This window comes from Sardina pilchardus, chromosome 22 (assembly GCF_963854185.1).
Source record: "Sardina pilchardus chromosome 22, fSarPil1.1, whole genome shotgun sequence".
In the NCBI taxonomy this organism is placed as follows: Eukaryota; Metazoa; Chordata; class Actinopteri; order Clupeiformes; family Clupeidae; genus Sardina; species Sardina pilchardus.
In genome coordinates, this window is record NC_085015.1 from 23,000,439 (window position 1) to 23,115,438 (window position 115,000).

Sequence of the window (115,000 nt, forward strand, 5' to 3'; positions counted from 1 at the left end):
ATCACAGTGCCTTTAAATGTTTCCACATTCATATTAATGTAGCATTAGTGCAGAACGTATTACCACCCTATTCCTAAGATAAGAAATAACCTGTTTATTGTCTGTGCTGTTTATTGTATTCAACAGTAACTAGCTAGTTCGATCAGTGTATGTGCCTAATTTTTGTATTTTGTGTATTTAAGTAATATATTAATATTGACTGTAAATGAGGGGATCAAATGATGGACCAGATCAAAGGGAACTTAATCAGTGTTCGTTTTTTTGTTTCAAGTTTATGTTTATATGGGATCCCGCAAGACAACATTGATTTTTGTTTCAATTATTTTGAGGAATTGGATGGTCTGTTCCTGTTAGATACTCCATCATTTGTTTGTGCAATTGTTTGCTTATTCATGAAATTGTTCAAACATCTGTATTTGAGTTAAGAAAATAAATATCTTTTGTTTCATATGCACCAATCCTCAAAAATGTTGTGTATTTGTCCATATATTTGTGCCATATACTGCATAATCCTGCTTCTACGGAGACAACTACTATGACCTAATAGTATATGCATATTTATGCTAATATTGAGTATAAGCAGAGACGGTTTATAAAGCAAGTAACTAGACAATCTTTGGTGTAAGAGTATAAGAAATGTTGAAAGATAACATTTTTATTATGTCTAAGCTTTGCAGCTTACCAGATGCCATCTGTTGCTTTAAAGTCACTCTTTGTGTATTTGCTCGCACATCACTCAAATTAAACACACAGACACATGCACAAAGAGAGAGCGAGAGATAAAGAGAGAGAGAGATAAAGAGAGAGAGAGATCAAATCCACTGAAACCAGATGTTTATCTCGGGCAATTGCAGCTGATGACGTGAGGGTGAGTGACGTCTTAAAGTGTCAAATCCTATCCGTTAATGACGGCAGTGGCTTTTTCCCTGCCTGTCTGGCTGGATCAGGGCAGTTCTCAGCATCCAGGCCAGGACCGCCATTCACAATCCCCCACTCCTCGCCCCTCCCATCGCCACTGCACACAAACACACTATACTAGTATACTACACTTAAAAATGCTCAGAGACAAGTCCATGTATCAGCAATATGGCGAGCCCCAAAACAAGTGCAGTAAACACAGTGACCTTGTGTTCATGTTGGAGGGCAGCTTGTGCTTTAGTTTGTATTTGGTTACGTATAGAATACAGTGTAGAACAGCCCACTGTAGAATGGTACTGAGGAAAGTGAAGCCTTCATCAGCCTTGGTTAAGTCAACCTGGAGGGCTTTTGGATGGTGGTGTTTGGGACCAGAAGAAGTGTGTATGGGACCAAAGGTGTGTATGGGCCCTGAGGTGTATGTAGGATCTGAGGTGTGTGTGTGTGTGTGTGTGTGTGTGTGTGTGTGTGTGTGTATACTGTATGTACATGCTAGCTAACAGCTCAGGCACGGGGCCCAGGAAGTTTGTCGCCGGGCATTGGAGCCTGCTGGGCCGTGTCTAAGCCTGTCAGCGGCTCTCGTCGGCGTGAACTCAAACACCCCACGGTGCGCGTGAGTGCTGACACATCAATCACCTGCCACACAACCAACCGTATGACTTTCTCTCCCCTTTTTTTTTCATAACGCGCCGTGTCACCGTGATGTATGGCACGTGTCCGAGAGAACCTCGGCAGGGAAAAAAATGGCACGATAGCGCTCATGTACGCCTCCATCTATCGCAAGGCAAAAGCCATTCCCCCCGCCCACTGAGAGCGAATGCACAAATGAGCCCTTTAATAAACAATGCCGATGGTAAATAGACCCTGATCCGTCTTAACTCAGAGTGCAGGTGTAATGAGTTCAACTCAGCCTTGCTTCCCCCCTCTCGTGCTCTTGTAATTTGCTGATATAAATGGAAATGTCCCTCTATTTTCTCCCTTGTGTGCTGAAGGGGAAGAAATGGTGTTTTGTTAGGCCCACAACCATCATTATCTGAGCATGGTTATTCTCAAGACAGGTATTTTGTGTAGATCCGTATTCTATTTGATCAACTTGACAAGTACATTAATATGGTTTTGTGAACTTCTGTGTTTATTGTGAAGGACTGTCATTGAAAATGCCAGTTACTGACATTCTTCCCTATGGAATAGTGTCAGGAAAAAGAAACCACCACTCGCTTGGGAACTTTGAATGATCAGTGCATTTTATTTCCATCACAGTACAAAAATAAATAAAAATAAGCAGAAATGAACTCAAAATTTCAATTACAGCAACAGCTTTTTTGTCTTTTTTGAAAGAACAGTTGTAAGTTGTAACAGCTTGGCACCCCTCCCAACCTCCAATCCAAATCTAGCCCAATACTGTTCAGATTTCTTCAAGTGAGAGAGACTCTCCCTCTCTCAATTTCTCAAATAAGGAAAAAATAATGCATACACACACATACACACACTCTTTCTCTCTCTTAGACAAATTAAAACTTCACTCACACACACATGCAATCATGGAGAGTTTCTCCCATTGTAAGATCTTTTCATAACACTGTTTCTTTTCATTTTTTGTCATAATCTACAAATAAGTATGCAACAAGATACAGAAAAGATGAATCTTGACAGAATTGTTCTCTTGTTATCTATTCTCTCTTTTTTGTCTTTTTTTTATGTCAAAGTTTCTTTTTTATTTTCATAGAAGTCATTAAACTACTCAGTGATGCAAGTGAAAAAAATGGCACATTATTGTGAGTCAAGGGGACAGCCGATCGTTTTTTGCAAGTGGCAAAGGAGATGGCTGACTCCCCAACCTTCAGCAGCCAGACTCCACCTTCTCCAGCCCCTCCCCTCTCCATCTTAACCATACCCCACCTCCCACCCCAAATCACCCCCCAAAAAATCTCCCTTATGTTTTCCCTTCAGCAAAGCCCCCCGCTGAAAAAAAACTGCCAGTCCCCAAAATGTAATAAAACAACAGTCAAGTACGACCCTGCCCTCTTAACCCCGTCATGGCACGTCATTGAAACATGGGCGTGATGCCTACCTCTTGCCCTCCAACCCACTATCACCACCACCATACAAACACATTCAGCCTTCCTAGCCCCCTTTCAGCTAAATAAAAAAAAGTAACCCATACAAAGACATCATCCATTTCTCTATACCAGTATCCAGGGACATCTCATCTGTCATTGTTTGCTAAAGAAGCCTTTTGTCAGGATGGAGACAGCATACAGAGGAAAGAGAGAAAAAAAGGAAGTGACTAAATGATAATGTCTGCTTATAAGACTTTGTTTGTTTTTATCTCTAGAAAGAAAAACTGAGACACACGACTACAGAAAGAAAGCATGCGCTAACTGACCTCTGCTGAGATGGTAGAAGAAGAAAGCGGGCAAATAAATCACTTTGCTTATTGTGTTGTTTTTTTCTTTTCTTTTCTTTAAGATGTTTTTGACAGTAAAATCCAGTGTGCTCTTTTTTTTTTGGAAAAATCAAAAAGAAAGAAATTCTTTTTTTTTTTCAAGACAACTATGCCATAAGCACAACCGTTGGAGAAACTGTTTCCAGCCTGGTCTGCCATTTCACCTCTCTCTAGCCCAGAGAACAGCAGTAAGATCTGGCACGGTCACCCAAAAACCAGCAGACTTCATCCTGGATCACTTGTATCCTCCCTGACCCATCTAGCATTCGCCTTGACTCAGATCACACATTTCTCATTTGCCAGAAACAAGTCGGGTCCGATTTAAAAATATCTCTGCTTATCTCTACAAGGGCTTCAGCAAGACTGCCCCTGCAACTCATTCCAGCTTCATCTCATCTCATCTCCCTCCCCCCAAAGCACATTATGGCTGAAGACCCTGTCATCTCCAATATTTGTCTTCTCTTTCGGGCAGAGTGATTAATATTGCATCTGCTATCTTTGTTTTCCCCCATTTCTGACTGACTGACTGACATTGATAGAGAGACACAGTCTTTGGGTAATTGCTTTCGCCTCGTCACTGATATGTTGAACATGTCCGAAACTGTCCTAATGCTGTGACCTTATTAATAAAGGTCTGTGTTGTGCAGTTTAGATTTTCTTTTTTTTTATCCTTATTAAGTCCGGGCTTTCATGACTATTGTGATTTATTTTCTGCCCTGCGTGTGACTCCGGCGCTGTTCAGATTTGACATTGGTCTCGGTCTAAGCTCGCAGATCTCATATCCTCCGCTAAATCCTTTGCAACTCATTTCACCATCAACCAGAATCTTCATTCCGCACCAAAGATAATCCCACCAGGTAGAGCACAGAGAGCAACCTCAATCATTTCCAACAAGGTTGTAGATTAGAATATCTTCACTTCTGTTTGTCTTTTTTTTTTTTACAATAATCCCATCCATGTGTCAAGAGAATAAATAAATAAATAAATAGCAATAAATTAAGTTTCAATAAATATTCATTATTAATAATAATGATTCATCCCTTTTAGCAATGACAGCCTTTGGTGTGCTCATAAGACCAACGAGATGTTCATCAAAGGTTTGGCACACATTCCCAATTTAAACACTGAACGCCTGTTACAGTGTGGACTCCTAGGAGAAGAGACAACACTACAAAAAGAATGGAAAATCCCATGAAAAACAGTAGCTCATTTTAGCAAGCATAGCTAAATAAACTAATTCTGCTATTTTTTTTTTTGTTGTTCATAGCATTCTCTAGACGCAGATGCAGTTGGATTACAAATTCAAGGAAAAGAGAATAAGCAAAGAAATGTCTTCCCACCATAAAAATGCATGGCACACGTGCATTTGGTTACATCTCTAGGTAAAAAAAAACAGAAACTATTTTTTGTTTGTTTTCCTCTAAGCAAATCAGTTGGCAACTCTCCGTCAAGGGTGATCCCGACAGAGACCAAACATTTCTTTTCTTTTTTCCCCTTTCCCCCCTGCAGATGAAAATAAAGTAGGTCTTTCTCAACAACACACTGCGTGTGTGCGCGCTAGGAAACCAAAACTCCCTGCCAGAGTCCATCAGCTGATCATTCCTCAGACACTGCATTCAGTTCCAGTCATTTCTCATCCGTTACAGATACAGGTGATATCTACACAAGTAGCCATCTCCCGGCTACGGACTCAGTCAGATAGATACACACGCAGACACACACTGCAGCAAAGCCATGTGTGTGTGTTTGTGTGTGTGTGTGCATGGCCAGCGTTATGCAGGACAGGTTCGGCTGAGGTGTCCTTAGGACCCTGGATTGCAGCTTTGTCCAGTGGCCCTCGAAAGGCCAGGGAAGGGGCTGTTCGCTTTAAAAGAGTCTCCCACACCAGGCAGTGCACATCTCCCATAGTCAGCAGGTGGCTGGTAAGACAGCAGCCGCCACCCTACCACATTCATTGCTGTAGATTTTGTTTTCCCCATTGCTAGTGTCTTGTTTTTGTTTCTTTTTTTAGTTGTCTCGTTTAAGTTTTTCTTGCGATGTTTGTTTGTTGGTAGTCGTCTTTTTTTTGGAGATGGTGGTCTCTTGCTTTTTTGTCAGTGTCTTTTTTTATTTCCAGTGTTTGTTCTTAATAATGGGTACATATGTGTCTGGTGTTTGTTCAGGTGCAATTCCAAATCCTGTTTTTCCCCAGTTCAGATGGCATTCGGATATCTTTTCTAACATTGAATTAAATTGTGATTTAAAGTGAGCTTCCTTGGAAAGATTTGAAGTGCAACTTCTTTCACACACAGTAGAAATCTACAGCTATAATCAAATTTCTAGTAGGCCTATGAGTAGTCAAACTTACTTAGTAGTTCTATTTGTACAAATATCTCTGAAAATGGTTCCATCTGAAACATCAGCAAGTATAATTCTCATCCACCCACCCCCCACCGACATACTCCTGAGAAGCCCTTTAGGATCCCTCCACCCCACCCGGCCCCCTCCTTCCTGAACAAACACCAGACAGCTATGCGCCACCCACTGCCCCTCGGTCAGCCCCTAGGTGGCGCCCTCCCTCACCGGTCCAGGCCGATGAGCAGGCGACTCCTCTCCTCCTCCTTCTGGCTCTCGTTCTTGAGATCGGCGAACACCTGCGTGAAGTAGTGCGGGTCCGAGTTGATCTGCAGCATCTTGGCACTCATCAGGTTGATGATGGACAGGCAGCGGTCCCAGAAGGTCTCCTTGGAGCTCTCCACCAGGAAGGGCTTGAGCGGGTACGAGATCTCGTTGCCCATGTACGAGTAGGACAGGTAGAGGCAGGTGAGCAGCACGGCCTGCAGCTCGTGCTCAGTGGCCACCTCCGAGGAGACCACGTCGCGGCACAGCATGTAAACGAACACCACGTTGGCGGGCGTGATGAAGCCCTGGTCCTGCCAGCCCTGGAGGAGCAGGGAGCGGTCGACGCTGCGCAGCCACAGGACCGGGTCGGTGGGGGACAGGTGTTTGAGTCGGTAGCACCGCCGGCACAGGAACTCTCCCAGGCAGCGGAGGAGCTCGCTGGTGGAGGCCTGGACGATCACCCGCTTGGGCGTGCCGGACGCGGCGTTCGAGTTGGTCAGCGGCGCCTTCTTGACCGACGACACGGCGTTGTTGGCGTTCTTGGTGGGGCTGCCCTGGTCCTGGGCGAAGGTGGAGAGGTTGGCACACGACTGCGACTTCTTCAGGTTCTCGTTGTTGAGGTGCGTGACGTTGTTCTGGTAGGCGGCGTTGGGCTGCACCTTCTTGGAGCCCTTCTTCTTGGCCGAGACGGCCACGATGCGCTTCCACGGCAGCACGTTGATGAGCGAGTTGCGCTTCAGGTTCTTGTCTTTGGCGTTCTTGCTGTTCTGCACGGCCGTGTAGTGGCCCACCGTGGCCGGGCCATCCTCGAAGAGCGCCGCCTTGCGGTAGCTGGGCGAGAGCGACAGCACGGTTCCCATGGCGCCGGCGGGGTCGTGGGCCTCTCAGGAGACGGTGAAGTGGACGGCAGGGGGATAGCCTGGGATCGGAAAGTGAGGGTCTTGACCTCACTTCTTCAGAGCGTGGAAGCCCCGGGCTACCAGACGGAATTTATCTTAGGCATCCACGTCGGGGAGGAGTTTGGAGCTCCAGAGGGGTGGCTTTGTTATGGTGGAGCAGGCTTGCCTCACTAGTCGATGCAGCAGCACACTCTCTCTCTCTCTCTGTCTCTCTCTTGTTTCTCTGTCCTGCTTGCTTGCCCACTGTTTGCTTTTAACCTCAGTAGGTTCTGTAAAACAATAGAAACAATTGCCTGAGTATTCACAATGATCAAAGTCACAACACTTCAAAGAACAATCAATTGATCACCTTGACTTAAAGATGAGGTGCAAATAGCTCAGGTCCTGGCATATTCCAAACAATGTCAAAATCCCCTTACAAATAAACAGGATCATAATCAGTAATGGGGATTATCCTCCTTGGGTGTCGATTTAAAGTCCATCTTTAACAATGGTTTAAATACAAATGTTGACTCCACTCAAGAGATTACATGGCTTCGGCAATTCACCCAATCTATCATCCAATAGTTTAGCATACTAAACCAGATGAGAGGGCTGATGTTGTATAAATGAAATGGTCTAAAACAAATCATCTCTTCCAGTCTGTTTTTATATTGATGTTTTAGGCTACATCAACACAGTTCGCTGCCTATCTGTGATTCAAAGGAGATGCCTCACCGATCCCTGCAACCTTGCCTCCCCAATCTTAATGAATTTGTCCTTGCACGAAAAGCCTGATCGAAAACCTTGTTGGATAAATTATATATGCTACCAACCAAATAGCCCACCGCAAAATGGTAACGCAGCATTTTGCACTACAGCCTACATCAACTAAAAATAGACTGTATTACAGTAGGAATATGGGGCACAACCGGATGATGTTAAATCAAAAATGGTAGCACTGGAGGTATAAAATTGTGTCATTGTCAGACCAGCTTATAATGACTTGCATCGATATAATGAATATAGAATATGTTTTAGTACAGGCGCATCCAAATACAGACTAAACAAACCTCGCCACCATCTCCAGAAATATTCACAAGCTTTAAAATGGAAGCCTATGAGCGTAAACACCTGCGTGAACGTCGTCTTGTTATGACCGAGGCATGCAGGAACGCCATCATCTAGGCTCAGTATAGTGTCATGCCATTAATGTTTTTACGTCTTCGATATGTTCAAAGATTAACTAGCCTAGCCTATTCGTTGATGAGTCATCTGATCACAGCAAAAAGTTAAGGGGAATGTCATGCTGTTTATTTTAAAGAAAGACCTCGCCTGACGTAGAAGTGCATATCGATGATCATAATCCCAACTCTGCAGCATATTCATATCACAGACTAAATTGGAGTGCAAGTGCCGGCTCTTTATGTGTTTTCTCATGTCGAAAACAGTCTGCTCGCCTGAATCTGTGCGCCGTTATTGGTGGTGCTGCGTTTGTTTATGTGGCGACTGTCCACGGTACTGAAAAGTAGCGCATGGTTTAACTATGGTGATGGAATTCCCCATGAAAATAGACCCATATTTTCATTGGCCTCTTTCATTTGCTGTTTTCTCCACCTAGGCCTATTTTTTTTATTTTTTTTTTTGCCGTTTTTTCTTTTATTCTGCTATTCCGATTTTGACCCAATAAACTCATCACATTCTTGTTTTTTTATGCCATGACATAGGCTATAAAGGTAGCCTAGCCAAAATTATTTCAGTTTAATTAATCCTAGGCTATATATCGAAGGTCTCAGCATAGGCTAGGCTACTGCAAGATTATAGGTTAAAAACGCACTTACCAGCAGTTGTATTTTTCCTCAACGTTTTTATAGACGAATACAAGCAATATCTGCGTCTGGATTGCTTTTTCCCTTTGAAATGCAGCACATCAAGGTGAAACAAAACCGGTAATCTCAAGGAATGCCCTCAATGACAAAAATGCGTTTAAAATTCCGATGAAAACCCTTTAATCAGACGAATATCCCCACGCCTTGATAGAGCTCTCCGCTGGCTCTCCTGCACTGTGGTGATGTCGAGCTCTCTGTAGGATGGGGATGCTGAGGGCTGTGAAGCTGCGCTATTGGTCCTCGCCAGAGCAGACGCGGATTTGGGTGGTTGTTGTGCACTTTCACAAGCTCTAAGCTACCGCAAGGAGCACTGTTTGGCCAATGAAACGTAATGATCGAGCGCCTCTCTGTGCTGTCCTTGGTGCTGTTTTGACAGCTCCACCCAGCGACCGTGCGCACACCGTCAATTATGATGGCGCGTGCTAGCCCAGCTGCAATATTCATGGCAGATTGTTTTAGAATAAATTGCTCAGATAGCGCAGGTGGAAACACATCATCAGGGCAGACCAAAATCAATGCTAGTCCCATAGCCCATAGGCAAAGGAAAGAAGGCTAGGTTATTCTGGTTTATTAACAGGCCTACCCCTATATTTAGCCTATGTGATAGGAGTAGCCATAACCTGACAGAAGACAGCAGCCAAGCCTATTTTTCAAAGTGTTGGGCAGCCCTCTGCCTATCCTAAGGGGCTGTTTGGCGAAGTAAATGAAGAGAATTAGTTAAATAATCACTTGCTTAAAGACAAATTGCTATGATATCCTTTAATGGGCATAAGTGATGTGTTTTGAATGAATTGGTTCAGCTCCTGTATCAATAAAACTACACTTCCCGAAAACACTTAGTCCTACCCATAATTCCGTGTAACTCCGTTTTTGCTGTCACCCTCGCGATTATTTAGAGGCTGGCTGATTTTGAATAAGGAAGATGGCAACCGCGGCAGTGGTTGAGTTTCAGAGAGCCCAGTCTCTCATTAGTACGGACAGAAATGCCTCTATTGATATTTTACACTCAATAGGTAAGTGAAAAACACGTTATATTATTTGAAAGTAGTTCAAAGTAGCCTGCTAATTTGAACGTTTTCCGGCTACAGCCCTGATTTGTTTCTGCTCGCTGCTAACAGCCGGCTGGTGCGTTGCTGACTCACTGTAGCTAGCCATGCTGGTGGTAGGTTAGTGGTCGTGAACAAGCTAGCTAGCTCGCTAGTAGTAGGCCATCACCTAGCTATGTAGCCAGATCGAGCCAGATAGCCTAGCTCATGCAAGGAAACGTCTGTGAGTCACCATCAAGCCAATACAGAAATCCATTATCTAGCAAGTAGCTATTGACCTCGGCGACTTAATAAAACAAGTGTAGTCGAACTTTGAACAAAACATTGTTATGAACGTCAAAGTTACTATTTAACCTAAGAAGACAAACAACGGGAAAATGTAGTTTAATGATATTCCGTGATTTTGAGACTGGAACTAGCTTGCTGGCTGCCAACAAATTAACGTTAGCAAGTCGACATTCACTGTCATTACTGTGGAATACTAGGCAAATCTTGTAGCTGTCGGCATATTGATTACATATAGCTAACAGTAGCTATCTATTCCTTCGTTGGATGTTAAATGTAATGCTGGTTGGTGGTAAAAGTTGGCTTCAAGACATTTAACTGAAGTGTAGACGTGTGTAAGGACCCAGCTATCGTAACTATGAGCAAATTACGGAGTTTGTAGTGCACGATGATTATAAACGGTTAACACTAACGATAGTTGTTTTGCTATATTTAGCTAGCTAGCATGCTAACAGTGACACTGCTTGCTCCGGTCTCTTCACTGTCCCACTGAAGTTGCCCAACAATCATTGAATTTAGACTGGCTGGTATTGTTTTTTTGTGATCAAAACGTGATAACTACTGACTGTCATCACTCGTGATACAAGACCAGGCGATAGGTCCTCACCTCTGTATTCTCGACCATGATTTGAATTGTTCATTGTTCATGTTAGTCTTGACACTACTTGTAATAATGTAACTTGTTTTTTTTTTGTCTTCAGTGAGGCGAGATGTCCAACAAGATGATGAGGAGGCGGTCAGAGTTAAGGAGCAGAGCATCCTTGAGCTGGGAAATCTCCTGGCCACGACCGGTCAGGCTGCAGGTATGTTTGCATCTCCTGTCTTTATGTGAGACTAGTTTTTCCAAGCTTCCTCTTAACTTCACTTGGAAAAACTCTCTTACAGTCTGTCCAGAGATCAGTAACATGCCCCTTTTTACTTCAGAAATGTTCTTCCCAATGGGCTGGTTGCTTAGTCATATAATTTGGGTTTGAGAACTTGGGGTCATATTTCCCCCACCATGTGCCGGTAGTGGCTTCAACAAGTAATTACCCACCTTCCCTCCTTGTGGTTTCAGAGCTGGGGGGACTGCTGAAGTTTGTGAGGCCTTTCCTCATCTCCATCAGCAAGGCCAAGGCTGCCCGACTAGTGCGCTCCCTTCTGGACCTCTTCTTGGACATGGAGGCCGCCACAGGACAGGAAGTGGAGCTGTGCCTGGAGTGCATTGAGTGGGCCAAGGCTGAGAAGAGGACCTTCCTCAGACAGGCCTTGGAGGTAAGCGTGTGCCTGCGTGTGGAATTGAGGCATCTGACCGGTGTCACCGGCTGGGTTGGGACTAGCACAGTTTTATGACTTAGCAGAATTGTTTATTTACATCTCTTCCCGGAGCGATGGGTGGAGTTATTCACTATAAGTTAGTTCATTATCTGATTTTCTCACAATTTCTTTTGACAGAACAAACTGCAGACAAATTATGACATAAAAATGTTCCTTTATTTATATAAACTGAGATGTACACAAGGTCTGAACTTGTCATCTTGTCAATCCGTATTCTGTCTTATCTGGTGCCTTGTTAGGTTGTCTTTATATTAGAATTGGTCTTTTGAACAAGTGAAATCAAAAGCACATTACATCGTATTCTATTTATAAATGGCAGCACAATTCCTTTTTTTCCTCAATCTGTTGTAATCTTCACACATTTGTATCGTTTCCTATCCCATCCCTAATGTTTGATTCCCTTGTTGAGGCATATTCTGTTGCATAATATGAGTCTCGCTCTTTCTGTACAGGCCCGGCTGGTCTCACTGTATTTTGACACCAAACGGTATCAGGAAGCCCTGTCACTTGGTGAGTTTCATAATGATGGATGAGATTGTTGTGGAACAAAGTTTTTGTAATAACAAGTCTTTATGAGGATTAAGAGCTTTTCACATGAGAAGCCACACACGCTAGTATTAAGTTCATTTTCAATGAGAAGGGGGGGCATGCAATAAAGGAAAGTGGGTGAATAGAATAGAATAGAATATATAGTTTTTTGATCCCGTGAGGGAAATTCAGTTCTCTGCATTTAACCCAATTTAACCGAATTAGTGAACACACAGCACACAGTGAACACACAGTGAGGTGAATCACACAACCCAGAGCAGTGAGCTGCTTGCCCAACCAGCGGCGCTCGGGGAGCAGTGAGGGGTTAGGTGCCTTGCTCAAGGGCACTTCAGCCGTGGACTGGTCGGGGATCGAACCGGCAACCCTCAGGTTACAAGCCCAAAGCCCTAACCAGTAGGCCACGGCTGGGTGGTTGAATGGCTGCACGACTAGTGAGCTAAGTCCTGAGATTCTTGCCACTTGGATGCACAAATCGAGAACACACCTACCTACCTCCAAGATTAAATATCGTTTGAGGTGCCAGTGCAGGCACTTTAGTTCAAGTAACAAAATTGAGGAAATATTTGTAAGTTAGACATGTTAAATGTATGTCTAGCAAATTGCCACAATGTAGTATACTCTCCTTTGCCACATATTTTAATGTGTAGTTTATGGATTACCACATTTGAAATGATGTGTAGATAGTGCACGGGACAGAAAATCCGGACCGCTTTACCTTTGAAAAGCTCTTAAGTTTGTGCTAGTGAGCTGATCCCCATTTAGCACATCATAAGTGTGCAAATATGTTTTTTTGTATAAATGACATGGATGTTACTTCACAGGGTCGCAGTTGCTGCAGGAGCTCAAAAAGATGGATGACAAGGCTTTGCTGGTGGAGGTGCAGCTGCTCGAGAGCAAGACTTACCACGCCCTCAGTAACCTCCCCAAGGCCCGGGCTGCTCTCACCTCAGCCAGGACCACGGCTAATGCCATCTACTGCCCTCCCAAACTTCAGGCAGCTCTGGACATGCAGTCAGGCAAGTTCTCACAGTATGGTGGGGCTTCATCTTGGTCAGATGGTTAAATGAGCATTGAACTTTTTTTTTAAAAAAATGGCTGCTATACCAAGCTGCTATGATGAGTCACGATTATGTTTTATGGACATGACAGTCCATGGTACTTGCATCACATCTAATGTTCAGACAGGGTGTAATAGTCATGTGAAATAAGCCCAGTGTTATTTGTTGTTACCTGTCCTCACAGCATGCCACTTGCTGTCCGGTCCTGTTCTTATTCTAGAATATTGTGGAATAAATATTTCATATAGGCAGATTGCTGGCCCTTTTACAAATAGCAGAACATTTAATTGTACATATCTTCCTAGCGACTGATATACACTCATGACATAACTGCTCTCGTGTCACCATGTGGATTGCTAGCAAACAGAAGCTGAGTCATGGAGTGTAACTGAGTGTTCTGTTGCTCTCCCCCTGTAGGAATCATCCACGCAGCTGAGGAGAAGGACTGGAAGACGGCCTACTCCTACTTCTTCGAGGCTTTCGAGGGCTACGACTCTATCGACAGCCCCAGGGCCGTCACTGCACTGAAATACATGCTGCTCTGCAAGATCATGCTCAGCCAGTGAGTCACACTTACCCAGCCGCATGCAACCCTCTCCAGTAACACTAACGCCTCACATCGCCTCCTCTCCTAAACACAGACTTGCTTCGAATACATAAAGGATGGGAAGCATTTGAAAGTATGGATGCCTCACTGCTGTCAGCAAGACAGTGGAGTTTCTTGTATTTAAGTGAGAGGAATCCATGCAAGTAGTTAGATCTTGAACTAGTAGTGAAAGGATACCACCTTCTGTCATGTAGATTTCATCCTGGTTGCTGAAGGAACCTGAATAAATAATGTATACTACCAGGAACTGTTGATATTACTCAGCATTAATCCATTTAAAGTCAACTTAATCTGTGGAAAATGCTAGATCTGTGGACAGGGCCCTAGTACTGACTTAGTGATACACCCCAACAGCAAATATGAATCACTAAGATAATTTTAAGTCCAGCGCATGAAGGTGACTTTATGACTGGTGAAGAAATACTGTGTAGTCTCTGCTGGACTACTCTCTGTAGAGCTTGTGCCTTTATTTGTGTATGTGATGTGGACAGCAGTTTGCTAAAAATTTGTGTAAAACACAACTCTAATTTGTTCTTCAGCCCAGAAGATGTTCATGCCCTGAACAGTGGAAAACTTGCCCTACGGTATGCTGGGAGACAAGTAAGGAGCCACCAAGGTTTTGTTTTGTCTTGTTTCGCTTGTTTGTGTTGAATGTTTGGCCTCGGGTGCTTTTCATTTGCCTCTCATTGGCTTGACCTCCTTGTTTACGCTTCATCCTCCCCACAGACAGATTCACTGAAGTGTGTAGCACAAGCCAGCAAGAACAGATCATTAGCTGACTTTGAGAAGGTGAGCCAGCTGATCTTGGAATTGGGTGCTGTGTTTTGTAAGAGCAATGTAAGATCAAATAAAAGAAATATGTATTTGCTCCTTTGTGATTTTGGTTTTTCCACTCACCCATGTAGGCTCTGAGAGATTACAAATCGGAGCTGAGGGACGACCCTATTATCAACACGCATCTGAAAAAGCTGTATGACAATCTGCTGGAGCAGAATCTCATCAGGGTCATTGAGCCTTTCTCCAGAGTACAGGTAGATGGCGCTATTCAGCACATGCATTAAACCTGCTACAGGAAACACACGATCACAGATTAAGCACTCAAATTCAAGTGATTAGATGGCTGTTTGAATGAAAATAACCCTGTTTTTTTGGATTCAGATCACACACATATCTTCACTCATCAAACTCTCAAAGGTAATGGCCTTTCTCTTGATATGAATTACTTCTCTGTATGTTTTGAGTTTTATTCGTCAATTGCAAATGTGTCAATTTGTCCTTTACGACATTAGGAAGATCAGACCTTATGATACAAGATTCCACACAACTTCTTGCACAGGCCATGGTTATTTCCTAACTGGACTATTGTAATTAACTGTTAGTTGGTCTGCCTGCTTGTGTAGTAAGATTGTTACAACTGATTCAGAATGCTGCAGCATGCCTGGTCTTCAATCATCCAAAGAGGACACGTATCCACGATATTCCGCAGCCAACAATGGGGGTCGCCATGACACCGAAACGGTTTTCTATTTCCGGCGAAGCTGCATTGTATCTGTTTTAACGTGACGGTTTACGGTGCTTAACATATCATAACGCATATAAAAGTAAACTTTTCTATTTTATATCGGTTATATATGATGTAGTATATACATGCCGAGGGCAGAATTGTCAACATTTCGAAAGAAATCTAAGTTGAGGCATAATCTAGTTCGCTACGGAGAACGCTCATGTTAACAGAATGAACAGAAGTTGAAAACAGTCTCGTAACCATCGCAACGATACATATTTCCGGGTTAAGGAATAAGGTGGATAACTCCTCTCCTAGTTTCTTTCTATTGGCTCCCTATAGTGACCAGAGTAAAATTTTAAAAATCTCACCGTGGCCTATTGGACACTTACTGGATCTGCTTCCTGCTATCTCAATTCTATGATCCATCTGTACATTCCCAATCGCCCACTGTGGACCTGTCATAAATGTTAGGTCAAATACAAGACTCTTCCTCATTGGTGGAAATGTAGAATGGAATTGCCCAGTGCTCTTTGTTCCTGTGATCATTTTGGGTCTTTGTTTTTTCTGAGTTATATGTATATGATGGTATTAGTTTATTTTCATTGGGCTATTGATCATTGATCTTGCATTGACATTACCGGTACTGTTTATTATTGCTATTTTCCATAACCGTAATGTTATTGTTATTGTTCCACACAGGGGGATGTGGAGAGGAAACTATCACAAATGATTCTGGATAAGAAATTTCATGGTATACCAGTCACTTTGCTGTACAAATCCTCACACTAACTAAAACTATTCACCAGTTTATTTTCATTGTTAATTCCCAATAGTAAACCGTAGTCTGTAAGTGTTCTGTAACATTGCTTTGTCTATACACTTGTAGGCATTCTGGACCAAGGTGAAGGGGTTCTTATCATATTTGAAGAGCCTCCGGTGGACAAAACCTACGAGGCAGCCTTGGAAACCATTCAGAACATGAGCAAAGTGGTTGATTCACTTTACAACAAAGCAAAGAAGCTGACATAGGTGAGAACTCAAAGGAGGAAATGTCTCGTGGTTTTGTCACTTGTGTGTATTCCACAAGGCCACAGAAGGAGTTTTTTTTCAGTGTTCAAAATACTAAAGCAATTTATTTCAACACTTTTGTCTGGTCTTACTAGTCTGGGTGTCTGGCCTTGTATTACTCATGTACAATACTCATTTCTCTTGTAATATTTGGACTTGGACCTCTTCTGAGGAACATAAACAATTGAGAAGTGGCAAATATTTCAGGGATGAATGATTTCAGAAAGTGAATTTTATATGTATGCAACCTAAACCTTTCCACTTGTTAGGATTTTAGAAATTGTACTATAGGTCGAAAGCTGTATTTAGTTATTTGTTTATCTTTCTTCCATACATCATACACACTTTGTTTTTTAATCCCATAGGACCAAAGTCCAGACTGCAGCTAAGAGGGACAGAGTGTGTGTACTGTATGTGTGTGAGTGTGTACTGTATGTGTGTGCGTGTGTGTGTGTACACATGTGCGTGCGTGTGTGTGTGTGGCCAACACGTGGAACCTTTTTTTGCGGGGGAGGAAGGACGACGTCAAGCAGAATTCGAAAGCTGCAGCGGGAGTCCACCCCCCACAACCCCCCCCCCCCCCCCCCCCGCCCCACCTGAGAGTTTTTAACATCTCCTCCAATGGACTTCAACAAATTATACATCCGTTTTTTTCCTTCACTCTTTATTTTCCGCTCAGTGTTCTCTTTCAGTGTATCTCAACGGCCGACACAGGCCATCAGGGATTATATTTACAGCCACAATAAAAGATAAAGCAGTAATCATATATATCAACTGTATAAATCTCCTACGGAATACATACATGTCAGTTTCATGTTCAGAGGTGCAATACAAAAACCGTGAGGAGGAACTCAAAAGCTCTCAAGAGTTTCTCTGCCTCAGTCTTTCAGTACGTTTGGTAATCTTAAAAGAAATCACAGGTTTGCTATGGGGTTTTTTCCCCCGTTAGGTCAGGTGTTTGCTGGAAACTATGAGTGTTAGTTCATTTGGAAGGGGAAAGAAAGCCACGCAAGATGGGTCCGAGCACCGTTGCCGAGAATCACCCGACCCTTGGTCATCGACAGTCCTTAACTCCTCCCTCTCTCCGCTCCTGTAAATCTGCTGTACAATATCGGTTGAAGCCCCCTCTCTCTCTCTCTCTCTCTCTCTCTCTCTCTCTCTCTCTCTCTCTCTCTCTCTCTCTCTCTCTCTCTCTCTCTCTCTCTCTCTCTCTCTCTCTCTCTCTCTCTCTCTCTCTCTCTCTCTCTCTCTCTCCTCTCTCTCTCTCTCTCTCTCTCTCTCTCTCTCTCTCTCTCTCTCTCTCTCTCTCTCTCTCTCTCTCTCTCTCTCTCTCTCTCTCTCTCCTCCCAGGAGTACACGAACATCAACCCCATGATTCCTTTCATACCATCGGTGCCCGTTGACGGCCGCAGGCCTTTCTGTTAAGCATTAGGTGCAATACAAATCTGGGAGGCAAGGTGGCGAGTGATTTAATTAGTGATTCATTTATCTAGGCCATCTACAAGCTTTTGTGTCTGTGAATACACGCCCCACTGTAGTTTTCTGGCTATTGTACAGTATGCTAGCAACCAAACAATTTCAGAGCAGTTTATATCACTTGATTTTTTTTTCTTTTTTTTTTGTTCTCCCCACCTTCATTTCATTTATACATAATTTACCAATAAATGTTTTTATTATTATTTCTAAGTCATGTCTGCTCCATAGAAAACTAGTCACGTTCTTTAAAAGAAAAAGAGGAAAAAAAATCTTTTTGCCGTAGTTTCAAGATTTCAGCCTTTGCTTGCAGAGTTTGGATATGCTTTGTACAAGATTGTAGAATGTATTTTGTTAAACTACGCCAGGCTGTTTTGCATGCTTTTTGGTTGGATTTGAAAAAAAGGTGTTATGAAGGGAGAGAGCTAGCAGCACCACTTGCTTGGTTTTGTTTTGTTGATCAAATGTAACTTCCTGCTCAAATATGTGTGCGGTATTGTGCCTGATTGATGTGCCGAGGAGGTGAAGGGAAAGGAATAGTGCCTGTAGAGGTGCTTTGACAATTAAAAAAAAAAAAGAAGAATTCAAAAGGGAATGTGTAAGATTAGAGGACAAGCTGCCAACAGCAACAAGAACCATCTCACAACACTCCTCAGCAAGTCACATAGTGTGTTTTTGGTAGATCGTAACAAAAAGCACCAGTTTTGTTAATTGAGGATATTGTCTTCAAAAGGGATTTACAAAAAAAAAAAAAAATCACACTGTAGATTGAATGTCAGTATGGTTTGTCCCAGAGTTAGGGCTGTGCCATGTTGAGCAGGCCCGTGGACCACTGGTGAGGGCACAGGGTCAGGCAGCTGTGTTCTGGATGAGTCGGGTGTTGTGTCTTGAAACCCTTGCAAATTCTTCTGCAATTAGTGCCATACAATGCACCAAGCAGAAAAATTGGGCCTGCACATTTGTTAGATCATTTTTTTTTGTGGCCACTGTTCATGTTGATAATGTCATTTTTCCCATTAGTCATGGTTTAAATTGAATTTAACTGAAAATGAAGACAGGGTATTGGGACAAAGGAAGATTAACTAAGCATAGACTCTAGAGCCTTGTAGACGATTTCCTGATGATTTAGTCTACTTCTCAGTATGGTGTTCTCATGTTAACTAATCTTACAGGGCTGAGCACTTCAATTATTGTGATGGATAAAGAGCAATCGTTTTCTCCAACACACCACGTTGCAGTTGTTTACCGCATTTTTAAAATTAAAAAGGATTCTTTTAAATAATTCCTGCTTTCTTCTCCTAAATCTGAGGACTAGCCCACTGGCTTGAAAATTGCCCACACCATCCAAAACCAAATGTAACAATCCTGCTGATCCATTACCTAATATATCTGATGTTCAGATGAGTTCAATTAAATCTTTTTATTAAATATGTTTCCATTTTGCCTTGTATATTCTTAGTATATTCATGAAGGCCTATTTACGAGTCTTGATGAACACAGCCGAGATTATAGTGAAAGCCATTGACAGTTATTTTGCCTGTGGGTTGTTTCATGGGAGCTGCAGCAGAGCGTGAAACCTAAATCTTAATTGGAACAAGAACAAATCTTTTTATCATTGCATGCGAGATCCCTTTGTGGTACGTCGTGCATCAAAACAATATAGATAGGTGATACCTGTTCATAATCAATATGCATGTCCCTCTTCTGTACGGTCCTGTTGCATGCTAAGGAAGCCCCGTAGGCTACTGTGTATGTGTGTACTGCGACGTCATTTACAACGCGGCATTCGCTGTCGTGTACGTCCGCGAGTCATCGGCAGCGCACTGTCGACTTTCACTGCCTGTTGCTGCCGAGCAACAAAAAACTGCGAAAATGGCCGGCCGGGTGAGTATCGCCTATTGTAAGAATAGAAAAAAGTCAGTGATAATGTTCCCCTTTGTTGTCAAACCGCGTTGAGCTCTTAACATATTTTTCAGAGCTAAGATTTGAAAGAACTGACTTCCTAGGTTTTCACTTGTGGCAAGGCAGTTGTACGTCATTGTGCGAAGCCCGGAAGGACGACTATCTTATGACTTGCCACCTGATGAAAAGTAAAAAACAATGTACAAGTCTAAAAGTATTTCCTCATGTAAGACTTTTAGGTTCGGTTACGTCCATCTTAAACATTAGTTGTTTCAAATTACGCATACTGAAATGCTTGAACGATGTAAAACTGATTAGTTGGTCATTGGTTAGCTTTGGCTTTTGGCTAACCAAATTAGCTTGTTGCAGTGGCACAACTGCACATCACACCGTGTTCTTTGAGTTTGAACAGTCTTGCTAGGTTTACATGTAACGTTAATGTAGGATATATCTATTGTTTATTTATCCAGCAAACAGTTCTAAATAAAGTAGCAAACTGACTGGTGTGCTTTAAGATGGAATAGTGCTTAGTAAAGTACATGTCAGAGAGTGTTAGCATTAGCAACACTGTCTCGCTACTTATTATTAACATAAGCAGCAGTTCAATCCTTTTTGCAGCGTTACAAAAATCATTCATTCTGTTGTATGGGGATACGGCTACGTCACTGCCTCCACTGGCTTGTTATCCGTGCGTCCTCCAGATGTAAACAGATGTGACAACACACTGTTTGGCTATCCAGTGGTGTGTTTCGTCGGTCTTTATGGCAAATATTTTTGTTATCTTTGATAATAACATTCTTAGCCTCCTTAGAGCTTGCCGCTGCCGCCCCAATTCATGGCTATAAGTAACCCTTAAATGGTACCGTTGTATGTTTGAGAAGACTAAGTCACATGAGAATGCAAGGCACTTGCTTTAAGTTATCCACTTTAATCCTTTGCTCCTATAGCCTATGGTAGCTTGTGCATGTTTTAATGGTAGGAGTCTAAGAATGGTCTTCCTGCAATAGTCTGTAGGTCTGCTATTTATTCATGTACTTTACAGCAGAGAACATGGGTATTTAAAAAGTCTGTCGAGCTGTCGTTGACCCTGACTGATCCTATACAGTCTCAGCTCATTGTCATAAGTCTCATGCACAAACTGTCAGTACAAAAGACATGTTTACGCCAGGAGGCTTACCCCAAACAGAGACGTAAACAAATCAGTCTGCTCTTCCCTTTACCTGACCTAGCCTACCTGACATACCCAACATACTCCAGGCTGGTCAATGACCCTGGCTGAAGGATGTCTTTAGGAACATATGTCAAAATTGGGTTTTAGCTGGTCAGTGCACTTATTACTTCATACCAACCTCTTCAGTTTCCCCTTCCAAAAGGCAGCATTTGTTTTCACAAGACAGGGTGGCCTATGCCTCATTTACACGTCCTAAGGAGGAAGTAGGCTAGTTCGATAAGTCTTTTCCTCTGGTCAGCTTTTTAAATGGACAATCTAAATACAATGGTATTCTAAGTTTAGAAGTACATCAGTGCACAGAAATACTGTTGACATAAGCACTGTCACTGAGTCTGTAGAGTTTGAATAATAGACTTCCCTGTTCAGGACGTTTACTTTTTCAGATCAGGCATAGCATTGTCTGACTGTTCTTGCCATACACTTTACACACACACAGATTGAATATTGTATCTGGAAAGTCATTGACATCTTAAATGATTGATTACTTATGATGTGTAAACATGCAAGAGGAAATACACTCTGTCTTTCTAACTCATCTCAAGCCCTTCAAGTTGTTGAAGACAGGCTACGTATGTAGAGCTTTTGAACACAAGTGTCAATTCCCAGATTTTTATAATAGTCACAAAGAATTCTTAGTAAAGAAGTGTCTCGCAGCAATCTGCCAAAGACTCCCAAATCCTCGTAGTGTTGTGAAGGTGCTGAGGACTCTAAAGTGATCTTGTTTAGCCTGCTCCCCTCCCTAACAGTGTTTGGGGAATTATAGCAGGTCCATCAGGACCATCACGAGAAGACTCTGAGACAGCAGAGCTGGCTGTGAGACGTGCCTGATTTTCCTACCCTCGTCACAATACACTCGTTTAATTGCCTCAGGGGAATCACTGCTAATAGCGAGGCCATCCTCTTTTTCCATGACCCAATATTTTGTGAGTGAAAGTCTAGTAATGGCCTTTCTGTAGCAGGTGTTTAGTGTTTCACGTGTCTGTGTAGTAAACCTGCTGTTTGCGCTCTTTATAACATTGGCCAAGGGCCTATCATAAACCACTCACTCACTTGTACACACACACATGCTACAACACATTCTACTGTATAGAGAACAAATGTGAGATTTAGGCACAGATACTGACTTCAGAAACACGTCTTTTCAAATCCACATGAGTGGCTTCCCATCATGGGAGGATTGTCTTATTGCCATGACAACTTCAATGCAGAGAGTGGGCTGTACGCTTGGTTTCCATGGCAGTGGTAGCAAATGGGTGGTACAGGCAGGGAACACATAGGCCGACTAATCAGAAGATATGTAAACTTACCACAAAATATCAACCAGACGTTTGCTTATGGCAACACAATTTGACTGCACAGTCCTCCTCTTGTCCTGCTGGATTTCAAGCCCAATTCTCTGAGAGCCTGAATCTTGTAGGTGGGAGTGCTAGATAAATGCCTCTGTGAAGTAGAAGGCAAAGAGGCGATTTGTAGGTGGTGGGCTTCCTTTAATCAGCATCATGCCCTCCAGTCTGACCACTGTTAAATGAGCTTGTCTTCATGTAACCATTTGGAGATGAGTGTCTGTGACCGAGGGACCACGTGGACATTAAGCATGATATTGATTTTCGTCAGACCTTTCAGAAGGACAGACAAATGGGAATGTTGTTTTAAACCATAAATAAGGGAAGCTGTAGTTGCTAGCAGAGAAGTAGCCTAATATCGATAAGGTTAGTAAGAAATATGAGCACGCCATCTAATGAGATAAGTGAAGAGGAATTCAGATGTCATTACCCAGGTGGCTGTGTTCCTGTCTTGATGTTGATGTTGTCTAGCAACTGTGCCCACCAAAAAGAAGACTGCTTACCATATTCGGTGCAATGGCTCTGCACCTGCTTTGTGTGACAGTATGTCTGTGTATTGTGTAGTAAAGGAAATGAGAGGGTTGTATTGGAGGCAGTGTTTATGAATCTGTTACCCAGAGAACCTATCTGTGAAGCAGACAGGATGAACAAGAGAGATCGGCGCTGAGGGACTCCACATAGGCCACTGATATATTGAAGGATAAGACTGCAGTGCATCTTTGCCATTTCCCACTCTTGCAATTCCAAGTTGCCTCTCTTTTGATGTGTCAGCACACACCTGCTTTCTCCCACTAGAGGAGATTGTTGATCAATGAGAGGCTGTTATGTCTGAGACAGTCAGGCAAGTACAGATGGGGCACCCTCATGCTGCTGTCTGCCTTGGGACTTGGGTGCTTTGTGTTCATCTGAACCCCCCTGAACAGGGGGAACACTAGTCCTCACCATGATGACAATGGCCCAGTCGATTTGTGCGGGATGTGATAATGATGTTTTTGCAGCTGTGGTGGCAAATCTATGCAACATATGCCATATCATATAGGCTAGGCATTGATCTGTACCAACTCGAAGCAGGCGATTTAGAAGTAAGACAACTGAAATAATCTACCTGCATTAACCACCTGCAACAGTGTAGAGCTTGAGTTAGTTTTGTGTTTCTTTATCTTCTAAAATGATATTCTCAGCTTTTAATAGTGTACTACGTAGTGACTTTTAATAGTGACTTATTACAAATGCATGCATTATTGTCCGAGTTGAATCATGTACATTTTCATTTTCTGTATTTTTTGTGTTGTGGGATGGAGGAGATCAGCTCAGAGGATATCAACTCGGCAGCTAGCATTGAGCTGCAACATTTCACACAGTTCCAGCAGTTACCACTAGAAATCTCTGTGGTGATGTCCAAGGCTGTGTTGACATTTGCCCGTGTTGGAATCAGGATGGGTTGTCTGACCACTTCTCTCGTGTCTTCTCCCCCAGATGATGCAAGCAGGGCGATGCCCGACAGATGAGCTGTCTTTGACCAACTGTGTGGTTGTCAATGACAAAGACGCGCAGATGATTGGACAGTAAGTTCTTTTTTATTATTATTATTATGTGGTAAGAAAAATGTCAGTGTGATTCTAGTGATGCCATCACTGCTACAGATCATTCAACCCGTGACTTTTATGTAGCACTGTTCCTTTTCCTGTCACACTTTTCCTGGGCAAGTCATGAGTGAATGAAAAGACTGTTTTGATAAGCTATTCTGATGCCACTTCCTCATGCCTGGCATGTTACTGTGGAGCTACGGTGGCTCTAATGTTTCTTGACATGTATCTGGGGTTTTAAATTATTTTTTTTTATCTTTTTGTAGAAGTGTGATAGTGAAGACCGTTCCCCCCCACAAGTATGTGTTTACAGTTCGCTCTCATCAGAGTGTCCCAGCTGGATCCATTGGCTTCAGCCTTCCTCAGGTACACAGGGGCCTAATTCCCTTCTTCCATGTGACGCCTGCTTCTGGCAGACTTTCTGTGTCCTGTATGTCTGTCTATCTATTTCTTAAAGCGAATGAAAATGTCCTTGTCTGTCTTTCAGTCCTTTTTCTTCTGTAAGCTATTATGATCCTCTAACCTTACGGTGTAGATGTGGAAATGCCTCCTGTCACTTGTAATACCTGTCTTTGCTTATGAAATGGGTGTTGCTTCACTCTTTCGGTGTTACTCACTGGTCTTCAGCACTCTATTGCTCTGTTTTCGGCTTTTAATGTCCGTCATTGCCTTTGACCTTTGCTTGTCTGTCTCTGCCTGCCTCACTTCCGTGTTAAACGTGACCTCAGCGTGGCCTCTCAGGTACTGCTGTAACTTTCTCACCCCAAGGGCTTATTTAACAAACACTTTTGGCTATATCAGATTACTCTTTATTGTAGGTGCCACACCATAGACACAACAACAGCTTTTGTTTGTTTCTGTGCTTTATAAGTGTTTATAGGCTTCACACGACTATCAAATAAGGTAGATTGGTTGTTCAATAAGCCCTGCCATCAGAGGAGTTACCTTACTGTTTTGTGATAATATTTAATAGTGCTATATAAATCCTATAAATCCAGCGAAATGAAACATCAGAAACAAATGAAGAGTTCAGATGCAAAAGTCTCTAAACGCCACCTCCCGCAAAGATGAGATAACAGTGGCAAGTGAATGCTCTCCACACATAGACTAGTATACGTGAATCAAATAAATTCTATTCAAAATCTGCTAAATACCACTCTCTTCCTAGTCTGAAATATTGATTTGTAGACAAACACCTATAGGAGCCTGATAAAAAAAAAATGCTCATGAAGAAGAAGAGTGGATTTAGAGGGTTTTGTATCTGAACTCTTCATATGTTGTTTCCCTTATGAACCTGGACAAACTGGTTGGTTGTTAAAGGAAATACGGGCATATGGTCATTATCTGCCCATGTCAACAGTAGCCTGTAAGAGGAAAAACCTGTTCTTGAGTGACCATCATTAGCAAGATGAATCTGACCTGGGAGGCCAATGTTTATGCTTATTTTTTTTTTCTTGTTGCAGAGGAAATGGGCTGGAATCTCTATCGGTCAGGATGTGGAAGGTAAGTCAGCATTTCTGTGTGCCCTGTATGTGCACTTGTGAATTCGCCTTCACATGGTATGCAACCTGATAGGGTTGGTGGTAGTCTAGTCTAGTGGCTAAGGAACTGGGCGAGCATGCAGTACAGTACCCAAGAAGTCGTAGCTTTGATTCGCGGGATCAGACTACACTGTTGTGCCATTAAGCAAGGCATTGAACCCCGAGTTGCTTTAGGGGGACTGTCCTTGCAGTTGATGCCTGTAAGTCGTTTTGAATAAAAGTGTCAGCTAAATAAATAAATACAAATAAAAAGATATCACTTTGGATGAAAGTGTCCGATAAATAAATAGATAAAATAATGCCACAGGCCACCTTTATCCACTCCCATGCTCTTTCCTCCTGAGAGTAGCCATGGAAACATTGGTTCTGTTTCCATGCTGGACAGAGCTCTTTCATCTCAGTATTGATTTTTGTTTGTGTAAGGGGGATGTGGGGATGTTGAGCAGCTATGATCTATTGGATGTTGAAAAGGCGGAAGGAGACTACTAAGTGAGATGTCACCAATGATGGAACATAACTGCCCAACCTTTGCCATGCTAACACAAGCCCTATTCTCAACTATTAGGAGCTTGGTACATCAAACTCTTACTGAATTCTTTCAGTAGTACAAGTAGCACATCTTTCTTGTAAGCAAAGGTTTTACCCAGGTGTTTACTCCCTCAATACGTGTCCATTTGGGGCAGCTGTGGTGTACTGGTTAGGGCTTCGGGCTTGTAACCGGAGGGTTGCCGGTTCGGTGGTCGTTTGGTGATTTGTGAAATCGCTGTGAATTGAAGAATTGTCAGACGGATTTGCAGAGCAAATTCAGATGTGCTGGCAGATTTGCCTGGGATCACACAGGCTGCTCCATCCTGGCCTTGCTAAGACAAAACTCATGAGTTGCATTTAGCATACTTGGCAAAGATCAACATCTCGGTGTGGTTGAACTTCCCTTAAGCTCTCACTTTTAGTGTTGTTATAATTTACCTCAAAAGTAGCAATCCTCTTTCATTCCAGAGTGCCTACAGTAGTTACAAAGACAGAGGAAATGTTCAGATTAAGGTGTAGTGGTCCGAGATTTAAATGCGGGAGATTATCGGCTCCAATGTGAAGCTTATCCAAGTTTATTATTAGACGGAGAGAAAAGAAAGTCTTATTAGTGTTGGGCTGCCCAGAGATCGAGCTGCTAATTGCCTGATTTGCATAAACAGCAGCAGCAGCTGCTTCAGAACAGGTGCTAATGTATTTTAGCATCACTCCAGCTAATTCAGCCTTCTGCTTCTTGCTCACAACAAGCCCTTGCTGACATAAAAATGTGTCCGCTTGTCTTGTTCCTGCATTGTAAAAGCCATTGGGGCTGTGTTGTATTTGAGTAGTTAGTGGTTCCGACTCTATGAAAGTGCCTTAGAGGGCACATACGGTATGTGAAATTGATATGAAGCATGACCAGAATATCACTTTCGAGGAGATGTGTGAAAGAAGCAGTATGTGAGACCTCTGTCTGTTCGCTTCACAGTCACCAATTACAACTTCGACAAGTCCAAGCAGTGTGTGGGCACCTTGACCGTGGAGGTGGACTTCCTGCAGAAGAAGAACGTGGACAGCAGCCCTTACGACACGGATAAAATGGCCGCTGAATTCATTCAGCACTTCAACAGCCAAGCCTTCAGCAAGGGCCAGCAGGTGAGCGGCCGAGGACCTTGAGTTGCCAAGGGCAACGCTGTTCTGTGGGATAGGCTGTCTTTGGACACCCTCACATATGGACCATTGTGCTTTCTAATTAAAGATAGATAGATAGGTAGATAGATAGATAGATTGATAGATAGATACTTTATTGATTCCCAAGGGGAAATTCAAGGTCCCAGTAGCTAAAGACATTTCACACAACATGCACTTACACCATTATCAGTATGATGAAATAACAAATCCACATGGATAATATGGACAGTAAAATAAACTAATTCAAAGATCCACATGAATGTACTAAGCCAAGGGATGTAGGCCTGTAGAATAAAGGCATATCATGTCTACAACTGCCCCTGCCTCCAAGATTGGAGCATTGTCCTTGTGACGTTTTGTTAGCTCTTGCTTTTACACATCAATGTGTTTGTTGACACCTGCGTTCAAGAAGCGGTAGAGACAATGAGTTCTCCCGAGATTGTTTCATATGAGCCCACTTAGCGTAGTTATAGTATGTCCACTCCTACAAGAGCCATATCAACAACTGACCCACCGCGCACTGACCCCTTGGCCCTCCCGGAATTGATTATGGTTTATTGGAGTGGGTTGCACATAGGCGAAAATCCCACTTCCTTCACATGGATTAGATTCCTAGATGTGCATATCACGCCCCGAGCTCAAAGCTGTTCATCTGCTGACTTCAAATCGTAATTGGAACAGTTTGTCTAGCGTGTGCGTGTGTGTGTGTGTGTGCGTGTGTGCGTGTGTTTTGGAAGGGGGGGTTGGTGGTGTTGAATGTGATTGTATTTAACAAAGCACAGAATGAGAGTGCCTCCTCTGAGTCCAATGCAAACGAGTGGGTTTTTCCCCTCCCATGTTAATCAGCCTAGGAATCGACTGATTTGGCTTGGGAGCTGAGTCGCCTCATTTTTGCTGCTTTTAATTAGGGCCCGATTAAATGCTTACCAAGAAAGCCCTCGGTATTCGAGTTAATTTCTCCCTTGTTCGAAGGAACCTGACTTAACTGAAACCTCCACATTTCAGCTTGTGCGACCATGAAGATGACAATCGTGGCGCCGTCATAGAAGCTCCATTTACAGAGGCATTGCATCAGTGCATTTCAATGTGTTGTACAATTTTACAGCTTTCCTGTGATTGAATTGTCTTTTTTCCCCTCTTCCTCTCTCTGTCTCTCTCTCTCTCGCTCTCTCTCTCTCTCTATTTCTATCGCAGCTTGTCTTCAGCTATTGTGACAAGCTGTTTAGCATTGTGATAAAGGAAATAGAAGCCATGGACCCCAGCATCCTCAAAGGAGACGCAAGCTCGGGCAAGAAACAAAAGGTACTTTGAGAGGGTCCGCCCCCTCTCCTGTTAGTGTGCACGTTTGCTCTGTTGATCTGATTCTGCATTGATTCCTCACCCCCGCTTCTCCTATTTTACAGATCGAAATTGGTTTGTTGCTTGGCAACAGTCAGGTGATTTTCGAGAAGGCCGAGAGCTCCTCGGTGCAACTCGTTGGTGAGAGTTTACCTGACACACACACACACACTCACTCGTACTCACACACACACACACACGTGCGCGCACGCACGCACACACAGAGAGCTCACTCCCTTGCATGTTTACACAGATTTTTTTTCATGGCACAGTGCTCTGGAATAGAGCTGTGTAATACCTACCTTTTGCAGACGGCTCAAGTGAGATTTCAGCTTTCGGCTTCCCCAAACCCACTAGCTACTTGTTATTGATGGATGTTAAAGTGCCTCTGCCTGTCAGGCAGCTGTGGAAATGTACTCCCATCAGAAATGCCACGTCTCATCGGCTTGCACACATTTAGATTTGTGCGTTTGGAAAACACATTCACAATTCATCTCAAAAAGAACTACATGTAGTTCCACCCACACTAGATTAATATTTTGAAGAACCACATATAGTTCCACCCACACTAGATTAGTATATAGAAGAACCACATATAGTTCCACCCACACTCGATTAGTATATAGAAGAACCACATATAGTTCCACCCATACTAGATTAGTACAGTATATAGAAGAACCACATATAGTTCCACACACACTAGATTAGTATATAGAAGAACCACATATAGTTCCACCCACACTCGATTAGTATATAGAAGAACCACATATAGTTCCACCCACACTCGATTAGTATATAGAAGAACCACATATAGTACCACCCACACTCGATTAGTATATAGAAGAACCACATATAGTAACACCCACACTCGATTAGTATATAGAAGAACCACATATAGTTCCACCCACACTCGATTAGTATATAGAAGAACCACATATAGTTCCACCCACACTCGATTAGTATATAGAAGAACCACATATAGTTCCACCCATACTAGATTAGTACAGTATATAGAAGAACCACATATAGTTCCACCCACACTCGATTAGTATATAGAAGACCCACATATAGTTCCACCCACACTAGATTGGGATACCTTTGAGTTATTGCTCGTAAGGGTATCCCCTCAATCTGTGCTATTCATCTGTGCAGTAGCCTTCTATAGGACCTCTGCATATGACCCTTCTGTGATGCTGGGCTCAAACAAAAACACCTCAAGCAGACAAAGAAACAACACTAGTCCCTCTCTATTTAATATGTGCTTTCAAAGAATGTCCTTTGAGGTTTTTATTTTAGCTGAAATCAAAATTTCAGCCAGACACCAATCCACTATCTCTGTTGTGTACTACCAGGTGTAGCCACTAGGTGGAAGCATCTGACATGTTTTTGTCAAAAAGGCCTGCTTTCGGTCAAGAACTTAAGAACTTGTTTAAAATTCCAGACATATCATAGGTTTCCAAAATATGTTTTCCCTGCAATTATTTAGCCTGTTTGCACGTAAAGACATTACAGACCATGTAATATGAACCCAGAATCTAGTTGTAATGTTTCATTAATTGCTGTGACTTATTGTGCGAGTGAAATGTTTTGTTTGCGTTTGCGTGACGTTGGCCCCTAAAGCCTCTGGTTATCCTCCCCCTCTCTGCTCCCACAGGGAAGTCCAAATCCCGGGAGTCGCGGCAGTCCATCATCAACCCCGACTGGAACTTTGAGCGCATGGGCATCGGTGGCCTGGACAAGGAGTTCTCAGACATCTTCCGTCGGGCCTTCGCCTCGCGAGTCTTCCCTCCTGACATCGTGGAGCAGATGGGTGGGTGCTCCTTCTCTCTCTCTCTCTCTCTCTCTCTCTCTCTCTCTCTCTCTCTCTCTCTCTCTCTCTCTCTCTCTCTCTCTCTCTCTCTCTCTCTCTCTCTCTCTCTCTCTCTCTCTCACCTGTTTACCTCTTCACCTTATCCTTCTTCTACCTGTCTGCTCTTGTTCTATCTATCCTCTTTTCTTTAATTATTTCCTCGGTGTCCTACAGTGCTCTCTCTTTCTTTTTTCTTTCTTTCCCTCTCTTCCCCCGCTCCCCATCTGTCATGTCCTCGTTTCATAGTCCGTGTCGCGTGGTTTGGCCGGACCTCATTGCCCTGTCACCAGTAAATCATCCCTGGCCCACACACTGTCAGCATCCCAGAATGCACTAGGAGGGCTGACTCATGAGGAAGCGAGGGGAGGGGGGGGTGCCTTCGCCAAAGTAAACTCTGCCGTCTGAGGACTAATGATTTAATAATGATCCTGTCTAAGACTCTACCCGTGCTCTGCTCTGCCTGATGCTTGGGGCAGTGGTAGCTGAGACATCGCTGACAAAAATGTGCAAGCGCAGAAAGTCAGACACATGTTGAGAAGTGTCAGCGTCTGTTTAGTTTGTGTCTTTGTAATGTAATGATCTTGTTGAGGGCTTAAGATCACATAGCACTGTAACGGGTGAGATGTCACCAGCATGTGTTCTATTAGAGGCAGCAAATTTAATTCAACTTTTTTTGTAGGTCCCAGGCTTGGGCTATTCTCGGTCCGTAACTGGAAGTGCTCCGTTCGTGTTGCATAAAAATAGTTTTCAAAGACTCGTTTAATGTTTTAGACTAGACCATACGTGGTGCTATCATCTGCAGTGTAGCCGGTTCCATTGATTATAATGGACGCTGGATGTTGCAGCAGACGCTATGTGAACGTAACGCTTCAGTTGCATGCCCAGCACAGCCTCCCTGTCAGAAACCACATCTGAGTAACCATGTCATTCTTGTGAGGTCACAGTTAGCCTGAGATCTATCTATCTATCTATAAATAATCTATCTAATCTATCATCTATCTATTTCAATCTAACAGAAATGAAGTAGAGAAGTGTTCTTGTGGGTGGTGCAGGTAAAAGATGATTTCCTAATGCTGGAGGCTAGATGGAGTAGGTGTAGTGCCAGTGTGTGTGTGTGGGATCTCGGCAGTACCTGTTAAGAGATGGTTGGGGGCAGCAGTGTCTGTGTTTGCGTCCCTCATCCCCACAGAGAGCGTCCTGTCTGGGCTATTCATGCGAGGCTACTGACCTGTCCAGGCAGTGGCTCTATCATATCCCACCCATTCAAAGTTGTCTTTGTGTTGTATCACTATGTGCTACAGTAGCACACACATAGTTCACGTTATTTTTTGCCAAATGATTTTATGAAAGGAGAGCATTGTTTACACAACACCTGACAAATAAATAGCTCCTCCTCCCCCCAACACACACACACAGACGCACACACTAGAGCACGCGTACGCACCAGGTCAGCTCGCCAGTGTGGTTGATATGGGGTTGGGGAGATGACCTTTGGGGTGCTGATGTACGCGGGAGTTGGCCTCTGGCTGGGAGCAGCTGGCCGCAGTAATGAGATGGCGAGCTGTGATAGCGTAAAGGTGAGGCTCTAATTGGGCTGTGTGGGGCGCCCAGGTGCACAGAGGGAGAGAGAGACCAGGGGAGGAGGAGGAGAGGAGGGAGGGAGAGGTGGAGCAGGAGAGGTGGAGGAAGAGGAAGAGAAGAGCAAGGAAAGGAGGGAGAGAGAGGTGGAGCAGGAGAGGTGGAGGAGGAGAAAAGCAAGGAAAGGAGGGAGAGAGGGGGGAGAGGAGCAAGGGAGGGAGAGAGAGGTGGAGCAGGAGAGGAGTGAGAGGGAGAGAGAGAGAGAGAGAGAGAGAGAGAGAGAGTGGGGGATCTGGTCTTCTGGAGGAATGGGAGGCAGGGGCGGAGGGAGAGAAAGGGGGAGGAAAGACGGACGAAGCCTGGGTGGGAAGACCGAGAACTTGCACTCTTAGTCACACCTGCACACTCCCTCTTTGTCTGGCTCCCTCACACACACACACACACACACACACACACACATACACACGTCCATGTCCACGTCCATACACAGAGACACACATTCACAAGCTCACTCTCACACATAGTTTACAAAGATAAGGGGGGTTCCCACCTTAAAGGTCAGTACTGTGAGGTGAGGACAGTGGCTGCGCCCCCTCCCCAACACACACACACACACACACACACACACACACACACACACACACACACACACACACACACACACACACACACACACACACACACACACACACACACATGGCTCTCTCCCCAGCAGCCGACTCCTGAGGCCTGGCCGTGGCCCAGCTGTCATCAGGTGTGAATGGGCAGGGCTGATTTGGATCTGGGGCCTGGCTTCTTATCTGCAGCCGGTAAATGGCAGCCAGCGGGCGTAATTAGGCCGCCCCGCGACTGGGCCTGTCTGGGAAAGCAGCGCAGTGCAGCGCCGCGCCAGGCTGAGCCCCCCCCACGCCGCTCACCTGAGTGGTATTTGTGTATGAAAACACATCTGTCACGCTGAAACAACTCGGCAGGCTTTTACTGTAAATCCACCCCCCCCCCCCCCCCCACACACACACACACACTCCCCCAAAAACACCCCCACAGCCCCAGATTTACTCGCCCCCTGGACCTTTGCCCATGGCCAACAAGCGCGCACATTCATGACTAAGCCTCCAGGCTTGGGTCTTCCCTAGTCTTTCTCTATGTTAAAAGAACCTTGACTTAATAAAATAATCTTATAATCTTAGTATATTTACACTAAATGAAATCTTCATTTCTTCCTCCGTCTGTCTTTCTCTCTCTCTCTCTCTCTCTCTCTCTCTCTCTCCATCTCTCCGTTTTTCTGTGCTGTGTCCCTCTCCAGGCTGTAAGCACGTGAAGGGCATCCTGCTGTACGGACCCCCCGGCTGCGGTAAGACGCTGATGGCCCGGCAGATCGGGAAGATGCTGAACGCCCGCGAGCCCAAGATAGTCAACGGCCCCGAGATCCTCAACAAGTACGTGGGGGAGTCGGAGGCCAACATCAGGAAGCTGTTCGCCGATGCCGAGGACGAGCAGAAAAGGGTGAGAAGCCGGGCAGAGATGGGGACCATAGGGGTCTGGTGTTCGCAACACACACACACACACACACACACACACACACACGGACACACACACACATTCACCAACACTATAATCTTAAGATACCATCAAACTCCAGTGGCGGTTATCCAAAGCATGAAAAGTCTAGCTATGATGAGTCTGTTCCTGCACCACATTTTTGGGGGGAATGGGGACTTTCCACTGCACTTCCAATACTGCCCAAAAGTAAGCATAATCCTCACCTTTGGATACAGCCCCAAGAATCTAGACTCTCATGACAGTCTGTCAGTTTGCTCTGCAATGTTTAATTAAAATATTTCTTTAAGGGTTATTGTCAAGATGTTATTGGCATGTTGTTGGCAAACATCAACAATGGAGGCCCTGAGCAGACTTAGTGGTTGATGCTCAGTGAGTTTAGTAGTACACAATGGCGCACTTCACCGGGAGACACTGGGAAATCTTTCCAGCCATTGGGGTCTTCCATCCTTGTGCAACACCGGGCCGTGCTGGGTGTGATGGTGTGACAGTGATGGGTCTCACTCCACACCTGCCTAATGAGTGTTGCACTATCTCCATCCATAACCCCCCCCACCTCCACCCAAACCACCCCAACCACCCACCCCACCCACGCTCTCCCCACCACCTCTTGTCCCGTGGGGGTGGGGGCTGGGGCACCAGGGTGGCCCGGTCCTGCCCCCCGTCCCAATAACAGCCCCTCACCTGGGCCAAATGTTACGGTTTGGTCCCAGAGTGGTTGACAGGGCGGCCAGTGATGGGGGAGATAAGCCTTAATTGGAGGTGCCACTGTGCACGCGGCTAGCCAAGCCAAAGACCGATCTCTGACCTTGCTGATGATTGCTTCGCATATTTAGGTTGGAATCATTAGCAAGGATGCTTATTTAATTTGATCCGGTGGAGATTGATGGTTTGCCCTTGAGGCCGTTGGCTCGATTTGTGCGGTTTTTGCGAAGCTACAGTTTGTGGTAGACAGATGTTGTGAAAATCCTTTTGCAGCTCGGCGCCAACAGCGGGTTGCACATCATCATCTTTGACGAGATCGACGCCATCTGCAAGCAGCGTGGCAGCATGGCGGGCAGCACAGGTGTCCACGACACGGTAGTCAACCAGCTGTTGTCCAAGATCGACGGCGTGGAACAGCTCAACAACATCCTGGTCATTGGTTAGTGTTACTTCAATACTGTGTACCAAAATTAACACAGTGTGACGTTTCTGACAATAGCGTCAATCCTGTTAGATGGGACATTGCATTTTCACTAACGTATGTCGCGTTATATCAAAAGCCCATTTACAGCCAATGTACTGATGCCTCTTGGTAGGAACTGCTTACTGTAGTGCATACATACTGTATGATTGTAGTGAATGATTGTATTCATTCACCGTTCCGTTTTCAGGTATGACCAACAGGCCGGACCTGATTGATGAAGCCTTGTTGAGACCTGGCAGATTAGAGGTGAAGATGGAGATTGGTAAGACACCCGCTCTTATTTGCAGCAATCACTTTACTTGCTCGTACCACTCTCTCGTTGCAGTGTGCTTTTTTTGTAGTGTTTCTTTGTCTGCTCAACTTTGTGTGTGTGTCCCTTCTCTCAGGGCTGCCCGATGAGACCGGACGTGTCCAGATCCTCAACATCCACACGGCCAAGATGCGCGAGTTCAAGCTGCTGGCCACCGATGTGGACGTGAAGGAGCTGGCCGCCGAGACCAAGAACTTCAGCGGCGCTGAGCTGGAGGGGCTGGTCCGAGCTGCCCAGTCCACGGCCATGAACCGCCACATCAAGGTTAGAGTGCTGATCTCAGATCAGGCAGAAGAATCCTTTTAACAGTTACAGTACATGGATGAAGTCTTTCTTGTACTCCAGTACAGTGCATTTTTCGCATAATTTGAGGGTGAGGGTAAATATTTAAAAATGATACATTTGCAGAGTCTGAAAGAGTGATATTTCCATTCTCTTCAAATGGAAGTTTTCTTTACGAATAAAGCTACACTCTTTGTTAGAAACAATCAAACCGTTATCACTGTGTCTACAATCCAAATAGATAAACTATTCTGTAACGTGCTAGCTAGCTAACTAGAATGATAACTGCTGATTCAGTAGATGAGTAAAGTAGAAATATAGCCATACAGTAAGCTGAAACCTTCGGTTAATATGTCTGTCTCCACTCTGGCCAGACACTTTCTCTTGGTGTGTGTGTGTGTGTGAGATTAATCAGACGTGCTGACTACAACACCAAGGCAAGCAAACACACAGTGAGAGGGAGGCACTCACCAGTAAAATGCCCACAGAGGGCTCTGGCTCGGCTCATATTTGATGGTGTTGAAAACCGATTGACAGGAACTCGCACAGCTAAACTGGGATGACATTAGCTTTGTCCCTCTCTCTCTCTCTCTCTCTCTCTCTCTCTCTCCTACTCCGCCATCTGTCCAGCTCTCTGGTCTGGCTGAATCACACTCCTCTCTGGTCTGCGTGTGGAAGTTTTAATAATGGGTCATGCTCCCTTAAAAGACTTTTGGCAATATTTTTCCCAAACTGAAAATAACAAAACTGCACATTAATTTTCCAGACTCAGATGCCCACTTATATTATATCAGTTACTTAGGCTTCTTAGCTACCTCTGTTTGGTAGGATATGACTCTAAAGTCATATTTCAAAGAGCACATCCCAAATGGGATGCATGATGCATATGTATATTAAAGGGGTGGTGGTGGTGTTGTAGTGACTAAGGCACTGGGCTAGCAAGCATAAGTTCACAAATTGCCACTGTTTTAATTCCTGGTTGCCACTGTCACAATTCCTGGTTGCTACTGTTGTGCCCTGAGTTTTCCTGCAGAGGACATTGCATTGATGACCATAAGTTGCTTTGGATAAAACCGTCAGATAAATACCAGTAAAGGATGAATCACACATTTTTGTGATTTTTTTTTTTTTGTTGTTGGTGCTGATTTCACCTGTCCTCTGTTTCTCCTTGCAGGCTAGCAATACTGTTGAGGTGGACATGGAGAAGGCAGAGAAGCTACTAGTACACAGAGACGACTTTCTGGCCTCTTTGGAAAATGACATCAAACCGGTAAGTGAACAGGCACAGGATGGAACAGTCGCTAATTGATTGGATTCTAGTTCCACCAGCTTTTTTGATTTCTTGATACCCTTCTTGTTCAGGCCTTTGGTACCAACCAGGAAGACTATGCCAGTTACATCATGAATGACATCATAAAGTGGGGCGACCCCGTGACCGCTGTGTTGGATGACGGCCTCCTGCTTGTCCAGCAGACCAAGAACAGTGACCGCACCCCACTAGTGTCTGTTCTACTGGAGGGTCAGTTGCATTCTGTCCGGCAGCACTCTTTTATGTATTTGTGTCAGTATTTGTGTCTCTCCCTCTCGCCTTTCTCTCTCTCTCTCTCTCTCTTTCCTTCTCTTTCTCTCTCTTTCTCTCTCTCTGCCGTCTAGTTTGTGTTTTCTGGTACAGAAGTATCATCTCGGTTCTTTCCATTGCCCGTTGTTGATAGTTGTTGAAATTTAGTCCTAAAACCTCTTCTCTGTGTCTGTGGTTTTGTTTTCCCACCACTCATTCTCTCGCTCGTATTTCTTTCTCTCTCACACTCTCCCTCGCATCCATTCGTGCTGGCATTTTATGGAGTGAATTTGTTTGGTTGGTTTTTCTCACCCATATCGTCAACCCTCAGAGCCCTTCCTTGCCCAGTCGGGTATATGTGTGTGTGTGTGTGTGTGTGTGTGTGTGTGTGTGTGTGTATTCCTGGCGAAAAACCGCCGTACAAAACATCATAAACGCTGTCTGCCCCCAGGGCCGCCACATAGCGGCAAAACCGCCCTGGCCGCCAAGATCGCCGAGGAGTCCCAGTTCCCCTTCATCAAGATCTGCTCGCCAGACAAGATGATTGGCCACTCGGAGATCGCCAAATGCCAGGCCATCAAGAAGGTGAGCGACCGTGGCCATGGTTACTCGGGGAAAACTCCTCAATCACGCCGGTTGTTTCTGAACCGTTTGGGCGGTGCCAGCGTTGTCAGCAGCACATCAGTCATAAAAAATCGAATTAGCTCTGGTTGTCTTTTTTTGTTATAAAAAGCTTTGGCCGTCTCAAGTCTTTTGTTATAAAATGCAGGCTTTGTTCGTCCCTGTAGATATTCGAGGATGCCTATAAGTCTCAGCTGAGCTGTGTGGTGGTGGATGACATCGAGCGGTTACTGGGTAAGTATCCCCCTGCCAAGAGAGACACGCCAGACCGTTTATCTCTTCATTTTCATTTGCCAAAAGAATGGCCCACCACGATGGTAAACTAAGTGGCGCGTCAGTAACAAAGTCGTTTTGGTGTGACCAAAGATCCTTAATTACTGACAAGATAGAGCAACATAATGCATCTCTATGGAAGAAAAATTCAAACAGTTCCTGTCTGCTTAAAGAGGCGTGTCGCAAAGACGTCATAGTGGGATATCGATCTCTGTCAGATTGGCAAGCAGTTCAGTTTGAATGTTAACAGGTCTGCTTAAAGGGGGATTTAGCCCCCCTCCCCTTTGCGAAGACAGAATGCGGAAATGATCGAACGTTTGCGCCTCTTGCTCCGCTTTAACCCTCTCTGGTGTGACTCCTCTTTCCAGATTATGTCCCAATTGGACCTCGGTTCTCCAATCTGGTTCTGCAAGCTCTGCTGGTTCTGCTGAAGAAACCCCCTCCAAATGTGAGTACAGGAGACGAGAGTGAGACATACTGTAGACGTAAACGTGCGTTTGCAGTTGAGACGCTGCTGTCAGCTATGTGGCACACGACGCCCAAACACATCTGCTCGTACATGTCTCCACGCTGCTGTGGGAAGACGTTTCAAACCCAAATATTCTGAACTGAAATTGACCTGGGTGATTAAGGAAGTTCATCCTTCATCCAAACTTAAGAGTGTGTTTGCCTCAGAACAGGACTACAGAATAACCTCTGTTGTACACCCGCCCACCCCCTCTCGGCACACCACCACTTGTGACCTTTGAACTGTAGGGCCATAGGCCTGCTGCTGTGCGCACGCTGAGTAATGTCCCCAACGGCAGAGCTACTTAGGAGAACAAACATCCCGACGCAAGCGTAAGGAGAGAGCAGTACTGACCATGACAGACAGGGGGCAGTAGCTCAGCCTCCCAGTTTGGTTTGCTGGGAGGCTAAAGCTGGTGGTTGAGTCATAATGGGAGGCATTTACGGTATTTACCCCTTCAGTTTGTGTAAAAATGCGTCTGCGGTCGGTGTGTGTGTATCTCTGTCAGTCTGTATGTGTTTTTGAGTGATTACTGGTTTGACTGTTATTTGTGTTTTCATGCTGAAATCTGCACCTCATTAAGAGTAATTGTTTTGGTGGGTGAGAATGTTGTTTTTGTTGTGTCTACAGATGTATGGGTGTACGTTAAAGCCCATTGTTTCTGATCTGTGGCTTACTGAGCTATGTAACTATGTAGCTCAAAAGAATGTGCCATACCCCTAGCTCCCATTTCAATCTTGATCTCAGAATAGGTATGGACACGTATATTAATGTGTAAGTATAGTTGCCGTACAGAGTATGGGGTTTGATATTGTGCTTTACAATTCAGTGGGTGTAAGATGATGAGCGAACCAAGGTTATTTCACAGCATGTTCCAAGTAGTCGTATTTTTTTTACAGAAATGGTGTAGTCTTACTATATCCCGAAGGCTTTTAAAATGACATTGTAAATGTTTATCCCTGGATTGTGCCTGGCGGTTTAGGGCAATTACATTTATTTGTATTTGTGAGTATAGGCCAGTGTTGTTTTGCGGCTGTTCACCGTGAGGGTTGTGTTTTTGCGCTGAATCTGGCTGGAGGCCTTTGTTTGGGAGCTGTGTTGAGAGTTTGGGTGTTGTGTTGTGTTGTTGTGTTGTGTTGTGTTGTGTTGTGTTGTGTTGTGTTGTGTTGTGTTGTGTTGTGTTGTGTTGTGTTGTGTTGTGTTGTGTTGTGTTGTGTTGTGTTGTGTTGTGTGTCTGCACGTATAGTGTGGCATTGTGCTTCCATCGTATATAGTGCAGCCTTGTGAGCTGAGTCTCGCTGTTGTTCTGTTGTCGCACTGGAGCCGCATTGTGCTGCTGTGTGCGGCGTCGCCTCCGTTGTCGCCGTCGTCGTCGTCGTTGTTGTTGTGGTGGGGGAGCTGAATGGGGGCTGGCTGCGCTGTGTTCTCCCCCGAGCACGGGAGCAGTGGAGCAGGGGAGCAGGGGAGCAGGGAGAGCGAGGGGCCCGCGTGGCCCGGGAGCCCAGCGGGGAGCCGGCCCCGAGCAGAAAGGGAGACCCGGTGGGAGAGCGCCGAGCTGGCAGAGCCCGCTGCCTGTGTGGCACTTCATCTGCATGCAACCGACGCAAAGCCCCACGCCATGGGGGGGCTGGAGGGACGAGGGGGTGAGGGGGGGGGGGTGGGGGTTGGAGGGTAAGGGTCGGGGGGCGGCGGTGGAGGGTTTTTCGGTTGGGTTGGGTTGGGGGGTGCGGGGTGCGTACGGACCATAATCCCCCTCTTCTCATAGCCGCAGGCCTCTGGGAATCCATCAGCGCCTGGCGCAGTTGGACCATGGTCGCAGGAGGAGGCAGGCGAGGCGCAGGGCTGCGGAGGAGTGCAGGGGTGCAGATAGCACAGCGCAGGCCGGGGGGGCTTTGTTTTGGGGTTTAGTGGTGTTGGGGGTCGGGGGGTCGGGGGTGGTGCTGGTGGTGGAGGGAGGGGTGGGTGGTTGTCGCTGCAGCAGATACCTTGTATGTGTGTCTCCGTTCTCAGCGTGAGACGCAGGCTGCTGCAGTGTGAGGTCCTGGCCGAGCAGGAGATGTTGTGCGCTCCGTGGCGTATCTCCCTGTTCCTCACAACGTTAGGGCGAGTGAACGGGACACCACGCCCTCCTGAGACAGGAAGAGCGCCTCAGATTGATCAAATCAACGGGGCCGTATCGCTCATTCTCAACCAAAGGCCAGCCTTATAAATCCAACTTTCTGACAGAAATCAGTTGAATTGTATTATTGCTGTGGATTTTCCCTGACGGGCTGTCCAATTTTAAATGGCCTCCTTTGACATGGAGGGTTTGTCAAGTTGATCATATCAGGGGATCGTATCCACTCATCTTCGAATGAAGGCCAGTAACCTTATAAAGCGTCCAATTCCGTGATATTCAATTGAATCTTAATATTGTACCGGTATTTCCCAGACGGTTTGTCCAATCCTGCAATTCTCAGGTTCTCGGTTTAGGCTCGAAGTGCCAGCAGTTGGAGCTTCCACATCTGGTACCATTTCTTGGTTGTTGGCAAGCCGAACGCTCCAGTAACGAAGCGCCATGTGCTTTTGGTTTCTCCGCTTTTCTCCTCAGGGCCGCAAGCTGCTCATCGTCGGCACCACCAGTCGCAAGGACGTCCTGCAGGAGATGGAGATGCTGGACGCCTTCAGCACCAAGATCCACGTCCCCAACATCTCCCGGGGGGAGCAGCTGGTGGAGGCCCTGGAGGTGAGCGCCTCGTCCAGGGGAGAGGGGGAGGGGGAGCACCTGCTAACCTGGGTGGGGGGGGGATCGACCACCATCAGCCTCACGACGTCAAGTGTAGTGCACTACTCCTACAATCCACTAGAGGGAGCTCCCTCTATGGCTCATTCAGTGGGAGTACGGCCTGTTTGTGCTTGATCCCTTCAGCAGATAAGAAGCAGCTTTTTGGGGAGCTTGTTGCGTACAGCAAACAACTGCTGACGTACAATTAAAATGACAAGGTTGAAAAAACAGAAGCCGAGCGAAGCACCTGTAGCTCGCTGGGCGGATTCACACTTGAAAGGCAGTCTCGCACACACATGTTTTGTGTAATTAGCGGCGACCGCATTGTTTGACTGGAGCGGTAGCTGGCCTCATGGGTGATGGCGCAGCAAGGCCTGAGGTGGAGGACTGAGGCATTTTTTTATGGTGTTTTAGGCTTACTGGCACTAGCTGATCTTACGCGCCGTGGTTATCCACGCATCAGTATGCGAGTCATCAGAGGAAAATTGACGACCGGCGAACATGCTTAGATGTGTGTTGTGGTTTTAACACCTTACTGTCTCTCTCCCTCTCTCTCTCTCTCTCTCTCTCTCTCTCTCTCTCTCTCTCTCTCTCTCTCTCTCTCTCTCTCTCTCTCTCTCTCTCTCTCCCTCTCTCTCTCTCCTTCTCTGGCACAGATGCTTGGTAGCTTCCAGGAAAAGGAGCGCGCCATCATCGCAAAGGAGGTGAAAGACAAGAGGTTGTGGATCGGCATCAAGAAACTGCTGATGCTTATCGAGATGTCCCTGCAGGTGAGTGCATGCGTCGCGTGCGGGTGCGTGCGTGTGTGTTTGCGTGTGTGTGCGGTTGGTTGGGATAGCTCGAGAGCGTCCGCGCGGCCCACCCATGTGTCTAGACTGCCGCCTGAGTCACGGCTCGCTCGATCGCTCGCCCGCTCTCGCTCTCGCTCTCGCTCTCACTCTCTCACCCACCAGCCTCATTTTGTGGCGCGAGTCGATCTGAATTAGTGTCAGTTAAGGGCTCGGTGACGAAATGAGAACCAGGCCGGGAGAGGGGAGCGCTCCAGAGCGGTGGGCCCGCGGCCAGCAGAGCAGCCAGCATTGCTCAACACTCGAGGCAGGGCTACCGGCCTGGTTGACATTACCATAAGCTCAAGTGTTAATTTTTGACGTATTGTTTACCGTTTTTTTGTTTTTTTTTCCCCCAATAGGCCGATTATTTATTAGTCCTGCCCTGTTTTGCTTTGTCGTTGGTGTTACATCTGGGTTTATTTAAAATCGTTATAAATCCAGTAATTAAGACATTTTGAAATATCCACCGAACATATCTGTTGCACATAAACTTAAATGATGTTACTGAATGAAATGCACATCATGCTAAAAAATTATGATAAAAGCAGAGTGAGTGTTTAAGACATCCTGTTTTCATTTCTAAAGGGTCGTGGAGGTTGTTATCACACCGGCCATGCAGTTTTTTAGTAAACATTGATTAGTACTATATGTGAAAGCATAAAGTTGTTCTGTTTGAAATTGTTTACGTATAGTTTTATGGGGACTGTAGTTTGGTGTGGCTGAGTTGCCACCGCTTGTAGTCCTGTTTGTGCGGGATGCTGCCGTGTGTAATTGCTGTGGTATGCATCCAGTGCTCCCCACCAACCCTGAGAGGGAGAGAGAGGAATGAACCTGAGTCTGCCGAGACATGCTGCTCCCAGCCGCCCGCCATGCACTCTCTCTCTCTCTCTCTTTCTCTCTCTCTCTCTCTCTCTCTCTCTCTCTCTCTCTCTCTCTCTCTCTCTCTCTCTCTCTCTCTTCCTCTCTTTCCTTTCCGTCTTTTTTTCCAAGCTCTTAGACTCCTCTGTTTCAACTCCAATGGCCATAGGCGATCGGAGAGATGAGTTATTGCGCGCTCTGACATTAATTTTTTCTTACACCTCCTCTCCACACCCCTGCCCCCCCCCCCCATCCCCCATCCCCCATCCCCATTCCCAATCTTAACGTCCTTAAGATAGAACCTTTCTTCTTGCTCTTGAGTGTTGCACTTCTGCTTCTGTTCCATAGTGGGAGTCACAGTACCTGTCGTGTTTACCTGTTGAGTTGTTTATACAATTTTTTAAAAGGAGGAGTCAGTGTCTCTTCTCTGTCTCATGTGGTCACATGACTCAAGCGTTGTGCCTGTAGTTTTATAGATAAGCCTGAGCGCTGTCCTCTCCAGACCAATCGTGATGTTCTTGGCCAGCACAAAGTTTGTCAACCCCGTCAATTTGATTTACTTGTGATTTATCTTTAGGAGTTCCTACAAAATTAATGCAAATTCAGATTGTGTCATAAGGAAGTTTTACTTGAAGGACTAGTGCATGCTATGCCTTTCCAATAACTGTACCCTAGGCCTAGTAGACACTTCTCAGTGCCCTTTTTACCAGCCATCTCCTCCTCATCGCCACAATGGCGCCTTTTTAGCCTCGACTGTAACGTCACCCGTGCGGATTTCCCCAACAAACCTCCGCAAAAGCCCTTCCCAGAGCATCCGAGCTGGAGTGCTACCTTGGTTTGTGACACGACACCCACGCCCCCATGACAGCCACCACCCATCTTCCCCAGAGCATAACTCCACCAAGGCCCAGGTCCCCCCCCCCCCCCCCCCCAAGGGATGGAAGGAGCGCTCATTGCATCCTGATGCGATGACGTGCGGCCTGGTGGTGTTGTGTGTTGTGTGTGGGTGGTGTTGTCAACATGTCAGGCTGAGCAGTGGAGGCACTCCAAAGCGCATAAGACTTGAATTTGCTCTGTGGATGACAAGTGCTCTTCCATGTATACACGCGCGGGTTTCTTGGGTGTTCTCTCAGAATGAGGTTGCTGGCGAGCGAACGTGTTTTCTCATTTCAGCTCAATTTGTGTGTGTTTGCGTGTCTGAATGTGTGTGTATGTGTGTGTCTGTGTGTTTCAGATGACTGCTGAATACAGAGTTCGGAAGTTTCTGTCCTTGCTCAGAGAAGAGGGCGCGTGAGTACCCTTTTGACGTCCATGTCTCATCATAAGAAGCATACCAGTCACTATTTGGACATGATCGCCAATGATATCCCCCTCACAGATCATGTGACTCTCTTTTTTTCCCCATCAGGCTGGATTCGGACCTTCACATGGGGATATAAGAACACTGCTAAAGCAACGCCCTGCAGACATTCATGGTAAGTCCAGCCGACAGTAGGGGTCAGCGCTTGAAACCCCACCGGCTAGTGTGTGATCCTAGCCTTGGGTGCAAGGTGTTAACTCCGAAGACCGTTGACATTCTGCCGGGTTCAAGGGCAGACATTTAGCTCATTAAGGGGGTAAAGTGAGCCAAATGAACTTAGTCAGTGGCCAGCGAGTTGCCTTGAATGAGGTCAATGAAATGCAGGAGTGTGAGAGGGACCTCACAAACACTGTGTGGCCTCTTATGAATAGATTTGTCTTCCCTCCCCCTCCCCCCCCCCACCCCCGGTCAGCTCTCTTTCACACTGGCCTCATCTCTCCCTGACAGTGGCCAAGGAGGACAAGACCACAGGCAGCTTGTGTTGGGAAGAGAGGAAGAGAGAGAGAGAGAGAGAAAGAGAAGAAGGGAAGACGCTCTCTCTTTCTGTTCCTTCCGGGGTCTCTACGCGCTCTTGAGACGTGTGTTGTCAGTGGTGATCGTGACCTGCCGGTGACACTGCCACCACCACCACCACCTCCTCCACCACCTCCTCCACCACCATCACCTCCTCCCCAAGACCACACAGCTCCTCTCTGTCTCGATGGCTCCTCGATGTTGTGTTCTTCTCCACGTCCAGCCTCACACTCCCATGGGTTGATCTGTACTGGTGTTGCATTGTTTCTAGTGGATGTGTTGACGTGGTCGATGTAAAGGCTGGACTGAACATTGTGTGTGTGTGTGCGTGCGTGTGTGTGTGCGTGTGAGACAACTGCTGTGTTGAGTTTGATTATATTTGCTACTTAAGAAATCATTCCACGACAAAGCAAAAATGTTTCTCATGGCCTTATGTCTCTCTTCTCTCTCTCTCTCTCTCTCTCTCTCTCTCTCTCTCTCTCTCTCTCTCTCACCCTTGTTCTTAATGACTCTATCCTCGGTGCCACTTATATATTTTATGATTATTGTGTCTGTAATTATGAACACTAGTTCTGCCTTTTTTTCCTGACCAAAATCCTCCTCTCTTTTGTGACACTGATGGTCTTGTCTTGTAAAAATAAGTTGTTTTTCACTGAACTGGATCAGCTCACTGTTGTGCCTTTGCATGAAGTAGCATCTCTGTAGGGGGAAACTGTTTGACTTGTAGCTGTTATTGCATTCTACACGGGTGAAGGACTATTGTGTATGTGTACAGTTAAAGGGAAACTGCTAGCCTCTTTAAAAAAATACAGTTCAGACAGCCAATCTCCTCTTATTTTTTGTTATTTTCTGATGCATCTGAGGCTTAGCCGGCTAATGGCCCTGAGATCCCCCGATCTGGACCAGGACGATAGGATTGGCGCGTGAGGCTGCAGGAGGTGATGTCATCGCCATTGGTTTTTGAAAGTGCTGCGCACCGGGAAACCAGCGCGCTGACCCAAACTCCCCGGGGCCCAATATGAGTCCCGCTGCGCTGGCAGTTGGCACAGAGTCCAGTCCACATTCCCTCTCTTTCGCTCTCTCTTTCTCTCTCTCCCTCTCTCTCTCTTTCTCTCTATCTCTCGCTTCCCTCCAGCATCTGAGGAGCCAGAAAAAGGAGATGGACAATCGTGGGAGAGAGATGGATCATCTAAATTCATCCATCAGTAGGGGTTAGAATTATGCCGCGCCAGATCCAAAATCTCTACACAACACCCTAGTCTCCAGCGTAGAATGATCAGAGAAACCTCAAATCAGGAATGTTTTCCCAGTTTTCAGGAATGTTTTCCCAGTTTTCCCCATGGATGCTGTAATGTAGAAAAACACCGGGCCGCTGGCTACCTACCTTATATACTTATACACTTGAACAGGTCTTAAAGGCTTATAGAATGCATTTGTAGTGCTTATTACTTACTCTGGCTTATAACCATTGTCGCACTTCCAAGAGGTAACCGCATCTTATCTTTATCTTGCCTTGCAGTATGATTACAGGGTGGCTGATGTCTCTTCCATATGTCACTTAACCAAGCCTGCACACACCAGTGTTCCCCTATGAAGGAGTAGACTATATGACTAGATATCAGTGCTATGTAGTGACTTTGACCTGCAGTCCTTGTGTGCAGTGTACTGTATAGTCGGAAGTGTCAACGCCAAGAACAGTAGTGCACGGTGAAGAGAGACCGTGAATACACTGCCATTGCTTAATCCTGATGTACATGTTTCTGATTAATATTGGACGTTCTCTGACAGTGCAATCTTGTCCAGTTGCAATTTTGATTGCAATAAAAACTACACTAAAATGCAAAATGGCTGAGACCGTTAATGAACCAGTGTTTTCTGATGGCATAGGTCCCTCTCCCCCTCCGCCGTTTTCCACACATATGAACAGCACATTTAATAGGGATCTCATGTAAATGTCTCACACATGGACCACAGCTATCATGGTGTGTGGGAATATTGCACTGATTCACTCGTCCCGGAGCCTAGGATCTTTGTATTAAATTAGCAGAGGAATTTTGTCAAATTAGCGCAAAGTAGCTTTAATTCATTTTTTATTGCTGTCCTAACTTTGCTCTTCTTTGCCCATGATTTAGAGTAGGGCCAGAAGCAAGAGATGTCATAACTGCGCATTTCGTTTCAGATGCACGCTCCAAACGTGCATTTCCCATTGGAAACGTTTCCCGTCATCTCTGGAAATCTGTGACTTCTTAGCACATTTGTTTTTGATTGCCAGCTAGTGCACATGAACTGCTGGAGGTCTGTCACTGACAGCTTAGCAAGATTCTAGCAGGGACTCATATTATTGTTCTCTCTTTCTCTCTCTCTCTTTCTTTCTCTCTCTCTCTCTCTTTCTGGAGCTTTCTTTTATATGAAGGCCCAGACAATAACTAGGCGAGCAGGCCTCACTATAAGTACAGAGTGCTCCCATTTCTCATCATGAGACCTTAGTGTGAAAATGACAGTGCAGCTGCCTCTATTGTGACATGCAGGCTTGGGGGAGGGCGATGATTAAGATGCCACCATTTATTACACTGTGGGAAACTCGCAGTGCATTGGCCTGCCAAACCAATACGTCTGTACTGAGAAGAAGTGGGAAGAGAAACTGTAATTTAAAATTTATGTTCCCTAAGTGCTAAGCCGATGAGCACCCGTATGTATCGTGGCAACATTTGATGGTGTAATTTGAATGTTAACAATGGCAATGGCAGTCCATTGTACTCGTTTTTTGTTTGTGTAGTTGCTCTTGGGAAAGAATAAAAAAAACACAAGCCAAAGTAAGGTCTTCAAATATATAATCTTAGTTCATACAGATATATACATTGTATAATAAATAATATTTATAAAAACATAACTTTTTTCAGATTATAAAATAAAAAGGGAATTATTAACTTTAAAACTTTTTGTACAAAACTTTGGATATAGCAGGGGGGAGAGATGGGTTGAGGTGTGGAGATGCACTGCTGTGTGTATGGGTGAGGGAGGAGGTGTGTGTGTGTGCATACAGTATGTGTGTGTGTGTGTGTGTGTGTGTGTCTGTCTGTTTGTGTGTGTGTGTGTGTGTGTGTGGTGTGTGTAGAGAGGGTGAAGCCTTGGCACAGGCACCAGTAGCATAGCGTATGCTACGCTAGCGTCTGCTGTGCGCTTTCATCTCAGAAGGTAATTAATGGGGGTGCAAGCATGACTGCTTGAACTGTCAGAACATGTTGTATGGAAACCTACATTGGTTTCTTCCACCATGTTAATGCCACTCTAACCCCAGCTCTCTCTCTCTCTCTTTTACCTGTCTCTGTGTCACACACACACACACTCAGACATGCACACAAGCTCACATACCTCTCTCAAACATACATACTCTCATAGCTCCCTCTCTCTCACACACACACACACCTCGCATTTTCCTCACTCCACAGAGCAGCTTTACCCCCCCTGCACACACCATTTCCTCTTTTGCTAACCCTTCTCCTTCCATTCTTTCTTTCTTTCTTCCCTCTCTCTCTCTCTCTCCATCATCCTCCCATCTCTCCTTCCTTCTCTCCTCTGTGTACGTTTCTTCTCCTCCTACCAAGAGGGATTGAGATGAACGGAAGTTTCACAGTAGTCTGAGGCGCACACTGTACCACAGCTTTACAACGGGGTTAGGTCAAAGGTCATCCACAGATTATTGTCAAATCATTAGAGTAACTCCTAGCATTAGTATTGTCATTAGTAGCCTTTTTGTAAGTGCAAAGTTGACTGTTATTTGCACAGATCAGTGTGTTTTGTTATTCTGTATTTCTTTCTCTTTTTTTTTTTTTTTTACTCTTAGAAATCCCCTTTTCAACCGCTGAAACTGGTTCTAGTTTTGTCCACAGGTGGACTTCTGGATTCCCTTGTGTCCCTTATGCTTGGGAGGGAGGTGGGCAAACAAACAACACACCCCTGTGTGAGTGGGGTGGGGGTAAGGTAGGGTGGGGTGGTCCCCAATATCCACAGGACTGACATAATACACACATGAATCTCCCACACAGTTAACAGAGGAAGCAAACACAGACAGAATGCACTTTTTGTCTTTGTCCCCCCCGCTAATACAACACCCGCCACTGTCTCTATCTCTTGTCTTGTTGTTGCATACGTGTACCAAAGACATTAGAGAGTCTGCTGGGCACCGTAGGTGGGTGTGTGTGTGTGGACTATGGACTCGGAGACGGCGCATCCATGTCCAGGGGCTTCAGAGTGGACGTGAGCGAGGAGGAGGAGGAGCGCTTGTGTCGTGCAGGGAGAGTCCGGCGCGGAGAGAGGGCATGTCTGCCGACGCTCGGCGTCCTTTTCCAGCGTGCATCGCATGCCTGCGTCCCTCTGCAGGCCTCGTGCGAAAATGTCAGAAATGTTAGGGCTCATAAAAAACAGTGGCGAGAGCCTCCAGGCATGTAAGGCCTTCTCCTCCTCCTCACCTGTGGACTGGAGCGATGGCACAATGCTTTATGGGGGAGGAGGTGAGAGGAGGGGAAGGTGGTGTTGAAGGAGGCATACAGGTGGGGGTGGGGGTGGGGGTGGGGGTTCAGTAGTGAAGCAAGGGCTTAGAGTGGACAGGAGTGAAATAATAATAAGGGGAAGGGGGGGGGGGTGTTGATCCATTCAGTCATTTAAGAGTAGAAGTGTCCATTTCCCTCATTATTTTACATAAATGTTCAGATATATTCCACAGCTCTGCCATGTGTGTGTGTGTGTGTGTGTGTGTGTGTGTGTGTGTGTGTGTGTGTGTGTGTGTGTGTGTGTGTGTGTGTGTGTGTGTGTGTGTGTGTGTGTGTGTGTGTGTGTGTGTGTCTCTATCTAAGTGAGTGTGAGTGAGAGAGTGTGTGTGTGCTGGTATGAGTAGTGTGTGTGGTGTGCGTATAGCCTCCAGTGTGGAGGCCACAGTGACAAGGGAACAGGATTTACAGTTGCTGGTTATAAATCACCTCCACCAAACACTCAGCAACACTTCGCCTGATAGGGTACAAGTACGCAATGGAAGTGCGCTTTAGCAGGCTGGATCGGCCCGCGCTGAAGGCAGTGCTGCTGCTACCGGGGAGATAGCAGGGGACAATTTCAAGGGACCCAAAGCTGGAGAGGCCCCTGTAAAAATTCAGGCCTGATGAATAAATTATTTGAAATGATTTGGGACAGAGAGCAATATTCTCTTTGAAGGCTCTGAATGACCAGCTTTTACAACCCTAACTGTGAGAACAGTCTGTTTAATTATTACAGCCTGCAAGCCAGCTCACTCAGATGAGGACTGGCTGGGAAACGGTCAAGACTGTAAGGGAGGGACCGTTCAAAGGATGCAGGAGAAGACGCTTTCCAGAGGTGCATTCATCACACTGTGATTGTGTATGTTTCAGGTGTTTTTGCCTATTGTTGAATCTGAACCATTCGGGGGTTTTTTTTAGTTCTCCTCCAGTTTTTCTTTGAGTCTCACTCTCTCTCTGTCTGTCTGTCTCTCTCTGTATCTGTCCATCTCCCCTCCTCCCTGCCCCCCCCCCCCCCGCTCTCATTTGCAGGTGTGCACGTCGTAGATGCGCGTGCACTCCTGGCAGCTGACGTAGCAGCACCAGTGGAAGACGCAGTGGCACTTCTCCTTCCGCTTCTCCGTCCGCGTGTTGTGGCCGCGCCCGCAGCACAGCAGGTCGCAGCCCTCGATGCCGTGCGACGACACGTTGCAGACGCGGTCGCGCGTGCCGAACGAGCCCGTCTCCGGGTTGGGCTCGCAGAAGTTGGGCGAGCCCTCGTAGTAGACCAGGTCGCGCTCCGTCGGGTGCTTGAAGAAGGCGTACTTGGCGCGCAGCGTCTCCACCCAGCCGCGCGACTCCCGGTGCTTCTCCACCACCATCTCCGAGGCGCTGTCGTACTTGTCCTTCAGGTAGTCGCCCAGCATGCGGAAGTCGGGCTGCGCCCACCAGCACGTCTTGACCTCGCAGCTGCCCGACAGGCCGTGGCACTTACAGCGCAGGTGCATGTTCTCCAGGATGGTCTGGGATGGATGGAAGAGAGAGAGAGAGAGAGAGAAAGAGAGAGAGAGAGAGGTGGGGAGAGAGGGAAACAGGGAAATATTAGCTTGGACAAAATATCGAAAACATGCTAAAGGGATTGAGTTGGCTCGGGAAACAGCCAAGTCCAAAGAAGGGTTTATGGTACAGCCATGGAAAGTTTAATGCTGCCAAGCGCAAGCTCCTTGGAAACCTGACACCCCTGGTTAACCAATGCTATGTAGTATACCATTTACATTATGTATTTCCTCTATAACGCTCATTCATCCATAAAATTCCAGCAGCTCATTTCTCCTGACTTCACCATATTTTCGTAAGACGTCACATGTGCTTTCTATCAAACCATTACATGTGAAGACGGTTGGTTTCCACTTTGCTCCACCTGCAGGGGCTTCCTCTGGAGTCAGCTCCATTTTGTCTGCTCCTCTCTGAGTCACTACCTGCGCCTCCCCTCCCTGCGCCTCCCCTCCCTGGGTGTAGAGCCCCGGCAGCCCCTGGCTACAGTCCGCATTCTACAGGTGCGGCGCAGCTGTGAGGTGTTGCAGGCAGGCCCCTGCATCGCATCGCTCTCTCTCTCTCTCTCTCTCTCCCCCTCTCTCTCTCTCCCTCTCGCTCCCTCTCTCTCTTCTCTCCCCTCAGAAGTCCCGCTCCAGAGAGAGAGAGAGAGAGAGAGAGGGAGAGAGAGAGAGAGAGAGAGAGGGAGGGCGAGAGAGCCATACATGCCATCGGCGCTCGCGCTTCTTTGTTTTGGTTTGTTTGGTTTAATTTGCGCGGCTATATTTAGCCGCAGAATTCCCCAGCTGTGGCGGAACTGAAGGCAGGTGCCCATGGCCCCTGGAGGGCCCGGGCCCAGACCCAGGCAGAACCAAAAGGGGGCCTCTGACATCATGTCTCGGCCCCCGAGGGACATTGGGAGAGGAGACAATTGGGGGTAGGGGGGAGGGCATGGGGTGCGTGCGTGTGTGTGTGTGTGTGTGTGTGTGTGTGTGTGGGGGTGGTGTTTGGGGGGGGGGGGTGCAGGCTGGCAGGTGGGGCAGCCTGGGGGACCTGACGGAGGAGAAGGGCCGTCTGTCTGCTGCCGCCGCTGCTGCTGCTGCTGCTGCTCCTGTGGTCTCGGCCCCCGCTCCTGTCTGTGCCAGATCAAAGGGCTGCTTGTTGCAGTGTGGTCTCAGGTATTGCCCTTCAGCACCATCAGCCTTCACCAATCCCCCCTCCACTAAGCCCTGACAGCCCCCAGTGACTCTTTAAATCCCAGCAAAACCACTGTTTTCTCCCCCCAAACAACCCTACCTCTCCCCGAGCCATTTTCTTCCAATTCTCCCCAGCCTCACACAAGGCCATGGTTGGTCTCCACCCTTTGTTACGGAATTTGGAAAGGATGCGAGTTATGAGTGGCATGAGAAATGTGCCCTTTCAGGTGGTGGTAATTGCCCCCTAATTTAAAAAGAAATGCTAGTTTGGGTGGGGGGGGGGGGGGGGGGGGAGAGAAGGAACACCACAACACCAAAAAAAAAAGCATAACAATCCTCAGTCGCACGCTGACAGTTCCTGCGCATTAGGTGATTCCACTGAGCTATTGGGAGCCCCCGTCATGTTACGCCAACAAGCACATCATTGTTCATTGTCTCATTACGGGGTAATTCAGCGCTAATTAAAGTTTCGCTGTCTCCTCCAGCCCTGTTTTATTGCAGACTGATTGTGCTCTGCCGTAGCGTTTTGATCGAGTGTGTGTGTGTGTGTGTGTGCGTGTGTGTGTGTGTGTGCGTGTGTGCGTGTGTGTGCGTGTGCTGTGCTGGGGCACGGCTGAATGTTTAACTGCTGCATAATGGCAATAATAACACGTTGCTCTTCTCGCGCCATCAGGTCCGGACTGGGAGGTGACACCGAAATGTGACGAACAAGAAGAAGATAAACGGCACATTGTTGTCCTGAGCTTTGCCTTGTGGTAAACTGGATTCATAAGTGCGCCGTCAACATTGCCAATATTAGCCTATTCTGTCTTTGGATGAGAGCAAACATGGAATTAAGAGAAAAAGATTTATGGGACGTAGTCATAAGAGCCCGCCTGCTAAGTCTTGTGAGGTCATGTTTAGTTGAACTGCATATTCCTTACTGGCAACACGAGCCTATCCTTGCTTCAATTATGTGTCTTAATCCCTGGTTTCAGGTGTAGGCCAAGAGCTATAACGTCTCCACAGGCTATGCATACCAGTGTCACGAGCTCAGCATAACCATTCATCCATATGTGTCAACAGATACATATATCATGCCTGAAATGTCATTACGATTTCAAATCCATAGTTATTATTTACCTTCACAGAGGCTTTGAGTTTGAGTTTTAACATTTGCAGAGACTTGATGCGATGAACTTGAGGGTAGGTATTGTTCTATGTACATTCTATATGCAATATCTTGAGGGGCAGTCGTTGTTGTGACATTGTTTCAACGTTGAAATTCCACCTCTGACACTGTCAACCAATGGCAACGTTGTTACAATGTGTGCTTACTATCTGGGTTGGATGACTAGTGATTTCATCCTTGTCAGTTCTAGCAATGTAGTAGTCTATTGTGGTTTATTTATGGTGCTGTTTCCTTTTGTTTTTATTGACCTGTTTGTGTTTATCTGCAGTGTCACTGTGCGACGTGCTGTCTTACCATTCGCCCGGCTTCATTGTTGTGGCGGTTCATGGCGGAGCGGGCGTCCGGCCGGTTCTCGCGGGCGTCGGCGAACTCGCGCGACACGAGCACGCCGAACTCGGCGTCCTCGCTGCAGCCCCCCCACTTCCAGCCCTCGCCCGGCGGGCCCTTGTGGTGCGAGTCGCAGCCGCACATGGTGGACGTGCCCTCGGCGCACGAGCGCGTCACCGCGTACGCCACGCCGGCCGACGCTATGGCGTGGACAAACGCCGACTCCCTTGTGGCTAGAGAGGGGGAAAAAGACACCAAAAACACACCAAAATCATGTTTGAGGAATGCAGAATGCATACACAAAGCCAAACGGCAGTAACTGCAGGGTAACTTTAAGGTAATTTTTCTCAGTTCTGAACTTGCGTAGTTACTGCCTTTTGGCTTTGTAGGGCAGTATATAGGTGGTAATTGCATTGTTCTGCTACAACACATTACACTAAATTACACTGCACCACATAACGTCAGCTCGGTATCAGTATACGATATTATGACACGCTAACATAAAGCTCTATCGCCCACAGCCCAGCACGTAAAGATGAGACGTTGTCTCCTTATGCTGCCGCCTGGCTCCTCTCTCTCTCTCTGCTCTGAATCCCCAGTGTTGTCCCCGTGCCCGCAGGCTGTGGATCAGTTTCCCTGCCGAAGGTTTGAAGTAGTGATCGTGTGCTGCTGTGTAAGTGAGAGTGCCGCTCCGCGCTGCGCCGCTCGGCTCAGGGGCTTTTTTTGACGACGCAGGCCCGATTGTTGGGGGCCCTGTCACCTGCCCGGTGCTCGCCGCAGCGTCGTGAAAGGTGCGCCGCTTTCTCTCGGGATCGTGTGTCAGGAATTTTACTCTTTCTTTTCTTTCACTATCTCTCTCTCTCTCTCTCTCCACCTCCCACTCGCCAAAAGCCCCCTTAGGCGTGTGAAAACCAGCACTCAGTGTATGTATGTAGGTTTGACACTGTGTGTGTGTGCGTGCGTGTGTGTGTGTGTGTGAGTGTGTGTGTGCGTTGTTCTGTCTGGAGGCATGTGTTGAGAGATGGTATTACGCCTCCTTTGAACGTAACAGGGCATTATGTAACTGGACACCATTGTTTCACAATCACAGCACACTTAGTCGCTGCGCTCCAACCTGCGCCATCTACCCTGACCAAGTGTCCTGCAGGGGCCAGAGAAGTAGTCCTCTCACTGCCCTCTCTGCAGCCAGAGTCTGCCCCCCTCTACAGCTAAGCATCCCAGACCTCCTCGGTCCACTTCACACTGCCACTCAACGTGTGTTCTCTGCTCCACTCGCTGGTCAATCGCTAAAAAGTAATTCGCCTATCCGCAACACCGACTCTAAAGTACAATATCAGGTGTTCCGTGAGCGCATCAGCAGTGTAAGTGACTCCATTCTCCTCAAAATGAGTTTGAAGCTGTTATTTTAAGGTGTGTAGGCGTAAGTAATAACACCAAGTGTTAGTGCAAGTTATGATACTCTGGGGCTAATATAGACAGGTTTAGCTGATCATTTGGAGAATGACCTACAATATCTGCAACAGAGAGGTGTCCAGTGATGGACTGTGGGCAGTCAGTACTGGCCAAACTACACCTGCCTCACTGTGCTTATTTCGCCCCAGTTTCACCTGATACGTCCTCTCGGTGAGCTGCGCTTCCAAACGCTGCCACACAAAACAAAGATGAATTCTGATTCCAACGTTACAGTTTCCATACACATTCCTTTCACCTTAGGTCCCTTTCTTCACTCTTCTCTTTCTCTCAGGTCTTTTTAACTTCTTCTTTCAGGTTGTGTTCTGAAGAATGGCCCTTCGCTCTCATTGGCTACATTGGAGTCACATGACATAATGCTCAGCTGATGATATGCTTGTGAAATTCGATACACTGCCTTGGCAGGCTGTGATGTGTCATCCAATCCTTTCTGCCGCTACCATGTTAACTATGGGAAATACTGTATAAACAGCTCACGCAGAGGGCACAGACCCGTCCAGAGACATGATATCAACCTCAACTATTTGTTTTCTGCTGTTTTTTTTTTTTTTTTAAAAACCCTTCTCATTTTCATGTAATTGTGTCTCGCGGGAGGAGTGGGTGAAAAGAAAACCAAAATGAGCACCCACACACTCAAACTGACATTCAAACAATCACACAGAAACACACGTGCGCGCACGCACACATATACGCAGCGCACACACACACACACACACACACACACACACAAATTCACAATCACACTCACACTCACTCACATACAATCCTGCATAGTCTTCCAGAAGTGCGTGTTCGAAAGAAGAGCACCTTTGGTGTTTGGTGTGTGTGTGTGTGCACGTATGTGTGTGTATGTGTGTGTGAGTGTGTGTTGTGGGGGCTGGGGGGGCTAGTAGAGGGGCTGGCAGGCCCAGCAAGGTTGGCCACAACAGGGGCCTGTGAGCTGGGAGCCCCGGGAGCGGAGCGGAGCTCTGGCGGAGAGCCAAAGGGGGCGCCGCTCCTGCTACCTGCTGGGCCCATGAATCCGCCTTTGTCTCCCTGGTGTCACACTGTATTACGCACACAAAGGGACCCCAGCACCCCGCCAGCACCAAGCCCCAACACAGTGCACTACCCAGAGCTGGAGCTGGCATCCCCCAAAGGAACCGACCCCCCCATCCCCCTCACCCCCCCCCACTCTCTCCAGTCTCAGCCTCCATACACACACACACACACACACACAAACACAAACACACACAAATTGGCTAACATTGCTTTTCTCGAATGATCAGCCGCATCCAAACATGGCTTTTCCCTGAAAAAGCCCCCCTGACTCAAACCAAGAACCAGCGAAAAGGCCCCTCAGACGCCCTCTCTCCACCCCGGATCACAAACCCTAAAACCCCTTTCACCCCTCTGTCCCTCTCATCCCCTCATCCCCTCCACCCGCTCTCCTCTCTCTCACCCACCGCCTCCATAGTCTACCCATCTGTCCTCTCCTCCGTCTCTTCCTCTTGTCCTCCCCCTCTTCTGCTTCCACCTCTGCCCAAAAACGACTGTCATGAGCGTTTTCGCTTCACTCGTATTAATCTAATGAAGATTCCCCTCAGTGCCACGGATCTCCCTGTTTCAGAGCTGTAGTCGGTCCAGAGATAGATCCCTGACAGCAGTTTAACATTTCTTTGCTGAGTGTGGTGGCCATGATTGTTGTCTGCTCCTGGGGCCAAGTCAGCCTGGTGTCTGTGTCAGAGCTGGGCTCCTTTTCTCTCCTCTCCTCTCCTCTCCTCTCCTCTCTTTTCCATTCCTCTCTTCTCTTCTCTCCTTCCTCCTCTTGTCTTGTCAGTCTTCTCTCTCTCTCTCTGATTCCCTTTGGCTTTTCTCTCTCTCTCTCTCTCCTCTCCCTGGCTCTCCCCCTCTGTTCCTGCACCTTGTTGCTTCGCGGAAGGTTCTGGAGCTTCCCTTTCAGGCCGTTTCCATGACCGAGTCAAAAGGGCGTGTGAATGGGCCGTCCGTGGGAGACGAGAGCCCAGGGGCACACAGAGAGATGGCTCGCAGTGGCCTTCACGCACAGTAGGGGTTGAGCTGAGCCCCCTAGCCCTTTTCTCTCACTTGTAATCTTATTTGGCCTTCTCTATCCCTCTCTCTCTCTTTCTCTCTCTCCCTCTCTCTTTCTTTCTTTCTTTCCCTTACTCATTCATGCTCTCTTTCTCCGTCTCTTTCTCAAACTCACTCACTCTGCCTTCATTCACGTCTCTGCCCGTTACTTTCTCTCTCTCTCTCTCTCTCTCTTTCTCTCTCACTCACTTTCACCTTTCTCCTACCCCTCTGTCCCCCATTCTCTTTCTCTCTCTCTCTTTCTCTCTCTTGCTCCTTTCATTCCTACTCTTTGCTCATTTCTGCAGGGTTCCCTCCTGACCTGCAGCCCAATTCAGTGTGATTTGCTCTCCCATTCCTGCCCACCAAATCCCATTTCTACCAGAGGGAAGGAATATAAAAGAGAGCCAGCACAAATGCTCATTCAGCACTCCTTTGCTCTCATGGCTATGTGTGTGTGTGTGTGTGTGTGTGTGTGTGTGTGAGTGTGTGTGTTTTAGTGTTTTAACTACTCACATAACGTTAATTCTGCTAACTATGCAACGACCGCAAATATTTACTAATATACTCTAATATATTGCAGAAACATTTGTGAGTCTATCCTTAAGCCACATTCAAGTAAGTCTTGAGTGGAAGAATAAAATAGTATTGATTGTTCATCAGTCAATGAATGCTGAATAGATTTGTCATCAATTCAGCAATTGATTAGTTTATTATCATTCACTTTGCTTCACTATGGTGTACAAAATGATCAGGTACATCATCCCATGTGACTATACCTTTGTCCAGTACAGGGCCAAAGATGGCCAAGTTGTTCTTGATGGTTGTGCAGTTCCAGCGCCGGCCGCGGAACTGGTGCTGGCACTCCTGGATGCCCAGCTTCACACCCTCGGCCACGCTGGGCATGATCTCGATGTAGTTGCGGCAGAAGCGCAGCTGCTTGGGCACCAGACCTGGGATGGAGCTGCACAGGATGGGCTGCGAGCCCAGCGAGGAGTACTGCTGCCCCAGCGCCAGTGACCTGCAGAGACCAACCAACCAACAGAGGGTGAGTAAAAGGGAGTGATAGGGTTTTTTTTTTTTTTTTTTGTTGCTGATTTATCAAAAACATTTGATACAGTCGATCATTCTTTGCTCTTACCAGAAATTAATAACATTGGTTTGGATATTAACCTGTAACTGCTTTCAGAGCAAGATGAACGGTTTCAGCGAGTTAAATCAGGAAATATTCAATCTGAATGCCTGCCAATAACTGAAGGTGTTCCACAAGGTTCAGTCCTAAGTCTAGTCCTTTTTACCATTTACATAAATGGCATTATCCATCTTTATGCTGATGACACTATTGTTTGTTGCATTGCTGATTCAATCAAACTTGCCATTGAGAACCTGCAATAGTTATGGAATGCTCTACAGCAGGGGTCGGCAATTAAGTTTGGCCTCGGGCCAGATATTTTCCAAGCCATTACATAACGGGCCACAAGTTCACAACCAAAACAATGGCTAATTTAATTAATTAATATCGGAGGAGGTAAAAATGATAGGCGCTCTTGAAATGACAGAGCAGAGACATTCAAGCAGCCTGTAGGCCAGGTTAAATTTGTCGACTGGTCATTGGGGGCGCTATTATATGCCTGTGTCTTTAAAAAATAAAAATAAAAACCACCAGAAAAACATTTCCACGCGTTGCTGTTGGCTGTCAAAAAATGGCACCATGAAAAAATCTGAAGAGAAAAGTTAACAGCGAAAACAGGATATTTAATGATGAATGGGCAGAGAACTATTCATCCTCCCTAATTGTATTAATGCAAAGCCCACCTGATCTGTAACAACTAACGAGGGTGTCTCTGCATGCAAAGAGTACAAGACAGCACCACGAAACTAAGCATGCTAATTTAAAGGTTGCGTTCCTAAATAACACGCACGCTATGTTTGAAACTCGTGTTTTACTTTTCACAGTTCTATGTGCGTAAATTGCCTGTTTGATGTCAGGCCTGTTTAAAAGAAGTCGTGTTTTAATTATCACCATAAGCCTATGTCCGTTTGAATGACAACATGTGTTCTAGGGACTAGCTTGGAATTTGAGAACCAGCGCTGTCCACTGACTTCATTTGTTTTTGCATGTTGTGCGTTAACGCTGCACCTAGCTGCGTGCTTCTTCACTCGTATTCAGATGAAACAAATATCTAAGCATTTAGATTGCTTGAAATTCTTCTGTTCTGGAAAGTTACGTTTCAAAATAAAGAGCATGTTTGAGACTGGCAGTCCGATTTTTAAAAAGTTTTTTTTTTTCCATTCTCTGGTTCAAAAGATCTCACGGGCCAGATATTTTTGCTTGCGGGCCGCATCTGGCCCGCGGGCCGCCTATTGCCGACCACTGCTCTACAGGAAGCTCTTATCAATCTCAAATTAGTGGTGCAAATACATTTCGCATCCATTCACTCCAGAGTCATCTGCATTAATGAAAAAAATAATAATTACTAACTACAAAGATTATCTTGCCAGATAATTGAGACAAATGGTTTCTTGTGCAGAAACAAAACAACCTTTCCAATGTTCTGCAGAATTTTGTAGGATTGTTGAGGCAGTCTTTACGCCCATGGTGGATTATGGTAATGTTATCAATTGGATCAGGTCTTCCTTTCTGGCATCAGATTCATAACTGGTGCTAGCTATACTCACCACTATACCGTTTAGGATGAAGTTGATTGGCCATCCTTAATAGAGAGATGAAACAGACACCAGTTACAGTACTGTTCATCTGTAAGGCCATTATTAGTGATCTTTCACCCTACATCTCGTCTCTGCTGAATTGGTATTCTGGGCCACATCATACTCAGTCCAACAACAACCATCTTCTGCTTAAAGTTCCTAATGTTCTGTTCTGAGATTCAGAAAATCAACCTTCTATTGTAATGCCCACAATCCCTAGAAAAACATTCAACACATTGACATGTAAAATCAAATCTTTAGTTTCCTAAAATATTTTTTATTATTATTATTCATTGTGACTGGTAATAACCCATGCTTGGCTCTCTGTATTTCATGCTTATTGTTGTATCTCGGCTACATCGAACAAAATAAGAGCTACCCTCAACTGCACTCCCGAGTATGGAATAACGCTTGAATGAATGAAAAATGAATGAATGGGTGAAAGAGGAGGTTACAGATAGAGAGATAGAAAGGAAGAAAAAAAAGAAAGAAAGTAGGAAGAGAGAGGGGAAACAATGTGGAAAGAGGAAGTGACAGTACAAGAGTTGGAGGAGAAAGGAGAGTGAGAGAGGGAGAAATTGAGAGAATATACACGAGAGAGAAACAACATAGAGAGAAAAAAGATGAGTGAGCAGAGACAGAATGTTACTTGGAGACATACAGCACACCCCTCCATCCACGCCACCTTCCCCAAGATGCACTCCAGTCCATACAGAGTGGCCCTCCTTCACCATGATGGCCCCTGAGGGCCCGAGGGCAGTGTGTTTGGGCTGTCCGCTCCGTCACTGACAGCTGGGGTGCTGCACTCCGTGAACTCTTCAGTTCGGCATGCATATACCCCCGCCGTGCGCTGTGACAAATATTACATGATGACAGACGCGCGCCTCCAGAATTTTGGCTTCCAGGAAGCGTGTTTATTCTCCCCGAGGTGCCATGTATGTCAACACAAAAGGACTAATAAGGAAGGATCCTTGGGAGAGTGTCTCCAACAGAACAAAAGTATATAATTATGCATGTATGAGTAATAAGGAACTGAATGTAATCATTCAGAAAACATGATTAGTTCTAATAGATATCTGGGGAGCAGGCGCCACCAGATGATTTGAATTTAGAGTGAAGAGATTAAAGTTGAAAGAAAGGAGCATGAGCTTACTGAAGAAGTCACGTTCGGTGAAACTGGGCTTGGACTGACTGACCTTTCCAAACGAGGAAGACAAGAAACAAACAAAATATTTGGACAGAGTGTGTCAATGTGCTCTTCAGAGTAATTTCAGAAAGGGCTAGACAGAGTGGCGTGTGCCTGTATGTGTTTTTTTTTCTTAGATATGTGTCCACATGCAGGAGAATGCGCACAAGGTTTGCAAAAGTACATTAACTATTGTTAATAGCCCACGTTGCGTGAAATGTGCATGCATATACTGTACCCTGATGAGGATACACACTGATGAGGATACACGCTGCAGCAAAGTAACTTCAGTGTTTACTGCACATGCATAGGCTATTGCTGCGACTGTGTCTCTGTGGCCCTCTGTCATGCGCGCCAGCGCCTGAAGCCTTATGGACACGTACAGAAGGCAATTTTCTCAGCTTCTGCAGTGAGCTGGCATTTGCTCCGACACGGATTCATCTGCACACCGAGACAGGCCAGATCTGCCAGGGTTGCCAGAAACCATTATAGTTTCATTGAGGTAATTAATTGTAATTGCCTGCTTTTTCTTCCTGAGATCAGCAGGAGAAAACACACACACACACACACACACACACTGTTTGCGATGTCCATGTTTTGACATGCATGCCGTTATGACAGGCTCAAACAAAACCACTCCAGCGCCCTCCCAAAACACGATTGCCTTTGCCATGAAATATTTATGGGATTTGCGACTGTGTGTGCTGTGTGTGTGTGTGTGTGTGTGTGTGTCTACATGTGTTATTGTTTATTTGTGAACACATGCCGGTCTCCAAATGAAAACCACATACACACACACACACACACACACACACATACACACACACACATGGAGGAACACACACACACACACACACACACACACACACACACACACACACACACACACACACACTCACGCTGTGGGTTCCCCCACCCAGCGAAGGGGAAGCCATTCTCAGCTGCAGGGTCGTAAATCCCTGGACTCCCCTGAGATGTCCTGGTGATCATCCAGAGCTGACACAGAGGTGTCCACACCGCTCACTCTCACACAGCGTCCCCGTGACAGAGCACAGGCAAGACGTTCTCCAGAGCCACACGTTACGACGGTGTGTGCCATAGGAACAGCCTCACGTTCCCAACACAAACAAATACAGCGCAGAAAATATACACCCGCGGGCAAACAAAGTTTCTCATGGATTTTTACATGCGTTGTTAATGTATGTGTTTAGACCAAGTTGTTGTGTGTTTGAAATGTGTGTCTGTGTCTGTCTGTGTGTGTGTGTGTGTGTGCGCGCACAGACCACAGACCATGACAAAGGAGTGAGATCACTATGACCATTGTGAGGCACAACAGAGCGTAGTTCTGCCAGAGATGACGCCAGTGCGTCTCTCTCTCTCTCTCTCTTTCTCTTTCCTTCTCTCTCTTCTCCCACACAAACACACACATGCTCACACTGGACGTGAGGTGGCCAGCACCTATCGCTGCGGGTCATGGGCAGGACAATGGGTGAGCAAGCGAGCAGTCGCTCCTGATCAGAGCAGCACCCGTGCAGATGAGCTCAGGCCCCCTGCGGGCTGGAACCCTATCTGGACACAGACGCCTCCGATAGATGACGACTGCACCAATCCTGCTCCTGCTCTTACTCCTGCCGCCACTGTTACTACGACTATCACTACTACACTACTTCTGCTGCTACTCCTATCTTTCTTACTACTACCACTACTGCTACTATTACTGCTGCCACTGCTGCTACTATTACTACTGCTGCTACTACTACTGCTTCTACTACTACCACTACTACTACTACTACTACCTCTGCTGCAACTACTACTACTGCTATTACTACTACTGCTGTTGCTATTGTTATTACTACTACTGCTTCTACTACTACTACTACTACTACTGCTACTACTATTACTGCTGATATTACTAATATTCTTGCTGCCACTACTGCTGCTACTACTACTACTGCTGCTGCTGCTACTACTACTATCGCTACTGCTGCTGCTGCTGTAGCTCCCACCATAAACAAAGAGCCTGGCCCTCAGGACACAAAAATTCCCTGCAGAGGAATTATTATATTATTCCCCCTATGCTTCTTTACACCACATAATACTACATTATACTCTTCTCTCTTATTTTCTTATTCCTACTTCCACTTTTCTTCTCTCTCTTCTCTTTCTTCTCTTTCCCAATCCCATCTTGCAACCCCTCCACCCCACCACACACACACGGCCCCCTTCTTCACACTCCTTTGCCTTCATACGTTTTCCTTTTGATCTGCTGTCATACGCTGAGATGGCCATTGTCACAGCGACCTCAAGTATCAGAGGCTGTGGAGGCAGCAAGGACATTAGACATGGAGTGCTTTTGTGAGTCAGGATGAGCTGAGCACCAGTGAAGTAACCTGCGTCACACAGCCTTTGATACCTGAGATGCTGATCAGCTGGGTGACCCCCCCCCCCCCCCAACAGTGACTGAACTGTATGTTGATGTGGATGTGTGCATGTATACAGTATGTGTGATTGAGTGTGTGTGTGTGTGTGTGTGTGTGTTCATGCACGTGTGTGTGCACTGTGCATGCATGTGCTTGTATGTGACTGCGTGCATGTACTGTACTGTATGTTTGTGTGCCAGTGCCCTGACACATGTTTGCATGCGAAAAGAACAAGCCCATCAGAGCAGCAAGATGAACTTGATGAACTGTAAAGAACACAAGAGAAGGTAAAGAAGGAGGTTCACTCATGTTTTTTTCCCCCTCAATCACTGTTTTCATTACCCCCCTCAGTCCTCAACAACAACAAAAAGCCCTAATGACAGAACAGGCGTGGTGATTCCCCATCACAACATTATCCACCTCGCCTGCCACGCTACCGTGCAGGGCGAAAGGCAAACTACTGCTATTACAGGGCGAGGAATGGCACGCAGTCTGTGTGGTATCGCACGACGCAGTGTGCTATTCACTTCCCTCCGAGGTGAACCGACTTAATCCCATTTCCAGGTGTAGCGAGGGGCTCGCTCAGGTGTGTAATCACACATCTTTTTCGAACTCTTATTCATCCACTCACTCCCCTCATGCAATAATTATTTTGCCCCGACCTGAGTCGGCTGCCAGTCCATATCCAGGAATGGCTGAGCGACTGCTGCCTGGAAGCACACTTTTCCCTCCCTGTCTCTCTCTCTCTCTCTCTCTCTCTCTCTCTCTCTCTCTCTCTCTCTCTCTCTCTATGTCTGTTTCAGCCACTCTGTCAAGTGACTAAGTGAGTAAGTGGCATAATTACACAGTCTGCTAGCCTTAAACACACACACACACACACACACACACACACACAGATGGACGCACGCATCCCCTCTATCTCACACACAGTGTCTGTTATAAGCCTATTTATAATGAATATGTGGTCCATCACACATCGCAACTCTCAGTGCTTTTCAGTCACTCTTTCATTCGTCCCCTCTTTCTGGTGATTTACTCTTGTTCGCATGGTGCTTTAGCTTCCCGTCATTCCCGGGCCTAGCGGAGGGCCAACTGATGATGTGGTGGAGGCCCTGACGTGTAGAGATGCGTTTCATTGGAGTCAATTACCTAACCAAAGGCTTCCAGGGAGCGCCGCCTGAGGGGTTGTCTGTTTGTCCAGGATTCGCACCGCTGCCTCTCAGGCAGATGAAAGAGGGATTCTCAGTTGACTTTGGCGGGGTGTGTGCCAAACAGGAGTCTCTTGGGCAAGCGTGAGCGAGAGAGTGAGAGAGACGGAGAGAGGGAGAGGGAGAGAGAGAGTCCAGAGAATTTCTCTCTGCTCCTACACGAGGTTGTGGCACACACAGACGCTTAAATCCCTGAACCTTTCCCCTGCTCCTCACTCACACACACTATCTGCACTTCATTATGTCTAGAACTACAACTGTGAGCGACTTGTCTCGACGAGGTAGGGCGCACAAACACACACAGAGTGAGGGGTGTGATGGGGGAATCCGCACCTCTCAGCGTGTTTGTGTGAAGGGGGTGTGGGGGGGTTGCGGAGGGGAGGAGTGGGGAGGTGGGGGAGAAGCCTAGAGAAACTCCAAGCCCTCGCAGCAGGTGCTTGTCTGTGCAGGTCTGAGGGCCACCTCTAGCCTGCGGGCGTTTTCCTGCGTTTTTAGCTGCTGGTGTGTGCTGGGGAGGGATGGCTAAGGGGGGTGGTGGTGGTGGTGGTGGTGATGGTGGTGGGTGATCTCAATATTTTCAAGCTCAGTGTGACGCAGAGCCCACGGGCCAGTGCAAACCCCAGCTATGATGGATATGAGACAGAGGGATTGCGATGCACGCAATGCACGCAATGCAGGAGGTGTTCAGCCACAAATGCGCATATTAGATAACAATGTTTTCTTTCTAGGTTGCTCTGTGAAACAATTATGTAATTAGCAAAGCTACCTTCAACCACAGAGCTGTTGGATACGGGTGGTCTCTGTGTTAAGAGGGGGTCATCCTTTGTGCACCTGCCTCAAAGCGACCTTAATCAGTATTTCTTGAGAGCCAGTCAACATGGCCAGAGGGACCATGAAAATTCAGAGATGTTCTTAAGCTGTGAATTTACGACGTGTGACCCCTCTAGCCCCCGGAGCACGATGCCCTGTTAAGGTTGTTTTGAAGTTCATTACTAGGCCAAATGTCCCGTCTCCCCTACAATAGGTTGGTGGATCCATCACTCTAGCTAGCCCCCTAGCATTTCTCCTGTCTCCCTGGACGTCACGAGTGAAGACGAACAGGGAAGAATTCCTGGCAACCATGCGTAAGCAGCAACACTGGAATGTGACAAGATTTGTGTCACATCGAATTGGTTAATCATGTAGCCTATATTATAGAAACTGGAGCCACATATGTTTTAATATGACATGCTTTTCTATACATTCATACATTCGGAGTTTAAAGTTTAAATCATAAATATATATTTAACGTTACCGTTCATTTGGAGCTACATTTGCGTCCATGGGAATGCAAGTGCCAGAGGCAAGGCGCACGCGCGCACATTAGTGAAGAGCTAGCAACTGCTAATGTGCGAATTAACACCTTGCAGAAACATTGCAGAAACATGAAGATACCAAATCTACACAGGTAGTTTACCTCACCAGTGGATGGTTCTGAAGACTCTAAAGGTCCAGGTAATGTATCAAGACTAATCTCTCCAGCTATGAAAGAGTGAAATTTAACTTATTATTCAGGCTTTATTTCCTAGAGTTCTTGTTCAGTTCTTGTAACATTGACTCTTTGTACAGTATGTTGTCTTGTGTTTCTTGGTAATACGGTCATTTGACATTTGGATAAAATGGTGTATCTTCATTACTGTAAGTAGTTTACTGTGTAGACACAAGCCCAGTTTGGCTAGTGTAGAGCTGAGTTAGCTAGGCCCAGAGCCATATAGGCCTATATGTAGCAAATAGCTGACTTACCCTCACATAACAACAGTGTCACTACTAACTACTGGAAACCTTGGACACACTCACTCACCTACATAATTACCAACATCTCCCTACCTACCCACCTTGCAGTATCCCATACTTGAAGATGCTTGTGGATTAGAAGGGAAAGTTTAGCATTTTTCAGGAATAACGCATCTCTTCATGTTTTAAAAAAGAGGGGAAAGCATGTTTGCCTATGGCACCATGACTGAAATGGGGCCCAGAGAGCGAAAAAAGAGATGAGAGGGATTAGGGAGAGAACCGGCCTGTCACAATCCATTCCTCTCTGCTTTACTCCCCAGGCACTGTTCAAAGACTCATGGAAAGTAGGCTTGTGTGGAAGACTGTGTGTGTGTGTGTGTGTGTGTGTGTGTGTGTGTGTGTGTGTGTGTGTGTGTGTGTGTGTGTGTGTGTGTGTGTGTGTGTGTGTGTGTGTGTGTGTGTGTGTGTGTGTGTGTGTGTGTGTGTGTGTGTGTGTGTGTGTGTGTGTGTGTGTGTGTGTGTGTGTGTGTGTAGTTCTCTGTTGCTACTTGTACCTATAACTATCTCCCAGAGTGCCTTGCAATACAGTGTCTTCCCATCATACGCTTGTCCAGTGGCAGTTGAGTCTTTGCTCTACCGACCAACAGCCAGACAACCAGTAAACCGCAACAGCCGTAGGCAATACCTTCTATTGCCTTAGTGTTAGACTAATTTTTGGGTTTAGTACTTAGATTGAAGGAGACTTATTCTAATATTGGCGTATTGCATATATGGTGTAATATATATAGGCCTATAATACTGTATATATATATATATATATATATGTATATATGGATATATCATCCATTATTATACATTGTTTTGTGGTCGATTCAGGTCATTTAGGCATGTGCATGGAAGTCTTGTATCTTTTCCAAGCATAAACATAAGAACTGTCTATACATCATGGGAAAACACATGACTTCATCTCACCTGGCCGATGCAGGTCTACCTGAGCAAGAGTCGTATTGTCAAAGGAGAAGACGGATATACCTCACAGAGTCTTCCACTGCATGTAGGGTGCTTGTTAATGAATACCAGTCATTCTTTAGGTTCACCGTACATGTGCACACTAGCTCTCCCTCCCTGCACCAGCACATTCACAGCACTTTATTTGGGCGCGATAATTATTCTAATTCATTAAAGATCAGAATTGAGGAACGATCAAATGTGTGCCGACTGTGTTGCAGCGGGAACAGAACCCATCAGAGACTTTGATCAGAATCAAAACAATTCAACCACATTCACACATTCCCCCGAAGGAGACATAAACAGAGATAATTCCTCCAACACACCCATCGGAGCCATGTGTTGTGTTTGTGTTGTGCCGCACGGTGTTCGTGTTCAGCGTTGCCATTGTCGGACGGCCTCGGTAATTGTAGCTCTGGCGCGCCGGCTCTCGGCATGCTGTGTAAAACAGGGGCTCTGTGAACCTTAATTACAACCACGGCACAGCACAGCAGCGCAGAGAGGTGGTGGTGCAGGAGGACGAGGCAACAGGGCAGCCCCTCCACCACCAACTCTCTCACTCTCTCTTACACACACACACACACACACACACACACAGACATACATACCTACACACACACACACACACACACACACAGACATACCTACACACACACACACACATACCTACACACACCTCAGTCCTTCTTAAAGACGTCGGACCTCCCCCCAAGGGCCAACTCTGGAACGCGCCAGGGAGTTTGTGATGCGCCGCTTTGTTTAGTGTTTTCCCCTTTTTGTTGCTCTTTTTTTTTTTTTTTGAATAGCCGTCCAACAGCTCAGGGCTGATCAGATAAAAAATGACAGCACTCCTTGAAAAATGTTCTAACCTGTTTTTGCTTTCTTTCTTTTTCTCTCTTTCCCCCCTTACCCTCTCTCTCTTTCTCTCTCTCTGGCTCTCTGTCTCTTTCCTGTACTCCTGTCCTCTGAGTCTGTTGAGACACAAAGATAGGCCTAGGCCAGGGACGGAGATCCCCTGCAGTCAAAACAGGGAGCTGTAAACTTGTGAACCTCCCTGTCAGGAGGCTAGTAGTGAGTGAGCGAGTGAGCGCAAGCCGTTGGGGAGAGTCGAGGGCCGAGTGGAAGCGGACAGGCTGGATAGCTGCCTCCTTTGACGAGCCGCACATCACTCACACTTGACGGAACGCTCCGGAAACCAGGGTCTTCGTCTGCTATCAGCCCCTTAGACTGAGTCGGGGAAGTGTGAATGTAGGCCAAGCAGCTTTGCCGTGTAATTACTAGTGAATGGATCATGTCCTTGCCCACCTCCATCTGTGTAGAGTTAGCGCCGCTGTGCCACCCCATGTGGAAAGTATCACAATTGTATTTTGGAGAAACCAGAAGCATATGTTTCACAGGCATTTGTCTATTCATCAAAATAGTGTGCGTTTTAATGAATAGGACTTGCTCTTCCTTTTGGTTTCAGTTAGGAAGACGCTGCATTCAAATTCTATCTGTAGACAAATAGGTATAAAAACGAGAAACATCAGATTTTTTTGAAGTGTTTGTTTACTATGCGTTTCAGGACAAATGTCTCCCTATGACGTGTACGATATTTATTTGTACAATTCTTCAACTATACGCCACGACACTACACCACTAAGTGGTACAAGTCTACATGTAAAAAATAACCCATCATCCACTATAGCCACCTGACTGATAAGTAACCCTGTCCCTCATGTATCCTCCACCTATCCATCTCCAAGGCATGTCGAGATCAGACTGATATCAGTATCTGTCTGCAGGTCAGGGGTCTCCCGCTGAAGACCCTCTCCTTCCCTCCCTTCCACCCTCCGCGTCTGTCACACTCCTTCTCTCTCTCTGTCTCTCTCTTTGTGTGGGACGGGATGACCTGGGAGATAACCTGGGAGAGGTCCAGGATCCAGGGAGGGACCGCAGGTGTTGTCCTCACCTCCTCACCTCCCAGTTACCTGCACTTGAACAGGAACCTGCCAGACTGTAGAACCCTCTTCCCCCCTGTAGACCTTCATTTAGCAAATCTGTGTGCTATGCTGTGCAATCAGCTCAACTCATGCATTGCAACCCAATGCAGACACAATCCCTATGTCGACTTCAACAAAGAGAGAAAAAAAAATCTGTTCCCAACATGTGACAAAATACGGAAACAACCTGCACTCTTTTTTTTATTAGCCGAGGAGTCTAAATCTCCTCGTATTTGGAGCATCCCCTCTGGTCATATATTTGTCCTGAGCCCCTTCAGAATGCCTTTGACCCTATCGGGGGGACAGGGGCGGCTCTTCAGATACCCGTTGCTATTGATATTGAACCCGTAAGTCCCAAGAATAACATTCTTTCCTCCGGGCCCTCTGCTCCCCTTTCAGTGCTGCCCTCTTAAGTGGTTGCCGTAATGCCCCCCGAACATCCTTGATCTTTTCACACAGTGCCTCGCAGACAGGGCCGGATTTTCTCGCGCTGAGTATCATTAAAGTGATCCGTGTGTGTGTGTGTGTGTGCGTGTGTGTGTGTGTGTGTGTGTGTGTGTATGTGTTTGTGTGTGTGTGTGTGTGTGTGTGTGTCGGGGAGGTGTTGGGTGGGTCTCTCTCTCTCTCTTTTTCTGGTGGGATAATGACATTCCTGAGACGGGGAGCTGGGTCCCACAGTGCCATTGAGGGCGGCAGGGCCGGGGCGGCCGGAGCAGGTCAGGGTCCCCACTGGCCTCACAGCGCAGGTCCATTCAGCGGGCACCGCAGCAGGGCTCAGCCAGCAAAAGGACCACAAGAAACATACACACAAAAAGACCAGAAAAAAAGCACAACTGCCCCCCCCCCTCATTATATCTCATTACTTCGATGTGTCTGTTTTTCTTTCACATTGGGTAGTTTTTCCCTCTGTGCATATTTTTCGTATTATTTATTTATTTATTTGCTTATTTATTCAATGGGCGGCTGGCATAGCACTACCAATTTGGGGTGTGCTGCATTTTTACTGAAGCTTTTTGCGTGGGTTTAGAGATTCCATGCAATTCCACGAAATTCTCTACCACCACCACAAAATGTGGAATTTTTTATCCTTCTAATAATGTGGGCAGTGGCTTAGAAAAACTGGAGTTTTTCTTTCCTTTTTGGATTAGGTCTCCTTTTTAGTCAATTCACATGTTTTTTTGTTTTTTTTTTCTAAATAGTTTTATAATTTAATTGTTTAAGATGAGTCAAATGTAATTTTTCACACAATTTTTCACATTTCCAAAATATTAAAGTTTCACTGACAACCTAGTCGTTACTAGTTTACTTTTAGCATGCACTGAATACACAAAAGTCTTACGGATAACTAGAGAGCAGTGCGGTGGCTGGAACTGCTAAACGATAACCTCTGTCTAATAAGGGCTTTAAAAAAACTGCTTCCAGGTCAGCCCTTGACTCCATAATTTTGGGTCACCCACACACCGAACTTCAGCTGCTGTGCGTAGTAGTAGTCAAACAGTAGTTTTGATGGAGAACAGATGGAGCTGATGGCTCGGAAAGCCAGCTGGATTTAAATGTATGGTGGTTTTTGCGGCACTGCTGTGGGAGCAAACCACAGATGGCATGTTGCTCTTTGTCTGGTATTTGTAGAGATTTGTAGAGATTGCTTGATTGAGTCTTAGCATTAGCTCTCACTCATCGTCTGTAAGGCGTATGTAAACGCACCAAGCAAGCACAACAGGCTGACAGGTTGGGATCCCTCTCACACTTGTGAATCACCTCTCGATGGTTTGTTTGCCAAGGAAATCCCATAGGGATGCACCCTCGTCTGATTTTGGGTCTTCATACAACACAAGCACAAGTGACAAGTATATTTAGAGTGCGCAATTCTCGAAGATTAACTGCAGCCCTTTTGAACTTGGTAAAGGACTAAAACATTAACTATTATCTTTCTCTGTTGGAATTTGCTGCTGAGTTTTTTTTTTTCTTTTTTTGGTATGAGCAGAGACAGTATGCTATTCTTGGGATGTTTTTTGATCCGACTACATATCTGTTTTTCGTTTCAATTGCATAACTGTGAATTGGTGACAGATTTTACCATGGAAGATATTTAAGCATCGTGAACTTGGCCTAAATGTGTTCCTGATCGTTAGTTCAGATGTTCTATCGAGAAATTAATAACAGTATCTACGTGACATGAAAATCACTAGTTCCCTAAAGCACATTGGTTTGTTCTGGCCCTGCCTTGTTTCTTTTTACTGTTGTCGATGAAAGAGAGTGAATTTTTATATTTTTTTCTCTGTTCTTTTATTTTGAAGGGAATTTCCCATTTTTGTTTTTTGTTTTGTTTGGTCGGAAAAGGGCTGGGTTTTTCTCTAAAGGCCAGATTGCCTTTTCACAAATCCTGTTGGTCGTGTAATTTATGGCGTCTTTTCCCTTTTTCAGTGTCTCGTGTGATCCATTGGCTCCGAGTCATGGTAGCAGTCACAACTGAACTCTGCTCTGCGGGCTAGAGAATTTATGAGCAAATCTACCAGTGTTTTACAGAATGGGTGATAGCTTGGTTGTGTGTGTGTGTGTGTGCATGTGTGTGCGTGTTTGTGTGTGTGCGTGCATGCGCGTGTGTCTGTCTGTCTGTCTGTCTGTCTTGTCTGTATGTATGTGTGTGTGGCTGTGTGTCTGTGTCTGTATATCTGTGTGTCTGTGTATCTGTGTGTCTGTATGTGATTATGTGTGTGTGCGTGTGTGTGTCCATGAGTATGAGGTATTCCGAGTGAAACTCGGCACCTTTTGACTCTTTGACGCAACTCATAGCCATCTCATTTTGTCCCTTGTGGCTCCGCCTGACACCCTAGGGTGGCTGGTATGTGTGTGTGTGTGTGTGTGTGTGTGTGTGTGCTGGAGTAGTGATGACGGCCGTAACGACACCCATTCCTCAGCACCTGCCCATTCACCTCAAGCCATATATACACCTTTCCTTTTCATCTCTCCCCCCCAACACTACCCCTCTCCCTCTCCCTCCCCCCCACCTCTCTTTCTCTCTCTCCCTCTCATCATCCCACCCCTGCACTTCCCAATGTGTTCCCCAAATCAAAGCTCCGGTGCCTTGTAGGTGCCATTGAGCATTGCAGCGGTGTCATGTAAGCCCAGCTTGAGCAGCACAGCTGCAGGGCCCTTCACACAGAATCCCCCTGTCTTTGTCATTCCTGTTTGGTGCCACTGGACGCCAGGGGAAGGGTGAGACCATCCTGGTTTTAACTCAACAGCACTGTGTGGCCTGTGTGTTTATGTGTGTGTGTCTTGTAGTGTGTGTGTGTGTGTGTGTGTGTGTGTATGTGTGTGTGTGTGTGTGTGTGTGTGTGTGTGTGTGTGTGTGTGTGTGTGTGTGTGTGTGTGTGTGTGTGTGTGTGTGTGTGTGTGTGTGTGTGTGTGTCTTGTAGTGTGTGTGTGTGTGTGTGTGCGTGTGCGTGTGCGTGTGCGTGTGCGTGTGCATGTGCATGTGCGTGTGCGTGTGCGTGTGCGTGTGTGTGTGTCTGTAGGTATGTACTGTATGTATGTATGTATGTGTGCAAATGTCTTATACAGTATGTATCATTGTGTGCGCACGTGTTTTGATGACTATGAGTGCGGGTATGTAAGTGTCTTGTATGTAACATTGTGTGAGTTTGGCAGCGCTCACATTGGTAAGCAAAACCAGAAGATGCTGGTGGTTTGGAACGCGGAGGGACCACATGCTAACTGGGGCTACCAGAGCCTGTTAGTTCTGACACGTAATGCATTGTAAGCCAACAGAGGCTCTCTGTCACACACCCACACAAATATTTTGTCGAAAAACAGCCTCACGAGACAAACATGCATCAACGAGGTCACTCATATATTTCAGAGCTCAGCAGTTCCTGAGCATCAGTGCTTTGTGGACGACATGATCCTTTAATGTTAAAATGAGCGTGTGATATCCTCGCCAATTAATTTAGTGGCTTGTCAAGGTTCACAATAACTCTTGGATTGAAAGATTTGAAGATTTTATGAACAGTGAATTATCTTACCTATCCAAGATCTATAGTCTATATTAATATTGTTTTTTGCAAAACCACTTTCCACAAATCAATTCTCCTTCTCACATTGATAGTAGGCATTTACCATTGTTCTACAACTCACATAGATGTATACTTGCTTCAGCTTGATCAATGAATTACCAATAATTCATCACTCGAACCCAAGACATTGACTAGCCTAATTACAACCACGAAACCATTATTCGACGTCAACAATTTCAGATTCAGATTCAGATTCAACTCTTGTGTAAGAACTGGGCTGTAATACAGTCCAGTCTTTGGGCCGGTGGCCTCACACCACAGCCGCAATTAGTGAAACAAGCCGGAAAAAAAAACATGGCGTTGAATCAGCTGGCAGTGTAAAATAACAAAGTATCCAGATATTTTACCACTAATGTCAGGTGGAAGTCTGTGAAATTTTTACATCAAAAATGAGGTTTTGTCCAATTAATCTATTTTAGAGAGTAAGTCTGAACTCGGAGCATTGTAAATTAACTGAATGAACAATCCCACCAATTCCTCAATTAGCAAATTTTTGGTTAGTAGCATTACGACAGCTGCAGAAGGGACAACAAAACAGATTATCCGATTTCCTCCTGCTGACAACCCTGACTGCTGCTTAAAACATGAAATCATCCCGCTAGTCACCAAACTTGCCGGCAGTCCCAAAACCTGGAGATTTCCAGCATTTTTGCACATCACAACACTGATCCCAGGAGATGGATAAGTAAGATCTGAAAGAGAAAGTGTAGCCGAAGAGAGAGAGAGAGAAAGAAAGAGAGAGAGAAGAGAGAGACGGGAGCGAGTCTTTTCCGTTACAGCACAGACTGAGGTTAGAAGTTTTTGGACCTGAGCGGAGAACATTTTTCCAAGCAGTCAAACTGAAAAGTGCTTACTGTTTCGCCCCCCCCCCCCCCCCCTCCTATAAAATGATCACTGACCACCATTCCTCCCCATAGCGCTTTGGAGAAAGTGATGCAGAAAATGGATGGGGAATAGTGTACTCACCACCAGATGGGATAGCCTCCAAGCACCCTGGAGCTGGACAACCACAAACACATCATATATCCAATCAGATTCAAATCCATGAGGTATGCCTTGTTTGAGTGGTGGAGGAAATTGATCAGTACATATAATTTCCAGTGAGGAGAGGAAAAAAATTGAAGTCCCAGGAGGTACAGGTTTTTTAAAGAAGTGCCTGATTGCTTGACTTGAGGGGGAGGGATTTTTTTGAATTGAAAATTTTTGAAAAAGAACTAAAAAGAACTCCAGATTTCTTTCCCCCCTCCTCTCCTCTTCTGCTCCCTCTTGTTCTTCTTCTTTGAGTTGGAGAGTGTGTCTGTCTCCTAGTAGTTAGGAGAGTAAGTGTCTCTCTCACACACACACGCGCGCGCACACACACACACACACACACACGCTCCTACCCGTCCTCTCTATCCCTCCCTCGTTCTGAGGTTCTTCCCCAAGGTAGATATCTTTTTCTCTCTCCCCCTCTCTCTCTCTCCCTCTCTCTTCCTCTCTCTCTCTCTCTCTCTCTTTCTCTCCACTCCCCCCCTTCGGATGTCTCATCCACAGGGCCGGTATTAAGAGGGGGGGGGGACAAGTGAGGTTTGGAGATGTCAGCTTGCAAGCCAATCACAGGCGATGGCCTTAGGTTACGAAAAAAAAATTATTATTCGTTCCCATCTGTCAATCACACAGCACCCCCTGGTCATGTGGAAAAGAAAGAAACAGAAAGAGAGAGAGAGAGAGCGGGAGGGAGGCAGGGAGGGAGGGAGGGAAGGAAGGAGGGAGGATGAGAGTGAGGTAAAGGGGAGGAGTAAAAGAAAGGTAGGCTTTTTGTGTAGTTGTTTTATCTCTTTTAATTGCAGCTGTCTTTGCCTGGCGTGGCAGTGGAGAAGTGCCTGGGCTTCTGGCCTTCAGTTGGAGCAGGTTGAGAGTGAGGAGCTACTGCTGAGCGGGACAGTGGAGAGTGCTGAGTCCATCTTTCTTTTCCTTGGAGGCGGTGGGGGGGGGGGGTGCCCTGACTAATTGATCCGGATATGTATGCATACAGTACACAGACATAGGCGCAGACAAAGACTCACGCAGTGTCTCTTGCTGTCTCTTTTCTTTCTCTCTCACTCTCTCCCCCTCACACACACACGCACACACACACACACACACACACAGGAAAAGTGGAGGGAATTCGGAGGGTGTCGTCCTCCTTGCGACGATGGAGTACAAAGGGGGGGAGCACAATAAAGCCATAAAACGCGGTGGCTGGGCCCGGCATGCACTGTATTGGTCTCCGGCGGCCCAGAGGCGGCATACTTGCACCCCGGCGCTATTGTCATTCGGATGGGGGCACGCCACGGCACCCCAGCCCAGCACTGGAGGGAGAGGGGACAAGACCAGCCACCGAGCACAGCATATCACTTTCTCGTGTTTGGAGAAAAGCTTATCCCACTCCCTTCATTCTTCGGAGAGACAGAGAGGAATGCTTCAGATCATTAGCAAATGTGCCCCACTAAAAATGTAATGAATATTGTCTCCGTTTCAGGGGCATGTTGTCCAAAAAACATAATGCAACCAGCAGTTATTGTACCCATTAGACATTACTCACAAATATATTGGACAAACTGCTGATGGGATTGACAGATGAGATTTAGAGCAGTGAAACTGATTCCAGGTGTCTCCCGCTAACCTGATGGCTGTGATTTACACTCTGTCTTAGGGCCCTATTAGCATCTTCTCTATATTCATGCCTGGAGTTTTTGGGAAAGAATATCGCTCTCAGCCAGAGCCTGAGCGAATAGTTTGGCTAAAACGCTCGATTGGGTTCATCAGACCCCGGGTTTCTCGCACTCACCACCCCGGAGGTTTATTAGCAACAAACATTCAGGTGACGATTTGCTTGATGAGCTGACGTCTCCAGTGTGTGCAAAGACACAGTGTGATAGGATTCCTCTCTCTCTCTCTCTCTGGATGAGGGCCAGGGGAAGAGAAAGCCTGTTGTGGGATGAGTTGTGAAAGCTGTTGCTAGACTGCCTGCTCTGCTCCCTACAGGTCAGCAGCAGTCCTGTGTGTGTGTGTGTGTGTGTGTGTGTGTGCGTGTGTGCGTGTGTGCGTGTGTGCGTGTGTGCGTGTGTGCATGCGTGCGTGCGTGCGTGCGTGCGTACGTGCGTGCGTACGTACGTGCGTGCGTGCATGTGTGCGTGCGTGCGTGCGTGCGTACGTATGTGCGTGTGTGCGTGTGTGCGTGCATGTGTGCGTGTGTGTCCGTGTATATGTTTGTGCGTATGTGGGTGCGTGCGTGTGTACGCACGCTACAGGACAAGAAGTTGATCTGGTGGCTGGAGGTTACCACAGCAGCAGCCTCCCACTGTGCAGGTCACTCTCCACTGAGAGACTGAGAAAGGGAGAGTTGGAGAGAGGGAGAGTGCGTTTGAGTGTAGACCACAGGCTCCCAACCCCAACAGGTCAGCCTCCAAGTGACCTCTCCTTTCTTCCCCAGGTCTCCGTGCTCCCCCATATCAAAAGGCCACGGCTTCACAGTCAGGCCGGCTGGATCCATGCCTCACACACCAGACCGTCAGCAGGGGAGGTGAAGAGGCGAGAGTGATCGAGAGAGAGGTAAGACTGCATCTGTTTAACAGCATAGTTAACTCCAGCATAGTCAACACGGGACACCTGCAGGCAGTTGAAACAGAGTTGTGATGGGAAAGGAGACATTCGTGCAAGCAGATGTGCGAGACAAACAGCTATATAGACAGTGAGTTAGACAGACTAATTGATAGAGCCAGGGAGACAGACAGACAGACAGATGTTTAGGGTAGGATCCCGATAAGATGTGGCCGCTGTGAGATGCTCTGTGGTCGTAACGAGGGGAAAGGAGGTTGGGGAAGTTAGGGGGGAAGTTGGGGTGGGGGGGGGGGGGTTTGGGGTAGGTAGCGGGGTGGGGGGGGTCTGTTTTCCATCAGCAACATTGTTGTCTTGCAGCGCTCACGTCGCGAATGTGCCGAGATCAGCGATTTGATCAGACTCGCCGCATTCTTGAGGAGTGACAGATCGCAGCGGCGCATGCCAGGGGCGGCTGTTGGGTGGGTGGGGAGTTTGGCGGGTGTGGTGGGGGGTGGGGGGGATTTTTTTGGGGGAGGGGGGGGTTTCAGTGGTGGCTGGGGGAGACACGACAGTGAGTGTAATTTATAAGCACAGTAGAGGAGTGGTCTGCGGTCGGAACCGAAAAACAACCTCTCCTCTCCCGGGTCAAGGCCTCGGCGAGACAGAAATCACCGAATTAAACAAACGAATGAAACAAAACATGCAATGGATGATTGGAAAAAGCAAGACCACAGAACATCTGCAACACTCCATGAGTCCTTCAGGCGCTCACACACCGCAGCAGAAACAGAAATGCACTCGAAACGACGCTGATTTAGGAGAATGAAGTTACCGTCCCACGGATGACTACCAGAGCGCTAAATTAACCAGGAGTGTTTTGGATGAACGCTTGTCAGCAAAGGGAAGGGGCAGTTCTTGGTCTCAGGATTTGACCCTGAGGTCATGAGAGGAACATCCCTCCTCATTAAGCCCTCCATTTGTGTGTGTGTGTGTGTGTGTGTGTGTGTTTGTTGACACCCCCCTGCTTCAAATGAAGTGTTGGTATAATAGATCATCTTTCGCCATGGTGGTTTGGTTGTCAGTGTGGGGCGGGTGTGATTCATGTTGTGATGTGAAATAGACCCGGGTGTGATAAAGCCATAGACATGCTGTCATTGTGGCCAGACAAGTGCTTTGTCAGGATGCACGAGTGGTTGCGAAACGGAAGGTTGTGTGTATTTGTGTGTGTGTGTTTGTGTGTGTGTGTATGTGTGTGTGTGTGTTTCTGTGTGTGTGGCATCACATTTATGCATAAGAGAAAAGAAAGATGCACTCTCAGGAGGCAAACGCATTCACCAACACACACACACACACACACACACACACACACACACACACACACACACAAATACACACACACACAGAGCCACACTCTGGACCCCTGCGGTGCTGGTTTCTACGGCTACCCAAGGAGGGCTGTAACCAGGTCCGGCTCTTTCTCAGGCCTTTCTCCCACAGGCCCGAGCAGCACAGCTACAAAGAGGGACATGTGTAGAGTCCCAGCCCCCCCTCCCACCCCATCACCCCCCCACCACCACCACCACCACCACCACCACCCTCTCAATCCGGACAGCATGGCCGGACACAAGCAGCCAATAAAACCCGGATTAGGGTTTGTCCTTATACACACACACACACACACACACACACACACAAACCCTACACAGTGAAAAAGAGTGTTTTAACACACCCACGCCCACCCTCTCCTCTTTTTTTTGTCCTCCTCTTTTCTTTCTTGCATTCTTCTCGCCATCTTTTTTCCCCTTCTTCTGCGCTTTGCCACTCCCCATGCCGGATCACACCTCTTCTGCTCTTCCTCTTCGCTGAAGAATTTCATTATTTGCCCGCGTTGTGGGACAAAAGAAGCTCTTATGAATGTTCCTGTCCCCTCAAGTGAAGAGGATCAGGCTCGTTTGAGGGTGCGGGATGTCTGTCTGGCCCACCATGCTTTATGTGGTCCTGTCCTATCCTCCTGTTTCCCCCTCTTCCCTCTGTCTCCATGCATATGGTGCCAGTCTGCAAATTCCCTTTCCTATCCTATTTGGGATGATGAAATGCAGGCCGTGACAATGACAGAGCAGTCTGTGTGTCTGACTCCGTGTTTGTGTGTGTGTGTACGTGTGTACGTGCGTGTGTGTGTGTGTGATAGCGGTCGGGGCGAGCAAGCCAGTGCATTAATATGTCCTGGAGCTGAAGGTTGTAGTTGTAGATCCTGAGAGTCTTTCCAGGACGTCCCGCGTGAAAGGAAATACTTTTTTTTCGGCTCTACCGCCGCCACTGTTAACACTCGTGATTAGCTCAAGCGCGCGTCTGCCGTTCCATGTGCACTCCGTCTGCAGGAAACGCGCGGCATTCTGCGCGGCATTCTGCGCGGCATTCTGCGCGCCCTGTCTGTCTGTCGTGAGCGGGCACGGAGGTGTCTGGGCGAGCGGGGAGGCACTGGACGCTCCGCCATCTGCACCGCCTGGCCCGCGGCCTGCCTCGCCTTGCCCCTGTGTTTCGGGAAACAGGGGCATTTGTATAATATCACTCCCTTTGTCCCTACTTTGTAAGCTGGGGACAAAGAACCAGACCCCCCCCCCCCACACACACACACACACACACACACACACACACACTCACACACACACACACACCCGACCCCACCCCACCCCCAAACAAACCTTTTTCATTAGAGCCCATGCAAACGCTCTTTCTCTTTCTTTTCAATATTTTTTTTTTTACTCTCGACAGCATCCTTAGCATCCTCCTCCCGCCCTTAGCTTGAGAGGTCTGTCTCGCTTACATTCACACACATATGCCGTCACACACACACACACACACACACACACACACACACACACACATGACACACAAACGCCCACATACATCCTCTTAGCACTTGCACAGGGCCAGGCTTAAACCTGCACAAAGAGCCTCGGTTAATTAAAGCGCACTTAAGCTGGACAATACGCTTCCATGCAGGTCCAGGCCTCCCTACTGTCAGAGCCCAGTATTCATGACACCCCTAAAGCAGGGGTCTGAGAGAGAGAGAGAGAGAGAGAGAGAGAGAGTAAAAGAGAGAGAAGAAGAAGAAGGGAGGTGTGTGTGTGGGGGGAATGTGGCAAAGACTTTGTTCGCAGAAGATGAAGAGTCAACAGCCCCCCCCCCCCTTGCCATCTCCCCACTAATAACCACCTTCAGAAAGTGGCCCCCTCCAACCAACACCCCCCCCCCCCTCCTCCACCAACCAACACCACCACCTCCACCCACCCCCTACCTCTCTCAGCCCCACCACTCAAGAAAAAAAAACAATGCCCTCCCACTCTCCTCCCCTCGCTCTCTCAATCACCCGGAGGACAATGGCCAAAGCCCCTCGCAGGCCCTCAAACCCTCTACCCCCGAACAGACACTTCTTTTATTGAAATTCTTTGGTGTCCTAATCCCCAGCTTCCTCCATAGGGCAATAATGGAGTCTCACTCCGGCAGCCTTTTCCAGTGAGGCTGTGATCAGGCTGGCCTGGGTCACAAGCTCTTCTCCTCCTCCCATTGTCCCCCCTGGCTCTTGTGCTAAAGGAGCTGCTCGTAGACTCCCTCAGGACGTACTGTAGGAGGGGGTGATCGAGGACCAAGTGCCGCAAGTTATTCCTATATAAAAAATGGATGTGCGTTTGGCTGAAAATTGTGTCATTCTATGCCGCTCAGGGACAAATTCTTGAAAATTGCTCTCCCCCGTCTTTAACCATGTGCTCCTGCTGCACAAAATCATGACTCAATATTTTCCTTAGTCGACGTTTCGAAAAAAAAGAAAAAGAAAAAAAAAAAGGATAAATAAACGAAATATTAGAGGTTGAAAGTATGTGCTGTGGGACAGACTGCCCATGCCCCTGCTTGTGGTTCGCGGGAATTAAATGCTTGAATGTCCAATGTAATATTAGCTCTCGTAAGTCACGTAATGTCTTTAAATGCATTCTGTAGTCGAGAGGGAAATTAAACATGTCAGAGGATGGGAGGCATGTAGGCTCACAGAGCAGTGAGAGCAGAGACTGGGAGCACTTACCACCCAAAGCACCACGCATATTCACCTGAGCAGAGATGCCTCGTGTCTAGAGAGCAAGGCCATGCACGCCACAAAAATTCGCCCAAGAATGAACGTAAAAAGACTCGTTGAACCTCGTGGTCTTTGTCGCATCCAAACATGTAATACTCGGGTCGTTTAGAATGCCGCGATGGTAGTGTAAAACTCGAACTGCGCTGGCTGAGATTGTGTAAACTTGACATCATGTGGTTAGGATTCCACAGAATGTTCTTGAAGAATTTTATAGACATTGTGCAATCGTTTTTAACCTCGTGAAACCTTAATGCCAGAGTGCACTGTTTACTTTCCACTGCACCAAACAAAGAAACAAAAATAAAAGTATTAAATAAACGAACAAACGTGTAAATGTATAATGGGTCTTCTTATTAGCTTTTTGTCCTCAAAGTGGTCTGCTGCTCAAAGTCTTTCTTTTCTCCAGTCTTCTTCCTATTGTGCTGGGATACACTTGTGAGTTCATGTGCTCCATGAACTGCAAAATTAAGCAGTATCTGATTTAAATTAACGGTTGACGCAGGAACATTGTGTCGTATTCGACAGAGATAAAGTCAAATAGGCTCTCACAGATAATGGGGCTTATAATGCCCCCATGTGCTGTGACAGTGGTGGCTCAGGGCACGGATGTGTCTAATATAAAATCAGGTAGGCTAGGCTGTACTCAAACCTTTTAATGAAACCCAATAAATTGTTATATTGAATAGTTAATCTCATGGAAAGTTGAGTTACATTATTACACAACACTATTTCACTAATTTAGCCGTTAATGTGTAGTGACTATATATAAACTCTTATATTGAGTCTTTGGATCATTATATCTATGAAATGCCTTTGCTGAACAGTGCTAATGGGTTGAGGCTGACATCTACTGGTTAGCGAAAGTAACTACACATACATCTGTGCATGAAACAGTCTGACAACTGATCACTGTACATAACAGCTAATGTTGTTTTTGTATGACAGCTCATGTTCTGTGTGTCTGCACACACTAACACATTTCTAATGATTGAAAATGCCATACTTGTCATCACAGTACTGTAATTACTGTACTGTGTCTGTCCAGTCACTCCCTTCCTTCCTATTTATGAAAATGAGATTTCCTGTGATAGCGGCCCGCCTGTTTACAATAGAGCTATCACAGACCCTTCAGTTGGGACACGTTTTATGGCCAGACACTCCCTCAACAGAAGTTACTTGCCAGCCGCTGGAGAGAATCTTCCTCAAGAGCCAGAGGGCTCCGGTCCAGTCCCCCACAGCCTGCAGGCCTGAACTGCTCGTTTGTCGGTTGTGCAAGTCCCAGAGGCATCGTAAAGACACATTCACCATCACCGGCAGTGTCACAGTTTCCCTCCGCCCCCCCGGGCATGTCATCAGCATGAGACATAACTCAAATCTGCAGGGTCATGAAATTAGCTGAATCATTTTCTGGCCTATAGAAGTACAGGTGCAGAACCTTATGGAGGATATGTTTGTCTCATCAGAGGGCAACATCATCAAGGCCCTTCAGTGACACACAGGGGAGGTTAGTTGTGTGCTATAGTATGGCCTACAATATTTTAGCAGATGGCAGTATTTTTGCTTGAACACAACTATATACTGTCTGTATGTGTATACACTTACCTATGCTTTCAGAACCTCTGTCACAAATCTTGTAAAAAAAAATTTATGTGTGTTAATGCATGATCCCCTTAATGTGCTGACAGAATCAAAGACATGATTGTGTAGCCTAGAGAGCAGCATTGAACAGACTCTTGAAGACCAAAGTGTACCAAACTGTTGAGCGTGTCGTCTACCTTGGCATTGAAACGAGAGCAGCCGACAGTCAGTGACCACGAGCCTTTGAAGTCCTGCTCGCTTGCTTCAGTTTAATCGGCCGCGAAAGCCAGTTGCATTACGGTACAGCTCAAGTTTCCATCCCCGGGAGGCTACAGTGGAAGAGGTGGAGACTCATGCCGCCACAGGAAAAGGCTGTAGAACATGAAATATGTCCACGGAAGAAAGCTGATGCCTTACATACACTTCAGCCCAGAGGCTCAGAATGCGATAGCTGATCTGTGCAATTCATGTCAGTGTGTTATTGTCAAACCAAAGCTCCCTGTCAGAAGCCCCCTGTCGTGATAGCACCAGTGTTGTGTTTTGCTCTAGAAAGAATCGTATAGATGTCAGTTTTACATACCGCCACCTCCACAAGACAATTGCAGTTGACAACTAATCAAAAGTAATGAAATTCAAATTGTAATATCTCATTATTGCTTTATACAGTGTTTGCACCATCAAGAAGTGAATAATCCGGTGCAATCAGTGTATCCGTCGGACAATATGAGACTGGATATACTGTAATATCACAAAAGCAGTCAGTCTGAATGAGACTACTGTTGCTGGCAGGAATTGCGTAACCGGAGGTCAGCGCATGTACTGTGGCCAACTCCATGCCACAGCTGGCTGAACCCGTTTAATGCCCCTCAACACTGAAACCCTCCACACAGAGAGCCACCATATATCCCTGTGGTGACATAAAACTGGGCTGACCCTGCAGCTTGAGGCTATGGGTTCCTCAAGGAGCTTTTATCTTCACATCTGGAACTTGACACTCTTGATCCTCTCTTTGATCCAGTCTGGGCATTCACTGAGTCTGACAGTCGCCTTCGCTGCTCGAGGACCCGAAGGATCTTCACTTTAAAGTAAGTGAGAGTGAAAGTTGTGTTTTGGAGACTTTAATCAGTAGTCAGACTGACTGAATGGTGAAAGTAGGATGAATGTTAGAGATCTTGCCTTATCGGCTGGGTTGACTAACTTTATAACTTCTGAACAGTTCTTGTCACTTCAACACCAGTTAGGTTAAGTGTTGTCTTTTCTATTCTTTACACGCATACGAGCCCTACTCAGAAAAAGAGAGGAAATGTTTCATCAGATTGAAGTTAACAGTTGAATCTATTGCACATGCCCACGCCTGTCTCTCTCTGAAAGCTAATCTTCCAATCAGACTTCATTCTCGTTGTGTGACGTTCAAGTGGGCGTACTGTTATTTCAGCAAATGATCAACGCATTCATCTCCGATTGGTACATTAGTTGCATGTGACGGAAGGTAACCAATCGGAATTTAAACAGATAGGTTAAAAAATATCGCCGTAATCGTGTAGCCCCCCCTAAAACGATGACGTTTAATTACGAACTCTTGCTGTGTTGTCACACCAGCTGTTTGCAGAAGGGGAAAAGTGTCAGTGAGCAAGACTGTTTTGCAAGAATTCGGGATTTAGTAATTGGATAATAATGGCGTTCTCTTCATGAAGATATGGGACGGGAGTTACGGAATGAATGACAGTTTGCAAAAGTGAATATTTTCTCACAGAAGTGCTTCCATAAGACTGCAAGACGATATCGAATGGTGGAGAGGGATAGATGAGCAAATAAAGGTCGCTTTAAATAAAACCCAGCCTATTTACAAACTTCTTGGCTGAATCTTCTGCAAGGATTTAGGCTATAGCCACACTCCGGTGAGTATGACTCTTGCTACGCTTGCAAGAAACCCCACTCACTTTCTCTCGGGAGTGGATTGTCTTGAGGAAGGCTGATCAAAGACTATGTAAAACAGATAACGGATCGTCTTATTATTGATGAGTAGTCGCATGGTTACGTAGGCTGCAGTCTACTGTACAATTTCACTAAATGTAGAGCATATTTTTAACTTTGATAATCTATCAATAAATATTCAGTTTTATCAGCCAACATGGTTAACCTGAATACCGTAGGCTACATGGTTCTCATTATTTGTTTCATTTGATAATATATAGGCTAGCCAATGAATAGGCCTCAAACGGTTGGTTGATAGGGTTAGGCATATAGCTAAATGTGAAATGTGAATATGCCAGCTTTGCTCTTTGCTCACCACAATCATGGACATGGTTAGTTGTCTATTCATGCATTGCTGCCTTTTAAAACACGATATTCTCATGGCTCACAGGAGGTGTGCGCCAACAAGTGGCGCGAGTTTGCGTGCGAGTCATGAACGTGGGCACGGCTCACAGCGAGGTCAACCCCAACACGCAGGTGATGAACAGCCGGGGGATATGGCTGTCCTACGTCCTGGGCATCGGGCTGCTGCACGTCATCCTTCTCAGCATCCCTTTCGTCAGTGTTCCCGTAGTCTGGACTCTCACCAACCTCATCCACAACATGGTGAGTGAGTTCCTCTTCACCTCACCTTAGACATACAACGGTGGTGTATTTCAATTTGTGACAATGGCTGAGCAGTCTCATCCGGTGATTCAACACTCTGGAAGCTGAGTTTCATAATGGCCTTGGCTGAACTAGAACAACAATAAACCCACATATTTTGGATACTTTGAGTTAAAGCTTGACGGCCAACTGGCACAAAGCACAGTTGACACAGAATAATCTTTTGGACTTTCACATGGTCATCTAGCATTCCTTCCCTTTTGCTGAGTATTTTGCCCATTAAGGTGCTGACCAGAGGGGTTGTAATTTCACCCAGTTGGGCTTACCGCGCCGTCCTGTATCGGCTTACCTCCATCCTGTGCCCTAAAAAAAGTGGCAGCCTTCCGCTCGTGCCTGTGCACATTTGCTGACGCCTCGTGGACTATGTAGGCCAGGAGTGCCCAAACGTGCCCTATCTGATCGTCACCACAGTCTGGTCAACACTGCGTGTGCCTAGATGTGCTTGTGTTAAAATAATCTCCACAATAGAAGAATAACTGAGTGAGGTCTCTTGATAGTGTCTTGTTTGTTTTGGCATGACACCTAGACATCATCTGGTGCCACTGCGACTATTTCTTGGCAGCTGGCATTCAAATCGTAGAGATGCTTTCCGTTAGATAGTGCCGTTGGTAGTTCCCCTTATAAGGACACAACCCAGTGTGTCTGAAGTCACAGTTCACCACCAAGGAAAATGCTGGAATTGGAGGTCATCATGAGCCATGCTGGATCTGATAGTGTTCTAGTGCTGTGCATGTGATGGTTAGGCTGGATGAACCCTGCCTGAACTTCCGGCGAATTTGGATTTCGCCCGGCAGCTCAGGTTGGAGACCTGCACATCTATCTCCTCTGTTCCCTGCCAGATTCTTTGGCTCCAATCAGAAACTAGCTTATCCAAAAGACACACCGGATCGTTGGTCTGATTGGTTAAAGTACTGTCCAAGCGTACGGAATCATTTGAACGATGCCCATTTATCACGCCTCTTGTGCAGTAGAATCAAAGCGCAGCCTCCCCATACTAATGTTCAATCTTTAAATATTGGCCCCAGCCGGGTGCTCAATTCATTCCTTTCCGAATTCCACCCCAACACTCTCTCCCACTCACTTCCTGTCTCTCTACTGTGACTCTCTCTACTGTAACTATCATTAAAGGCATAAAAGCCCAAAAATATACTTAAAAAAACCTTAAAAGATTGGTCTTAGTATGGTGATAGCCGGACTATGTGATGGTGCCACCGTCTCTCTGTCTCTCTCTCTCTCTCTCTCTCTCTCTCTCTGTCCAGTGCATGTACCTGCTGCTGCACACGGTGAAGGGCACGCCGTTCGAGACGCCGGACCAGGGCAAGGCGCGGCTGCTCACGCACTGGGAGCAGATGGACTACGGCGTCCAGTTCACCGCCTCGCGCAAGTTCCTCACCATCACGCCCATCATCCTGTGAGCACAAATCTGTCATTGAGATACACACACGCGCACGCACACACACACACACACACACACACACACACACACACACACACACACACACACACACACACACACACACACACACACACACAGCCATCCCTGATACAAATTTTCACATTTTCAGAGAAATTGCCATCATGTTAGATTTCAGTTATATCTGTGAAATTCACAGTCAGATGGCACACAATGTATGCTATAGTGTATGCAAATGTTTATTTTCAAATTATGCAACATAATCTTATTTAACATTTTGCCTTTACAGTGGTAAAGTTGCATTCTTTTACAACTTTTCTGAACCTCATCCTCTTTTCCAAACCCATACAGATGTGCATTAATGGCATATTTGCAGGTGTTATGTAGTGTCAGCATTTTAAAGAAGAATAGACCTTAAATATTGCACCAGTTGCATTGGTTCTATAGGAGAATGTTCCAAAACCCAGACATGGCTCTTTTCTTGCAAATGAGTGTGTAGGTACTCATTTATTACAGCCTGGTGCAGTATCCCCTTCCTCCACAGAAACACATCTCAGATATGAATAGTTAAAATAAGGCAGAACCTAACTTGGCCTACAGTGGCCGTCCCTTCACTTCAGATTGACACAACTAAAAGGAATAGACAGACAGTAGCTCTGGGTTTGCAGGCAGCCTATAAATATCCCTCTGTGAACTGCTTGCGTTGCTTTACACTAAGATTTCAAGTCACAGAGAAGGAAGATAAACAACAGAGACTCCTTCTCTTTAATTAGCAGGACTTTTGCTTTGTGTGTTTGTGCTTCCTCTCCTCTCTATGACACATTGTCCTCTACTAATTGCCTGCACTTGAGCAGTCTCTTTCCCTCTCCCTTTCTCATTCTATCTCTCTCTCTCTCTCTCTCTGTGTGTGTGTGTGTGTGTGTGTGTGTGGGTGTGTGAGAGAGAGAGAGAGAGAGAGAAGGAGAGATAGAGAGTGTGGGTGTGTGTGTGTGTGTGTATGTGTCTGGCAGTCGTTGATGCGGGACTTCCTGTGGTGTCTGCTAGCACAGGCAGCTTTATTTAGAAACACTTAGGTCACCTGCTCTGTCACTTATCCCCTACTACAATGAAGCAGAACCAAGCCAATGAAATCACCACACCCTCTAAGCTCCTCACCAGCCATTATATTAACAGAGAGCGCACTCTGTCAGCAATTCGACATTACAGCTCTGATATGATCATGTCTTATTTACAAAGACCTTCTGTTCACACTTAGCAAACCTTAAGATGTAGTGGGATGTGTGGATGACTTTGGTTCTTCCTTTGACAGTGTCAGTGGTGCTATTACAGTAGTGTCCGTTTTAAATATTCAAACATAAACATGGCATGTGGCAACAATACTTTCATGCCTTAATCCTGGATTGCTTTAGTGAGGAGGCTTTAGAGGCCTTTTACAGCACAATGAGATTTGGTTCTGGGTCAGTCCAAAGTTCTGTGCCGAGTCTAAGCCTGCTACCCAGTGGGATTTTAGTTCTGTGTTGGACAGAAGTTCTGTGTGAGAGGCTAGTTCTCCAGAGCAGAGTTGTGGTGTGGTGTGGTGTGGTGTGGTGTGGTGTGGTGTGGTGTGGTGTGGTGTGTGTGTGTGTGTGTGTGTGTGTGTGTGTGTGTGTGTGTGTGTGTGTGTGTGTGTGTGTGTGTGTGTGTGTGTGTGTGTGTGTGTGTGTGTGTGTGTGTGTGTGTGTGTGTGTGTGTGTGTGTGTGTGTGTGTGTGTGTGTGTGTGTGTGTCTGTGTATGTGTGTGTGTGTGTGTGTAGGGGCCTGTCGTGGCGCTGTGCCCTGCGGCAGCTGTGTTGTCACACAGCCTCCAGCCCCATCTGCTCTGGGCTGCTGATTAGAACTGAGCGCGTCTCCAGTTTCCTCCTGCTGACCTCTGCCAGCTGACGCGCCCTTCACTCGCTCTCTCTCTCCCTCTCACTCTCTCTTTCTTGCCGTCTCCTTTTCACTCTCTCTTTCTCTCACTCTTCACTGTCTGTCTTTCTCTTTCACTCTCAGTCTCACTGTGTCTTTTTTATTCTCTCTTTCACTCTCTCATTCTCTGTCTCTTTCACTCGTACTGTCTCATTTTCACTCTCTTTCACGGTCAAGTTCAAGTTTGTGTGTGTGTGTGTGTGGGTGGGTGGGTGTGTGTGTGTATGTGTGGGTGGGTGGATGGGACGGGTGTTTGAGTGTGAGCGTGCGTGTATGTGTCCGTGTGAGTGTGTGTTTGTGTGTGTGTGTTTTATTTTACAGATAGATGCCGTTATAAAGTAAGAATTACTTGTCCCTTGCCTTATGGCATTCAGTGACGTATTTGGCAGCAAGACCTGCTGTCTGTCCCCGCTCTCTCTCTCTCTCTCTCTCTCTCTCTATGGCTGTCTCACTGTCCTGCTCTCCGTTGTGTGCACCTTGATCTCCCACGGCCTCCGATCCATCTCACAGTCCTTCTCCTCTCTCTCTCTCTCTCTCTCTCTCTCTCTGTGTCCATCTGCAGGTATTTCCTCACCAGCTTCTACACCAAGTACGACCGGATCCACTTCATCATCAACACCGTCTCCCTCCTCACGGTCCTCATCCCCAAGCTCCCACAGCTGCACGGCGTGCGCATCTTTGGCATCAATAAGTACTGAGACACAAAGGGCACGAGTGTGTGTGTGTGTGTGTGTGTGTGTGTGTGTGTGTGTGTGTGTGTGTTTGTTTGTGTGTCTGTTTATAAGGACTAAACTCCCTCCTCTCTTCTGTACCAATGGTTGGTGAACTATCCCTCAGACACCAAGGCCAAAGGCGAGGAAGGATTGAGGCAACCCATGCCCCCCTCTTCACCCCTTTGCTTTCAGTGTCCATCTCGTCTGCCATGGTAGAGCCACTAAGGGACTGGAACATTTTGTGTGTGTGTCTGTGTCTGTGTCTCTGTGTGTGTGTGAGTGTGTGTCTCTGTGTGTCTCTGTGTGTCTGTGTGGCGTTTGGAGAAATGAAGAAGACCCAAGTTCAGAGGACAGTGGCTTGGCCCTGGCAAATCGAAGACCCCCTGGATATCTGTTGTGTCAATTATTTGTCTGCCCTGTATGTGTGTGTGTGTGTTTGTGTGTGAGTTTGTACCGTTTTCTAAGCAAGCAAGAAGAGGATCCCCAAAGACTGTGAAAGCCAGGGGCCTAATTGCCTCCCAGGACCCCTGTCAGAGGGAGCCAAACGTAACAGGCTGTGATGGAGAGACGTTAGAGAATGGCAGTGACTGTGGATAACCTCAACAGCTATCCTATTTTTACACAGCGCCTATCAGACTTTGCAGCATTCATTTGGGTACTGAGCACATTATAGTCTCTGGCCTGCTCCAAGCACTCTCTTTTTTTGCCCTCTCTCTGTGTCCTTTTCTTTCTCTCCCTTACCCTCCCCTTTCTTTCTCTCTTTCTTTCTTTCCTTCGCTCTCTCTCTACAGTCTCTCTTTGTCTCTGTTTTGTGTGGTTAAAAGGACAAGTAGAGCTGGAATGGTGCACTAGTTGAGTGGGCCAAGGTGGATGTGGGTGTGGGGGTGTAGGAGGGGTGGTTGGTTTGTGGACTGAGGAAGTCAGTCTGACCAAGGGAATTATTTTTAGCTTGTGCCCCTAATCGTCAGGAGACCTGGGGGAAAGTACAGACATACTTATGATTGTCTCGGTATCATTCTTCTTCTTCTCCTTACCCCCAAGTTAACCTGAGCCCCACTCTGTCATTCTTTGGAGATGCTTTCACGCCGCAACTGTTCCCACACTGGAAATGGTCCATTCCTCAAGCACACGTCATCTCTCCGGGAGTCGGTGGAGAGAGCATTAAAGGTGCAGGGGAAAGATTAGTGTTTTACATGATCTTTGCACACTTCAGATATTTCATTTAGCAGGGATAAGATACTTTAAGTGCACAGTGACTAATAGTTATTGATTGCCTTGTCGGGAGCCTTGATGAGACGAGACAGAACAAGGGCCGGAACGAGGGATTTAGAGCGAGACCAGATGACCGTTGGACTGTGCTCTGGACAGTCTCCGAAAAAGAAGGCGTACAGTACGCAAGCTTTTGGACCACATTTGACTGTAAAAGCCCATGCAAGGTCAAAACCATTCAGACTTTTCCCACATACTCCATTATCTCAACAGGTCTTAGCATTCTTTTGTGCTTGCTCTAACTTTGACCTATTTGGTACTGGCATCTAACACCACTCTGTGGTAAGAGCCTTAAAGCCATTAAATGTAGTCTTTAACAAGTAAAGCCTTAAATTGTATGCTTATTTTATGATCCTAAAAGTGCAGATGGATTTGTTCACCTTTTCCACCTAAAAAAGGGGGATTGTTTTATTATGGCAGTAGAATGTTAAAAAATTTTTTTTTACATTTCCAATGACTGCAGTTTCATTGCTAGTGACGTTATCTTTTTTGGGGTTGACATTACAATGTGCAGTTATATTGTTATGAGGGAGATTTGTGTAGCAATGGGATGCCTGATGTTGTATTTGGGTACAGATCAGCAGACAGCGGTCAGTAATGGTGCAACAGCACCATAATGTCAGCACAGAGTCGTCATTGTTCAAGCAGATGGGTCCTGCCTAAAGAAGGGCCTCTGTTTTTTAAAGTCACGACTCTGGGTCTAATCTGCCGGGAGCCTTTACTTTGGCGTTCGTTAGCTCCCTAACTGATCTGGAAACAGCCCAGAGGGACTCCGGGGTGTCTCAATGACATTAATTGTCAAAGCGGAGACTCGCAGCACAGTAAGGGGTTTTGATTTCCCTCGGGCTCTTTGCTGTCTTTGACACAGTAGGACAGGGCTAATTTTGGTGTGCTGAGGCGAGGGAGACTTTTCTCCTTTTCTTTTTTTTGTATCACGGAGCACTTGTGAACTGAATGGGTCGTTGGTGTGTTTTCAGCAGTAATGGCTTATTCGATTCCCCCCTCCCACGAAACAACGACATCCGTGATGCCTGAGATATACCGTAATGAGTGGTGTTTGTCAGCGTATGTCCTCCGAGGCTTCTGTTTTGAGAGTGTAATGTTTCCGCCATGATTTGGTTGGTGCATGTTTACGGTGCAGATAAGGAAGGGGCCTACATGCAAATCATATTGGAAATGACTGATGGGGACTAATTGTGGCAGCCTTTGGTCTCTGGACAGAGACTGTATGGTGGTACTCCATGTGACCCGAGCATATGCCATTTGAGCTCTACATACACAACAGTGTTTGTGTGTGTGTACTACTTTGTGTATTGCAATACAGTGCCCATTTGTAGCATCCCAGATGTAGAAAGTGACATGTGATTGTCATTTGACCGGTTCTTCATACAGGCAGATGGAGATGACCCTCCATTCTAACATTTGACATGGTTCTCCAAACGTTGTTCCTTTGTTTTACCTGATGTCGTTTACTTCCAATTCTTCACTGTCTTCTATTTTCTGACCCCGTGCCGTGTAATGAAGATTGAACCCTGAAGGTCACGTCCTTGAAAAGTAGCGGACACTCAAAACCAAACGTCGTCCGGCATCGCTCTGCTGCGCCCTCTGCAACGTGAGGCAGCGCCATGTGCCGGCTCGCTGACCCTAATGTGGCCACTTGTTAAACATTGAGGAGGTGGCAGTCGGACCGGGGCGAGAGGGACTGTCCGCCACGGTGTCTGATAGCCGAGCGTTGCAATCGGAGGAAGTGAGCTGTCATCGAGGGTGTTGATTATTGGGTAGAACTGCTCCTGCGCGTTCTTTCTTCTTCCCGTCTGCTTCTCTCTCTCTTTTTCTCTCACTCTCTCTGTTCACTCTCTCTTTTTCTTTCACTCTCTGTTTGCTGTCTCTCTTTTTGTCTCTCACTCTCTCTGTTCACTCTCTCTCTTTTCTCACTCTTTCTCTCTGTCTCCTCTTTTCCATTTTCAGACGGGCAAACAGTGGGTTTGACAAGTGGACTAATATGTTCTGAGACCTGCTATACTGAGGTGTAATGATTCCAGAATACCCTTTTTTTCCAGTTTACTTAGATTGTCAAATCTGTTTCTATTGGTTAAACATCAACATCTGTAACAGTGAGTCATGTACTGTACACATGCTGAAAGAAGGGCTACCTGACCTGTTTGTTCACATTCAAAACAGGCGCAGACATTGCTTATTAACAAACGTAACATGACATTAAACACTTTCAAACAATTCTAGTTTACTAGCCAGCAAAATTAGGAATAGAATGCATTTGATGCACAACTATTTCAAAACATTTGATTATTTACTTACTTGCATTTAAGCACACTTAGCAGAGAATGGGAAGACTCCTACTTACATGTGTTGTTGAGATGAATACAGTTAGCACTAGGGGCTTGACAAATTCAGTGCTTACTCTGCACTATTATTGCACTTACAGTAATTTTCATTGAGTGTTGTCTACAGAATCTCCCTAAACTGGGATGGTTTCTTAAATACATAGATTAAGTCCTTGTCCCAGACTACTTAAGTGAAGATCTCCATTGAAAAAGATCTTGTAGTCTCAACTAGGCTTAATCCATGTACGGGAAGCTCTCCCAAAATGTTACAGATCTGCCACAACAGGAAATGTTATTTTTACTACAGTACTTTGTTCTTTAGTACTATGAGAAATAAAGTGTATTCATGTAAACAAACTAGGCCTTTGTTGTTTGTTGTTGCAAGAGACAGACATGGCCGTAAATAGCTGAAGACTGTAAATAGCTCAGAGTTCAGATGTCTGTCTACTACAGTAACTGCACCGTGCCACTCAGTTCACTCCGCAAAATGTCACATTTTGGCAATGGGCTGCTCCGCAGTATCCATGGTGACCTTGTATCTTTGCCTAATCAATGTCCAAATATTTGTTTATCCCTCAATGCATGGCACAGAATTTCTGGGATGAAAGCCCTCCTTTGGCATTTGGCCGTATGTGTCATCATTATATACTACCGTGGAAAAATCCAGAGCAAGTTCCAATGTGTTCCAATGCCCTTTGTACTCCAGTCCAATGTAATGGCTTCAGCTCTATGGAATTCAACATTCATTAGTAGCCAAAATGATTGGACAGATTGAAAATAAGAAATGTTCTATAGTATTTGACTAAACATCGTCATGCTTGCGCTTACATTTATCAGCATACATTTTTAGCACACACCATTATTTTTGTTTTATTTTTTAATCCTGTCAGTAATTGAGTGGTGTGTTGTGTATCATAATCCTGTTAGATGGTACTGTGGAATAGCATCGGTTCTTTTTTTATTTTATTTTTTGCAATGTGGCTTATGGACAGCAGGGGGCAGCAAATGCTAGTTGTTGATACTAATTTGAGGTGGCGTTCTGCCCTATAAATAGGAATTGCCGCTAGGTAAATACTGTTGGCCTGGTTTCTCTTTTGAAGCTGTATGCACTGGAATGTCACTGGCATTCTGACTTTATGTGTTTTCTGTTAACCTTAACCTTCCAACTGAATAGAAATAAGGTGTCAATTTGGCCCCGCGCATGCATATGCTACAAAGTGTTATGCAGTCTGTTGTTTTAACTGACGTTTACAGTGTTCCTCATATCGCAACACTTTGTTCATCATCGCTCTTGATCTTTCATTTTCACACGTAGTCTCTCTCTCTCTCTCCCTCTCTCCTTCTCTCTCTTCTCTCTCTTCATCAGGTTGTTAGCTGTCAGCATCTGAGTTCAGCCATCTGTATGGAGACATGACGGAGATGCAGGCAGTGGAAGAAGACAGCAACCCTCTTGAGAGTCTCAAAGATCCCTCAACCTGGGCTGCGTTTCAGCTTCTGCCTGGCTGATGGCGATGCAACGCCATTTGAAGTTCCACCTCCTGTCTCTGAGAGAAACTTAATTAACCGTCCCTGCCCTTTACAGAGGCAAGAGCATGCCATCAAAGAAGCCCACTTTCTGAACACTCTTCAGAGTTCAGCTTGTGAAATATGAATGCTCTGTGGCATCCGAGCTGCTCCTGCTGCATATAGGCCGGACCTGCCCGCCCCTCGCTGTGAGGAACAAGTAGATTGATTCCTGCAGAACAAGAAGAGAGTGAAGGGAGGAAAGGAGAGAGAAACTGATGAAGAATAAATAATGTGCGAAAGAAGAAGAAAGGTGTCCAGTCAAATTAGACTTACGAGAGAAAGTCACCCCCACACTCTCCAGCGCCCCACTTTGGGGCTGTGAACATTAGATGTTAACTCACAGAGTAGATCTAAATATCTCATGCGACCAGGATCACTTCCTTGGAACCCCGGTACCCACCGAGAGCCTTGCTAGCGGGGAGCCGCTCTATAAATAACCACTGGCCCTCCCTGATCAAATGCATTAAACATTGGGCCTGGAGATCCATGGAGCCCCAGGGACAGCCACCCCCCCACCCCCAGGAGCTCAGGGCTAGATGGGCCCCGGACAGACGCTGTCAGGAGGCGGGTGGTGGGGGTGCGGGGGGCCTTCGGAGAGCTGCCTGATGTGCCTGCTGTGTAGTGCTGCTGTCAGAGTGGATTTGGTGGGAATACATGGCCACTGTGAGACACAGGAGGGAGGACAAGACAGATAGGCAGCTAGATGGATGAAGGGGTTGAAGACCATTCTCAGGAGAGAAGGTGAGTGCGTGTGTGTGCTGTATGTGTGTGTGTGTGTGTGTGTGTGTGTGTGTGTAATGTGGGTGAATGTATGTTTTTGAACCTTTTTAAAGCCCTGTCATAGCATTTTCAAATATTCAGCATTCATCGCCGAGGAAGCTCTTAGCAAGAAGACATGAACTATATAAAGCCGAGTGACTTGATTACCAGACGTCAGCTACAATCTGACCTTTTTTTTCTCCCCTTTTTGCCACTTCCTAATGCGTCTGCCAGTCAGGAAGCCTCCCGTTTCCTGACAGCCTGTCAGATTTCAAATCAGTCCTTGTCAACATCTGTAAGCTTCGAGATACACTTTCAAAGTAAACATCATTCTAACTGCCAAACACATTTTTTTTTGTCATTGTGTGGAACAGTGTCTAAGATCAAAATATTTAGATGATCATCTCTCATGAATATCATTTCCCCCGTTTTTATGAAAAATGGCCTCCTTAATTGTTCGCGTCTACCCTCCTCATTGAAATCCTCTCTTGGAGACACTTCGTTTAGGTTTTACATGCAGTGTATTGAGCTCAATCTAAACTGTTTCATATTGTAGATTAAAGAGCTACCTCATGATAAATGCATGCAATATCAAGGCCCTGAAAAAATGTCAGTCAAAAGGCTCCTAATAGCTCGTCCCTGGCATCGGAGATCCGTCATTTTGCTCATGCATATTCACACAGCGTTTTTTGTTTTTTTTTCAGGCTGATTAACTCCCATTCATAAGTGTCCGTCTATGATGTTGCTCAGATGAGAGTGATATGTTTAATAACCTCGCGCGGCTCGATCCTCATATGGGGGGGGGAACAAATTACAGTAGCGTTGATGGCATCGCTGATACCCTTAAAAACAAAACGCGACCCGCACAAACATTCTCAGCTAATGAGCATGCAGCGCATTTGGTGCAGATTACAATCGTGCCAACCATTAGTAGGCCACTTATAAGGATGGCATTAGTTTTTAACAGTGAGGACCGCATTGACTCTTAATTAAGAGCCGTGTTGTTCTTACGAGGACCCCAGACAGCGTCTTCAGATTGCCCCCATTCTCTAGCTGCTGCCTTGTGGATGAACCCATGGAGGGTGTGTGTGTGTGTGTGTGTGTGTGTGTGTGTGTGTGTGTGTGCGTGTGTGTGTGTGTGTGTGTGTGTGTGTGTGTGTGTGTGTGTGTTTGTACATCTATCAGTGTCTGTGTCTCTGTGTGAGTGTGTGTGTGTGTGTGTGTGTGTATCTATCTATCTGTGTCTGTGTCTCTGTGTGTGTGCATGTGTGTGTGTGTGTGTGTGTAGCCTGTGGAGGTAGTGCTGTGTATACATACAGGGCTATGTTCACACACATGTTTCCTGCATGTTCCCTTAGACACCCCTCTCTCCGTAATTACCTTCCAAGAGGATCAGGGATCTTCCTCCCTCGCCACCCTTGGCCCTCTGTTTCTAACCGCACCCTCCTTATCATTATACAAAGCTGTCTATGTAATTAGATTGATTTTCACTGCTTTTAGCCCCCCACCCCCAACCCCGTACACACACACACACACACACACACACACACACACACACACACACACACACATGCACACAACCATGAGAACACCATGCCAGACATATCTCTTGAGTGTTCACACATGTTGTCATGTGGCGTTCTAGGCTCTGGATGACCCACCGGCTAGTGTCCCCCTCCGTGGCCTCTCTCTCTCTCTCTCTCTCTCTCTCTCTCTCTCTCTCGCTCTCTCTCTTCCGAGTCTTGGCTGCGGTCCAGCAAAGCCCTTAAGGCTTCCGAGAGAGCTGGCCTCGACCACTCCGGGGCACCCGTTCTCCGTCAGACTGTCGCCTCCTGCAGGCGCCAGGAGGAGCTGCGCGCTGTCACACGAACGGGATGGAAAAACCTTCGGCCCACATTGATTCGATTTTCATTATTGCCTTTTGTTGCTCTGGCGCAACTCGATTCCTTTTGAAAGACCTAATTGTTCTTCCGTCTGATTTATCGCCAATCTGTTGCGAAGTGGCTACGCACCTGCGTAAATATTGATCTAACGTTTCTCCAGGAAGGAAAAGAAACGTCATACAGTATTATACATCCAGCATAGAAGTAAGCAAATAAGGCCAAACGCGTGATAGCACTTTTTATTTGAAGGCCAGATGATAGCAATAATCAGCATCCTGATATGTTATGGCAGTTTTAACTGCCCCCGAAGAGATATCAAACGCAGACCAAGTGAGGGGAAATGTTGTAGGGTAGTGTTCTTTTACGCTTCGCCTGGAAAGCCTCAATCACATATTACTTATTAAACACTAAGAAAAGGTCAGAACATTACTGTAAAAAAAGCCTGCACAGACTTGTCCAAAGTACCACTGAGGCATGGCTGACTGTGATGAGTTTTAAAAGTCGTTTTTTTTTTTTTTCTCGAGCTCTGTCGCAATACCCTTTCCTGTTTCCCGTCCAGAAGGAGCGAGTTTCCATAATTAACTTGTCAATGGTTAGCATGTAAATGATGTATGCTCGTAGGGGACGTCATCCACGGATGAATCCTCGGCAAAGTGAATGAATTATGCAAGAGAGCCGGAGTTTCGAGAAAAAGTCCCCCCCCCCCCTCGGAGACCCGGGGGCTTTCGTCGAGCAGTGAGCAGCGCGTTCCACACGCAGCAGGAATTATTCAGCGTGTTTGCTCTCCGTCTGCACGCCCCTGTGCTAGCTTACATGCCCCCCCCCCCTCCGCCCTCCGCCCCCCCTCCTCACAGGCCCATGGCAGCGAACTGTCGCAACTGTCTCAACGTGTCCACTCCCCCGGTCAGTGATTTATGAGATCTCATCCCGGCCGGCCGTCGGGGAGGGGGGGGGGGGTGCCGGCGCTGGCTGAGTCCTACTTTGGGAGTGGCGAAAAACTGCACGGGTGCTGACCGAGGTATATAGAATGAGTGCCCTGAAGTGGTTGGGGTCACACACACTATACAGAACAGGTATGTCCTCAGAGCAGAGGCCACGAGGGGTGTCTCAGCGGTCGCAACACGGGCTGTAATTGCTTTTGAAGGGATGTTTTTTTTTTTCCTCTAGAAGGTTCCGTGGGGCTGCGGCGTCGACGTCGTCGTTGTGTCTTCGCCCCCAGGTTGTTCTCGGGCTGATTGAGGTGAGGTTTCCCACGGTGGCCCACTGCTGGGGATCCTCGCTCGGCGGCTGATGGAAAAGGAGCGAGGCCCGGAGCCCCCGGAAGCGAGGGATTACCTCGGGGAGAGAGTGGGAATTATTTGCAGCGGCGGCAACGCCGTCCGCATGTCAAATGGGCCGCCTTTTTGTCGGGGATGCGGCGGAGCTGCCAAGGGCGCTCATAACGCCGTAGAGTTATGGGCCTCCAGTGTGTGTCTACGTGTGTGTGTGTGTGTGTGTCTACATGTGTGTGTGTTCTCAAGTAAAAAATTACAGATGCAGGGTGATCCTTTGGTCACCTACCCACCCACCCACCCTCAACACACACACACACTCACTCACACACACACACACACACACACACACACACACACACACACGCACTCACATGCACTCGCACACACACAGACACTAGGAGGCATTCAGGCTCTAATCCGCTTCAAGGGAGAGCTTTGAGGCTGCCGCCTTGGAGATCCCTATTGAGTGAGTGACATGATGTGACGGCAGGAGACTATAGAGTCACCTGACGATTGCCTCTGGAGCCGGCCGATCGATAGCCTCCAGCTGTGTCCACCACAGAGCCTGAGGGGATGGAAGTGTGCAGTGTGAAGCACAAAAACACATTTGCGCACACACACACACACTCTCTCTCTCTCTCTCTCTCAGTCACACTCTCTCACTCTCACTCAATCTTGGTTCCAACAGAACAAAAACAATGGCTGCGCGGGGGGGGACCCATTGCGAACCCGATTGATGTTTGATTTTCCAGCGTAACGACAGTTAGTGGGTGGGGGGGGGGGGTGTCTGGATGCGGCTTTATTTAGAACGCGCGACCCGGAGCAAAGATCACTGGGTCACCCGCGTCACCTCTCATTAGAGGGACCCCGAGGAAAACGGCGCGAGGAACGCGGAGGACACGGCTCTCGTCAGCGTGCCCGCGCCTGAGTCAGAGTGCCCGGTGGGAGGGGGGGTGGGGGGCCCAAGCCTGACCACTCTTCGTCTGAGTAATGTGGCTATTAAAGTCGCGGAGGCACGACGTTTAACGATGCATCACCCTTGTAAGCGCAGCTTATTAACGGCATTAGCGGCGCATGGGAGCCAAAGCCAGTTCGGCACGCACGCGGCAGCTGTTGTGTTTTCAAAAAGCGACGACGGAGAGACTACAAAGGCGGCCTTAAAGCTCATCCTTCCTCTGATAGTCTTGTTTTTGTTTCTTTTTTTCTTCCCTCCTCCACCCCTCCCATCCCTCCTCCTCTTCTCTTCCTTCCCCCGCTCCATCCATAGGCTTAACGTGATCTAGGGCTCCGGGGTGGGCTGTGTGTGGCTGATGGCTTGACTGTCAGCAGCAGGACCAATGCCTTTCATAAAGCTCCTCCATAGACCTCCCCCCCCACCCCACTCACCCACCCACCCAAATGTAGCCTCCCCCAGGCGAGATGGGGGCCATATGTCTCCCCGGTCCCGGCAAATGGCTCCCACAGCGGGCGCCAGCGTAGACGACGGGCATTTGCGGCGGGAGCGCGGGCGGGCGAGGGGAGAGACGGGTCGCTCGCTCGTTCTGCGGGTATGCATCATCCGGGCAGACGGTGCAGAGCTTGCATTTGCGGCCCCATTAGAGGTAATTTCCAGTCATACTTCACAGGGGCAATGTGTGTGTGTGGGTGTGTGTGTGTGTGTGGTTGTGGGTGGGTGGGGGGATCGATGGGTGCTGATGGTCTGACAGCACTGTGTGTGTGCTTGCATGTTAGCGTGTGTGTGTGTGCGTGCGTGCGTTTGTGTGTGTGCGTGTGCGCGCATGTGTGTGTGAGTGCGCGTCCGTGTGTGCGCGCCATGCAAGTCTGTGCAAGCAGGCATCCGAATGCTTCTTCGCTCGCTGACTCACACATCGCAGTCATGGGAAGCTGTCAACCCCTAAGCACCCCCCCCCCCCCCACACACACACACACACACGCACACATACTGCCTCCACACCCCCACCCCCTCTCCAAGTCCATGACACACACCCAGTTCTCCCCGGGCTCGTTGACCTCTGATAAGTGAATTTCGCGGACGCCGCATCGATCGGACGGCATCTCATCTCCACGTGAATTAATGGCCACTCTCTCGTGTCTCACGGCCTCTCATCCCCTACACCCACCCCCACCCCCATCCACCCCCATCCACCCACACCCTCCATCACCATATCTGCACCGTCATTTGCCGCCAGGTGAGAGGGGGGGGGGGGGGGGGGGGAATCTCCGGCAGACACCGACAGCCGTGACCCCGACTGTCCTGGCCACCCGTAATGGATGTCTTCAGCCTGCGGCGCGTTCGACAGCTCGCTGCCCTGCCCTCTCTCCCTCTCTCTCTCTCTCTCTCTCTCTCTGTGTGCTATTGCTTTTAGAGGAGGGGAGCTAGAAGGCGATGAGAGACGAGCCCGGCGAACGCGAGTGCTGTAATGTTATTGCAGGCCTGAATGTTCTACCCCGTGTGTAAACAGTGTTTTGCAGGGGTTTGTGTTTTCCTTAAGCCGGCCTGACATTGACAGTTGGCAGCGGCACTGACGCAGAGAGAGAGAGAGAGAGGTGGAGGTGGAGGTGGAGGTGGAGGTGGAGGTGGAGGTGGTGGTGGTGTGTGTGGGCCTGAGGAGGTGTGTGTGTGTGTGTGTGTGTGTGTGTGTGTGTGTGTGTGTGTGTGCGTGCACTTGTGAGGGTAGAGGTGTGTGCTCACTGTGACACTATGAGTAGAGAGAGAGAGAGAGAGAGAGTGTGTGTGTGTGTGTGCGTATATGTGTGCATATGGTGGAGGTGTGGGGCCTCCCTTTCCCCTCCTCTTCCTCTTCCTCTCCTCCTCCTCATGTTCCGGATCCCTGATGTGTGGTTACACACGTGGCGGCATGTGGCAGAGCCAAGCCCAACACGGCTGTGATAATCAGCTCCACGTACACACACACACACACACACACACATATACACACTCATAAACACACCTCCCATCTCTGTGCCAGCCTGTGCGCTGCGGTGATTTATGTATGAGTAAACAGTCAGTTATTTTTTGCCCCTGTCACTCAACGTGCTGAAGCATAAGACAAGGGCTCCCATTTAGCTGGTGTGTCGAGCCGCACGCAATCAGATTTAAACATTTAAGCATGCCGATGTGTGTTGTCTGTGACAGTGCAACAGGGCCCGGCACGGTCGGGATTCTTTAATGAATCGGTAACAATCTGTTTGAACCCTGTCTTGTGAGGCAGACATAACCATGTCATACACGCTGTATGCTGTGGCAGGTGGCCTGTCCTCTCATGCAGTTGCCATGACATTCATGTCCGTGTCCAGTGATAAATGTCACGCTGTGATATGTGACAATAATCAGTCATTCTCAGGAGCGCTCTCGAATGTGATGTTATTACAGCGAAGTGTTGATGTTACTATTCTTACAGCTGTCATGTTAAGGAATGATAATGGCAGCACGTAGCACAATACTGTCATGTAATTGAGCTCATATCGACTGAATGAAAACAAGACATGTGACATGTTTATTACAACGTTACGCGAGTCTTGACAGAGGAACCAAGCGATACCAGCGAGCCAGTTTCTCCACATACCATTCCACCTTCCCCAATTAGACTGGAGATAATAGCAAAACGAGATTACATACCGCGTTAAACCTATAACATGTGTAGGTCATTTGCCTCTTATTTTGGCATAAGTGCTTGTACACTCTGTGCAGTAATGCCAGTAAGTACAGCTACAAAATTGCACACTGTTCTGGTCTAAATGTCTCACATCCTCCCCCCACCCCTCTCCCCTCAGGGCAGGGTTCTTATGGGGGATGGGGGCCAGAGCTGGTTTGGGCGGGGGGTGGGGGGGTCACAGGGGTGAGTGGGGGCCAACAGGGCCAGAGCCAAATTGACATGACAGGCGACGCGCGGGTGCAAGAGCGCGTGTGACGAGGCGCCTTCCCACGGGGCACGGCACAACATAACTCACGGCGCTCAAAGGGAACGCCGCGGAAATGAGTTCACAGCGTCAAACTGACAAGCGCGCACGGGGTCGGGTCGGGTCGAGTCGTAACGTTCGACAAATAACAGAGCCCACGGCTCCTTAGGATGAGCAAGACCTGCCACCCCCCCCCTCGCCCCCGCACAACCCCCCCCCCTCTGTCTCTTCCCCCACCCGCTCTTCTTCAGTCATCCATACATCGCCTGTCGCTGTACATGAGCTCACATTCACATTCACAGTTCTCCTCGACATGCTTTATTGGCGACGGCGATGGGAGCGGGAGCGTGGGCCGTGGGGGCGATGTCGCCGCGGTGCTGATGCGGGGTCGTAAAGCGGGGCCATCATTGCAGCTTTTGCTTAATGGGCCTGCGGAGGCCGATGGATCACTCTATATGCAGCCGCGTCGCAAACCTCTAAAATGGAGCCGCTTTAATTATTACCCCACTGCAAGCACCAAGGAGAGGGGGAGCGCGAAGGCGGAAGTGTGTGTGTGTGTCTGTGTCTGTGTCTGTGTCTGTGTCTGTGTCTGTGTCTGTGTCTGTGTGCGTGTGCGTGTGCGTGTGCGTGAGTGTGTGTGTGTCTCTGTCTGTGTCTGTGTGTGTGCATTCATGTATGTAATCTTTGCGTCTCCTTGGTGGAATGCCATCAGATGTCTGGGAGGGGTTCGCCGCTGTCACATGAGCCCTTTGCTCTATCCGTGCATCTTACTTCCGACCGGCAGTTATCGATAACGCGCATCTCCGGGAAAACATTTGCCTCGGCGACTCCTGTGACTTTTACGTTAATGGTCTGGGATAAGGTCAGCAGAGCAGCGGCCGCAGTGAAGAAGGAGGAGGAAGAGGAAGAGGAAGAGGAACAGGAGGTGGAGGAGGAGGAGGAGGAGGAGACTGTCTGATGGCTTAAAGTGGCTTGGTGCCATGGAGCTCCCAGTCTGAAGGCTATTACTCCTGCTAATGACATTACAGGAGAGGAACATGAACTCTGTGTGTTTCTCTGTTTGTGTGTGTCTGTCTGTGTGTGTGTGTGTGTCTGTGTGTGTGTGTGCGTATATGCCTCGTGCACCTGTGAGGGTCGTAGGGAGGTGAGGAGGTGGTGAACCTGGCCCCTGGGATAAGCGTGGCTGTCGGGGCTGGCCGATTGTGCTGCTGCCATAAAATGCTGCGCATGACTGAGCTCATCAGCATGCCGCTCGTGCTTACCAGGGCAGCGCACCCCCCCAACCCCCCCCGACACTCGCTCTGACACAGTCACTCCGCACAGCAGCCGGCCCTACTGGAACTGCCTTTCCCACTCTCTCCCTCTCTCTCTCTTTCACTCCCTTCCTAACTCTTAGTTTCTATCTCTCTCTCTTTCTCTCGAACTCTTCATTTCTCTCTCTATCTCTCTCTCCTCTCTTTCTCTCGAACTCTTCATTTCTCTCTTTCTCTCTTTCCTCTCTCTCTCTCTCAAACTCTTGTGTTCTATCTCTGTCTCTCTTCTCAGCATTCTCACTTCCAGATTGGCTAACCTACGTCATCTGTCTTTCTCTCTCTCCTTCTCTCTTACTCTCCATTTCTCTCCCCATCTCTCTCATTGCAAGTCTTCATTTCTCTCACTCCTACTCTCTCTCTCACTCTAAAACTTGTGCTCTATCTTTGTCTCTCTCTCTCTCTCTTCTCTTCTCTTCTCAGCGTTCTTATTTGCAGGTTTGCTAACCTTCGTCATCGCTCTCTCTCTCTCTCACACACACATGCACACACACACACTCCCACACAGAGAGGGCTATTAAAGAGTGGAAAGCATGTAACATGTAATAAGGCACGTGAATGTGAAACCTGCCTGTCTGGCACTGTATCTGTCTATGAATTCTCTCTCTTATGGGCTCCATCTCGTTTCACTCTAATCCGCCTCCTCGGCGGTGGAGCTCATTGTCACTCTTCATGTGTGTGGTGTCTTTGTCCTTCCTCTGAGCTCCACTCAGAAAGCCCCACTCCCTCTCTCTCTCTCTCTCTCTCTCTCTCTCTCTCTCTCTCTCTCTCTCTCTCTCTCCCTCTCCCTCTCACTCTCTCTCCTCCCTCATCTGCAGTGGCTTATTCTTTTCATCCCGTCTCAATCAGGGAGCCCCCATGGCACCCCTCCCTCCCTGCGCATCCTCATTGAGCGTCCAGTGCCCTCCCCACTCCTCCCTGTCCTTGGTCCTACCTTGGTGCACCTGCCTTCCAGTATCTACCAGCAGCCTTTGCTCAGACAATCCCACCGCAGCCCCCCCCCCCCCCCCCCGCCGCCCTCCTCTGGATGTCTTTCACACACCCCCCCCCCCCTTTGTCCCTCACCTCTTCTCCTCCCTCGCTTTTATTTATCGTCTACCCTGCCGAGGACAGAGCCCACTCCTCCTTCTCTTTCCCGTCCTTGAGAGAGAGAGAGAAAATGAGAGTGAGAGAGGGATGGAAAGAAAGACTGAGAGAGCGAGAGAGAGAGAGCGAGAGACTTGAGAGAGGGAGAGTGAAAGAGAGACGGCAATACCCCTTGTAATATCGGCCATGATTCATATTTAATGCTCCTAACGAGGAGCACCCACCCCCTGCCTGCCTTGCCTTGCTCACGGGGGGCTGCCAGCGGCGCGGATGCCCGCCAGGGCTTTGGGTGACAGCGTCTGCTCCGAGGAGCCCTCCAGGAGACACGCCCTGAGGCTGGGATGTCGTCGTCTGCTGACAGAGACCCTCAGGAGTCCTTCCAGAAAACTCCCTCTTGTTCTTCTCTCTCCCTCTCCCTCTCGTCCTCTCCCTCCATCTCTCTGTGTCCTCTCGCTGTTCTCCTTGAACGCTCTGGCACCCCTTCTTCACTCACACAAAAAACCTCACAAGACCAGAAGTACCATTATGGTTTGAGCATTTTCAGCATTTTGGAAAGAAAAAAAACAACAACATCCTGTTCTTTTTTTACCTCATTGCTCGTGTGGCAGTGACTCTGGTGAAACCAGAAAAAAATAGCCTTCTCTACAATATGTAAATATAATGTCAAATATATAAATCATTTGTATGTTCTGTGTATATGTTAGCCTACATGTTATTTACATATTATACATGTGCATACATTATACATCTATATAGTATATTATTTATATGTGTATATATATATATATATGTGTGTGTGTGTGTGTGTGCATGTGTGCGTGTGTATGTATGAAGTATATATACAGTTAGTATATGCAGAACTTACCTTTTTAATTTTAGAATGGCTAGTGGCTTGAGACCGCCGCTTTTGTGGCCGCTGAAATTCCATATTTGCTTACAGTACGAGTGCAGCTGCCATGCCAAGTCAGAGGGCAGCTTGGGGCTGTCCCATATCTCCCCCGCCGAGGCTCCAAATGGGACCCGGAGCGTGGCTTCATCTGTGATGGCTGAGGGAGTTTGAATGTATGGTCAGTCAGCTGTGACACTGCCTCAGGTCAGCGTAAGGTCAGTCCGGCACGTCGGCACACTCCAGTCTGTCGGTGAGGGTGGGGGGGGGGGGGGGGGGGGGGGGACCAGAGAACACGGCCCGCCCGGCAAATGGAGCACGTGGCGGCTGCCCGATATTTTTCATTGTCCGCCCCCGCAGGAGTGAAAAGAAGCCACCAAACAATGCCTCTGAGACCGCGGACAGGCACACAGATACAGCGCCGGCAAACTGTGAGGCTGTTTGGAAAATGACTCCATTGGCTGGCTTCCCAGAGCAGTATTAGGCCTATTGCTGGACTTAATTATGTTGTGAATAGAAAAGCCCTATTCAAAATAGTAGGTAATTCTGGGCAAAGTCTATTCCTTCCTCCGCTGTGAATCGTGCCCTGTGTGTATTAAGCCGAGTTGATTGGAGTCCTATTAGACTACTTACATTCACCTGATGTAATAGACCATTGCTGCACTGAGATTTTAGCGATGCATATTTAAAGCTGCTCCCCAAGGATTTGCAAAGGTTAAAAAAGAAAAAGAAAAAATACCTTGAATGTGCACTGCATTTAAAGCAGTTTCTGCTACACTGCTGTTCCAGATCTGACAGCGCTGAGGACACCGAGAACAGGTTATTGACAGTTCAGCACATTAGGCTATGTATATGCAGGAATGCCAAGCTTTTTGTTATTGATTTGAGAGCAGTCGTGCGTGTAATCCATTATGACGGTGCGGCGCGAACAATGAGGAAGTTCCACTTCACCGTTCAGTGATCTAATTCTCCCGTGTTAACAAGCAGGCGCACTCGGGCTCTCCCTCTCCTCTGTACCAGGGCACGGAGCGTTACTTGATACCCGCTCTCCGAGGCTTTTCTTATTGATATAAGGTGCCAAAAAACTGTTGCCTTAATAACGTTGCGTAACAAGGGAAGCATTGGGTAATTACAGTATGCATTACATGGTCTTTTTCACAGCCAAGCTGATATGACTGGCAAGGCGAGGCTGCTGAGAAGCTGCTGCTCGGTCTGTACACTTGTGCAACCATCTTTTATATCATTTAATCCCACCGCAACCTGCTTTTACGAATAAAGGCACAGGTTGGTTTCATCATCAAGATCACAGCATGCATGTTTTCTATTGATTTAATCAGTCATTTAGACCATTGCCACCGCCTCTTCCTATCTTTACAAAAAAGGGATCAAGTTTCCCATGAACTGTTTATTTACTTAAAAGAGTCCACTTCCAAAAGGTACAGCCACAAAGCAGGGTAGCAATTAAGATGTTACCGTAAATACACACGCACTGCAACAACGCCAACACGCACATACACTTTAAGTTTATAACTACTGTATGCTCAGAAAAAGGAAATCTATAGGGAGAGAGAAAAGTAAGTAAATCAGGAAAGAGATTACGACGGAGCCGTATATATTTTTTTTTTAGGTTTAAGTTTCAGGACAAGGCCTCAATTATCCCAAAGCCACTGGTTCTAAACTACTGTGGTTCCGCTTGCAATGCGATTGTAACTGCAGCAATGGGGAGAAAAAAAGCGCTTGCCATGGGTGTGCACCTCTTCATGTGGCTGCGGCCTTTGATGGGGTTTGCATTTTTTAACATGTTTTTGAAGAAGAGCGTTGCGGAGAGGCAAAGCAGAAGAAGAAGAAGAAGGAGAGGAAGAAGAAGAGGAAGAGGAGAAGAAGAAGGAGATGGGAGGGGGAGGGGGCGTTGAGGGAGAAATAAAGAAAGAAAGGAAGAAAGCAAAAAAAAAACTTCACTGAATTCATTTTGCAGTTTCAGATAGCTACTGTATGAAAGATTAGGCCCTGAAGATAGCGGCATGGCGCTTCACAGGAAATTATTATTTCAGAGTGCAAGTGAGGTGGAAGGATGACAGATGTGTGAATCACCTCACACACACACACACACACACACACACACACACACACACACACACACGCTCTCTCTCTCTCTCTCTCTCTCTCTCTCTCTCTCTCTCTCTCTCTCTCTCTCTCTCTCTCTCACACACACACACACACACACTGACAAATGTACACACATGAATGCATCAAACATACCCCCCCTTACACACACAAACACAAAGGTGTATGCAACATACTGTAGATGCACACACTCACACACAGATACAGAGAAACAGTCATGGGGAGATAGACACACTGTGACACACAAACAAACATACACTGATACAAGGTCACGCACAACCCCCAGGTACGAACATTACCACTCACACACACACACACACACACACACACACACACACACTGTCTCCCCCACTCTATAACACACTCACACACACACACACACACACTCTCTCTATCTCTCTCTCCCTCACTCTAAAACACTCACACACACACACTCTCTCTCTCTCTCTCTCTCTCTCTCTCTCTCTCTCTCTCTCTCTCTCTCTCTCTCCCCCACTCTGAAACACACTCACACACATACACATTGGTATTCTGTGCCATGTTCTGTTGCTATGATGATTACATTTATCATTCCCTTTTTTGCTGCTGTCCTGACATGTACCTCCTTCGTCTTCTCCCTGGCCTTTCCTCCAGCTGTTGCTTTGATATTAGCTTTATGAAATCTGCGTGAATGGCATATACCCCCCTAATCTGCCTCGCTGTGCTGCAGGCCATGGGCTCTGTCTCTGTCTCTCTCTCTCTCTCTCTCTCTCTCTCTCTGTCCCCTGCTCTCCCTTTTTTCTCTCTCTCTGTCTTTCTCCTCTTGCTGATTCTCTGTTCATCTCTTCACTTTAATCCTCTGTGCTGTGATCATATAATAATGAGGACATTATAATAATAGTAACAGATAGATAGATAGATAGATAGATGAAATGTAAGGCAAGTAAAATAATTAGATACAACTCAAAGTGGTGGAATCAAGGAGATATTTTTGGAGAAATTCCCGGCTATCCAGTTTTTGATAATGTTATTTTTTGTAATTAAGACAGTTAAACGGGTTTTCCAAAGAGAGAGCACGATCAGAGTGTCATTTGCATAACAGTGATACTGAAAATTTGATTTCTTAAAGATAGACCCAATGGGGGAGCATGTATTATGAAAATAAAAGAGGGCCTAAATGTGAACCTTAGTGGTGTATTCGTTACCCATAGGTGGTGTTGCATTTGTCTCTCCAATGCTTTTAAATACATTTTTCATTATTGAAATGAGTGCGGGGTAGGCTAGTGACAAGACATTAATGCGCACCCGTCTCCCCACCCCACCTCGTTTTCAGACCTCCAGCACACACACCCCACTGCACCCCACCCCCTTTCTCTCCTCTCCTCACCCTTTTTTCATTCCTCCATCTATCCATCCCTCTCTCCCTCTTTCTCCCGCTAAATCATTTCATTAAATTTCTGTCTGATTCCTCTCTCTCTCGCGCGCAGCGCTCGCTCGCTCGCTCGCTGGCCGGCCTCGTCTGTCCTCCTCCCCTGCCTCAGGTGAACCGGCCTCCTACGGTCGCCACCGGACACGTCGGCTGTCTCAGACTCTGCCGCCGCCTCAGACTCCGCCGCCTCCACTAAGACGTGTGTGTGTGTGTGTGTGTGTGTGTGTGTGTGTGTAGAAGGAGGGGGGGGTGGGAGAGCATCTGAGGTCCTCCTTTCCGCTCATTTGCTTAAGATACCTTTCCGTTCCCATTAGCCAGCCACCGATAGATAGCACTCGGGTGGGTGGGTGGGTGATAAGCACAGCACAGCGCACACATATGCATATATAGGCATAGAGTCTGTGTACCTGCACTGCATTATTGATTCCATTGTAAGATCTCCACGGAGTATCGTCGGGTCCATAATGAAGTCTCGCCCCGAGCACAGTGGATCAACAGATTGATTCGGATGCATCAAGGTTGGTGCGTATGTTTGGGGGGGAGAGAGGGGGCACACCGCATGGGAGACATGCTGTTTGCTGTTTCGGGGGGGGCAGGTCAGTACAAACCCATGTGCGTATATTTGTGTGAATTTGTCTGTGTGGGTGTGTGTGTCTCACTCTCTCTCTCTCTCTCTCTCTCTCTCTCTCTCTCTCTCTCTCTCTCTCTCTCTCTCTCTCTCTCTCTCTCTCTCTCTCTCTCTCTCTCTCTCGCTGTCTCTCTCTGTCTCTCTCTCTATTTAGCATTAACCTGCAGGCGTCGAATGACTACTGACGCGCTGCGGAGGTTAACGGCGGCGGGGCTACAGTACGCTGTGCCAGTCGAGTCGCACACACACTGTTTATGATTTCTAATCATCACGAGCCTCATCAACACTGCCATGATCATCAGCAGCGTGAAGTTGATGGACTCCACTCGACGATGAAGCCAGCGGAGTCAGATGCTAGCAGGTTAAGGAGCGTCTCCTCATCCAGATGCAATGATCATAAGAGAAAAAGAAAAAAAAAAACAGTTGCAAAAAAGTACGCCGTCGTGCTCTCCGTTCGCCCACGGCATGTTAGGTTGCTAGGGCGATCGATGTGCCTGAACCAATCGCGTGAGCTTTTACGGCACATGTAAAAGTTCCTACCTCACCCTGTTCCTTGGAACTCTGCTCTCCCCCTCCCTCTCTCTCTCTCCCTTTCCCACCTCTATGCATCCCTCTCTCTGTCTCTCGCTCCCTCCTCTATCCCTCCATCCCCTGCAGGCCTCCGCCCCATTAACTTTCCATTATTTACACCACCGTGACCTTCTCCTGTTCTCCTGGGCAGCCGTGGCGCAGCGCCAGTATCCCCCCGCACGCCCGGGGAACACTCAAGGACACTGATTCATGTGGTCATCGCCGACGGCATCGCCGCGTTGCGGCAGCGGCGGCGGTATCGGCGGGCAGCGGCAGAAGCCGTGACTTCGGAGGCCAACGTCCACCTGAAGGGGAGAGAGAGAGAGAGGGAAGGAGGGAGGGAATGGAGGCTTAAGTCTGCTACTCCACCTCTGGGATAAAACGGTGTACGGGAGGAGGTGGAGGTCGGTAGAAGCTGGCAAGTTATGGAGGCTAATGGTCAGGTGGAGTAGAGGCTGGAGGCGATCTCTTCCTTCTCTCGGTGGCCTCCATTACCCAAGGGCCACTGCAGGTGAGGACGGTACCTGGAAGTGGCCTGACCAGTGCAGTGTCATTCAAGGGGTGGCCATGGAGATGCACAGCAGCCCCACCGATGACTCAGACTAAATAAGTAGCCTTGGGCAAGGCATTATCTCCGCGACGTGCAGTCTAAAGGCTTCCATGGCAACAAAGACCATTAGGTATAGAATGAGACAGCAGCAGGATGGGGTAGGATGGGAGGGTAGGATGAGTGTGGCGAAGGGGGGGGGGGGGTGTACAGTAGTGCGGTGTGTTCAGCATGCACTCTTGTCTCGCATAAGCCCTTAGCCTAGCAGCTTCTTGCTGAGTGCTCCTGCCCAACTTTATGCTGAGCATGTAGCATGTGTGATAGGGGCGGGGTGGGGGGGGGGAGCCCATCGGGGCCCTTGTGGTTAATTCTGCCCTGACAAATGGCCGACACTTAGCAGCACCGCAGATCATTACGGAGCCGCCGGAGTCGGCGCTCGGCGCTCGCCCCCGCGCTCTGTAGGTCATGTGCCGCTCTGGTGAGCGATGGGGAGACCTCCGGTGCAGGAGTAATTGAAATTTCATGTTAAACCTTGATTATGGCAGGACTGTTAAAAAATACCCGCTAACGAGCGCTCATCCATCTGATCCTGCAGGTTCTTCCGTGGCGAAAAAAGAAAGCCGGAGGGAAGCCCCCGGGAGAGAGAGAGGGGAAAAAAAGGGGAGCAAGGGATGGATAAATCAGGGAGAGAAGAAAGGAGATACAGTGGAGTGAATGGAAAGAGAGAGAGAGAGAATGTGCAGCGTGAAGGCGAAATGAAATGAAATCAGCGTGACCTATGAAAGGTAGATGTGTCGGGTGGAACGTGAGTCTTTTCTGTCCAGCGAGAAGACAAGTGGTCTTCATTTGAGATGGGGGAGTGAGGGGGCTCTGTGAGCCTGAAACTGAAAGAAAGAAAGAAAGAAAAGAAAGAATGAAAGAGAGTGTGAGCGAGACAAAAGACAGAATATTGGCTGGCTTTAATTTGTCCGTCTCATTCTGAGCAGGGAGATATCTGCACCTTGATCTTGCAGAGCGTACAGCTCCATTTAAAGAGGGCTGTGGATTACAGTGATGTATCCTCCCTCACCATGTGTCTCGGGAGTGACGACACAAGCCCTGAATGTACACTTACATAACCCCCCCCCCCCCCCCTTTGACTAAGAGAAGTGGGTGCTGGCTCCAACTGGGGAAGGTCTCGTAGACAGTTCGCCTATGTATACAGTATGTAACGTTTTGGAGTGGTCTCCTTGCAAGTGGAAGAAGTTAGGAGTTTCCTGTCCTTAGCCAAGGGATGTATAGCCCCCAAACCAATAAGAACAAAATGCAAATACAAAGGAGATCATGAGTCAGACCAGAAAGACAAACGGATATAAATTCTGGGAGCGTTCTGCGTCTCAGATTTTTGTTTGAAGAGAGCAGGATACATGTTTGTTAATACATCAAACATCTCTTTTTTCTTGGTGTTCAATCAAGTCCTTTCATCCGTGTTTGACCCACATATACTTACAAAATATGTATGTTCTTCTGCGAGCGGAGGCTGCCGCATACCGGCGTTACCTTATGTCTGTCTCCCAGGATCGTCTCTCTCGAGGACCTGACTGATGTTTTTCAAGTTTATTGATATCACGGTTAAGCCAAAAAACATAAATAATAGGGGAAGGTTTTGGACTCGCTTCCCCCTTTCCTGTCATGGAACATTTTGTATTCTTGCATATTTGATTTATTATTCCGTTTTGTCTTTGTCTTCGCACACAGCTTTGTTTGGTTTTCCTACTTTAACTTTCCTTCAAGTAAAAGTTTTTGAATTACACAAGCATTTAACAGTCTTTCCTCGGAAGGCTGTTATTTACATTACATGTCTGTCCTTTGTTGACTGTGTGAATTATTATTGAGCCTTTGCCAAACTGATCTCAGTAAACACAGAACAACCACTGTATCAGTTCCAAGACGCCTATTTTTCGTTTCCCTGTCTTTCCCTTCCTCTCTTTCTCTGCCTCCTACTCTCAGTCAACCCCCTTTTTCTTTCCCTTGTCATGTTTTCGTAAGTAAAGAACATTCTGTTTTTCTAGAACATTCTATACTTCTCCGCGCAGGCCTCTCTCTCCTGGTCATTGAGGTCCTCAGTCCACTGACGCACACAAATCTCCAAATCTGTCGTCGCAGCCTCGATATTGTCACAAAGCCAGCATCTAGAAACGACAACTGTGGTACCCCTGCCGTACGCTTTCGTCTAAGCCTGCGACTTCGCTTCCTCGGCAAAGTGATTATTTCCTCGTCTCCTCAGGAAATAATCCCCGGATGTCCTCCCAGCCGAACACTCTGTCTCTTCCTTCAGTTCATACTGCACCACAATGTCCCTCTCTCTCTAAGCAGCCTGCCAGTCTCCCTGCTCTGATCCCTGAGTGCCAGCCCTTGTCTGGTGTTCTCCTCGACCGAAGTGACGTCCAATCTCCTTACCTGTGGTATTACGGCTCAAGTAAAAGGTGTTTAATATCTGGTTCCCTCTCCTCCTCCCTCTCTCCTTCTCCACCCCTCCCTCCCCATGCGTTGTCTTTTTTCATTAACTTCGAGTTCACGGTTAAAGGCTTGTCTCGCTGGAGTGGGTTAAGGATACAAAACCTAATGTACACAAGACAGGGCTATTAGCTCTATCCGTCAACCAGGTCTTGGCTCGGGGACAACTATTTCTCCGAGCGAAAACACGGCGCGTTGAACTTTATTAACTGCGAAAGTGGACAAAAAAGCCATTAGTCTGGCTTAGATAAGTCACTGTTAATGAAACCCCCCCGATAAGACCCAGTCCGTCCACGAATCCTCCTCCGCCTCCTCCGTATGTATTTCATGCGCCAGTTGATATGGTCATATATAATATTAAAAGGAATGTGTCTGAAAGCTGTCACCCAAAATAGCCTGAAGGAGGCTTGAGCATGCAAGAGTCGTTGGGCAATCCTGTTTCTCGAAAGGCCTTCGAATTTACAAGGCCTTCAAAGTGGAGTGAGAGCCAGACCGTTGACTGTGTCTTACATAAACCAGGTGAGGTGAGCTCTTAAGGGGCTGTTGGGGAACAAAAGGCTTGTTTCACATGTAATTTGCTCTCGTTACATGAAGTTCTGCATGACTCCATGGTGTGTGCTGTTGGGTGTCTGTTGCCTATTGTTTAAGTACAACAGTACTGTCTGTGTTATTACTTGTGTGTGTGTGTGTGGGGGGGGGTGAGTGTGCATACTGTATGCGTGTGTGCTTGCTTGCCTATGTGTATACACTACTGCTTTGATGACCGATGAGCAGGGTGTGTGTATGTGTATGTGTGTGTATGTACAGCACAGTATATGTGGATGTGTTCGTGTGTGTGTGTGTGTGTGTGTGTGTGTGTGTGTCAGAGAGGGCTATGTCATAGGGCCCGAGTCATGAGATCACTTATTTATCCTGCTGTGCTCATGCGGGGTCCCGCATGATGTGATGCCCCCTCACTTGGCAACCCCACAGCTGGGGTACACACAGATCGCACAATGGCAACATGGCACTAGTAAATAGTCACACAGAACAAACACTGACTTGTTCTCATGCCTTTGTCCTCGCTGTCACCGCATCCCTCCTCCATCGTGGTTCAGACGAGGGGACTTGTGCCAAGCTCCTCGGTGAGGAGGGGGTCGTTGATCAACAGCTCGGTTGATAGCAACAGATTCGGGTTTAATCGCATTGATCTATGCACAGGCGTACAGGAACGTCGAGCGATGTTTTAGTCAAAGTCGTTTTTTCGAACCTCTTTGTATTGTGTCTGATGGGCCGTAACCGACACCTTTCCCCTTGACAGGTGCCCACGACCTGCCCTCTGCGTGCGCCCGCCTCTGTCAAACCTGCCCGAGCAGACAAACAAATCAGCGGTAATGTGACTGTGAGTCACGCCGCTGATTAGCGTAATGAGCGCGACCGGCGCGCGTCGCTACATCTACCGCTAGCGCTCTCCTCCGACGTGCCCTTTATGCGCCTGCCACGCGCGACGCTACGAGATGTAGCGCGGCCACGCGCGTGCGCGCGCTAATTGGTTCCCCTTACACGACAACTCTGGGAAAGGGGTGGAAGGAGTATAAGTAGATTTGCAGATACATATTTCTTCCTTTTTCACTCCCTTCCTCCTCTCTCTCTTTCTTTCTCTTTCCCATTAGTGAGGATGCCAGGCCTTCAGCAAAAGTATTCCACTCAAAGTAGCCGTTGACATAATCAGTTGCTTGTGTTCAAGCAGGACTAAAATTAGACGGATGTAGCAAAACTGTTTTGTGGACGCTTAATCAGATCTTTGGTCCTGTGACTGGACATTGTGCTGCGCCAATGGGCTTCTTTTCTGTCCGCTCTTTGTTTTGGCCCGTGTGGTCAAGCCCTCGTGTGGACATGCACATACCTCACCCTGACACGCCTAATCGGGTTACAGTACCTGGGGGGCTCCTTGACCCGAGGAACCGAACCTGGTCTGTCTGCAGCATGCCAACACACTTGGACACAATGTTCTGTTTCAGATTGCCCC

General features: G+C 47.0%; 5 protein-coding genes across 8 annotated transcripts; 3 read left to right on the forward strand and 2 right to left on the reverse strand.

Moving 5' to 3' along the window:
* Positions 1 to 5,866: 5,866 nt before the first annotated feature.
* On the reverse strand, positions 5,867 to 8,877 carry cdk5r1b (cyclin dependent kinase 5, regulatory subunit 1b (p35)). Its single transcript, XM_062526526.1, has 2 exons — positions 8,682 to 8,877; positions 5,867 to 7,130 (listed from the first exon to the last, which is right to left on the reverse strand). Exon 2 carries the CDS (start codon positions 6,820 to 6,822, stop codon positions 5,920 to 5,922), a length of 903 nt encoding a protein of 300 aa, XP_062382510.1. The 5' UTR covers positions 6,823 to 7,130; positions 8,682 to 8,877; the 3' UTR covers positions 5,867 to 5,919.
* A 753-nt stretch (positions 8,878 to 9,630) lies between these two features.
* psmd11b (proteasome 26S subunit, non-ATPase 11b) lies at positions 9,631 to 16,932 on the forward strand. Its single transcript, XM_062526872.1, has 13 exons — positions 9,631 to 9,742; positions 10,762 to 10,863; positions 11,118 to 11,314; positions 11,830 to 11,887; positions 12,748 to 12,942; positions 13,402 to 13,546; positions 14,131 to 14,191; positions 14,318 to 14,380; positions 14,497 to 14,622; positions 14,750 to 14,785; positions 15,798 to 15,849; positions 15,985 to 16,127; positions 16,532 to 16,932. The coding sequence occupies exons 1-12, from the start codon at positions 9,652 to 9,654 to the stop codon at positions 16,125 to 16,127; spliced, it is 1,269 nt and encodes a 422-aa protein (XP_062382856.1). The 5' UTR covers positions 9,631 to 9,651; the 3' UTR covers positions 16,532 to 16,932.
* Positions 16,933 to 19,406: 2,474 nt separating this feature from the next.
* LOC134070489 (vesicle-fusing ATPase) lies at positions 19,407 to 44,985 on the forward strand. 3 transcript variants are annotated; one of them, XM_062526869.1, is made up of 22 exons: positions 19,407 to 19,523; positions 23,592 to 23,680; positions 23,968 to 24,067; positions 25,165 to 25,204; positions 26,738 to 26,904; positions 28,135 to 28,242; positions 28,344 to 28,419; positions 29,933 to 30,088; positions 33,009 to 33,208; positions 34,241 to 34,406; positions 34,639 to 34,713; positions 34,838 to 35,025; positions 36,218 to 36,313; positions 36,406 to 36,562; positions 37,053 to 37,186; positions 37,390 to 37,456; positions 37,864 to 37,943; positions 40,594 to 40,728; positions 41,424 to 41,537; positions 43,690 to 43,745; positions 43,864 to 43,930; positions 44,228 to 44,985. In XM_062526869.1, exons 1-21 carry the CDS (start codon positions 19,512 to 19,514, stop codon positions 43,892 to 43,894), a joined length of 2,247 nt encoding a protein of 748 aa, XP_062382853.1. In that variant the 5' UTR covers positions 19,407 to 19,511; the 3' UTR covers positions 43,895 to 43,930; positions 44,228 to 44,985. The 3 variants fall into 3 exon arrangements, with proteins under 3 accessions (XP_062382853.1, XP_062382852.1, XP_062382854.1); XM_062526868.1 differs by having other exon boundaries at positions 44,263 to 44,985; XM_062526870.1 differs by lacking the exons at positions 43,864 to 43,930; positions 44,228 to 44,985 and having other exon boundaries at positions 43,690 to 43,749.
* A 4,891-nt stretch (positions 44,986 to 49,876) lies between these two features.
* On the reverse strand, positions 49,877 to 74,008 carry wnt3 (wingless-type MMTV integration site family, member 3). Its single transcript, XM_062526876.1, has 4 exons — positions 73,929 to 74,008; positions 57,380 to 57,621; positions 53,028 to 53,293; positions 49,877 to 50,356 (listed from the first exon to the last, which is right to left on the reverse strand). Exons 1-4 carry the CDS (start codon positions 74,006 to 74,008, stop codon positions 49,877 to 49,879), a joined length of 1,068 nt encoding a protein of 355 aa, XP_062382860.1.
* An 8,093-nt stretch (positions 74,009 to 82,101) lies between these two features.
* Positions 82,102 to 92,906, forward strand: ormdl3 (ORMDL sphingolipid biosynthesis regulator 3). Of its 2 annotated transcripts, XM_062526881.1 has the most exons (5): positions 82,102 to 82,156; positions 83,249 to 83,315; positions 84,596 to 84,810; positions 86,130 to 86,281; positions 88,794 to 92,906. In XM_062526881.1, the coding sequence occupies exons 3-5, from the start codon at positions 84,637 to 84,639 to the stop codon at positions 88,927 to 88,929; spliced, it is 462 nt and encodes a 153-aa protein (XP_062382865.1). In that variant the 5' UTR covers positions 82,102 to 82,156; positions 83,249 to 83,315; positions 84,596 to 84,636; the 3' UTR covers positions 88,930 to 92,906. The 2 variants fall into 2 exon arrangements, with proteins under 2 accessions (XP_062382865.1, XP_062382864.1); XM_062526880.1 differs by lacking the exons at positions 82,102 to 82,156; positions 83,249 to 83,315 and adding an exon at positions 83,582 to 84,128.
* The last annotated feature ends 22,094 nt before the right edge of the window (positions 92,907 to 115,000 follow it).

Coding starts and splice junctions, on each gene's coding strand:
- psmd11b (XM_062526872.1), top strand. CDS start 9,652: ATGGCAACCGCGGCAGTGGTTGAGTTTCAGAGAGCCCAGTCTCTCATT. Junction 14,192..14,317: donor TACGGTATGCTGGGAGACAA/GTAAGGAGCCAC, acceptor TCCTCCCCACAG/ACAGATTCACTGAAGTGTGT. Junction 14,381..14,496: donor CATTAGCTGACTTTGAGAAG/GTGAGCCAGCTG, acceptor TCACCCATGTAG/GCTCTGAGAGATTACAAATC.
- LOC134070489 (XM_062526869.1), top strand. Junction 30,089..33,008: donor TGACATCGTGGAGCAGATGG/GTGGGTGCTCCT, acceptor GTCCCTCTCCAG/GCTGTAAGCACGTGAAGGGC. Junction 36,314..36,405: donor TGGAAAATGACATCAAACCG/GTAAGTGAACAG, acceptor CTTCTTGTTCAG/GCCTTTGGTACCAACCAGGA.
- wnt3 (XM_062526876.1), bottom strand. CDS start 74,008: ATGGATTTGAATCTGATTGGATATATGATGTGTTTGTGGTTGTCCAGC. Junction 57,622..73,928: donor GGAGGCTATCCCATCTGGTG/GTGAGTACACTA, acceptor TGGTCTCTGCAG/GTCACTGGCGCTGGGGCAGC. Junction 50,357..53,027: donor ACAATGAAGCCGGGCGAATG/GTAAGACAGCAC, acceptor CATCCATCCCAG/ACCATCCTGGAGAACATGCA.
- cdk5r1b (XM_062526526.1), bottom strand. CDS start 6,822: ATGGGAACCGTGCTGTCGCTCTCGCCCAGCTACCGCAAGGCGGCGCTC.
- ormdl3 (XM_062526881.1), top strand. CDS start 84,637: ATGAACGTGGGCACGGCTCACAGCGAGGTCAACCCCAACACGCAGGTG. Junction 84,811..86,129: donor CCAACCTCATCCACAACATG/GTGAGTGAGTTC, acceptor CTCTCTGTCCAG/TGCATGTACCTGCTGCTGCA. Junction 86,282..88,793: donor ACCATCACGCCCATCATCCT/GTGAGCACAAAT, acceptor GTCCATCTGCAG/GTATTTCCTCACCAGCTTCT.